This window comes from Chlamydotis macqueenii, chromosome 16, assembly GCF_036417535.1.
Source record: "Chlamydotis macqueenii isolate bChlMac1 chromosome 16, bChlMac1.mat, whole genome shotgun sequence".
NCBI lineage: Eukaryota > Metazoa > Chordata > Aves > Otidiformes > Otididae > Chlamydotis > Chlamydotis macqueenii.
In genome coordinates, this window is record NC_141571.1 from 14,555,498 (window position 1) to 14,697,337 (window position 141,840).

At 49.1% G+C, this 141,840-nt stretch overlaps 2 protein-coding genes across 12 annotated transcripts; both read right to left on the reverse strand.

Annotated features, from left to right (window-relative positions):
* Positions 1 to 2,741: 2,741 nt before the first annotated feature.
* Positions 2,742 to 15,252, reverse strand: PCMTD2 (protein-L-isoaspartate (D-aspartate) O-methyltransferase domain containing 2). Of its 8 annotated transcripts, XM_086760501.1 has the most exons (7): positions 15,129 to 15,219; positions 14,516 to 14,630; positions 11,731 to 12,065; positions 10,331 to 10,433; positions 8,410 to 8,581; positions 7,337 to 7,460; positions 2,742 to 6,121 (listed from the first exon to the last, which is right to left on the reverse strand). In XM_086760501.1, exons 3-7 carry the CDS (start codon positions 12,035 to 12,037, stop codon positions 5,739 to 5,741), a joined length of 1,089 nt encoding a protein of 362 aa, XP_086616627.1. In that variant the 5' UTR covers positions 12,038 to 12,065; positions 14,516 to 14,630; positions 15,129 to 15,219; the 3' UTR covers positions 2,742 to 5,738. The 8 variants fall into 8 exon arrangements, with proteins under 8 accessions (XP_086616627.1, XP_086616626.1, XP_086616628.1 ...); XM_086760500.1 differs by lacking the exon at positions 14,516 to 14,630 and having other exon boundaries at positions 15,129 to 15,252; XM_086760502.1 differs by lacking the exons at positions 14,516 to 14,630; positions 15,129 to 15,219 and adding an exon at positions 14,772 to 14,905.
* Positions 15,253 to 26,348: 11,096 nt separating this feature from the next.
* Positions 26,349 to 87,873, reverse strand: MYT1 (myelin transcription factor 1). 4 transcript variants are annotated; one of them, XM_086760409.1, is made up of 23 exons: positions 87,777 to 87,873; positions 70,132 to 70,232; positions 62,252 to 62,306; positions 60,348 to 60,378; positions 56,992 to 57,054; positions 56,145 to 56,392; positions 54,436 to 55,302; positions 53,708 to 53,842; positions 52,185 to 52,275; positions 50,474 to 50,587; positions 48,879 to 49,093; positions 46,109 to 46,314; positions 45,145 to 45,414; positions 44,228 to 44,382; positions 41,796 to 41,858; positions 41,505 to 41,573; positions 37,324 to 37,386; positions 36,640 to 36,723; positions 32,498 to 32,719; positions 31,866 to 31,957; positions 30,863 to 30,966; positions 30,605 to 30,748; positions 26,349 to 29,178 (listed from the first exon to the last, which is right to left on the reverse strand). In XM_086760409.1, exons 3-23 carry the CDS (start codon positions 62,304 to 62,306, stop codon positions 29,038 to 29,040), a joined length of 3,432 nt encoding a protein of 1,143 aa, XP_086616535.1. In that variant the 5' UTR covers positions 70,132 to 70,232; positions 87,777 to 87,873; the 3' UTR covers positions 26,349 to 29,037. The 4 variants fall into 4 exon arrangements, with proteins under 4 accessions (XP_086616535.1, XP_086616534.1, XP_086616532.1 ...); XM_086760408.1 differs by lacking the exon at positions 87,777 to 87,873 and adding an exon at positions 87,224 to 87,438 and having other exon boundaries at positions 46,109 to 46,233; XM_086760406.1 differs by lacking the exon at positions 87,777 to 87,873 and adding an exon at positions 87,224 to 87,438.
* Positions 87,874 to 141,840: the final 53,967 nt, after the last annotated feature.

Genomic DNA, 141,840 nt, shown 5'->3' on the forward strand with positions numbered 1-141,840 from the left:
GCAGAGTAAAAGCTGAATCATTTCAAAGATCATTCAGCTAGTACAATTTCTTTCTACAAGGATGTAATTTGGAGAAACCTCGGGATTTTGGAGAAATTAAAGGCAACTGAGGGGTGAAAAGGGAAAGAAACAATGAAATCAACTGAGCTGGAACTGTAGGAAATGCAGACCTCAATTTGTTTTTCCCCTTGTATGATAAAAATTGAGAAGTAAAAGGGAGGACTTGTTTCCAGTTGAATTAATCACCTTTTACTGCTATAAAGAAGCTTAGAGTGAAAATAGCTTGTCTTTAGGTGTTAAGTTATTACTGTACAAGATGCTAAATGTGTGGGCTTAGCATGAGTGCGAGGCACTAATGCTCATTAGGATACAAAGGTACAAAAATTCCTAAACACAGCACCATTTCACATTACCGGGAAGTTTCCCATCAACCTGCAAGTCTGCTTTACACTCTAAATCATGATATAATTAAGGTGACAAAACCGTATTTTAAAAGAGTGACATTTAAAACTCCCTGGTTCTTTTCTCCCTTCGGATTCTTTGCCACTTGAGCATTTAGAGAGAAGGTGCTGGGTTTGGGGTTTCACTTACGAATTTCATGTCATAGATGGTAAAAGCTGTGTTTTCTTCCAGCTACAAAAAGAGCATCACACCGCAGGTCTTCCTGCGTCTAGTCCTCAGGCAAGCTATGGTTTGCTTGCTCCGACATCACTTTGAAATCCAAGCGAGGTCGCCGAACTCCTCCCTGCTCCCTCTGTGGGCCCACCTCATGGTTTTGAGCAGAGTGTCCTCTAGTGGCCACCCAAACCCAGAACAGGTTGTAAAAAGCTAAATTATTTTCTTCAGCCTTTACATAACAATTAGCTGCTGAGAGCAGACTGCTCCAGATGAATGACAGCTTTTAACTCCAATTTGAGATGTAACATGCAGTAGAAGAGCATCCTTCACGTGCATCAGAAAAGACAACGCAGGTCACGTCAGCAAAGTCTTCAAGACTTAAGTTGTACATTCTTCCAGCCCGATTGCTCCCTGCGTCTCTTTCCAAAACGCACTGAACTCTGTTAGGACAGGGTAACAGTTACCTGGGAGCTGCTCTGTAGAAAAGTATTTCTAGGAAAGTAAACAAAAAATGCTCTCTTCAAACCATGCTTCAGTATTTAGGAAAGTCATCAATATCCTCCCTGGCACATCTGGCCACTTTTCAAACACAAGGCTTGCACCTTCTGCCTCCGGTTACATCTCCAGGTTTATTTATACTGGTCACAGAAGATCTGGGCAAGGCAGCAGTCATTTTTCTATAGGTACGGTCTTCGGAATCTTACTTCAGCACCTGGCTGCGCGGTGGGTGGCAGCTTTCGGAAGGATTGACGGGTATTGGCCCACTACTTTGTGGGAATGGGATCTTCAGCCAAGTCAGCAATTTAAGAGCGGCCATGCCACAGGGAACGACTTGAATGCAAAAAGGCAAGTTCTGCACAACCTATACCTTTACTTATTAGCAGATCTTCACTTGAACTTGAAACACACCTCTTCCACCTTGCTTATCTCGCCCTCATGACAAATGAGGTGTTAGGAAACACCAGCCATCACAGTTCCCTTACTCTTGCATTAATTTATCTTATTTTCCATCAACAAGACAAATTGGTTCTTGTTCAGAGCTGCACGCTCCTTTTTAAACAAAAGTTAACTCTGAAGCAGCAAGAACAAAAGTTCACACCTGTGTCCCATGCTCAAGCATTTCCAGCCTCTGCTAGACAGACTTTTTTTACACCAGTCAAATGCAAGGAAGTTTGCTTTGTTTTTCAGATGCGGTGGTTTTTCCCCCCTCATCCTTCTTTCCTTTATTTTTAACTATCATGTCTGCCCCAGTAGAAAGATTTCACAGGAGCAGGTCTCCTGAAGAGCTCATCACTACTTCCCAGGGAACTGTGGTGTTGTACATTTCACTATGAAGTGCACATAAACATTATCTGACAAGTTTCCTTTACTCGATACCATTCAGAAGACAAATCCATAGCTTTCCAAAGCAGAAAAGGAGTTGTTTGTTTTTTTTTTTCAGCAAGCATCACATGAAGGAAAACAAACACTGAACTAGTCTCACGTTATAGTGGTAAAAGGACACCTATCATACACAGGAAGAAACACAGATTACAGGTAATTATCCTGTGGAATGAACACTAACAGACACATTTAATTAGCAACAGCTGTATTTGCCATTATGATCAGTTTCCTGCTACAGCCAAAGTCAAAATATTATTCTCAATACGAGTGAAACGGAAGCCTTGAACAGCAGCTCTTAAAACCCTGCAGTAATTAAGCACTGAAGCAGAGCACAAGAGACAGGAGGGGAGCTGCAGTTCAGAACGCACCAAGCGAGCTCCTGACACGTCGGGTTTAGGCAATTCCTTGAGGCACAGAAATGGACTAAATCTCTGGGTAGCTGTTGCCCCAGGTCTAACAGCCAGGTAAGTGAATTCACTCTGTAACCGTTCTGATATGTTAAATCTGCATCACTGCCATGTGCGCCAATTCCAAAATACACCTCGCACAACTCCATTACTTAAAGGTTTAGAAGTATCAGCGGGGCAGGTTTCTTCTGAGAGATTGTTTTCTGAGGAGTTCATCTAAAACTATGCACCTGCACCATATTATAAGTGCTTTTTCTGGTGTTTTAACCCTCAATTATGGGAATAAGTACTTACCTGCAACGTATTCTAATCACAACATGACGCAAAGCCATGTTAGGAAGGCTAAAAAGTCTTTACTGAGTTTATTGATACAGAAACACTTATTAATAAAGTTGAAATTGCGTAACACTTCTGCATGCCGCAGGCCAACTTAACTCTAGTTTCTACACACAGATTTTTCATCTCACACACTAATTCTTAAAGCAGCCTGAAATTCATTTCTTTTTGCAAATTTACTGCAGTATCGAAACCTAAAAGGAGTCACATACAATTAGAGTGAGGATTACTCAGAACACAAAAGGAAACAGTCAAAGCAGGTAAAATTCCTGGACAGCTTACAGACTACACAAAAACCAGTGACACCACAATTCCTCTATTAGAAATGCATACAAAACTACAGTGCAAATGCTTGTGCACAAGGAAAGCATATTTACAGTTCCACTTCATTTACAGGTTATAAGCAATATTATTTCACAATTATATTACACATAAAACTTCTACTATGGGCTGGTTTGGATCTGTGGTTTTTTGGACGAGGGGACAATTTGACAACCCAGAACATAAATTTCCTGTATATATATTTATTTATTCAACCTTATCTAGGAAAAATAGCAGTATTTTATGCATCTTATAGAAAGCTACAAAAATCTAGCAAATGTAAAAAAAGGCAAATCTGGTGAAAAATCTGACAAAATATCTTTTACAACTGGGGGTGGGATGGGGATAAAAATCAAACAGGGATAAATGAAAGATAGTTCTCCCTCAACAGGTCAGCTTTAACAGAATCTCAGCACGGTTTACTAATACAAACCTGAAATTTAATGCCATTTTTAAAGCAACTTTTAAAAATAAGTTTTCTAATTAACAAACTGAAGGATGACCTGGCAGCCAAAAGCAGGCGGCACCCTGTACTACGTGGATTTATGGAAACTGTGCCACAATACAGAAAGGCACACACCCAGTACGACAGCGATTCAGCAGGAATGCCTAACAAATCCAGAGGCAACCGCCTTTGGGGAAGCACAGAGAAATATTCATGTAGATTCTATTAAGCCTCCATTTACCTCCATATTCAGGATTTTAATTTATAGAAACGAATTAATTGTACTCGATAGAATTACAAGATGGGTACTTGTATGTTTACAGGAAACTATCAGCTCAGCGGCCACAGAACTGCCCCACTTGAAATAAAGAAATAAAAATCTAAGGGAGCAAAATACCTTGGGGTACCATTTAGACCAGAAGTGGAGACTTAGGAAACCGGAGGCAAAATACAGCCTATGACAGTGTGCCAGCGGCCTCGTGACATGGTATTATCAGATAATATTCTCAAAGGTACAGAAAAAGCTTATTATGCAAGGAAGAGGTCTCCACCTCAGGCTTAGATGTACAAGAGGTACCATTTATTTTCAAAGCCGCGCAGAACTTTGAAACACTGCAAGTTGTGCAACTCGGTACCACTAACCGAAAACACAGCGTATTTTTGGCAAGACAGTCTTCATTCATTCCTCCTCAGAAAATGAGGAGACAGCATAAAAAGAAAAGATACCAAAGTGATACCAACTTAAGTGCTTCTGATGGGGCAATGCCTTAACACAGCTTCATTACCTACTGAGAGGCCCTCCAGTTTTAGGAGTGTTTCACATCAATACAAGCTCAAGGGTTTATTTCCAGCTGTTACCAGTTTAGATTTTTCAAACTGGCTGAAGCAAGTGAACTTCCCCTTCTACACATGGTACCTCCTTCCATCACCATTACAGGAAGACTTGGGAATAAAAATTAGAGCTCACATCCACAGAACTGCAGTCCTTCTATATGAGGCTGTTAAAATATCTACTTAATTGTTGCAGGAATAAAATAACCTACCAGGTTAATCAACTTCATTACACCTACCGTATTTGGACTGTGTATGCACAAGCTGTACTCTAGCCACCTCACTATGGCAGGGGCACACACAGGAACACCTAAGAACTGCACCAATTTGGTTTTTGGGAGTGTCTTCAGGTTCTACACCCCCTCCACAAAACGACATTTGGCTGATTTACCAGGACACAAGCCGCTCCGCTCAGGCTGGCGCTCTGCACTTCACTCTGTGCAGCCCAGCAGATGTAAGCTATCTCACACAACAGCAAAATCCGCTGATTCCGCTTCCACAGTCAGTGTTCACAAACTCACTGCTACGCATCTCCTCTCTACCCTCTGCCCCATTCAGAACGGCTACGCAAACATTTCCAGAGACAACAGTCACAACCCTGACTACCCTAGCACCCTGTCAAAGCAATCAGCTTTGCGATTCCTCATTTGCCTCCATTGCTTTAAAGGAAAAAAAAAAAACAAACCCAACAACTTTGCATCTCTCAGACTAATTCACTAGAATAGGTGTTTCCCATTAAAAAAACCCCTAATATTACGTAAAACATTTTAACCTTTTACTGAAAAGTTATATATAGTTTAGAAGCAAAACTGAGACCAACCAAAGAGGAGCTGATGCTTTCCTTCTCATTCAAAACCTGGATGCCACCAGGGTAACGCCAAAAATTCTTTCCTTTCTGTAGAAGTTGTGCTTTTTCAGACTACTAGAAGAAACAAGATTTGCCAGGTCAGTGTTTACTAATAGTCTTCACCCTCCATTAAACACACACCATGATAAACACACGGCAGGTTTAGTGGGAGAGAGCACAGACAGCAGAGGTCTTTGGGGAACTGCTTAAGAATATTTAAAAACTGCAACTCCATAGAGCAGCCACGAGATTTTTAGAATATCTCCATGCAGTTAGTTTCAGGGAATTAAATCCTCCTTTCCATAAGCAGCTGAGCATTACACCAACTTGCTTCCTAAGGAATCCCTGCTGTAGGATAAAATTATAGCACACAACTGAGAAGAAAAAAAACTTTAAAAAGCTATAATGTTTAAGGATACAGCAGCCATATTCCCCGGCTAGCCTACTGCCTTGGGTGGTAACATTAGCAGGCAAGCAAGTGGTACACATTTGTCAAGCCCTAAGTAGTACTTTATTTTCTGCCTACTTCCCACTTTCTAGAAGAAGGAAATTACTTTTCCCTGTAATAAAGCAGGTAATATTTCAAGGGATCTGGCAAAGGCAGACTCAAGACCTTTTCTCTCAAAAAGTTTACGGGGGGCTCTGGCTTTAGTTCAGAGGGTTTAATTTCCTCCTCTTCTCGTCTCTCGTCCTCGGTATCCTCACTGTTGTTGTTATCATCTGAGGGGTTGGAGATACGACTAGCGAAGACCTCTTTGTCCAAGAAAACAATAGTTTCCATGCGACGGCGACGCACACGTCTTCGTTTAAATCTTGGGGGGTTCTTCAGCCCATTTCCGTTTTTGCTCATTGTTTCTTGATGTATAATTTTTTTAATGGTTCCTCGGATGGCTATACGAGCCAGGTCCTGCAGGCTGCGAACAGCCACTGGGGCTAAAACAAAATGAAAACCATGAACAGATATGGAGAAACTCTGCTCAAGATTACTCATAGGAAAAGTGGTATTTGGTCAAATTAAATTAGGCCACTTGAATTCCCTGCTGTGATTACAAAAACAGCTCTATTCAACTCCTGTCAACTCACATAAACTGTATTGTAACTTTCCAAACAAAATTTAATTATGCATTTCTCTCATTAACTGAAGAAAAAGAATGGGATGAAAGAAGAGTTTCATATTTTGATGTCAAGTCCTCACCATTATTTTACGATACACATGTCTTAAAGATTATAAGAATGCAGACTTAGTGACTGAACCTGTGACTGTTTAATAACTCAGAAAAAGATATTTTCCTACTGTAGATAACTAGACTTGAAGTCTATTTAATTCTTCCATAAAATGATTTTTCTATTGTGAAGTTACTTCAGCTTTGCCAAGTGCTTCACTTATAAAACATGAGTACTATTTACAGTCTTCAAAAACTGCTTCAGACTTAGTGGGTGAAGACAGGCTGGATACCCGTTGGTAAAAGTAATTAAAGAAGCATACAATAAGTTATTGTATTAAAATACCCCCCACATGAACGGTTTGGAAGACTGTCCTGTCTTCTGCGCTTATTTGCTGCCAGTCCGTAAGTGCACCACGTAACTCACGCAGCATAAAGAAAAAAAATGTACTGATGCATACGCATCCATGTACTAAAATGGAGTTAAAGTGAAACAAACAAAAACCTTGCCTGTCTCCTACTGATAAGCAAGTATTCCTGCAACCTAAATGAAGGAATCAGAAAAAAAAAACAATCACATGTGATATATATGCAGCTCTCACTACAAAGCCACCACACAAATTATGCTGAAATACGCACTCGGTGGACTTTACAGCACTGTACAGACTGCTTACTGAGCTGCTTTTTGTCACGCAACGACACCTTTCCAGAATAAGAACAAAGCCTGACTAATCTCTTTATGGAAGTATCTCGGTCTCCGTGTGTTCTTAAGAGGCCTCTCTACACTGAAGTCTTAATCCAAAGATTGAGGCCACTGCGTACGACCTGCATTTCCAACAGCTAACCAAAAAATGCACAGCTTCTATCCCTCAAGCGTTCCAGGTTCAGGATAATTCTGAATCACTGGGCGGTGAGGAAGCAAGGTGCAGCTTATAGTCAAATAGCAGGAGAAACCTCCCCCATACTCAAGAACATCCGTACTCACGCAAGTGAACGAGCCTTGATTTTCCTGAGTCTGCGTGGTTAGGCTGAATCAAAGGAGCAAAAGAAACAGCAAGAATCTTCTTGGTCTCCCATGCAGAAGGACCAATACGAGTTATCTTAGTCAACTACAGAAAAACAAGGAGATTATTGTCCATTGTGTGAACTACAGTAAGATTTTTGAACCGAAAATGAACCAACAACTTTTCTGCCTGGACAAGTGGCTGAAGCACTAGAAGCTACAACAGTGCAAGTTAGGGAATAAGGGGCAACACTGGTGTTTTTTTCTGAGAAGTCCTTACAGGATTAGCCCCAGGTTCACCTCTTGGAACAGAGTATGGGCACTGGCAGCTTGGATCACTCTACTTTCCCAGTTCCCTCAATTCTGAACCAGAACAGCTGTGTCTGACCACTGAGAAAACACATCAGTCACCGATGAACATTCGCTCCCGAAGGAAGTCTGCAGGTCACTGGATTTCTGTTACAGCTCAGACCTCTCACACTAACCCGCTGCGCAGCAGTTTACTGGGAAGAAACTCTGCACATCTCAGCTGCACTCACAGAGGTAAAAGACCAGATACCTACACCTCAGCCATACAAGTCTATTAAAACAAAAAAAAAGTTTTACAACAAAAAGTTAATTTGAATTACAATCCTGAGTTTACACACAGGGCTGTTTCCCACTTTTTACTTAAAAGAATCCATTAACACTTGTAAATAGGGACAACTTGCACTCTTACAAAACTTTACACCCTGTCTGGCTTATGAATCTTGCCATTAAGTACAACACTACATTATATAACGCGAACAAAGCTTCGCTGACATTTTTCTGCAGAAGGAACATAAATTTGCATGTAACAAAAAAGACAAAAATGTGTGAAATACTGGTAGAAATATGAATCTCTGAAATATTATGGAGCATGCAGAGCTCAGTTTCCACTCATAGTGTAAACTGGTGCACTTAATGCTTTCTTCAGCATGCTACAAGAAGAGCCAACTAAAGAAAGAGCTATTGACTAAACCGAGATCAGAGTTAAGGATAACTGAAAGGGAAACACGAGTAGAAAGACACGCTACCTTCTCTTCCAGAGGCATGACAAGAATTCCTCCAACTTTCAACAGGTTCTTCATGTAGTCTTCATGCTCCTTCTGTACTCCAGCACCACAGTAAACACGGTCATACTGAGTACAGTCTGGAGAAATCTCTAAACAATTGCCGATCACAAACGATGGCTCACAAAATTCAAATCTGAAAATTAAGAAGATGTGTCTCGTACAAGAATACCACAATTTATCACATGAATTATTTTAATGATTCTAAAAAAAAAAAAAAAAAGAAACAATGAAAAAGACTTAAACAGTTTCACTGATTTCTCCTCCTAGATATTATCAGAACAGATCACAGCTAGAAGTCTCAAAACCACAGAACAACGAGGTGAGAATTCATAGATTAAAATCTCCAAAGGATAAGGATGCGTAATTTCGTACTTGAGTTGCATATAGCTCTTCAGAACAAGCTATTTTTACTCACTTGATGCTGACTCAGTTATAATACGCAACTATAAATACTAGACCTGCAATTTCAAATGCTAAAGTCTTCTAAGGACTGCACCAGGGGTTTTCTGGCATTTTCAAAAGCTTTTAAATGGTTTTCAGATGTTGTGGGCAACGATAACCTGACGCTTCAGAAACACGCTTTGCTGCAGCCAATGGAAGTTTCACCATTAGCTTCAAAAGAAGCGTGATTTCACCCTCCATAAAAAGAATTTTTGCCTATAGCATTTCTGATTCAGTTTAGAAGAAACATGAATGGTTCTATGATGCTTTTGGTTTTCTTACATGCTCCAAACCTACATAAGCTTTGAGCCTCACATTTAAGGGCTGATTTTGACAGAAGCTGTACAACATATCATTCTTCTACTGGTATGTTGAGAGGCAGCTCACTATAGCACCTATTTATTCCTGAACACTTCCTGAAGCTTTCCGCTTTTGCGGAGCGTGCTAGACATTCAGAGCAGCCAGCTAACAGTTCCTGCACACGGTGTTCTAACAGCACAACCCAGCAGACATTTCTCTCAGCAATGCCAATTTTCCAGTCGTGTTGATTTCTGAATTCAACTCACTTTTGCTCCACAGCTGTATTTGTCTAGAGAGATAACAAGTTTTCCTTAAAACACCTACTCAAACAATTGCAATATGAGTCAAAAAATCCCAACAATCTATGTGCAAGCACCGTCCATGCTGAAAACTTTCGGTCTGCTGCCAACTTCAGGAAAATACAGCCCTCTCATTAGTAGCTCTCCAGTACAGCAGCAATAGCACAAGGCTCAGTAGTTTAAATTCCAGCGTGAAATGACTTTAATTTCCTTCCTCCCACGAGAGGAGGACTACCAGGTATCCAGAGTCTGAACAAACTGTGAGATGGATTCCAAAACACGACAGCTACACCTTTATGGATGAGGTTACTATTGGCAACGATTATCTTGCTGGAAAGTTATTACTTGTGACAGCAGCAAAATGGAAGTTCTAAGGAAGGACATAAATCAAATCCCAAGCAGCTTTAGTACCAACTTAATAATCATAAACGACCTTTGTATATTAAAACATCATTTTTCTTCTTCTCAGGTAAAACACATTAGCCCACCACAGAAATCAGTTCAAATTCTTTTGATAGCCATGCATGCACTCAGATCACAAACCTTATTATTACTTGCACGTTTCAAGTTGTTACTTACAAGTGCATTTTAAACTAAGTAACCTTTTCCAGCTTCCTCTAAGCCCTGCAACAGCAGCACTGCTATTAAAAACATTGCAAAAACTTCTGAAGGTCCCCCACAGTACACACCAGCTTTGAAGGTCACACACTGCAGCTCAGCAAGCCTAAGGAGCCAGAATCCTCAGATTACCCTGAATCCAGAGCTGCCACGTGGGAGCAAGAACTGTCGTGATGAAAGACAAACGCACAAAACGAATCCAAGCGGGCATTCTGCTTTCTTACTTGTCAAAGCTGTCACTTGTTTTAATGAAGAAGTCCAATTTCTGCTTTGCATATTCGATCACATCAGAATGAAGCTCCACGCCATGGTTAACACCAAAAGGACCTGCAAAATTAGAACACTAGGGTAAAGGTAACTGGCAACAACACAAAATCAAGCAGGATTTAATACAGTTTTGGTTGCTTCCTACAGCAGAGTGTCAGACAGTCAGCGCTCGTGCAGGGTCAGCTATCAGTACTACAATGGAAGCTCAACCCTATGCCTGCAGCTTCTGGAAGCATGCGAGGCTGTTTTGCTCAATTGATTTTGAAACATTTGCTCTTAACTACGCAGGAAATTCCTCTGCAGGAGGGAAACACTGATACTACTGCTGTAAACCTGACCACCTGGAAAGAACTCCAATGCAGAACAATAGACCGCATGTTTTAATAAATCCCTTTAAAAAAGTCTTTATGTTATTTTTATACCACCTTGCCGATATGCTAAAAATCTTCTCAAAGCAATTAGGAATAGTCAACATACACTGCACCTTACACAACAGCAAAAAGAAATTGGAAAATACAGAAGCTGTTCAGCACTCACTCAGCTTTTTAATCAGAACTGACTTGGTAACTTCTCCAAAAATTCAAAAGAATTCAAAAGCCCTGGGGTTACATACTGGCATCCTAGGTAACCTCAACAAACCTAGCAGAAAACCACAAACGGGAGGTCGGAGCGAGGCTCCACCCTGACAACAAACATTTCAGCAGTTCAAATTCTTGACACCCCCACAAAAGGAAAATATGTACCCTGTAGTCATTTGCTATCTGTCCTTGCAGCACAGCTGCTGACTGAAGGGCAAACAGCAATTGTATAATTGCACTGGGATGCTTTGCTTTGTGCCTACTGTAGACGTGGTCAAAGTCAGCTCTGAGGCACTAACCGCCTTCCAGAAACTATTCCTACCTGGAAAGAGTCAAAACTGGATCTCAAACATGTTTCAGTGTAGGCAGGACAGCGAAAAAACAAGGCACAGAGCAGCTCTAGTCACAGGTTTCTGCGGATGTGCTCAACCCTGGTTTCAATACGGCACTCCTGATCCAAAGCTGGATTCTTGCTTAAGGGGCAACAAACTCCAGTTTGTGTTCAGTCCTGCAGGAATCCACCGCAGCCACCTGCGCAACCACATCACCACCTGCTCTGAATTGCACAGGAATCTGGATCCCATCCAATCTCAGAGAGAAGGCTGCAAGAATCCTGATAAACTGGCTGGTTGGATTAATGCATTCTTTATTTTCCTAGTACCAGGAACTAGAACTACCTTTTTCTTTCATTACTTGAGGAATGCTTCATTCCCGATTTCAAAACTCTTTTTTTTTTTAAATCTAATTCAAACAGTTAACGTGATTGAAAAGGTATTTACCCAAGATGAGTCCAACCATAGAACTCAGATAACCAGTGCCACTGCCAAGATTCAAAAATGACAGCCCTGGTTGCAGATCCAAAGCTTCCATCACCTCAGAATAGATGCACGGTGCCGAGAGATGAATATTTCCATGCTTCCATGCCAAGTCCTTGTAGGCATTGTCTTTGAACTCTTCCAGGTAGTAATCTGCTCGATCAATGGCTCGGAACGCCTGCTCTACCAGTTCTGTCCGGATGTATTGTGCCTCCTTCAGGTTATCAATTAATTCATCGTTATCTTCTCCTGCACTCACCGCACCTCCCATCTTCAACAGTTTTCTGTAAGTGCCAAAACTAAAAGAATAACAAAGGAAGGTGAGGTATAGAACATGCACTTCAACACTAAATTACGCTGCTGTATACGAAGTACTTTGAGAGAGACATTTAGGTACTAAGGACCACAAGCGGCAGAAAAAACGTTGCCACCAGCACCCCTATCCCCCATCCAAACAATGGAAAACAAAATCCAGCAGATCTGGCATCGAGAACCTGACCCCAGCAGGGGAAAATCACAATAGACCATTTCAATGTGGAATGTCTGTCTTCAAACACTACCAGCGTTTTACTGGCAGGTCAGCTTTTCCACTGAACCCTTTTATATAAAAGGATTATTCTAGCTCCTGTGCTTCTAGGTCGTTTTTCACTGCAAATGCAGGCAGCAGTGCAAGCCTGGCTTGCCTGTCAGAATCCTCGCCACACGTGGACTTTCTGTCTCTAATAGCATCAAGGGGAAATTAAGAGACTAAGACACAGGCAGCAAGAACTAGAAAAATCTCAAATTGCACTTCAGAGAAAATGTATCATGAAACTGAGTTCACAGAGGTTACAAAAACCTCTGACCTAAGGTACAATCTGCCTTGCTTTAGCAAATACACTTGCACACAGCTCATCTTCAGAGCTCGAGGCACTATCATCAGTAAAACACTTAACATACAGACAGCAAAAGCAGGGAGAATTTCCACTGAAGCCTGTGGAATTTCTTAGGTCCTCTGAAGTCCCAGACGAGCTAAGCCCCAATTTGGAAACTCCTCAGTGACACAGATTTATGAATTACGAACACTTCCGACTGATCACCTCCAGCAGGTGGTGATCCACCTATCCGGGCTTGTTGGTGTGGGGGAAAGAACAGCAAGCTCCTTCCTTGACTGTGCATTACAGCAAGCATGGTTATAGGCTTCAGGCAGGAAAATATCTACAGGTTTTAAAGAAAAAGGTATAGGGTGAGAAGAACTTATCACTCAAAATTAATCTAGCTTTTCTTCCCTACCTAGATCTTAAAAAAAAAAAAAAAACACAGAAACCTCCTCAGAAAACATTGTTTTTTCTTTTTAATGGATTTCTTTACAACGCCTTTCTCTGCTCACAATAACCACAGGAGAAGCAGCAGCTTTAGAGTTCACTGCTGGGACAAGAAGATCTCCCTACAGCTAAATTGTTGGGGTTTATTTGTTACATTCACCAGGAGCCAATCATACACTTTCCGTTTCAGAGGAAGCAAAGAGAAGCCACAGGAGTCTAGAGAAATTTCACAGTTACCCAGAGAACACACCGTCCTGGTTACCTGTAGAGACACACAAACCAGGACGTACTCAGGCAAGGAACTCCAGCCAGTTTTTAAGACATTCATGTCTCAAACATATCAATCCAGTTTCAGGCCATTAATAACATTTTTTAAAATGCCATCCCTCTCCTTTCTATGGCTGTTCTTTCCTTTTCTCTACATAAAAGTGATTGTGTTCTATTACTTCACAGTGAAAACACATCAAGCTGAAGGGTTAGGTGGGTTCATCAGCCAATTTGATTGTTTCTTTTTTTTTTTTTTTTCTTCCTCTTACACACACAGTAACTCCTTGCATCCGCACACACAGGGTTGCTCATATCTTTGGTCAGCACGCTTTATACAACACTCTGCATTAAAACACTGTCTTCTGGGAGGGTGCCGATTCCCTTGACTCTCTTTTGTCTATTTTGTTCCTGGGCTTGCTTCTTTCTTCCACTTCAAGGTGTTTTTGCTATTAAAAATCTACCTCTTTAAAGTATGAATACAAAGTTGTGGCTTTTCCACTTTGGATCCCCAACAAATTCCTTCTGCGGCACACAAGCCCCACCGGGACAACCGGTCCAACCTGGTTGCAGCTCAGTCATACAACGAACAAACTGTTTTTCTATGCTTTACAGTATGGAAGACATTTTCCAAATGAGATCAAGGAATATCCAAGTTGTGACAGGTGTCAGTTACTTCTGAAGTTATTACTTTTACTGGACTCTAGCTTACTTCTCATAAAATGCATGTTTTATATGCAGGACAGAGAACTTTGACACTTAAATTCCTTTTCAGATAGTTCCACACCTTTAACCTTGTTTCCCTTCTTCTGTTGAAAGGAGAACCAACACCATGAGTAGGGCTTATTTTTAACAAACTTTTTAAAACGAGATCCTCTTCCTCCACAATTACCACAGTTGCACTTTTCAGGCTTCTAGGTAAAGCACAGATTTCCACAAATCTGAGCAAGCACGAAGCTCACGTTGCAAAAACTACGATCGTTAGCAGATCACAACACAGGTATCAAACCAAGCAGCCTTTTAATGTTGAAATATCCCTTCAACTGCGTGTTGCCATCTTCCCCTTTAAGGAAAAAAAAAAAAAAAAAACAACAACAACAAAACAAAACCAAACAAGCCTGACATGAGAAGCTGCATTCAGACGCCTGAAACACAACGCTGAAATTAACGCGACTCCTTACAATGCAAACAGCAGCAGATGCACAGGGGAAGACTCAAACAATACACAAGGCACAAAAATGCAATTCTCCTCCCCAGCAGATTCCCAGGATAATCCCTGCTACGACATAACGCGCTCTAGAAGGTAAAACAAAGGTGTGGATGTCTACCGAGAAAAAAAAAAAACACACCAAAAAGTTAACAGTTTTCAATCCGAGCCCTTCTAACTCCCTCAGTAAACAAATTTAAAAGCCCCACGCCACACAGCTCAATCGCTACCTGCGTTGTCAGCCTGCTGCCAAGGAGACTGACGGAGATGTGGGGGCGAGAGGGAGGTCTAGGAAACCCCCACGCTGATATCGCCCCCCGCCCCCGCTCCCCGCTTTAACGGCTCTCGGCTGGCCCCGCTGCCCCCAGCCGTGCCCAGAGCCCCCGTGCGGGAGCCCAGGCCCTGCCGCGGAGGCGGTGTCGGGGCTGGGGACAGGCCATGCGAAAGGCCGGGGGAAGGCCGCGGGGCAGCGGCCTGCGGAGGCCGGGGCTGAGCTGAAGGGGAGAGGGGTGGGCGGGCTGCAGCGGGTCGAGCCGGGACCGGCCGCACCTCAGCGGACAGGGCCTCCTCGCCCCCCGCAGCCGTACCTGAGCGGCGGGGTCGGGTCGGCGTGGCCCAGACCGGTGCGGCGCGGCGCGGCCCGCTCCCCTCCCGGGCCCGGCAGCGCGCCCGTCCCGCCGCGCTCCGCAGCGGTAAACACAGCCCAGCTGAGCGCCGGCCGCGCCACTGCGCCTGCGCGGCGCGCACCACCGCCGCGGGGAGGGGGGAGGCGGCGGGGAGCAGACCACTGTGGTCCGACGCGGGGCGCTGGCTGGGCTGTACTATTCAGACCCCATGCGGGGGGGGGGGGGGGAGGACTGTACCACTGCGGGGCGGGGGCGGCCCTGGTTCCCTGAGAGGGGGATCCGGCAGGGCCGGGCCCGTGGCAGCGCGGGGGTGGGCGGGGGGCTCCGGTCTCTGTCGCTGTGTGGGCTCGCCGTTCCCTGGCAGCACCGCGGCCTGAGTACAGACTGGGCCTATATGTGAGACCTACTTATAGGACCTGCTTATGGGGCCTGCGTATAGGGCCTACGTACAGTGCTGCAGACCAGGCCTTAATACAGACCATCGGGTCAGAGCTAAATACAGACCGGCCCTAAGTACAAACTGCGCCTAAATACAGGCTAGGGGAACAGGCTGGCCTATAGGCAGGGCCTAAATACGGACCAGAGCTACAGATCAAGGCTAAATGCTGATGGACCCAACAGACCAGGCTTGAATATGGCCTGGGCCAGCAGCCTGGGGATACCGGCCAGCCCTAAATGCAGGCCAGGTGTAAATACAGACGGGGCCAGCAGCCTGCACCCGCAGACCCAGCCTAAATATGGACCAGGACTAAATACAGGCTAGGATGCTCTTCTTTCCTGGGAACATCTCCCCATCCCAGTGTGGCTGGCTTCCCCAGGCCCATACCCCCGACCGTGCCCGAATTTCTGTCTCCCAGCACGTGGCTGCATTTCCACACCTGCTCCTTCAGCTCAGTGCCCAGTTCTCCCAGTTCTCCCAGTCCTCATTCCCTGCAGGACAGCTCAGCAGAACAGTGCGTTACCCCGGCTCTGGCTGGGATCCGGGCTTCCCAGGCTGCGGGAGCGGATGCACGGAGCAGCCCGGCAGCCGGCGAGGAGCTGGGGAGATGCCAGTCTGCAGCTGGCACACACAGTCCTCGCGCTGTAGCCAAACCTCCTGTGTGAAGCGTGGCTGCCACCAGATGTTCTGATATTGTTAGTCAGGCTTGGGAAAAAAATCATGGGAATTTAGGAAAAAAAAAAAACAAACCAAACATTTATCTGGGAGCTAATTGATATTCTTCATTTTGAGCCTGTGAGCACTCAACTTGAGATATATGCTTGGATTTTGTTGGGTTTTTTTGCAAGCATAAATGCCAGAAATAAATTCACTGAGAAGAAAATAAGTGAGATGCGTATTCGCCTGACTCCAGGGGCTGGGGCTTGAAGGAAACATGGAGTATGGCAAAACTGCCACAGTGTCTGAGTCGCCATTTGTGCAGTGGAGGGATCCCTGTCCCCTAATGTGGTGTGGCTGAGGGTTAGGCAATTAATTTGGATTTTACCCACCCACATAGGCTCCTTCAGTGGTTATAACCGATGTGGCAGGGCCCAACAAGACATGGGGAAAAGGTGGTTCCTCTCACTCATCTCAGAATGGGAGAAATTAACATCTAAAAGTGTGTGTCTGTCTTCAGCTGTAAGTGACCCACACAGCGTTTGCTGAGGCTGGGCGATCCGTGTGACTGCTGAGGCAGCAGATCAAAAAAATTATCTGGCCTGGCCTTAGATCTAGGGCGTGATACTACGTATGGCTGCAAAATGGGAAGGAATAATCACAACTAGACAAGAGGCTTCTGGATTTAAGTTGTTTGGAGATGAACTGTGAAAAAAGAAATGGTTGTCTTTCCAGACACAACAAGCCCGCAGTGGAAAAAAAATAAGAATTACCCTGGTAAATGGGACTCAAATAGGAGAAAGTGAATCAGCATCTGAGATGTATTTATGCTTTAAGGTGATTATCTCCGCTCCCTTCATTAACATGATAACAGCAGACTCTGCAAACGGGCACCGGGTAATACTGTAGATGTCTGCACTTTCATTTCGCAGAAGACAGCTGCCTGGGAGAATGGGATTATTCGTGGAGAGTGAGCACTGCAACTCCTCCTTGCTGATTCAACCAAAACGGGACATGGTGATTGCGCTCGTCTTGTCTTCTTTAATACAGAAAGCACTCAAGCATAATGGCAACGCAGTTGAAATCTGCAAGCGCAGAGCAGGCAAACTCCTTACACGTGTGATTCCAGGGCTTCCATTCAGCATCTGCTCCCCTTCCCGCTAGAGCCGCTTGAAAAATAGCAGTTTGCTTAATTTTTTTTTGCACAAAAACTGTTAAAATAAAAGCTGGGTAAAAAAAAAAAAATTCCCATTATTGCAAGAGCAGCTGCGCTGTAGACAGAGAGGTGGCGGCCGCAGGGGTAGGGGGTGGCACCGCTTGTGCCTCCCTGCAAACTGTTCCTGAGGCAGAGGGGAGGATTCGGTGGCCGCGGTTGCTCCTGCAGCAAGTCCTGGAGAAGACCAGAAAGAGCTCGAGAAGTGTTTTAGGGATTCCCACATACCCTGAGCCCTCCCGGGTGTATTCATGATTCCTTCCAGCCTTTCACTGCCAGAATGGCCGAGACTTGCAGCCCCTCCGTTTCCAGAGAGAGGATTATAGGAATTAGCCAGGAGAAACGCCCAGGGAAGAGACTTGCCCACCGCAACTGCCCACCTCATTGCCTGGACCCCAAACATGTTGGGGACACAGCCACGGGGAGGGATGAGCTGAAGGGAGATGGTCACCCCCAGGGACAGGGTATTTTCTGCACCTCATACACGTCTCTGCAGGACGTGGCTCCAGTCGTGCGCCAAACGAGGGGTGATTAACAGAGGGGCCATGCCAAGCTGTGCCCGGGCAGGCATGCTTTCGCTGCGGCAGGGGGTCAGCCCCAGCTTCCCACTGGCACCCACTGCTTCTGCTCCTCTGGAAGGTTTTTCCTCCCTGACTTCTTTGAAAATGTCGTTATTGCTGAAAACACCTCCATGTAGGTCCTAGCACCGTGCTCCAGCTCTGGAAGAAACCCAAAGTTGTCTGATAGTATTGCAAAAATACCCACATTTAGAAAAACACAACGGTTGGGTCTTTTGTGGGTCTGTAGTTGCTGATTCTTTGTGCTACTTTCTTTAAAAAGACTTTCATCCTTACAGCTTACCTGGGGTTTTGTTATCCATGAGTTGTGGTCGCCACAGATTAGTAAGTAACTCTGGCCTCTGCGTTGTCCGCAAATGCGTGTGGGCAGCTCCTCCCGGCTGGGAGAGCCCGAGTGGTCTCTGAGAGTGGAAAAAAGCAAAGTGGGATTGGGAGAGCAGGACCTGCTGGCCCTGGTTAAATCCCAGCCTTATTCCATTTCCCAGCCGCGTACCACAAGGTGTCTCCAGCAGTACAGGCGTCGCTGCCGGCTTTGGAGGTTGCACCTCAGCATCTTCTCCTGGGCTGGGGCACCGCCGGCACCCTGGCAAGTGCAAAACCCTGTCCTTACTCTCAGCAACCCGTCGCTCTTCAGTCTTACCAGTAAAAATCAGGTCTCCATCCTTCATTAGCTGAGATACTTAATTGCTGAGAGCAAGCAATTTTCATGAGAGTGAGCTGCAGCCAAGATTTTTCTTGCTTTTCCTTATCTTTTTTACAGTTTCCTCCTTCCTTTTTTTTTAAAATCAATTTATTTTACAAATAGTCAGCATGAATTAACTTCCCAAGTCTATATTAGTGATGGCCAGTTAAAATGGGATGGTTTTATTTATTTGAAAGAGCAAATATTAAAAATGCATGTTGGCACCCGTGTCAGAGCCCGGCAGGCTGAGCTGGTGCACTCCGGCAGCCTGACCTGCAGCCTTCCAATACAGATGGCTGCTTAAGTCAACAGCGTAATTTGTGGGTGACAGGATGACTCACATAAATTAAGACCTGGAGGAGCATTAAATCATAGAGTTATATTTTCACCATTTTCTTTTTTTTTTTTTACTATTTTGCAAAATACGCTCTGTTGCGTTTGCTGGTCAGTTGGGCACTGTACCACTTCCAGAAGCACATGCTACATGTGCATACACAGACACGTATCATAGGTGTAAATACACGCAGACATAGGCATTTGCACTAATATTACTGTTAACACACTGGAGTGTGCGTCTCCTAAAGCTATCCTCTCGCCTCGCTTCATCAGAGGGCTCTGTGAGTAATTGCTGAAGCAAGAGGAAGAACATATGTCTTGATTTCCACTGTGTTGCACCCTGCGTAACCACTACCGCTTGGAAAAAGGGCTCACAGAGACCTGGATTCATCTCACTTAACTTCATCCTCAAAGGAGAGCAGCCAGGAGATGGTGCAGCCTGGCTGAGAGCAGGAGAAGGCGTCACCAGAGGCTGGTGCCGTTGGGGACGAACAGCGGTGAGGTCCTGCTTCTCTTCTTGGTCCTGCCAGCAGCCCCGTTCCGTGCCCTGTCTCTCTCCGGTCTCGTTATGGCCTCTCTGCCATGATTTAGGAGAGGGTTGCTAAATAAAAATATCGAAAATCAAGCTTTTCATATTTATGAGGGGGAAAAAAATCATTCCTGGATCTTTCAAGTGATTCATGGACTGAAGCATGTAAATAATGAAGATACGGCAGGACAGCAGCCGCATCACATTTTCCTGCTCCGGCTTCGGCAGTCCTACACGTCCTACCTGCAGACTTGCCTGTCGGGCTGCAGCAGCCACAACTTTTGTCCGTCTCCCCTTAAAAACCACGGGGGCTGTGCCGTCCTCCTCAGAAGGCCTTTCCAAAACCTCCCTCCTCCAGCAGCAGGAAAACATCTTTGAATTTCCAATGGAAATGTATTCCTGGCCAAGATGTGCCTTATTCGATCTCCTACCCCTGTTATCCTCTAACTTAAATCATTCCCCTTCCTCCCACCCTGAATGTATTTATGAAGAGTAATCATATCCCCTCTTAACCTTTGTTTTTCTAGGCTAAACAAGCCAAGCTCTTTTAATCTCCTCTCCTAAGACAGGTTCTCCGTTCCGCTAATCACCCTGCCAGTCCTTCCCTGCACCTGTTCAAGGATAAAATCATCTTCTCTTTTCTCTAAGAGAGGTCCCAGAACTACACACAGTATCCCACGCAAGGTCCTACCAATGCCAGCACTAATATTTCTCTGTGTCCACCAGATGGTTTGTTGCGTGAGCCTTTTTGCACAGCAAATGGAAAAGAGACAAAAATCTGTGAACCGATAGCCATGCCACGACCTCACTCAAAGAGATCGCTGGTTTACTTGGAAGGGCATTCTGCTCCTTTGCGTTTGTGGTCCCGGTCCTTAGCAGGCCTTAATCCGTGGTTTTCCGTATTTAATTTACTCTGGATGAGCATCGGGACCTTGTGTTGAAGGAGACGCTGAGGGAAGTCTTGTCTGTGCTTCTCTCAGCCTTTGCTCTGGCAAAACTCCCTTTGAAATCACGGCCGAGAGTTTGAACGACGAAGACGCAGAGTCAAAGGATGAAAAGCGTTTTGCATTCGTCTCTTCTCTTTTCAAAGCAATTTTCCAGTTTTGCTTGTGGTTTAATTAAATTTCTGTGACCCAGGCAGGGAGTTCAGCCTTTCTTGATTAATGCTCTTTTAGGTGGTTCTGATAAGAATTTAGCGTCAACAATCGAGCTAACAAGCCTCAGTGAACAGTTTATAGCAGGAGACTTAATTCTATTAACGCTTTGCAGTGTCAGGACTCCGCTTTGAGCTGGCAGCCAAGAGGAGGGATGGGGGAGAGGGAGCAAATGTAAAATTTGGCAACTAAATCACCAAGATTCAGCTTCTTTGTGAGCAGAGCTCATCTGGAAACTCTTTTAGCTGACAACATCAGAATTTCACCTGTTCTTTTTTTTTTTTTTTATTTTCTCCTGGCTGATGCTCTGTGCTTCCTTGGCTCATTGCGATAACGGCTGGAATAAGGAGTGGAACTGAATGGCGGCACTGATAAGAGAAATGAAAGGGTAACGCGTGACGTGATCCTGGGGTAGGGGCTCTGCAGTTCGCCCTGACCGTGCTGGATGTGTACCAGAGTGCAGGACGGTCAGGATGGAGATGCTTGTGCTGACAGTTGCAAATCAGTCTGTTATGAGGGAAAAATTAAGGTTAAAGCTCTGCAGAAATGTTTCTGTTACTTTTTTGGTGAGGACAGAAATATCTTGCAGGTCTGTTGTGATTCACAAGCATTTTCTCTCTCTCTTTCCCTTTCCTCCTTGCTCTGCTTAAGGTACCACTAAAATCTTGCTCTATCTGTGCTAAAACACTGCCTGCTGTCATTAAACTGTAGTGCAAAGTCTTGGCATTGCAGTAGATCCACCTGTCCAGAGCTTCTCATCTGTGGTACCTGGAGACCTGGCTTCGTACTTGTCTATTTTAAGCTGCCCAAAAACTTCATGCAAGCGTGTCCTTCATGGGAGCCTGCAGAAGCCAGAACATTATTTGACTACAGTCACACCAAATGGTGAAAGGATAAATCAGTGTCCGTCACTGCGTGACCTGCAGGCGTTTATTGTTGGTTCTTGTGGTAGCGGAGAGCCCAGATGCCTTTCTCCATCGCTGGCCACCCTCTCTCCTGTCAATCTCTCTTAATTCCTTGGGGAGCTCACTTAGGGCTCCCACTCATTTCTGCTTTGCCTGGGGTCGGCCCATGTGGCTCTGCAGCCCTCCGAGGCTTTAGGAGGACTAGGGATGCCCATGGCCAAGGGGGCTCTTCTGAAGCTGGTGGCTGAGCAAGGAGTCTGCGGGGGACCTGTGACTCCCTCGGGACAGAGCTCTCCAGGAGCCACCCAGTGCCCGTCGGTGCTTCCTGAGCTGTTTCTCCTGCCCTCCTCAAGAACAGGGATGGGCACTGAGTGCTGCTGGAGCTGGTCCCCCCAAGGGAGGCTGCAGCTGGGGGTCGCCTGGCAGGGCTGGGCGGCTGCACCCATGCATGTGTCTGCGCTGTGGTCCATGTCCTGTGCTCACAGTATGTGCCCATTTTTGTTATATTTGTTTTACAAAACAGGCTAAAGATTCTATTAAATTATTTAGGCAATTCGATTACCCCTGCTGTCAGTGCGGTCGTCGGGGAGGATGAGCAGTGTCTCAGCCTCTCGTCAGCAGGAGCTGGCGGGGGGCACAGGTCCCACGTCACACATCACCTCCTGCTCAGACCCTGCCCGCTATGCACTGTGTTCAGATGCTCACTCTTTGCTGTCCCTAGATGAAGCCAATGACAAAATATACCAAAGGCACACAGACACCCTCCCTCACCCCCTACACATGACTTTTGCTGCAGCATGGCCGTAGATTGCAGTTGTCAGCGGGGGAGCAGGCTCATCAGGGGACTCCATCCATACTCAGTATAAAGAGGATGCATGTGTCTAAGCCCTGGATGCTCCCCGATATCAAATCACAGCAGAGACTGAACTAATACTCATGTTCCCTTTCCTGAAAACATGAAGACCTACTGAGAAATCACAGACGAGGGATGCTCTGACAATGCTGCCGACTTCTCGGGACAAGAGGCAGCCGAAGCATCGGTCCCCAAAGGCGCCTGCCCTCGTGATGCTGCTGGGGCCGGGCTCGCTGTGGGAGCCACGTCGTGAGCAACCAGCGAGTGCCGACAAAGATCCTCCTGCCTTCATCTCTACAGCTGTTGAAAATGGCCCCGCACACAAAGGGCAGCGTCCTCATTAAATTTCACGGAGTGTTGCCATGTGGCCAGCAGAAATTTTGTTTTGTTTTATTTTGATAAGCGGCAGGGTAATATATTCACCACCTCCAAATGTAATAGGGTGACAGATGGGACCTGGGCTCTGGCTTTCATGGGAAAGGCTCCTCTCAGCAGGGAGGCAGTAAGTTTCCCACCTATTCTTCTGTAACCTTCAGACTGCTAACAACTGTAAGAAGCAAAGCAATGGTTAGTTATTAAATTAATGACTTCATCCCCAAGCTGGTAATAAATATTTTACAGTTTTATCTCTCCATCCTGTAGACTGCCCTAGATAGACTAGACTGTTTATTAATCTAGCTTCTGGATTTATGTTATTTAATTGCTAAACAGCCTCGGCATAGTTGAGCTGGATTATTAAATGCTGAAGCCCAAGAAGGAGCCCTCTGGCAAACAGCAAAACCTGATGAGCTTCAGGCCAAACCCAGCTCCCTCATGGTGCTAAGGCTGTGCTTTAGTCAAACCATTTGGCCATTGCCTTCTGCTTAGTTTGGGTGAACTCTGGGACTCGCTGGAAGTAAGGAAGAGGCAAGGAAAAGTTTTGGCACATTCTGGCTTCAATAAGGGCATGCTGGACTTAACTGTGGCCACGATGCTACAGTGTCAGACAACATATCTTAGCGTGGACCGGTCCTCCTGGGGTGGTCCAGCCCTTTGTGCTAGTCCTGGAGCGCAGGCAGAGCGTATGTCCTTGCTTTATCCCTTCATGGCTCGCGTTTCTTCAGATCATCACAGATAAGTCACTGACATTCAAACAAAAGAGTGTTGCAGTTGTAGAAATGAAATCGGGCTTTAATGGTTGTTATACTTCCTTGTTGACAGGGTCGAAAATGTCTTTAAATCTGATACTACTATTTTTACAATTGGTGATTTATTCATCCCACTGAAAGAACAGGATGAAGGCATCTGGAATAACGAGAGCTATTTGTCTGAAGAATGCATCATCCGTGTGCTTTCCTACAGCCTCAATCCCACGAGCCCTTCTGTACAAAGCGGAAGGTCGTTTCAGGATATATCTTCTCATAAAAGTGTAGAAGCGAGCGTGTTAAGCGTAGGAGGAATGAGGGACAGAGCCTTTAATCCAGCCAAGCTGTGCTCAGTGCTGGCTGGGAGAGGGGCAGTTTCCAGCCGGGGGCTGCTCCGTTGGCTGCAGCGTCATCTCCAGCCCATCCGATTGCTCCCCAGCCTCAGCATCATCTTCCTGGGGCCCAAAGGGGGTGAATTGGATGCCAAACAGCACCTCTGAAGCGCAAAGGTGCCTTCTCTCCACAGTAACTGATGGAAAACAAGGCAGTCTCTTCCTGACCATCCAGCTGTGTGCTTTTTGGGACACCTTGCTCGTGGGAGCAGGGTGAGATGGACTGAGCTTTGAGACTTCACCCAGAGGAGCTCTGGGGCAGGGGAATAAAAAATCAGGAAACATGCATGAGGCTGGGAAAGAAACCTCTTTCTGCGCACGACCAAAAGCCATTGCTGGAGCTCGGGGCTCTCCGGGAGAGGCTAAGTAAATGTTGACAAGTGGAAGGTACCACTTGAGCAGGAGAACAGAGGGATGGGTCGTTAGTAGCTTTTAACAATTAACAGTGGCATCAGTGAGGCCAAATGACACCCTCTTTGGTCAATGATTTATCGACCTGCTTAGAAACAAGCGTATGCTGACAGGTATCTTTTCCCTTGCATCCTTGAAGCAAAAGCCCTGCTCTCCTCTGCCGTTCAGCTCTCACCCTACGCTTGTTGGAGGAGGCTTAAGAGCTCTCCGAAGCACACCTATAAACTGACAGTGTACCATCTTAAACCGATTCAATTCCCTTCCCTGCAATAAAGGACGCCAGTTCAGAGAAGATAACATCTCACAGTGATGGCTCCCAAAGCTGCAATTTAACACAGACCTAACCGCTCGATTATGCAGCACAGCCAATTCGTTAAGAAAGGACAAGCGAGCGCGTCTATTAGCTCTATCGTCATAATCAAATATTGGCACAAGGAACTGCTCGGCGGTGCAAAGTCTAGCGAAACTCCCAGTAAAACAATTACGTGCCCTTCGGAAAAACAACACGCCAGCCAGTTCAGGTGAGCCATTGCGTGAGTCTCCCCAGTTTTCTCCTTTTAAGATGTGCAGCCCTTTGTGGAGGGAACAAAACGCCGTCGCCTCTAAGTTGTGTCCAGCAAAGCCTCAAAGCGAGCTTGTCCTTGGGGCTCACAGCTCCTGGGAAAGCTGGGCTCGTTCCCCAGCAGTCCTGGCTCCTGAGGCTGTTTCTGCTCAGGCGTTTGGGACCGCACGGCTCGGGGGTCCAGAGCAAGTCCTAAACCTGACTGCTCAGAAAGGAAAGCCAGATGCTGATAGAAGAGCCTGGACATGCTTGTGGAAACGCTTTAAGAAATTTTTCTTTCTACCCAAAACTTTGCTTTAAATTTTTCTGGCTGCAGTTCTTACCCTTCTGGCTCCATTTCACTCTGCCTTTCACCTTTGTGTCTTTGCGGTACGGCCACCTTCTCCTGCTGTAACCCAGCAGCGCTTGTGCCTCTGCGCGGGGACACTCAGGAAAGTTCAGCTCAGTTAATCAGAGAATTTAATTTCTTGGTGATGGACCAGCCTGAAATTCCCATTTGACCCAACTCACTGAGCTCCAAATGGCTGTAATGTGATTTACATTCTTTCACCTTGGAAGCTACAGCACAGCAAAACTGAATTTCAGAAACTCCAGAAGTGATGTTTCCAATGCAGAGACCAGTGAGAAATTATCTTCGTTACCACCGCTTCAAAACATAAATAATTGCCAGTGGAAAAAGTTCCATTCTTCCAGGAAGGTAATGGGTGAACACCACAGCCAGGCAGACAGAAGTCAGGAAATCTTGTTGACAAGTACCAGCCACCTCCCAGCATTTCAGCTGAACATCAGAGATCAGTTTGGCAAAGCTTTTTTGTAAATCCAGGAGGGGAAAGCGTCCATCTCTGTGTCCCATCCCAGGGCTGGCGTCTCCTGAACCGCTCTGGATGGCATCTCCTCTGCTCGCACATCTCCTGCGGGGGCACGAAGCTGCGAAATCCTGGGGATGCCGAGTGCTGGGGGTGCAGGGAGCGACTCCTGCCCAGGGGAACGCTGCCTGCAGCCCTCCTGCCTTGGGAAAGGGGCTCCAGCAGCCACCTACATAGATACATACCTTTGCTGGGACTTTTGAGCCTTCCCATCACAGGACTATGGGGATTTTTGCCAGATGGTGACAGCTCCTTATTCTTCAAAGCCTTCAGAGATACCGAACCTAAATTCCCCCTGAATCTCCCAGCTTAGCAGGCGGGCAGAGCCAGGTTTGGGGTGGGAAGTCCCTGGCCGCGGCTCCGAGGAGGGGACGCGCGCCGACCCTCCAAGCCACAGCGCAGGAAGAAGGACGAAGCCCACCAGGGACCCGTTGGGAACGTTGGCAGCAGCTTGAAGAAAGACCATAGGAACTAAAGTCACAAACAGAACCGGGTTTTATTACGAAATAACCCTGCCATTACATAAGGAAGTTCTGTCTGCAAAATACATTTCCTGAGGAAAGTAGATCACAGTATTCGTTTTCACAGAATAACATGTAGCCTGCTATAACTTTCAATGTGACTCTTTATTATTTAAATATTAACAGTATTCCTTCACATAAACAAGTACTCAGTCATCACATAACCGACACACAAACGACAAAATAAATATACAACAAGAGCACAGTTCATATTTTTTCCCCGACTTAAATATTAAATAAATAATAAATACAGAATTTTCATCTCCTGTTATCAGTGCCTGAAACAATATGAATGACAAAGAAAAGAAAAACTGAAAAAGTCTCTCTTCTCCCCGATGCCCCTGCCCCCGCAAAAAAACAAACCAAAAAATTATCAAAATGTCTCAGTTATAAAATATCTTTAAAAAAATTCCCATCGTTAAAAGAATAAATAACAAAATATATAAAAAATAACTTGGTTGCATCAAAATTACAAGTAGGAGTTGTAGATAGGGTTTTTTACTTTTTTTTTCTTTTTTTTTGGAATATCATTTTTTTATGGTCAAAAGTTTTAATTTTTAACTTTTTTTTTTGCTTCTTTTATCTTCTTTTCTATGGTGCGGTGTCCAGTTCAAAATAAGTATAAAATTAATAAATAAAAAAGTTAAATAAATAGCAAAAAGTTAACATAAGGTGTTGTAAATATAAATTACATACATCTTGCCAAAATTAAATAATTTACAGGATAATTAAACTAACTACTTTTTTTTTTTTTTCCTCTCTTTCTTCCAGGAAGTGCAATTTCTCTACTTTTAAATACTAACTGAATTGCAGTCACAATCAATTTGGACTCTATTTACATGTTAAGAACATTGTGTTTTTAACACCTCAATTTTTTTATTTTTTTTTCCCTTTCTTTTGTATTTTTGCACTTGGAATGGGTCCTAAAACCAGTGAACTCTTGGAGTCTGATCCTGCAAACGCTCAAAGGTGTGAGGACACCCGCTCTCGCCGGCTGCCCTGTTGAACGGGACGGGAGAACGGACGCGAGCCAAGTCGCCCGTGAGCTTCGAGGCCGGATCCAGTGGCCGCTGCAATCGCCGGGAAGCTTTTTACCGACTCCTGCAAATTGTGGATTGTGCCCTAAATATCTGCAGGATTGGGCTCAAAGCACCACCACACTCTTGCCTTTACTATGGGTCAGCAAAATCCTCTCCAGCTCTGCCCACCTCGCCGCTGGGAGGGATGCGGGATGTGGATGCTCCCGCGCTGGGACCCCTTGGCAGGCTTTGCCCCCTCTCCGCTTCCAAAGCGTTTGCAGCGCAGGGACCGCGAACTCTGGACGGGCGCGAGGGTGGGGAAGAGCGAACCCGAGGGGCGGCAGCCAGCTCCGCGTGCGATGGAGCAGGTGCTGGAGAGCAGCGTCGCAGAGACATTCAGAGTTGTTCTTTAAGTGCACAGTGGGCTGCGTGTACTGGGCTGCTTACAAAATGCTTCTTTGGAAGAATACCCAATACCTGAATACGCTTTTTTTTTTTCCCCATTTTGTTTTTTTTTTTTCAGAATGTGATTTTGTGCCAAACGTAGAACACCAAACCAAAAAAAATACCCATTGCCCTGTGGATATCTCTAAGAAATCTACTACTGATTCACGATAGGTAAGCACTTTGCTGGCCATCAATTAACATCTCTCTTTTTGTTGGTTTTTGTTTCTTTTTTTTTTTTTTTTTTTTGTTCATCGCAATCTCCAACGTTCTCTGGCATTGATGTATGATCTCTGGACTGGCAGTACTGCGCCACTGTAAGGATGATCACAAGAATGAAAAGAACCAGAACTGTCATCAAACAGACTTCCAAAAAATCATATACACTGGACCATGATACATTAAAGAATTCTTCTGTATGAAATATCTGGTATTGGCCTATTCATAATAGCTATTCTCATATTTAAGACAGACAAAGGAATACTGTAGTTGCAAACTCCAAAAGCTTCCCTGAGAACCTTTTTTCCATTGCGCTTTCCACTGGAGATCCAGAACTGCTCTTCGGATTTCTTTCAGAAAATAAAAATAAGCTACTTCATAATACTTCAGAGTTCCCATGCCCAGTGGATATCTGAACACCTCGGGGTTGGGAGGCCCAGCACAGGTTCAGATTTACAGGTAGCTTGCAGCTCCAGCACTTGTAGCAACATAGAACATAATTCATGTGTGAGTAGGTGATCTGGACATACGACCATAGACAACATGAGGGTTTAAGCCAGTCATACACTAGTCTTGGATTAGACAAGACCCTGTTCTTGTAACGTTTTAACTGTTGGATCAGCTCTGCAAGAGCATGGCAACTCATGAAAGATGCCTGCTCTTCACCAGCTACCAAGCCCTACAGCCTACTGGAGAATTTAACCTTCCATCCTGATCTACCTCATGGTCCAGGTAGAAAAATCCCACTTTTCTCAAGAAGGTCCAAAGTTAAGTAAACGAGAACATTGTGTTCGATCAGTTCCACGTCTCAGAAATGGCCTCTTGGTTACGTTTTGGTCCTTTTTTTTTTTTCCTTTTTTTTTTTTTTTCATTCATTAAACAAGTTTTCTAACTTGTAAACCTGAATACTTGGAGGGAAAGTTCCATCTTACAGTCTGTTCACTTGCTCGTCTCCATCGCACGGCACTAAACCTGGATGCCCTTGACAGCTTGCTTGATGCTCTCCAGCAGGTCCTTGTTCTCCGGGTTCTGGTAGCACTCCTGGTTGGTGTACATGTCGGTCAGCGTGTTCACATACGCATCAAAGTTCTGCTCACTAATTGGCTCCTGCAGCCGAAAAAAAAAAGCCAAATAAAAGCATTAGTGGTAGAGCTGGAAGAGGCTGAGATGTTTCTTTGCAATTAATCATCTATGTATGCACCAACAGCCAAGGTCTCCACGTTGGAGCCTTTTTGTGCACGGTGCTGTCCACATGGGACTCTCATTGTGCAACCCCTCATCCTGCCAGTTCTCAACTGGATCCTTAATTTCATGCATTGGCCTTGTGGAAATATTAACAGCATCAAGTTGAGCATGTACAGGCACTTTGACAGGCTTGAGGCTGAATTAAGCCATGGAAATGAAGGGCTGGAGGACGACAGGACTGCTGAAGCATCACAGAGGGAATCAAAGGCAAAGTTAGGAGAGGAGCCTGGTCACCTTGGGTTGGCATCTGCCCACGGCAGCACGCTGCTGCTGTGGTGTTTGGTGGCATCATGGAAACCTTGCAAATATCTAACTCAGAGTTAATAAGGGAAAAGGAAGAAAAAGAACAGGAATAAAAAGAGCACACAAGTCTCGTGGGCATTATTTAATTGGAGTTGCCCAAAACTTTGAAAAAATATTTGCTGAACAGTTTATTTGACCCTTTTGTGTCAAACACTTTACAGAAAAGCACTCAGTGAGCGGTTTTCTGCCAGTTAGGCAGCTGGGTGAATACTACCCAAAACTGCTCTGCTGGAGGATGGCTTCCCTCCAAGCAGCCTGAATTTAAATACGAATCCCAATGAAAAGGATTCCCAAAAAAAAAAAAAAAGATGGCAGAAAAATTAAATCAAAAGCTCATTCCTCTGATCATTGTGACGGTCTTTATGAGTTGTGAGAGGACAGCTTCCCCAACAACACGAGCCCCCCCTCCACACACCTGGTTTTGACAACAGTAATTACATTCCTGGGAATAGAGAGAAGGTAATTAATAGCCTTTTGTCGTTTTACTATTTTAATGCAGTCTTTTCATTTTGCAGGAACTCTATGGTAACATGCTGTGGGCTGTTAGACCTTGTTAAATTAAACAAAATACTCTATTCTTTGGCTGCCAGCTATTCAAAACGGAATTGAAGCTACCTGCATTGTAACAGGAGCTGTGAGATCTTTCTGACGTTGGAATCCAGTCCCTCCTGATCTCTGCTTGTGCCGCCTTCACCTAAAAGGTGCTGGGTGCCCTTGATAAAGTTTCCTATTTTGTGATAATGCTCCCCGATGTAATGAGACAGAACAATAGCTACAAAGTGACATCAGGAGAAAGTGACAACAGAAGGGAGATGTAGCGCCAGCTTCAGAGATAAGGCGAAAGTACTGATCTTCTAAAGGACGTGTAGGTGTACGTAGAGAAATTGGCCCACTCTTTAATTGTACATAAGCCTTATCATGAATTGGGTTTGGCATGGCTCCCTCGATCACGCCGGCTGGGGCGAGCGCTGTGAAAGTTTCTTACCATGTGCGGAAGGCGGATATTGGCAAGACTTTGGATTAGAGCCTGGCTCAACCCTGAGAGCTCCAGGAACAGGGCTTCGTTTTGCTCCTCTATGATTTTATTTTCCTCCTCAATGTTCTTCAGGTTCTTCTCCATGGTGGAGATCTGCAGAGCAAGGAGCACGGCAGGGTTACCAGCCTCCACGCAGCAGCACCTGCCACCACGCAAGGGGCTTGGTCATGAGTCCGTGGTCTTGGGCGCACGCCCGCGGACACAAACCTGTGACTGCAGCTTCACCATGGCCGCTTCCATCTCTGAGTTGGACTCATTTAGCTCACTGATCTCCTTGTTCAGCTGCTTGATCTCTTCATCATTCTCCAGAACTGCAGGAGAGAAGGTCATGGGCAGTCAGCAAACGCTCGTGGGAAAAGCAAAAATGTTGGGCTTTCTGCTGAGCCTATCCTGTTGAGTAGACATCAGGACTCACAAAGTCCTCACCTTTGCTTTTACATCCTCTAAATGGGATCCCCATCTCTCCTCCTTTTTTTTTTTTTTTTTTTTTTGGTAAGGTTTTTAGCATCACTGTTCAATGATAGGTCAATATGTAAATGCAAAAGCCAATGACAGTGTAGAGGTTGGAGTCTACTACCTCCACACGTCCTGCAAGGTTGATTGCCCTGAAAACTCAGGTCACTCTGTCCAGTCCTGAGTTTGGGAAGATGCCATTTAAAAAAAACTAATGCATGTCTTGATTAGAAATTATGAGGTTCATAAAATAAAGCAATATTTCTAGAAGACAGCAGGTATTTATAGATTCCAAACTATAAAAGTATTCAAGTTACATGCCTGAACCTTGTAAAATGCCACAGAAACCTCAGTGATAGCACCAGAAATGCAAAGTGCTGTCGCTAACAAAATTCCAGATCCAGAAATATCTGCAGGATTAAAAGCCCTGAATAGGTGAAAAATTGTTGAACGGCTGCAAGGGATTTGTAAAAATGCCAGTGAATATTTGAAAAAATATCTCAATTTCAGCATTTTTGCCTGGAATTTCTGTATGGAAACTCCTTCTTTATCGTTTCACCTGCTCCCTCCTAGTGTGTCACTCGGGGAGCAGTGCCAGTGCCACGCCACCCCCAACACCCAGGAAACCCAAGAAATGGGTGTTCGTAGCACTGGCAAGTCTGTGGCCAGATTTCAGTTGTTGAAACCTCCGAAGAAAAAGATATTCCGGCTCAATACCCCGACATGCCTGCACTGCAAAAGGAGTGAAAATCCTTACCATCGCTGGTCTTGAACTTTGTGTTGAGAATTTCATCCCCTGAGAGTTTTCCTTTCTTCCCAGCAAAAGTAGCTCTTGGACACCCTGACAAACTGAAAAGGAAGTAAAAATGGGTTTTATAAACTCTTAGTATTTCTAAGTGCTCATGTACCCAACAAGAGTACATACCACTTGGTGGAGTTCACGCTGTGAGATCGTTCTGCAAGCTTTTTGTGGTACAGAGGAAATTGCTTTATGAATAATGCCACAAAGCTCCCCATTTATAAAGCCAGAACAATTTTCTCTGAGCAAAGATTTAAAAACATATTGTTTCCTGAAAGAGAGGGCCTGACAGGTGAGGAAGGCGAGATGGGTCTGGTTTGGGCATCAAACCCCTTGTTTGGGTGCTGAGGTCATGTTCTGGCTTGCTGAAGGAAAGAGTTTTCGTGGTTTTGCCCAAACCACATCTCACTATTGCAATATTAAAAAAACTGTGCATTTTCTTCTGTGCAGAAAACTCCAACCTTGGAGCAACCTGAGGTCAGCATCAATAGCTGGTCAACACCAGCTATCGAGCCTTGCATGAACGATGCTCAAGCAGCATCCACAGGCAATGTTGTCATGCTCACGGTGATTTCAACCCGGTAATTTACCTTCTGTGAGTAAGGAAGCTCCCATTGGCGTGGCCAGAGCCATCGCAGCCTGGGGTAGGGCAGGTGGGGCCTTCGTTCTTCAACGACTTCCAGGAAAACGAGGAGCCGTTGAGTGATCCTTCTTTCTGCCTGCGGGCTGCAAGAGGGCACCCTGATGCGCTCCGGTGAGAGGCGTATTTGCCGCTGATGTGTCCAAGCCCAACGCAGCCAGGAACCGGACACCTAGGCACAGGGAATTACCAAAAATTACAGCACAAGAATGAAGAGGGACATAAGGAAATTGGGGATAAGCAGGAATGAGGAAGCCTGGGAAGAAAGCATTCGTATTTTGGGGATCTCATTACAGAGTAGATGCTTAGCTGATGGAAATGGCAGATGGGAAATTAAGAGCTATGACTGCCTCTTCACAAAAGCCAAAGAGAACAAAGGTAAATCCTGCAAGAGGGAAAGACTGTGAAGGTCACATCAGTCTCACACGTGTAGCAAAAGCATGTCCCAGTGGTGTACCAAACTGCATTTGGTGCCTCATTGAGGGCAAAGACATCAGGTTGGGCTGCCACACGTGGGATCCCAATGTTACCCCAAAGCTGACACGTTCTCACCGAACCATCATGGATTTACAGCCAGCTCTGGCCAGTGTTACAGCCGAGGAACCCAGTATCATCAGCTTTATCACCCTGCATTAGCACGGTCAACATGATCTAGGAGCACTGTCTGTGCCCACGGGGACACAACCCCTCCCCGTGAACCACTCCCTGACCTGGGAGCTGGTCAGGCTGCAACCTGTGTGCCAAAAACCTGCAAATCTGCTCCTACAAAGAGGGCGTCCAAGGTGTTTCTGAGCCTGTACCCCATCAGACTGGGCAAATAAACCGCAGGGCACGGCCTCGCTTGCCATCTCCTCCTCCTGGTTCACATCCCGCAGCTGCTGAGAGATCAACGTGCGCTCGCAATGGGATAAAAGTGGGAATTACCATCAAGCCAGCACACAAGCCCTCCCATCTCCGTGCTTCTGCACCATTTATGGCCAGATAAGGTGGACAGGAGGTGCGAGGCATGTCGTGGAAGCTGGCAATTGCCAAGACAATGAGTGTCTCTAAAAGGCACCTCTTTCCTCTGCGCTCACAAACTCCCCGCCTCATGCCATGCTCGCTAAATCCAGTCATTCGACAAAGCCCGGTGCGTCTATTAATGTTTCTGCTGTGGTTTGCATTTGTTTAAAGATGCTAGCCAATTATAAATACAGTTAAAAGTTTATTACTCAAGGGAGGTTCCTCTAAAAAAAAAGGAGGAGTGGGAGGAAAATTAGGTAAGGAATGGCAAAAATAACCCCGTGTCCTCAGCTGGAAAGCGATTAGGGACTGCGAGTTTCCCCAGCAAAATATCCGCGGAGCTGCTCCTGAAAATCGCAAGCTGCGTTTCACCGCAGAAATGATTGCCCTGATTGTTTATATTTCGTACAAAAGGGAGATGACAGCGGAAGGTGGGGGGGGGCTGCACACCCAGCCTGTTCCCAAGATAATTTGAAAAATGCTGATCTCGATTTTAATCAGCTGCAAATGCAGCACAATTCACTTATAATATCCCTGCCAGCAGGATCCTCAGTAAATTCATAACATCATTGCTTTTATATGATCACGAGCAAATTACTGAATCCTCAGGAGGAAAAGGGCAGGGGGGAGAGCGAGAGAGAAAGAGACAAGCCCCAGCATTTAGGAGGCAGCCGTTACGGCCCGACCCTTACATATTTTACACCGTTAATTTAACTTTCATTACCTTTTCATTGTTAAAAAATAAACTAGATCCTTATTGTGCAAAACAGCTGGCTTGGACATTTTTTAATTTTTTTTTTTTAATTATTTAACGGTATCACCGGTAGCTTTTGATCAATTAGGCAGCCATGGATGCTTCCATTTTGTGCCAGGGCTGGACTGAAGGTCGAGGTGATCTGTTCGATCACGTCTGTAGCAAATTACTTGAAGGATGAGTAGCAGAAACAACAGGGACTAAATGACGTTCTCCTCGGTGGCGATGTGCAAGGCTTGGCTGGGTTCTAAGGGGCTCTGGGTGCCGATGGAGGATGAGTTTATAGCCAAAGCTCCTTAACGCAAACGCAGACCAGGTGCACCAAGGTAAGGCGGCAGCGAAGGGATCGTTGTGCCACCTTGCTTTGCACGTCTCAGAGGAGCTTCTGCTCCTCCTGGGAGTACTGGAGGAGCAGGGGTTGCTGCCCGTGCCACGGGATGTTGAGGAATGCCCTCACATCCTCATGCCAGAGACCCTCAGATCCCACCCGGTGCCGCCTGCACCTGCGCCCACGGTCCCGCTGCCAACGGAGCGGCAGAGCCACAAGGAGCCTCCAAGGCCAGTCCAGGAATGGCCAGCATCAGCTTTCTGGGAGTCAGAAAATCCCAGCTCTGGTGATGCTCTAACCCCATTTCTTGCCGCTTCAGCCTCCCAGCGTTCGCACCTTTAGAGGGGACTAGGAGAGACCCAGCCCCTGGTGAGGATGCTGGGGGGGAGACCATCGATTCTGCTGGGGATGCCCTGACAGCTGGAGGAACTGCTTGGCGCAGGAGCTGGTCCCAGCCCCAAATGGGACAGGCAAGGACAAGCAAAGCCACATGGAGAGGGGCAACGTCCCAACCGGGGGCCTCCTGCTGTGGTAAAAGAAGCAAACACGCAACAGCCGGCAGTTGCACAATGGCGTTTGCTGCTCGTCCTTTCCTTCGCTGGTTAATGGCACAGCATTGCGATGCCACCAGCAATTTAAGGTATTTGAGCCAAAGAAAAAAAAAGGATTTTTTTCCCCCACAGATTCTCGAGTAGGTTGCTTAATTTTTAATAAACTCTGCTAACTCTTGCTAATTATCACATGGCTCATTTAACTGGGAGGCTTTCCTTCCTGTAGACTGAGGAGTAAGAACAGAGCAGATGGCTCAAATATCAGCTCTTTCCTAAAGGTCCTTCCTCCAGCTCGCGCATCCTGGTTTCCCGCAGCGCCCATGGGGCTCCTCTGCACCCACCGGTTCCCGTTCCAGCTCTGCGGAGGTATTGACCTCTGCTCTTCTGCAAGAGCAAGACCTGCCCTAGGGCTAAAATGGGGGGAAAAAAAAGATATTAATTTGGGGACAGTCTGCTGAGCCAAGGGGGTTTGGCCAGAAATGCAAGCGCTCCTGGGCATCTAAAAACTCTTGGAGGGGGTTGCTAAGTTTTTCCATGCTGCTTTTTAACCCTCTCCACCTGCACTTACTGGGAGGGCAGACAGGCTCCGGAAGGGCTGTGGATGCTCTGAGTTAACGAAAAATGGGATGCTGGAGTCGGCTCTGGCCCCAGCCCTGCTGCAAAGGCTCTGATGTCCCGTAGCTGCCTGAGGGGTGGAGGCACAGAGCCCAAACCTCGCCTCAGGCCCTGGACACCAAGCCTGTGATGCTCAGGCTTGCTAAAGTCAGGACAAATGGATTTCACAGCAAATGAAAGCTTCTGAGGTGCATAAGGGATTTAAAATCTGTGTTCCCAGTAGGAAGAAACCCCCTGGGATGTTTAGAGAAATCCAGCCCGAGGCAGCAGGGAAAGGCTTTTTCTGTTCGCTTTGAATATTCAGCCATGGCAAAGACGCTACAAAACGCATCTTATTCGGGGTTGCCGGATCCTGAGCGGACCCGGTGCTGGATCGTTTCTGTTTCTACAGCGTTCACAGGAGTTAAGGCAGCCGCCAGCACCTCTCCCCTGCCCATTGCTACCTGAAAACCTGGGACATTTCGCTTGACTGTGGGTTTTTACTCTCATTTACAACACTGGCGGGGTTTTTAGGAATGATATAAAGCACAGGTAGGAAAGGAATTGTTCGTGCCCTACCAGCCTGCCTTTCACATCTGCAAAAACAAATTAAAAAATACACCGTTACCTCCTCACCGCCCAATTTTCCCACGAAATTTCAAAATTCCAACACCATTTTTGGGATCAGGGAAAAATTCCCTAGAAACCAGCGGAGGAGCTTTGGCAGCACCCGCTCCAGACGATGCTCTGAGCTGCGTGAGCGAGGGGGGATGCAGGATGGACGCTGCTCCCCCCGTGTAAATCTGTGCACGGCAAAAGGGAATGAGTGTAAGGGTCCCTTCAGGAGTTTCATCCAGACTTACTTCATCAGCTCCGGGTCTTCTTTATCATCCTTTGTCGGGGTGATCTTGATCCCGCTTTTCTTGGCACGAGGGCAGCCTGACAGACTGTGGTTAAAAAGAGAAGAAAGGCCTGTCTCACTGGCAGAATCACTGCATTTGCTATTCCCCTGCTCCAGTCATCTTTCCCTTGAATTTGGCACAGTGTTTTTGATCTCTCTCGTTCTGCAGCTCCACATCACGAGGAGAAGTCAGGAGAGAAAAAAAAAAAAAAAAAAAAAAAAAAAATTGAGGGAGATGGACAGTAATTAATGGTGTCTAGATAAGAAGATATCTCCTAACAGCCTGCGATGTTTAATGGAATTGTTGAAACTGAAGGCTCAGATCTCTGCTATTAATGCTCTAAAGTGATAATAGAAGTCATAAATAGGTAGCATTATTAACAGGAACATTGCATCAGCTAAAATCTGACCCTTTGTCTTTTATTCTGTTGAAGGGAGCTTCTAATCAGATGCTGGAAACATCAAAAAAAAAAAAAAAGATAAGTCAGATTAAAGAGATGAAAATAGGCTTCAGTTGTCAGTAACATTAATGTTTTATTCAGAACTTTACAACTCTGCCCACTGCAGGAGGGGGGTGGGGGGGGGAAGAGAAAGAAAACAAACCCAGAAAGAGGCTACAGATAAAATAATTTAAGGGAGATCTTACCTTCTATGCGATGCATAATTTCCTGTTATGTGACCAGAGCCATCACAACCAGGAGTAGGGCACCTGTGGAGGAAAGGGATGCTCGCGTTAGCCTGGGGATGCGGGCAGGGGATCGACGCTTCGCGAAAGCTCCTTTCAAAGAGAAATCTGGGGACCGTCAACACAGAGGCAAGCTTTTTCTTCCTGCTCCTTCTCCCTCCATTAGAACAAGGTCTGGTCCGAAATATCCACGGCACCAAAGTCGATGTATCGCTGCACAATGTCGACAATGGAGAGGGACATCGGTGGGAAGAGATGAGGATGTTGGGAGCGCGGTAGGTGGCTGCTCTCCGGCAGTGGGACCTGGGTCCCAGCCTCTGTCCCCACCCTCACAAAGGAGACAGCTCAGGACATTATAATGAGCCAAAAAAAAGACCTCCAGGACAACATCCAGCTCCCTGAGGAAGGCATAAGGAGGCAGCAGGTACCATCCAGGGCCATTGGGCTGGACGTGAGCAGAGACAAGAAACCAGGAAGCAGCCTGAAACTCTGGACAACTTGGCCATCGAGCTTTGTCCTGCAGGGCCACTTTGGCCACCACAAAGTGAAAGCCCAACTGAAGGTTTCAGCTCAGGTCTGAGTGATTTGGAGTGGGTTAATCCCACTGAGGGCAAACAGACACCACACTGCAGGAGGGTCGTCAGAGTCAAAAACCACCCGAGGCCTCTAATGGGAATTAATGAAGGAAGAGGAGGAGAAAGGTTAGCTTAACCTCAGATCTCCTTCCGCAACACCATGGGCAGGGAAGGGGGTTCTGAGGTGGGTGGCTGCCTGTGAGGCTTTGGGCTGGGCATCATCAGGCCACCATGCGTGGTGCACCAGCAGCTTTTGGTGCTTCGGTGCAAAATCTGCCCCTTGGCTCTCAGTCACTGCTGTTACAAAGGGGTCTTTGAAGACGCGTCCATGCTCATGGGTTTGAAGGTAAGCCTCCAGCGCTCCGAGACGTGATTGAACGCAAAGCCTGGAGAATGCTTCTGTGATCACATAAACCCACACAAAGGCTAGCAGGGGCTGTGAGCTCTGCCGAGCTGCAGCGGAGATAATGACATGAGTTAAGCACCGCATCGTTAAGGGTGCAGAAGCAAGAAAGGTGAGGGGATATGAAGTACCACGAGCACAAAGATTTACTCTGAATGCTGTAGGTGATGCAGCGGACATAAAAGTTGTCATGGGGACAAAGAAGAGAGGCGAGGAATCCTTGCCAAGGACGTGCACGCCAGCCTGCCAATTAGCCAGGGCTGTTTGACTCAAGCGATTAGGACGGGGGGAGGGAATCCATGAGATGCTCAGCCACTCGCTTCTGAGCAGAGTGAGCAATGCTCGTGGGACAACCGCAAGCTTGCAGGGTGCCCTTTCTCTTTCAGGGAGGATTTTGCTATGCCCCCACTTTCTCAATCCTCAGAAAGCCACTGGTTTCGGGAGCACTGGTTGGTACACCGCTGCAGAGCAGGGACTGGTGTGTCTCCAGGATGCCCCAATGGACTGATGGGCAACACATGGTGGTGCACGGGCAGCCCAAAGCCGATGCTTTTGGGGAAGCTCATGCCTGATCTACGCAGTGATACAAGTTGGGATGCTCTGGCCCCTGGGAGTCAATGGGAGCAATGATTTCCACAGATGCCTTTAGTTCTGCTGCTTGGAAAACAGCCCTTTAAAAAAGTTTCCTTTTTTTTTTTTTGTTAGAAAATATCAAAATTCTCCTCTTCGCACCAGCTCTGAGGGAGGGCTTGGCATTTGTGGATCACTGAAGAGTCTCCATTGGTGAAAAAAGATTGGCACCTCACCTAAGGTAGGAGAGCAGGGACACGTCTAGGTCCCAGAAGGGTGACAGGGAGACTAAGTCAGGACCAAGGCTCGGCCTGCTCAGACCCAGGAGAACATCAATGCACGTAGGTCCAGTGCAGTAAGAGAAGGGACGCATCCAGCAGGACCCCGACGAGGGTGCAAATTCTCTGACTCATTTAGAAATTACAGGTTTAGGAGGCGGCTGTGACATTTCCTTGTTATATGCTCTTAAAATGGACAGCAAAGATATTTCTTTGTTGTTCTAGCTTCAGGGTGGGATGAAATTATGAAAACACTAACATCGAACTCCTTTTGCCTTTCAGGACTTTTTTAAAAGGGAGAAGTGATTTGAGTTTTATTTTTAATTATCTGGAGACAAATCATACCGATAGAGACCTTTTATTGCATGTTCCAGCCTGCAGCTATTTTTTTATATCAGAGATATTAACCCCTGAAATGGAATTTATAATAGAAACACCAACATGGCCTTATCTAAAGTTCTGAAAAGCAATGACTGCGCTATCTGTAACATCTCCAAATCCTCTTCCCTTTCTCCCTCCTCTGCTCCCATCCTCACCAGGACATGGGGGAAAAAAAAAGCAGTACTTGGGAAATAAGATGAAGCAGCTGTATTTTGGCCAGAGGTCTCCTGTTTTATGTAGTATTTTGATAAAAAGCGCTGACACTGGATGCCCAAGAGGAGCAGGGGATGCTGCACAGCAAGACTCAGCGCGATGCTCGGTGTCGGGGACGACCCCGTTTGCTTTTTCTCCGGGCCCTTACTGGAAGCGGGCGCTGTTCCTGAGAGCTTTCCCTATCTTTCACGCTAATTGCCTGATCACTGGGCTATTCTTTAGGGCTGTTGGAGAAACACCAGTTCAGCAAAGCTCTCTTAAGAGGTTCTTTCAAAATGTATATCGTCCATAATGCATGATTAAGTGCACTTAGCGCTAATCATGCGAGTCCTTTCCCTCTGCTTGCACATTCTATTAATATCAGCTAATCCAGGTACTTTTCCCACCTCGGTGATAAGGAGCAGGCAGTTAAACATTTTTCCTGGCACCAGCACCCGCATCAGCGGTGGGGTACGGAGCAGTCCCAGACCTCTGGGCCACCAAAAAGGAATTTGGGGCTTTACTGACCCCCTGAATGACCAAAGGGGCTCCCACCTGACTTGACTCTTCTTACCATGGCTCCAAACATCACCGATGGCATACAGGACACAGGACATAGTTTGTTTTTTTTTTTTTATGATGAGCCTGTGAAGTCCCCCCTGAGGTTTGACCCTGGGTAGAGGCTCTCCAGTTATAGTTATGAATATCTCCATGTCTAAACAATCCTGAAACTGGATTCAGCAAAGCAGGGAGCTCAGAGGAGAATTAGCCTCCAAAACCAGGCTGGCTCCATGGAAGTGATGTTGGGGGAAAAAAAAAAAAAAAAAAAAAAAATCACAATATATATATGTGAGGTGGGTTCGGGTCCCCCCAGTGTCTCCATCTATTTTAAATACAATTTCTGTTAAACCTTTCTTTAGGGGAGGCAACCTGAGAGAGAATTAGCGAAACCTCTTGTGAAGAATAAGCTCCTGGTGCAAATGAGGGAAGACAGCAGCAAAGCCAAAAACGGGTTTCAGAGGAAGATATTTGACTGCAAGTGTGAAGATCGGGTTCCTCCCACGGCAGCAGAAATGGGAACAAAGAAATTCGTGTGCTTGTGAGCCCCTTTCCACTGGCCCAGGATCTGGCCTCATCAAGCATCATCTTGCATCCTCTTTCATTCCCTCACAAATCAAACTCCCACAGAAATGAACAGGAACCTCTGTCACTCCTCCCCAAACAACCCCCAAAATTTGGCATAAATTAGCATCCCAGGTTCTCCAAAAGAGTTGGCTCCTCTTCGCTGTGTCCTGATGGTGCTTTCCCAGCTGTGTCTCCACCCAAAAATAAAGCGTGTGCCTTTGTCTGGGCTTTGGATTATTTGGGAGCCGAACAAAAACGTCGAATGAAAAGGGTTATGGCACAAACCAGGGAAATGAGAAAAGACGCCAAATAAAGAACAAAATAGCAGATTTCTACGGTGCCCAGAGGAAACCTGCCAGAGGTCCAGGTTATTTCTGATCGCTGCCGTGATCCCCCCTCCCCAAAAATAAGCCTTGCTCCATGATGTTGACTCTTCCCAACACACCAGAGCAACTCGCAGGCGGATTTTGATCGGCTCTTTGAAAGGAGAAAGGAGGGGGATGGAAAAGCAAAAGCAGAGCAAGAGGAGGAGGGGCAGGGAAAGGGAAGAGAGAAAAAAGGGTGGAAAAAAAAAGAAAAGAAACAAAAAAAGGAGTTCCAAGTTGAGCGCAAACATACTTGAGGTCAGCAGAGTGGGCAGCCATGAGGTTTCTGAGGCTCTTGTCAGCAAGAGGACAACCAGAAAGGCTGAAAGAGAAGAGATGGAATATCTGGATAAGCAAAAAAAAAAAAAAAAAAAAGGGAAAAAAAAAGGAAAAAGAAAAAGGGCTGGGGCGGGGGCAGGGAGAGGGGCAACAGAAGGTAGGGAGGAAACAGAACCAAACTATCCACATGGTGAAAAAATATACTAAAAGAAAAAAAAAATTGTTGTCTTTAGAGTCCAAACCATGAAAAAAAAGGTCAACCCACCTGCGGTGAGAGGCATAGTTTCCCGTTATGTGTCCACTGCCGTCACAGCCTGGGGTTGGGCAACTGGGCAACAACAACAACAACGAGTGTAAGTGCTGGGAAGGAAGGGATTCACCCGAGAGCCACGGATCCGCAAAGCCAGCTGAGCCCCGCTGGGGTCTGTCTGCGGGGGGGCCCAGCCCGGCCGCGCCGCCAGACCCCTCACTCCAGCTCCTTCCATCGGAGCTCAGCGTGCGTTTGTATGTTTGCGTGCAAATAAACCAGCCGTTTCCCTTTTAGCTCCCTTTTTTTCCCTTTTTTGGTTCCCAAAAGATCACGAAGATCTTGAAAAAAATTTGACAAATTGAGCAAATTTGTGGCAAATGCGAAGGAAGCGTTCAAAATACTGAATTGCTTGGTTTGCTGGGTGGTTGTGGAAGAATTAAAGCAGCCTGCTAAGTGACATAAATGATCGGGCATGAACGCCGCGGCCTTGGTGCTGGCAGTGGGGGTGATTTTTGCGATGTTGAAGCCCTGGCTGTGAGAATCGCTTATTCCCCAAAAGCATCAGATTTCAGCTTTCTGCAATGATTTTTTCTTTTTTTTCCAGCCCTTGTAGCTGCAAAGAAAAGCCTGAAAACAACTGTTCAACCCAGAAAGGGAATAAAGTAACCTCTGCCTCGTGTGCCTGGGGGCTCTGAAATGAGGGCAGGCGGAAGCTGCCGCATCCCACGGGCGACGGGAGAAGGTGCCGTCGTCCCTCCTCAGTGTCCAGGGAGTAAAATCCAGTCTGGGCGTGAGCAGGGAGGCTCTGGCCCGAGGCCAGCGGGGATGCAGGAGAGCAGGGATGTCCCGGGACACTGCAGGGATGTCCTGGGACAGTTTGGCCCAGCACATTGAGGCTTGGGGGTGTACATCTTCCCCGCTCACCTTTGAGTCCTTTTCACAGCCGCAACACCCCCACAAACACAGCAAGCCCTACAATCAGCGTGGATATGAAGATATTCGAGCAGCAGTGATTTATTGCTACGTGGTACCCACTCATGCACCAGCAAGAGGGCAACGAGAAGATAGAGGTGAGGAGCACCTTCAGAGTGATGGCCACCAGTGCCTGGAGATGGCCCAAGAACTGCACCCAGACACGAAGCATCAGACAGACACAGCGGGCAAGGCTGCTCCTGAGTTCTCTACAACTAATTAATTACAGCCCTTGGGCCAGAAAGGAACAAGGATGCTAAATGGGGAGAGAAAGCTCAGGGCTGCCCACAACACCATTTATTTATTTCCAGGGCTGTTTCCATTTAGGAAATTTCTCTACCCTCATAACACAATTAAAGCACAGGAGGACTTCAGGGCTCTCCCTCAGAAATTGCTATTCACATCGCTGCTGGGTTTTAAAAAAGCCTTTAGAGCTTTGCGTAAGGCAGCTGGTCTGTGCTTTGCTCATTTAGGAAAGATGCTTCTGCTCTGCCCCCACAGATCTCCTCCCTCAGCCTCCTGCTTGCACAGCCAAATAATGAGCTACGTTGTGTAAGGTCAGCAAAACGGCACGTGCCGACTTGTCCCTGTTTAACATATAGGAAGGTCAGATGTGCAGGAAAGAAGCCAAGAACAGCAGATCTGCTGGGATGCCTGGGAGGGGAAACCTCCCCATCACAACCTCCAGACCGATCCCGACGTGCCGTTAGACCAGAGCCAGGTCCAAGCTGCAGCGCTTGGGTCAGGCTCTAAACATTGATCATTGGCTTGGGGATCGGCGCGGATGCAGAGCAATTCTCCACCTCACAGAGCAGACCTGGGTCTGTCTTTCCACCCACCCAATGCCACGAACACACAGACGTGAGCTGGGTTCAGATCTCTCTCCAACGTAAGATGCAGCATGACAGCAACCTCGCCTCAGCCCTGCAGTATCATGGTGATGGGACCCATTGCTCTACATTAAGCACCCAACGAGTCCTGTCTTCCCAACGAAGCACCTTCTGGTTCAACACCCCCATGGAGAAGGTACTGAGATCCCTTGCATGCTCTTGGCTCCACAGAGTCACCCAGTGTCCCAAAATGAGGGGGTGGAAGATTGCCCAATCTCTGTCACCGTGCCAAAAAACACTCTTCCAGGAAAACACTGGGGAAAACAGGCTCTGCAAGGAGGTTTCCACAGCCACGTCCATGAATCCTGACAGCACCGAGCTCCCCAGAAAGATCCCTTCATCACTGCGGAGTTTCAAGGCCATATGGGAACCTATTTTGCCTCAATGATCAGCAGTTGTATGAGGATAGGATTTCTCTGAGTTTTTGCTTAAACCACTTGGATAAGAGAAATCACAGTAAGAAAGGGAACTACACTTCTGATGTTTAAAATATATTTGCTAACAAATTTTGTCTCCCACCAGCCTGGCTGTGCTGGGTACATATCTTATACATTTTTAAAGAACAGACAAGAAGGCAGGACTTACGTGAGCAGCTCTTTCTTGATGTCCTTGGAGAGGAATTTCAACTTGAAGTTGGTTAAAGTAACTTCCCCCGGGTATTTTCGTTCTTCAAAGTTTTCCTCCACCACTTCTTGCTCATCAGCTTCCGAGGAGGCAAAAGAGTGTGCGGCAGGCTCTGACTGTAAGAAAACAGCCAGGAAAAGTGGTTGTAGTGGTGGTCATTGCTGCTGAGCTGCAGTGGGAGAGGATCCCAGGTTTATTCCAGTTAGCGCAGCGTTGCCAACAATCCTGAGCCCTCTGCAAGCGCCTTGCAGTACCCAAACCAGAGAGCAAATCATTTGGAATTTCCCCTTTTTATAGGAGAAATGTGTAAAACGTCTGTACAGGGATTTACACCTGGTTCTCCCAAGGTCTGGAAGGGATGAAGATCAGCGCAGTCCCCTCATACTCATCCTCAGCAGCGCCGGCCTCCCCATGGGCAGAGACACAGCGTGCTGCCTCCAGAGCCAGGGCGCTCACCCCGGCCAAGAGGTAATGGCTGGGTTCCCCCACCTGCAAGGATTAATGTTGGTGGCTTCTGGTAATGGCAGATATAAATCACTCTGGGGAACGTCACCAGGAGCAGCGCCGGTGCAAATGAGCTGAAAGGATTTACAGCGAAGAAAGCACTGCAGACCCAGGACAAGGCAAGAGGTGGGCTGTTTCTTGGCAAGAGCACCCCAACGGAGCCAGGAGCACCCGCGTTCGCCTCAGGACAGCTCTGCCTCCTGCCTGATGGTCCCCAGCTGATGTCTGGTAGCACTGATGAAGCTAATAATATTTCTCTCCTAGGCTCAAAGAGCAAAGTAGGAGTTCTGGGGGAAAACAGGACAACTGTGCAAGCAAACATGGCACTCAATCCCCTATGAGGTTTTATCTGAGCATCAAGAGTCACCACTCACCTCCTCTGGCTCCTCTTCCCGCTGACGGTTTGGTTTAGTGTAGTCAATGGGCCCATCCCATTCGTCCTGGCGGGAGGTCTGGCTGGACTGGGGGGAGGTCATGGTGCTGCTCGTGGCACTGGTGCTGTTTTGGCGCTGTGACACGTCTGGGGACTTCACGCTGGGACTACTGCTGCAGCTGCTGCTGCTGGGAAAGGTGCTCTCCCGTTTGCGGTGCTTGTTCATACTCAAGTCCAGAGTCCCGTTTTCATCCACCTCGATGTCCATGGACTGAAAGGTTGGAAACATGCCCAACGTCAGCAGCTGCCAGCAATTCCCCCACGGGGATATTGCCCCCATTTGTCTTTTGCAGGGCAGTGGGCCAGTTATTCGTGTCCCATCCTCTCCACAGCCGGTCAGAAGGAATGGAATGGAGAGGGATGCTCTTTCATAAATATTTCAGAAGCATGCCATGCAAATGCAGTCCCGTACTACCAGTAATCTGGCATTGGGACTCAGTTGCTCGAAAACAGGCATCTAGTGCCATTTAAGATCCCCCATGGTATCTAAGACATCTGACCAGGGCTGAGGGTGCAACATGGGATTTCTGGAAAAGCTCTGTTCCTCTGAAAAACAGCCGGAGGTCAGCCTGGACGCAACTGGGGAATCTCAAATGGCATCAGATACAGACCAGTGAGCAACCGAAACCAGCTCTGAGACTCTGCTTGGGAGCAATGCTCATCTCAGATGGGTAATTTGAGCCACGATGCGTCTCCGTAACACACTAAGAGCCAAGATTACCTCCTCCAAACTGCGTCACCCAAAGTAGGGAGCGAAAGGGTGATATGTGATAGGTCTCTGCATTCCCTCTATATTTAAAAATTAAAAGAAGGGTAAAAAAAGGTATTTCTCCCATCCCAAACTCCAGGTTTTAACCCGCTCTGTTGCGTGTTGGAGCGGTGGCCCCCGGGCACGCTCGGCTCACCTTGCCGGGGGCCTCTTGCTGCTTGGTGCTGAGATTCTCCGGCATTTCCCAGCAGCGGGTGGAGAGGTTGAGGATGGCAGTGGCAGCCATGTGCGCAGCCTCGGCGTCGTGGGAGTAGTCGAAGCCTGTGGAGGAAGATGAAGTGCTCTTCACGTAACTGCTGGAGGGGCTGTGGCTGGGGGAAGAGGCCTTTGGAAAAGGTTTGGCTGGAATAAAAAAAAGAGAAGGAACAACACAAGGCTAATGTATAACCAGCACGGGCAGCGGTGAGAGGTTAAGTCGGTGCGACACAGCTAATGTGTTAGCAGTTCCAGTAGCAACCTGTGGTTATCACCAAGCCACGGGCTGTTTCATCACCGGGGATGTGCAACAGGGGCAGAGCTGGCTGTGACCAGTGCTATGGCTTTTGGGGTAAAAAATTCATTCGTTAACTGACTCTGCCATCAAGTCCCCAAAACATGAGTGCTTTCCTTCGTTAAAGCTACTCCTCGGTGGAAGTGGTTAAAGGAGAAAGCCAAGAGAAGCTTCCTGGCTCTTTTTTTACTGTTCTCCACACGTTCATAACTTATCTGCAGAGCTCACTTACGGGGAGGTTTCTTCAGCACGTTTGAAAACTTAGAGTTTACAGAATTACGTTAATAGCAAAGCCATGGCCATGAAATACGAGCTTCCAGGGATGACAGCAGTGAGATACGGCTTTTCTGGCAGCTGACACATCATTTAAATTTGCCCGAACGACAGGATTTATTAGACAGCCGCGTGCGGAAACAGCACCGCGCTGTTACTGCATGCCGCAGCACGCTCCTGGAGAGGCAATCTCTTCACACCCTCTGAAACTAAAGTCAGTCTCTCCCAGGGTTAATCCACAATAAAACTTGTCCTAATCTTGAACTTGGGCCCATTTAGGAGGGCCCTGCCCACACAGAGTCCCTCGGAAGTCCGTGGTTTCAGTGAGCGCAAACTGGGGATCATCTGATTTTTGGACAATTGCAGGATTGCGTTTTTAATCGATTAGAAAAATCCTCAAATTCATATTTCATTTCACTACACCCTTTTTGGGGGAAAAAAATCCACCTCCTTGGGAGTCTCGCCAGGGAAGCTTTGGCCCGATGCTGGCGAAACAGCAAGACAGCCCTGGTTGATGTGACTACAGAGCAAAGCGATTTCATTATTCCCATTACAAACGCATAATATAAGACACTATAAAATGCTAATCTTCCCAAGGACCGCTTTCTTCCTCGCGGTGTGCGTATATAATGCGTATTGACATTAATGGGAGCTACGCACACACATGCAGGGGAATATAAATCCCTCTGGATGAAGATCTCTAAAACAAGTTCTCAGTGAAAGGAACAGATTTCCCTGCTATGATTGGCAATCATATTCATCTTGTCGCTTTGATTAACTCGTTGGAGGGTTGCCCAAATGGTTGTTCCCGTGCACGGCTGCTTGTTTTCGAGTCCGGTTTAATCCGTGTCTTTGCAGCAGGGCGTGGGTGTTTGCCAGCCCATCCTGACAATATCCAGGATGGCGCAAGATGCCAATTTCAATTTCACACCGTAGGCTCAGCGATGCTTTTCCATTTCATAAGTATTTCTACCACTAATAGACTTGCAATCAGCAAATTAGTAAAATAAGCGATGAGAAAAAATAGAAAGGATTATCCTAGTGGGTTTGCTGGAATTATTTTTGTCAGTACAATTACCCTGAAAATTCTTTGCTAATATTGCAAATAACACAATCTATTCAGCAAGAGAATCACTTGAGCTGGGAAACAAATTACTTTTCCATCAGCCCTAACCCAGGATGACAGTGGCAGTTGTGCTCTCTGGCCTCCATCCAATTTCATTGTCTGATCCTGTGCAGATTTAGGGCTGGAATAAAGGGCGCTTCCATTGTAGCGCAACAACCAGGATGCTTTCAAGTCCGAGCACTTTCTAGAGAGCAGCTGCATCAGGATTAAACAGGATTGTGGAAGTGGGATTAGCCAGACAGAAAGCCCTCTTGAGGCTGCTGACTTCTGCAAACTGGGCTCCTAATTCTCTTCTTTTTTTTTTTTTTCTTCCCCCGAAAAAGATGCCTTCAGGTGCACATGTGATGTCAAAGGGAGGGAGGAGGTTTAACATCAGCCTGCAGCTCCCCATGCATCTTCCCTCCTGCTCCCGACCCCTCGGGGTTTATTTAGCCATTTCGGCACCACCAGCACTTTCTCTGCACGGCGTTGTGAGCAGCGCAAGGGCCTCGGCACGGAGCAGAGGTGGGTGGCTGCGACAGGGAAGAGCTGGGAGATCGGAGGTGGGTGATTGATAGGCAGAGCCGGAGAGCAGAGCACGGCAGAGAAGACAAATGGGTGGAGTGGGTCATATATAAGATGGAAGAGAAGAAAACTATAATCCATTTAGCTAGATGAGGAAAGACAGATCAATAGATATGAACTGCAAAGCAGCGGGGACCGACTGAGGACAACTGTGTAACTTATCCCACCTAGAGACGGCGCTCAGATTAATGTTCCCGTCACTCCATGCAATTCTTCCCAAAGAACTCTCCCCCAGCCAAAGCTTTACTGGCAGCTACGGGCTCCTCTCCCCACCAAAGGTACACACCACAGCACCCATCTCAGCCACCTCCATCCCCGTCGCTCCCCCTGCTCCTCAGCAGCAGGAGGGATCCAGCGGCTCAGCCCCGAGCTTCCCCGTCACCCCAAGAGCCTCGCGATGCACAGAGAAAGGCAGAAAATGCAAAACCCACCCCATCCCTGCTCCCAACTTACATTTAAAGGCTTTAGGTGAGGTTTCGCTAGTCTGAATCTTTGGGGCAAGCATGCGTTTGCCAAAAACCTGAGCATCAAAACTTGCATAATCGAAGGTGACCTTGGAGTACTTCTCCAGCTCCTTGGCCAGGTTGGCCCGGGGGGTTGCTGGGACCACGTTGGGTCGGTAGCTTCCATACTGAGGGATCTCCAGTTGCTTCACAAAGCACATAGGCCTGAGGATCAAACAAGAGCAACAGTGATTTCTCTTTCCCTTGATGAGATGGCTGTTGGGAGGGGACCAGACATGACGGGGATGTGTAACTGCACTTTGTCCCCACGGGGTTATGGGGGAAGATGAGACAGTGACAACCCTTTTGCTCTCTCTCAGCAAGTTAGATTCCTTTTGTATTTTTTCCCCATTCTTTTTTTCTTTTTTTTCTCTTTTTAGGCAAAACACCAAGGTGTCAATCTCACACAAAACAATAGTCTTGCCGGCTGCTGTGGCACGGCAGCATTTTCCAACGGCAGCAGAAACTTCAGCATCACTCATTTAGGGGACCCATGACACAGGACAGCACGTGAAGGCCTGAGGACCCCAGTTGAGCTCCATTCCCCCCTGCAGATCCATCGCAAAAGCCCCAGGGCCTCTCCCCTGCCTGCAGGGTCCCTCTTACTCGCTTCTGCTGGGCTGCCTATCATGAATCAATTTGTCTTGCATATAAATTGTATATAAATGGCCTATTGTTATTCTCCTTCCCGTGACCTCTTTCCACCAGCGGGGCCTCGGAGCGGGAGCTCCTTGGAGCATGGACCGGCCTCGTGATGCGCTCAGAGCGCTCTGCGCCCCGGCGCGGGCTCTGCTGCAAATAAATAAATAATCGCCCTAAGTGGCTTTTCCAAAGCACCGAGCCCTCAGCGCCGGGGTGCCCAGCGAATAAATAAATTCATCAGACCCCGGTGCCTTTGTAGGCGTGCTGCTCGGGGCTCGTGCTGTGGTTTTTATCCTGCTCTCGGTGCAAAATAGCTAACCATGTTACAATCCATCTGTAGCCTCGTGAATCACGTCAGCGATGTCCTTAGCGTGAGACAGCCCTTTCTCCCGGGAAGATAGAGATGGGCAAAATAACAGAATGAATGCAACTGGTTTGGAAATGAGCGGCAGGTTTCTCTCCTCTGAACCGTGCGGGCTAAGGAAAAGCGGGTGGACTTACGCGAAACTGCCGTCCGGTGATTTATACACAGCCTAAATCTCCTCCTCCCCCTCCTTGCGCCCACCCTACTTATAATGCTGCAATAATAGCCGTCACTCTCCAGCAGTTTGCGTTGCGGAGCCATCGGCACAAATGCCTTCTGCTGCACTGGTAAAACCCCTTGGCCTGTAGCCTCAGCGTTAATTGATGCTACAGAAGCAATTCATTGTCCTCAATGCCCTCCCTGGGATCATCAATTAAATATCTCCCCACCTTGGCGAGCCCTACGATCGTCATAACAGGACTCGGCAGTATCAAGATACGGCCGGAGGGAGCCGCGACGGCTGCTCTTGCGAGCACGGCAGGGCGGGGAGGGCTGGGGCAGCGCGGTGACGCGGCGCTGGGCTCCGCGGTCCCGTTTACCTGAGTATCCGGTCAGAATTGGAGCTGGTCTTTGAAGGGTCACCAGACTGAGTTTGTTGCTTTTCATGTGATTTGGCTAATTTTTCAGCAGCAGCGATGGGGCACCCAGATAAACTGTGGGATTTTTTTTAAAAGAAGGAGAAAAAATAAAAAAAAAAAAGAGAGAGAAGCAAACCAAGCATGAGGGATGAGCATGAAAATCTTCGTCTCAGGGACGCAGAGCTGCACTGAGCCCATGAGAAAAGTGTTTGCATGCAAAGGGTTTTTTTAATTATCATTATCCTAGCTTACTTTTAGTCTTGGCAAGCAGCAAGGCAGCCAGACATCAAGTGCCACATCTCTCCAGGATGAGCCCCAGAGCATCCCCAGGCCCAGAGGTGGATCAAGGAGATGGCTCCCCAGTGCCGAGCACCGCAGGGGCAGGAGGGGATGGGCTGGTTTCTTTAAGAGGTTTTAGCAGTTAAGTGGCATTTTTGATCTTTATTTATTTGGATGTTTGGCAGGGACTGTTTGAAGGGAGCCTTCTGAGGGGCACTTGCAGGGAAACATTTACACTTCCGATGTGCATGGCCGCCAGCGCGCCGGTACCGGGGGAGATCGGGGGCTGCGATGGCTCTGGCTCACACACATCCTACGCTCGAGCCTGGCTCTGCCTCTTTGGGACAGCATGGCTCGTACAGCTGCTCAGGGAAAGTAAAAACCCCTCACAAGCAGATCCTGCATGCTCCCAGCTGACCCCCAAGCCATCACGAGCACCTTCATCACCGGAGCAGCCAGCGCCAAGGGACCCCCAGCCCAGCCCCGCATGAAATTCGGGGCTCCGACCCTGCCGGATCTCAGCCCAAACCGCCGTGCCCAAAGCTCGCTCCGTAACCCACAAACACCAGTGGATCACCTCGATCTCACTGCAGTCGCTTGCTGCCTGAGCTCCTCAATTAACCAAGCAGATTTCCCTAATTTTCCTCTAGCAGTTAGGGCTACGATGAAGCATCCATCAGCTTCCTCCATGAGTGAGCAGCAACTCACCTAGCGCCTGCAAACGCACCGACATTCGCAGAGCTGTCACTCTCCGCCAATTAACCCCAAGTGCAATGAATGGTCAGTCATAAATTTATGAGCACACCCCTGCAGCACAGACTAGTCTGGCTTTTTGGAAGGCTTCTAGCTTTTAAGTGCACCATCCCCTCCACTTGCAGCCTTCCTGTTTGTAAAAGTGCTGGAGTATAACTGAAGCTAGAGCATGGGTGATAATTACAGGTCCCAAAGCACAACCCTGTCCTCTCCTGACCACATCTGGGCTGAGGTCCCACAGCAAGAAGATCTAAATTCCCAGCTCATCAATATTTTCAGGCTAAATATTGTGGAAATTTCTAGAAACCTTGCTAAGTGCCACACTACCAAACACAAATATCACTCTCCAGCCAGCCTCACCAGACGCCCTCTGCTTCCCTAGTGCCAAACACCTCTTCCATGAACACCCACCTGCATCTATGCCTCCATAGTCCCACCTGCGAGCATGGAACCATTGCTCTGCTCTGTGGCCCAGACAGAAACCACTGACCCATCTTGCTTTCTCATATTATTCTTTGTCTTAGGGTCATCCCTACTTTGTCCATCTCTTGGTACAAAAGCAAAGCCAAAAATTTTGGGGACGGTTGCCCTGCTGCCCTCCTTGCCCTAGCAGGTACGGAGAAGAAACCAAAGCTGGTACCTCCTGTGCGTGTTGCGGTTGCTGTTGACGTGACCCTGTCCTGTGCAGCCTGGCGTGGGACACTTCAACACGTTCTCGTGCATCGCCAAGACTTCAGAGCGAGAAGGGAGAGGGGAAGGGAAGCAAAAACAACTTGATAAAAATCAGAGGAAAAAGAAAAAAAAAAAAAAAAAAAAAAGACAAAATCATCAAGTCTTGGACACTGGTTTCCTAGAAATCAGGGAACGTGAAATGCTGTACTTAGAATTCATCTGCGTAGAGGAAAAAAAGCTTTACAAGGCAGCAGTGCTCAGGTCAGCACTAGATTAGCATCTCTGCACAGTTTGGGCTTTCTCCTCGTTTGCCGATTGCAATCCGGTTTCCTGCATCTCCCCCCACCCCCCACCGCTGTTTTAGAGCCAGGTCTCCCAGTTCCAGGTAGTTTTAAGTGATTGAAGTTGTATCTCTGCTTTTATCCTTAGGACTAGTCTTTGTTTGATTTTTTTTTTTTAATTTTAATCTTCAGGATTATTGCTTCCTGCAGCGCTGACCTTAAAAGTAAAGAAAATAATTTGATTTGCAAGCTTTTCTAAAGCACACAGCTCGTGTTAGTTCTTTATTAATTTTTTTTTTCTTGCGTTCAAGCTTGTGTGAAGATAGCTGTACATTCTCCTTGTTTCCTGCACTTCGATGTCTACGGCAAGTCTGCAACCTTTGAAATAACTGATAAGGAAGGGCTCTTTTTTTTTTTTTTTTCTTTTTTTGGTCTATTATGCCATTATCGTAAACATACAACATTGATTTTTATGTATATGCACAGGGAAAGCTATTTAGGATGCTAGTAGAGAGGTAGAAAAAATATCTTTCTATGCATATATAGAAATATATGCATAGAAATATATAGAAATATCTATGCATATATAGAAAAATAAATCAGTTATGATTATGATAAATATTTTCAGTGGAATAGATGAATCCCAGTATAGTGCTTTGTGAATTTTACAGCGATGAGAACGATTTTGAACAATTCCTCTCCTTCGTCATAGAGCAACTCCTTCAGCGCATTTGGACAGCGGGAAAGAACGACTTCCCTTCTTCCCAATACCATATCCCAAATGGGGAAAAAAAAGTAAGAAATTCAGTGGAAAGATGGGAACGCCTTAAAATATCTGTGGATGTGGGCATCATTTTTAAAGCACCTCTTTGATTTTCAGAGAAGGGACCTCATTCTCCACAGGATGGTGCTAAAAATCTTTAAGAAGGGTAGGGCTTCCTAGTATCTCCGTAGCATTTCCCGTGAGGAGTGATAACACTTTGGTGGCTAACAGCACCCCGGAACAAGTTGGAAAAGCACCATCCCATGCCAGAAACTCTGTTCTACACCAAGGATTAACAACAAGCTTGCGCTAGGGACTCAGTGGTAAAATTCACATCATTTGGGACTATTTGGAGCGCCCACTGGCCTTGGGACAGCTCTACCCATAGGAGTGAAGTTCCCCCTAGGAAATAAGGCTTCAGGCTGATTTCAGCAACCGTGTACTCACTCTCGGGAGGGATCCTGTCTTTGTGCGGACAACCAGAGAGGCTGCGATGGTGAGGGTAGAGTCCTGTGACGTGGCCGGTCCCATCACAGCCAGGAGTCGGACATTTGATTTCTCGCTTCTCGGGTCTCGAGGGATCTAGGGATTGTGGGGAAAGGGCAGTGGGAAGCAGGTTAGGAGATTTGGAGGGGAAGAAGAGGAAAGGAGAGAAAAATTGCCAAGGATGCTCCCCATCACTTTTCCAGTCAAACAGGGAGAAACTTTTGGGTTCAGAGGTTTTTTCCCTGAAGCTGGAATTATAACACTGAATGTTTCAAAAATTAAAATCAGCAAAGCAATTTGAGCAACTAACCCAGCTAGGAGCATGGAGCTGCTCACAGTGACCTAGCAGGCAGCCCGGCTCAGCACCGGAGGGACTCTGCAGCCCCTCCTGCTCCTACCACTACTTAAAAACCCACTTGGATTTTAAACCAGCCCTACTGACCAGGCTGAGATTTTCAAAGCAAATTTATCCATCAATTCCCCCGCTGAGACATAGAGGATATTGTCTTTTTGTGCATTCACTGTTGACCTCCAGAACGTCCCCATCCCTCTCAGCACTGAGGATTTGTGGCTAAATTCCCTCTGTGGGCTGTGAAACCCCACAGCAGCCCAGTTTTCATGGAGTGCTGAGCAGACAAATTCAGTTGGGGATGGGAAGGAAGGAAGCAGATGAAGGCCTGGCCCCATACCTTTGCCGTAGTAGCTCTTTCGGATGCTGTCCAGTGGTTTGCTCTGTTTCTCGTCCACCTGGAAGTGCTTTACATGCTCTCCTGGCAGCCGGCTGGGCTCCCGCACAATTTTCACCTGCTCGGCTTTCAGTGCGATGGCTTGTTCCAGCAGCCCCAGGTTCCCCCTCGTCATCATGTCGTACATCTCTGACTCGTCGGTCACTGCCGATTTTTGGGAGCGGGCATCATCGTCTTTGTCATCATCTGACCGGACCTCCACAATGACCGAGTACTCAGGCTTTGGGCTGAACTGCCCTTCACAGTGGCTTTTCTGGGTGTCCTGAGAACTGTGAGGAGCTTCTTCACAGATCACTTCAGGAGCCATCTCCTCCTCCTCTTCATCCTCCTCTTCTTCTTCCTCTTCCTCCTCCTCTTCTTCCTCCTCCTCCTCCTCCTCATCTTCATCCTCCTCCTCTTCCTCCTCATCCTCTTCTTCTGCTTCAGCCTTTTCCAGTTTGCAGGCCTCCTCACAGTTCGCGTCGTCCTGGTGCTCCGGACACAACTCGCTGCTGCGTTCGCTGGTGACCTCAATGACCTCCTCCGCATCCTCCGTCTGGATGATGATCTCCTTGTCGCACTCCTCCTCCACTAACTCCTCTCCCGTGTCCTCGTGGACCAGGTGCACAACGTTGGATGGCGGCTTGGAGACCTGCAGCTCGGCGTCAGGCAGCTGCCCTTCGATGGCGAGGGTTTCCTCCGCTATTTGGCCTAGGTTTAGGAGAGAGTTGGCGATTATTTCTTGATAGCTGCTATAGTTGGCCTTGCTGGGCCCAGACGTACTTGTTGCTGTGTTTTGTCCATAATGGGTCGATTTTGTTGGGCTTCTCTCTGAGGGAGAGGGAAGAAGGAAAAGAAAAGGCAGGAAAGGTGGAAAAAAAAAAAAAAAAGAAGGATAAGGGGGGGAAAAAAGGAGGGAACAGGGGAAAAAAAAAAAAGGAGGGAACGGCGAAAAAAAGGCAGAAAATAAAAAAAAAAAGGCAGAAAATAAAGCAATTATATAAGCTCGTAAACATCTCTCTGTCTTACTTAAACTTAATTGAAACCAGAGCCTGGCTGTTATACCCCTGGAGCAGCCTAATTTATTGCATTTGGGAAAGACAGGTAGGAAAGTGATTTCCATGTGGAAGCTTTCGCGGGACTCAGATGCGCACGGCTTCCAGGCCCCTGACTGACATCAGCCATCTGGCCCCTTCGCTCCCAGTGGTCCCCAAGCCAAGGGCTCCAAACCAGGTCCAACACAGTGCCGGGACCCTGGCTGGACACATGGCTCGTTTTCCTGTTGGTCCTCTGGGAGAGCAGCTGGATTTGGCCAGGGGGGTGGCTCCTGCTCCAGAGAAGGCAGCTGAGCCCCTCGAGGCACCGATGCGGGACCCTGGCTGCCTCCCCTGATGCCATCTGAGCCATGCAACGAGCTCCTCTGTGCTTTCCATGGGTCTTTCCCCCGGGAGCATCCCTGATGGAAAAACTGTCATTTTTAAGACACCGGAGATAATCTGCGCGTGTCCCTGCTCAGCTTAACCAGAGCTTTGCTGTTGTGCTTCTACCGAACGTAGTAATTGAAGGACCCATCCTGTACATAATTCAGAGGAGCTATAACTCCTGGTTATTAACACTCCCTGCCCTTTATTCATCTGCAGAACACAGCTCTGCAATCAATAATGATAAAGCACCTTCTGCTGGCTCGGGGCTGCGGGTCTCCTCTTGCTCCACCGCCTCCGCCTCGTCCTCCTCCAGCGTCCCCTCCGACTCATCGGAGCCGGACTCCTCCTTCGCCTCGGTCTCCTCGCTGCCGTCGCTGTCGACGTTGTAGCCTTCATCCAAGGCCAGCTTGAGCGGGTGGGATTTTCTCTTCGACACCAGATGCTCGGCCTCCGTATCCTGAAGTTTCCTCTTCTTTGCTAGAGGGCAGCTTTGTAAACTGCAGGTGGGATCAAGGAGCAGAGAGGAGGCATTGTCAAGTGGGAAAGGCATGGCTACAGCATCTGAACTGGTTAGGCAAAGGCAAGTGAGACAAATACACACACAAAAAAAAAAAACCTGCAACAGCCCAGATTTTTAGCTGTGACCAGAAGAGCTGCTCTCAGACCTTGACTTTGTGCAAGTTTGCTCCGAAGTCAGCACAAGGATGCTGGGCTCAAGCCAGCAGTCAGGCCCATGGGCAGTTGTTGTCTAGGGAGCAGCAGGACCAACAGCTCCCAGTACCGCTGTTGGTGACGGCCACCAGTGCCACCATGAAACCAGGCAGAGGATGCAGAACTGGCCTGTGGAGCATGTCCACCAACCACTCCAATTTCACCATTATAGAGTGATGAAAGCCATCAGGTTAAGGCTGGCCTGGACTCGAAGGCAGCCAGTGTGCTCTCATTGATGGAGACACAGACAATGGGCTCTTTGGTAGGCAGATTTAGGGCAGGTGAGTTGGGTTGCTGCTCTGAACCAGCCTTTCTTCAGTGAATGTCTGTCTTTGGGTTTCTTGCTTGTATTTTTCCATTCTCACTCCCTCCAATCCAGCCTCACCTTCTGTGTCTTGCGTACTTTCCACGGATGTGTCCTGAGCCGTTACAGCCTGGGGTCGGACAGCTTGAGAGGGAAAAAAGCAACCATCAAGAACAGCAGTAGGACTCAGAGAATTAATTTTTAATTAGAAGTGTATAAACTATGGTCAGTTAAACAGGTCCTGTCGACAAGGAACAAAATAATCACAAAAGGGAAGATAATTTCCCTCAAATGGTTCAACTTGTCCCTTTGAATTCCAAGTGAGGAGGGCAGGAGAGCAGCCTTGCAGTTTGCTAAAAATTAATGAAATTGCTCACCCCATTTAATTAGATGAACGGTTCATTATAGTTTTATGAGTATGTTTAATTAAAGATTTGCATGTGTAAGAGCAAGCTTTTAAAAAGCAGGCAACTGCTGCACTCTGCCTCCCCACCGCCACTCTTCACTTTTCATTTTCGCTGGTGCAGGAGGAAAACACGAGCTTCTCACATATTTGATGGCTTATCAGGGAACTGGGGTTCCTTTGCCGTAAGAAATGGAGAGAGCAGGCTGGGAGCGGATCGAGGAGGTTTCAGCTAGCGCACGCGTTGGGTGGAGATCACCAGGAGAAAAATCCTCAAAGGCACCTCAGAGTCTCGCTTTTGGGGGAGCGGATGGGGTTTAGGTGACCAGATCTCCCAAATCCCTGCATTTGATCCTGCTGCTCTGTAGAAGAGGATGCGTTAAGGATTTCCAGGGAGCTCCGGGGAAGCGTTCGCAGCCACGACCTGCAGCGAGGCAGCTTGCTTGCCGCATCCCTCGGCGCGAGGCCGTGCGCCTCCCCTGCAGGGGTAATTAGTCCCAGCTCCAGGAGCTACAAGGGCTCCAGATAAGAAGCATTAAAGCAAACATTTTCTGGCAAAACCAGATTATGGCATTGATTATAGGATGCCCAAGTGACTTGCCTGACGTCTGAGGAATTCGAGAGTCATGTAGGATTAATAACCTCATTTAGCACCGTATCACCCTCGGCCCGGGTGGCTGGAAGCGCTAATGAAATCTCCGGATGACAGTGCAAGGGGAGAAGGCATCGCCAGCCCAGAGGGGATCTGGCCAGCCTCTTCTTCTTGGAGTAAAAGACACAAGATGACATTAAATAGTACTAAGTGCCAAGTCAGGCTCCAGGGAGTCGGAATTCCTGCTCTCAGCAGAGCGCTCGGCCCTTGCAGGAAGCCAAGGATAGGGAGGATCCGAGCGCACTAACGGATGCGGCAGCTCTGGGTGCACCAGTGGGTTACTAATGGCTCATCTCCCCAGAACACCCTGCGCAAGTCAGATCATTGTGCTCAAAGGATATGATTCAACCCAAAACCAGGACAGGAAAGGGCTGCTGAGCTGTCAGGGCAGTAGGAATCCTTCCTTCGGGGAGATCGGCTTGCTTTAGTGTAGCAAGGCTAATGCTAAGAAAGGAATGATGGCAGCATGTCCCCTGAGGGGACACAGCTTTCCAGAGGAGGTGGATACGTGGCCGGGGCATAAGCTGCACCTCCAAGAGGCAGCCCCTTCCTCCTGCTGTCCCCTTTGCTCGTGGCCTGCTTCCAACCAGGATGGCAAGCATCCTCCGATGCTCCCAGCATTTTTGGCGTGCGCACGTGGCCTGAGCCTGGCGGTCCTTGGGGTCCTGCCTGCCAGCAAGGCATCCCTTCCCGTGCAAAATGCTCAAGGTCGTAGAGAAAAAGACCTCGTCCCACTAACAAGTGTAAATGGGAGAGGGAGCTTCCCCCTTCACTGCTCCCTCTGCTGACGATCTGAGCCTATTTAATTGTAATGGCCCTCTGTGGTGACTGAGGCTGCTCTGTCCTGAGCAGCCCCAGCCACGCTGTAAGGGACCGCACACCAAGAGACAGAGCCGTGTTTATGTCGCCAGGGACTTGCCTGGAAAAGGCCTCATTCAGTGGGAAACAAGAGCACCTCAGATGAAGATGCTACAGGCTTTCATAAGCCTTCCTGAATCAATTAAAGCTGATTCTCCCCCAGCCCATTTTTGACGAGGTGAAATGAAGCCTGTGCTAAAAAATAAGTAGGAAAGAGCCAAGTGGTTGGCGATTTGGGAAGTCTTTGGCTTCGGTGTGTCAATTTAATCTCTTTAAAAAGCACCAGCGCAGAGGTGATGCTCGGCATGTTCCGGGCCAGGCTTCCCCATCCCTGCTCTCCTCCGGGGAGGTTTCATGTGTTTTGGCAGGAGTCCCAAAAAAAGGGAAAGGGGCTTCGAGGTCCATTAAATCTGCTCTCCTTCCTCCCAAGATCCACAGCACCGATCTGCTCTCCCCCTCTCCGCAGCCTTCATGTGCTTGACAAAAGGGCCTCTTATTGTTATGCAGACGATGCCCTGCTTCCAATTAGTCGATTAATCGTCCAGTTAATCAGGCAATTAGGTGACAGCTGCAGAGATGGCTTTGTGGAGCACTCTGTCCTGCCCCTTATATATGTCACCTGCTCCAATTACCACCTCCGCTCAAGTGTTCAGCAATAAAAGTTGGAGAAGTGGCATGTCCGCCACTCTCTCCGGAGTAATAGGAGAGCGGAGGAGCAGAAATGCTCTGAAATTGGGTTGGTTAAGGTCCAATTACTCTTTGACACACGCAGCTTTCTAACGGAGGCTGCTAGGAAAGGCAACCCCTGCTATTAGCGCCTGTCCAGGTTAAAGACTCCTACCTCTTGCATAAGCCCTTGTGCGAGGTTTAAAGGGAGCTTAGAGACGGGGGAGGCTGTTATTTATAATGAGGAGCTCTGTAGAGCCGCAGAGGCTTGCTCTGGCTCTTCTGGCTGCTGCTGTTCACGTGCCAGCGCTGCTAAATGAGCGACAACAGGACTTGGGTAACTCAACAGGGCCAAAGGAGAAGCAGCTAGCACAAGAACGGTTGGACCTGATGATCTTGGAAGTCTCTTCCAACCTTAAGATTCTATGATTCTATGAAGAAGTGATACGATGTAACATTTAGGGGCAACAAGAAGATGCAAAATATATGGAAAAGAAACCCTGGCCAGTAGGATGCTGTCCCTACTTATCCTGCAACGCAAAATGTGGGCATCAGTTTTTGCTGGGGTTTAGATCTGGGGTGGGAGAGAGGACAGCAGAAGGCTCTTTGGTCCAATGTGACCCATCCAGAGCTCGTGTTTTCATCCCTTTAACTCCTATGATTCCTCTGATGTGTGTTGTCAAGTGGTGCCCACCAATATAAGCCCCCTCCAGCAAGACCCCCACCCCGTTATTCCCATGGGTTTGGTCCCCTCACCCAGGTTGCCAAGCCTGTAAGGAGCTGTGGGGCTTTGCCCAAGCCAGTCCCAGCACAGGACCTCCCCACCCTCCCACCGCTGAGGAGGAGCAGGGTCCTTACCTCACCTCCTGGCCGATGAGCTCCGTGGGCACTGGGCGAAGGGGCAGGATGCAGGAACAGAAACAAACACAAGGTCAAAAACACGACAGGGGTGTCCACCCCCCTGAGACATCCCACTTCTCGGGGGCATCCTCTCCTGCCTGCTGCTGGGTTTCTATTGCCTCCTCGGGCATCCCATTGGGGAAAGAAAGGGCAAATCTATCCTGCCATCGTTCATTGCATGCCAGCCTGGAGTAAATCATAATCCTGCCCTGGAAATCCTCCTGCCTGTGCTTAATTTCAAGCACATGAGTGCACGCTTGCAGCATCAGGGCTCTAAATACATGATGACTTTAAAGTTAATGGAGCTATACTGATATAAATGCATATGGCTCAAACACTTTTAAGTAAATATTCCGTTTTTTCATGCCCTCTTCTCTATATTTTCTTTTAAAACATGCTTCTCAGTTACTTTTTGCACAGTTCATTGCTGTTTTGCTGCAGTGGCCACATTCACCTCCGGAACATCAACAGGCACAGCCACATGTTCCTCCTCTTGTCACACCAGGCTGATGTGGGAGCCCCTGCCTATGCTCAGACACATGGCAGGGGATGTGTTACTTGGCTTTTAGGGTAAACAACAGTTTGTAGGGGGTTTAAGGGATTATTCCCCACTTGTGAATAAGAGGATTTCTCACTGCTTACAATAACAGCGTACAACAACATCACATCGTCGCCGAAACCTTACAGCCAGCCAGGAATCCAAATAATCAGGAGGGAAAAAAACCCACAACACAAGTCTAAATTCGCCCAGGCTAGAAACCATAACACGTTTGCTCAATTTGTCTGAGCTAATTGGGTTTCCTGGGATCCAGCTCCCGGTGGGATGACTCACAAGATTCAACAAACTGGAGGCAGCGGCAAGTCCCGGGGTGTGGGCAATAAATTACCTTTTCACATCAAGAAACCCAGATTGAAGCGTGGGGAGGGCAGGGAGCAAGAAAATAAACAGGATCAGGGCGCTCTCATAAGCAACCTGAGCGAGCACCTTTATGTATGTGCAGCAGAGCGATGAAAGCCAACTATCCCAGCTCATTTCAGCACAATTGGCAGCATCTGGGATTGGTTTTGTTTTTAGGAAGATGCGGATGCTGAGGAGAGCAAGGAGGAAGGTGGGTCAGGACCAGGGAAGGTGGCCCAGCACGGCTGTGTGGGCAAAGCTGCAGTCTTTGCAGCCATCACAATTTTTCAGCCGGCTCCGTTCATCCCTCGCTTCCAGACACCTTTGCAATCCGTCGAATCCGCACCAAGGAACCGCAACGGAGAGGCCGGTCCGTGACCATCACACGCAGCCAACCGAGGTGACGCCCTGTATCAGCACCCCGCCTTCCCCCCGAGAGAAAGCACGCAAAGACAGACCAACAGCAAAAATAAATAACAGTCGAGCTGGGCACTAACAAGTCGTTTGTCCTTATGTCGCGGACGGCCCCGTTTGCGTTTCCAGCGTGCGCACTTCTGCCAGGCGCTCTCAGATGTGCGACTTCAAAGCTGCTGGCAGAGTGTGCATGATGAAAGCCCCAGGAGCTGATCTGAAGCTCCAATGATTGCCATCCCCCTAAAGCAAAGCATGCAAAGGCTGCAGCTTTTTGCTTTTTTGGTTTTTTTTTTTTCTTTTTCTTTTTTTTTTTTTTTTGCCTTCCCTTGGGTGTAGGAGATGAGGGTTAAATATTACGAGGACCTGGAAAGGTCCGCAGTTGGGAGTTTTCCAGATTTGTCGACACATTTTGGTGGGGCTGGAAGGGGGCAATGAGCATAACTTAAAGAGTTGAGCCCGGACCTGAAAAATCAAAGCCTATTTGGACCAAGCAAAGTACAGGGAGCTCAGGTCTATACATCCCCGCGCTGCGGGAAAACCAGCTGCTCACCTCTGACAGACTTTGATCGCGTGCGTGCTCTCTTGTCGTCATTTTCTAAACTCATCTGGAATGGAAAGAAAAGATAATTGTTGAAAGATAACAGCAAAATTATTATTAAAGGACAATCTCACATGCGGTGGTTGCACTGTGTAAATACCTGGGCAGCAGGGAAAGCTTTCCCCTGGTTTTGAGACGGAGGTTTCTCGCATTGATTTTATTATTCAACCCACAGCGCCCAAATTTAGCAACCTTAATTTAACTTCCCCAGCCTGGGACACACCAAGGACTCCCCAAAGGTTGGGTACCACAGAGGGACAAACACCCAGATGTGATGGCCCGTGATGGAAAACAGCTGCATCCAAGATATCGGTTTTTAAGGACAGAATGCATTTCTCTGGATTTGCACCACAGAAGTCCTGTGAGCACCTAGCTGAGTAGCCAGCACATATTCAGAAATCTCTGAATACGCAGCTGAGCTGATCTCGTGCCCAGGAAGGGCAACTTTTTGTGCAGTGCCCTAAAGAGCAACCCCTCCTCTGCTCTAATTTGACACCAAGAGGGCTGCGTCGAAATAGCCCCTGCAATGGGGGCATCAAACAGGGGGGTCCGCGGGGAATACGGGCATGAATAAGTAACATCAGGGACTTCAAAGTGCTGGATATTAATTAAACATCACAGCGTGCTGCAAGGTAGCAGAAGGCTGAAGTGCAGCCACCTCCAGGGTTGGGGGAGCTCTGTAATCGGGTTGTGCTGGGCGGTGGGAGCAGCGAAAGCCGGGGACGGCCACGGTGGGGCAAAGAAACACGTCTGGAATACCAGAACCGGGATTTCCTGGAAAGTGGCAATGAAATGGCTGAAGTTGTCAAGGAGCCTGTTTTACAGATGCTGTCTCTGTGGGCAGGTGCACATGGCAGCAGATGCCAAGGTGGCTACGTGGGATTAGGGCGCGGGCAGGGAGCTGGACCATACCCTGGGAGGTTGAGGACAAAAAATTTGGGGTTGTGTTACCATCTGGGACATTTCCTCCTGGCATAACGGAACGGGGAGAGAAAAGAGGAGGAAAGGACCATTTCCAAGTGGGATTTGATGTAATAAAACCACATTCTCTTTGGAACATCTTCTACAAGGCCCAGCTGGGAGGGATCCAACCAGCTCCTCTTGGATCCAACCATCCCCAAACAAAGAGGCTCCACTGCTCACCCTCCGGCACCCCTGGCAGAGGAGGAACATGAGCAGCTGCTCCCCTTGGTCAAAGGGCGACGCACTCATGATGTGTGCCACTGCATCCCCACGTGCACCTTGAAACCTTTTCTTGAGGGCTGCTGCTTGCACTCCCCAGCAGAAGGGGTCGGGGGTCCTCACCCACCACCCTCGAAGGATGCACTGCCTGGTTTGGGCCTGTCTTGTCCCCCGTGAGGTTTGGGGAAGGGAGGAGGGAGGGAGGCTGCTGAGCAGGCAGGGAGAGGGGACAAAAATCCCCAGCCGATGGGACACCACAGCTGAGACACCTTAAAGGGGAGGGGTGACATTTCCCCAAGTGCCCCTCTCCCTCCCACCGCCACCCCCCAGAAACGCGGTGTTACCACGCAGTGATTTATGTCAGTTGTTAGACGGGGAGATTGGGTGAGGGGAAAAAAGAACAACAACAAAAACAAATCAAAACCTGGCAATTTATGCATCCTGTCAGCATCCAGCTCGTGGCACCGCGGTGTTGTGCTCTGCGTTTATTACCATCTTCCCAACAACACAGCAGACAATTACTATAATTTCTATTTTTAAAGCCCCGGTTCCCTGTGGACCAATGGCTCACGTTTAAAGTGTGGAGAGGAGCAGGTGTCAAAGGGACTTCATTACATTTATGAGCCTTTCAACGTCGGCGTGCGCTGAGCGAGCTAGCTAATGCCGCCGCCCCACGCCGACAATACGACTAATACGTCTGATTGCTGGGAGCCTGCCTCCCACCGAAATTAATTTCAGGGAGGGTTTTTTCTTTTCTTTTTTTTTTTTTTTTCCCCCCTTCCTTTTTTTTTTTGACAGTTTTCCCAGGGAGCTGGCACGTGTTGGGCCGCTGCCTTGGCAATACGGGTTTCCTGCAGATAAATTATTCAAAGCGGCAGAGGAGGGCAGGCTGTGGGAAGCGTCACGGGCACCGCCTGCAAAGTGCCAGCTCCGGCCAAAAGAGAGGAAGGGCTGGGACCCCGCAGGGACGGTGGGGAAAAGCAGAGCAAAACTTCAGTTTTCTTAAACTTGCGCTTCAAGAACAAAGCAGGGCTCAAGCTGCTCAAGATCCCATGTCACGTCACATTTGTCTGCAAAAACTTAGGTATCACATCTGCGCTAACATCCAGGGCCCTTACTACCCCATGGCACCTCACAAAGCAATTCCTTCCGTTGCCTCCAACACCTCCTCAAGCCAGGATCAAATGCCCTGGGAAGACAGGAGCACACTTGGTCACTGGATGGGCGAAGGGGATGGGAGCCACCTAAGGCAAGGACAGGCTTCACCTTGCCCAGGCTGAAGGGTGGAGAGGCCAAATAGGCTGCCTTGCCTGGCCTACAGGCAAAAAAAAACCCTAAAACCAACAAACCACACAACAAACCACAAACAAAAAACCCCCAAACTAAATTATTGGGGTTTTTCTCCATAAGGAAAATCCCATTACTTGGTAAGAGAACTTGACACAGCCCCACCGCTGTCTACTTAAAATGTTCTCGCTCACAGCACTGGAGGGATGGGGTGGGCTCTGCACACCCAGACTCCGTTTTCCACCCTCAGACTCCTTTTCTCACCTTAAATCAACAGCAGCGTCATCCTCAAAAATCTTCATTTCCCATCAAAGTGCGGAAACACCAGGAAAAAGATCCATTTCGGAGCTCAGCCCCGGCTCCTCCCCAGCAACCTAAATTAACTGACTTGGCCGTTCCCGTGCTTCGGAGCCTCCGCGGTTATCGGGCTCGGATGCATGAAGGTTACATGAAACCACTGTCCTTTATTGTTCGCCTCCTCAGCGAGAAGCCCTCCAGACAGATCGTTTTAACATGAAATTTCAGGTCACACAGTGCATGTTTGCCGTCTCGGAGACTGACGGGGTATTTTCATTTGTTCTCTTTTGCTCACATAATAACCAGGCTGAGAAGCTGTCCACATTTCACTCTTATTATTTTAACTCTGAATGGAAAACAAAGCAACCTGAAAGGAAACCTGCAAATAAGTTCTCGCTACAAGATGCCAGCCTCGGAGAGTGTTAGTCCAGCTAGAAAAGACAGAGATTTGTTCCACTCCTCCTCACCTGATGGCTGGATTATCTCTCACGTTAAACCAAAAATACACATCTAGCAGGCTTCCCAACCCAACACCACGGGACAAGGCAGTGGAAAGGACCCTGTGCTGGGTCTCAGGGTACTTGCCCCAGGATTCAGCTCAGCGCTCTGCCACCGACAGCCAGGGTAACCTCGGGAACATCACCTCATCTCTGGGTGCCCCTTTTTTACCTCTTCTCTCTAAAGGTGCCGTGGCGCGGGGACTATTTCTCACCACGCGTTTGCCCTGTGCCATGGAGCTTCCTGACACGACCATAACACCAGCTACACCAACGGCATCCTGATGCTGCAAATCCCAATCAATAACGTTCAGACAGATAAACCTGAAACACGGTTTAACCCGAGTGCAACATGAATTTTAACAGCCTGCTTCTACAGGAACCGTCTTGCTCTGCTGCCAAGACTACAGCGTGGGACCGGCAGCACGCATCTGAAGTTTAATTTCATGGAGTACCTACAGGGTTGATATTTTCTTCTTCTTTCTTGTCTTAATACGCATTTCTTTTCCAACGGAAGACCAAGGCGCTACCATAAAACCGCCGGATCCTCCCGTGCGCTGATGCCCAGGTGTTCCTGGGCTTTGACAGCTCTATGCAAATACACCATTAAGGGCCACGCTGCAATTCCCCACGGTCAGCGGTAATACTTTGTATGTATTCAAGAGCACCGCAGAGCTCAGAGAAAATAAACACGCTGAAAAAGCCTTCAGCTGGACAAAGGGAGGTGAGGATTCAGCGGGAATATTTACTTAACTCTGAAAGCAGCAGAGCTTCCGTCAGTGCTTATTTGTGGACAGAGCAAAATGCTATTTGCAAGAAGCTGTGTCGGAGCTGCAGAGGGACAGATGGACAGACAGAGCCTCTATTTTTAGTTAAAGAACAAAACCTAAGTTTGCCCAGCAGCAGGAGGAGGAAAATGCCCAAAGAAATGACATTTTTTTTTCCTTACAGAAGTGTTGAACAGTGGTTTTCTACTGGGTCCTTCCCCTCTTCCAGGCTCAAAGAGCCCTTTCTTCAGCTCCGCAAGGAAAAACACAGTACCATTAAAGGATGGTCCAGCTCCCACAACCCCGTTTCAGGACTGGGTTCAAAGCCAGGATGAGGAACAGGAGGGGAGAAGGATGCTGTGTGGGAGACCGCCACCATTACCAGCTTGTCCCAGCTAACTCCTTCAAGCTTCCATGGAAGATGAATTTGCTGGTAATTTGTGCTGTTTGCTGCTCCTTTCCCACACAAGGGTCACCTTTCCAGCACCAGCAAATGAAAGCAGCAAACCCCAAGGTCCAGCTGGATGAGGACTATGGGGAAATCACAGCCAGGCAGGAAAACTGCCCCCCAGCACCCACCAACCAGCAAGGATGGGCTTGAATGGCCCGTCCTGATTTCTCTGTCCTCTGCTTTTTTTTTTTTCGGATGTTTTTTTCCCACCTCATGAAGGTTTTTTTCTTCCCTTGGCTGCTGCAGGCTGAACATGGGTGGACAGACCTGGATTTGGGTCTCTAAATCTTCCGCCCTGCTCTCTGCACCATCAGTCATTGAAGGAAATGGTGAGCTTCATCCTGCTGGACCTTCTCTAGCTGTTAACTTTTTTTTTTAAAAAGGGGTGATGGAGGAAGAAATACCACCTGATCAAAGTCTCCCTCGATGTTTACAAAAGGCTGGGTAGTAGCTCCCAGCTGCTATTTTATAACCACACTCTGAAGTTAGGGGATTTTTTTCCTTTCTTCCTTTAGGGTCTTCCTTGCTGCTTGATTTAAATCCTCCTGACGTTCCACCTATTGTGAGTCCCGTCCTCGGCTGAATAAACTCCCACCTGCCTTGTGCTCTCTGACTGCTTCCAGGGAAGGACACCCTGTGCGGCTTTCTCCGGCTTGGAGTCGGGGGGAGGATTTACACTTTGACATCTCTAGATGCAAAACCCACAGCTCGTACCCACCTCAAATTAAAAATTGCAGCTGTGTCACAAACACCCTCCCGAAGCCGTGCTGTCAGTTTTCATTTGCAGAAAGGATCCAACCCAAAAACCAACCCCAGCGCTGCGAACAAAATGCTTACTAGTGCTAGGTACCGATAGCAGAAGCATCCTCCACCCAGGTGAAGCGGAGCAGAAAAGATGCTCCCCAGCATCGCGTCTGATGCAGCCGCAGCCACGTCGTGTGCCTGTGCAGCGCCGGCGCTCCAGCATTAGGCCGGGGTGATTTCATATGCCGTGCTTTGAGCTGACACGTACTTTCCCCTTGACTGTTCGAAAGCGTTACAACGTGCAATCCAAACGCCATTTCGCACACAGGGACCTAAGTGGCTCCGTACATGCAAATGGCTCTTACACCAGAAGAGGAGGGGTAGGGGTGGAAGAGAAACATCCTAATTCTTGAACCCCATTGTTTCCAAGCCTGGCCAAAATCTGCCTTTTCCATAAGATTACCCTTGAGTGGCGCAACACACAGCGGTTGCTGAAGCGAGAGCATCTCCAAAGAGGAGTGCGGCACCCGGCACGGTGGCTCTGGTGGCCCCACCAACATCAGCCCTACCTCTCCTCAGCAACAGCCTGCCCGCTCTTCAGCGGTACCATCAGCTACCTCACCACTGCACAGGAGAACGGAGACAGAGTGGGGACAGAAGGATTCCTTTCTCCATCACCACTGCGGTCCAGGACGGGCTCGAGCAGGAACGTCCATGCAGACGGTCTCTGCTGGCTCCGTGCCGAGAGCACCTCTCCCCAGTGCTCATCAGAGATCTCATTTCAGACCTGTCACAGGAAATTTTATCCTGCACCTGGGCTTCTTCAGAGGCAAAAATAAATAAGCAAGCTTGCCCCACATCCCATTGTCCTTCACCGTTGCGCATCCTGGGGATTACGAGCTGTAACTGGCATGAAAAACTACATTTAAATACAATATGTATTTATGAGCACAGATGCGAGCGCAAGTGTGCGCACACGGCGTGGATCCGGAGGCTACAGCGGGACTGAGACCCCTCTCCATGCTGGGAGATACAAGGGCTGCACACACACAACATCGGGGCCTGAACTGTCCTAAGGTCTACCTGGATTTTAGGAAAACATCGCAGAAAATAAATATGCTACAGAACAGATATGCAGAGGAATATTTTTTTAAAATTGCCTAAATGGATTTAAAGTAAGGCACGGGGAAAACCGCTCGTAGAGAACTCGCGACAGCTTTACCAAAGCCAGCCTCCTCCTTCCCCCTTCCCATCCAAGTTTAATTTGGCTTTTTATAACAAAGGACCAGAAATCATCTGTTGCTCACTCAGGCACCTCAGGCCAGCAGGCTCAGCCTTGCAGCCAGCGATGCGCAGGATCGGGCCCGCGCATACCCTCGACACCCCCCCGCTGTGACCTGGCTTGGTGGGACCAGCGCCGCCGCCTCCGAAAGCCGCAGCTCCCCACGCCCTGCTCCCACCTCAGGTGCCCCCCTTCCCCACCTCCTCCTCTTGCCCCCGTGCCGGTGGCTCTGTTAAAACACGGATGCGCGGAGCTGAGCGTTGCGAGGAGCAGTCAACATCAGCAACATGCTCGGCGGAGTGCTAGGGGAGCGCACCAGGTACAGGAGCATTACCTTTGGTAATCATTGCTTTATTAACGTACAACAATCTTATTAAATCTAATCTAAGTGCTTATTTGGCAGGTTCCATAGAAAAGCCTTAATTGAGCTCGTTTTAAATATAGCAACAACTGCTTACTCCGCTTTCTAAGAAGGTGCGAGCTTTCCTGGAGACACCTGCATGCAGCTGACAGCTTGTTAGCGAAGAAGGATGGGTTTTACGGGTGGATTTTTGCTGGTTTGGGGTTTTCCCAGGGCTCGGTTTATTCGGGGATACAGGAAGAGTCGGTAACACCAGTCACCCAAGGAGGGCTTCCTCCACTGCCCAGGTGGGCCCATCCACCCGTCTGAGATGATGCCTCGTTACTGAGAGGCCAAAAATGGGACAGGAAGCATCATTTGCGTAATGAGCAGCCCCGTTCTATGCTTAATTAAAGCTTCGTAATCTGCTGGCAGTGAATCTGCCGGGAGGTTTGACAGCCTTGGCTGGACCTCTTTCATCAGCCCCAGCTGCAGCAGTAAATGAGCAGCTCTGTTGAGCCCCCAGGAGCGGCCCGGGGTCCCAGTGGGGATGAATGCCTCGCTTGTCTCCTCCAAAGGCACCACGGCTTCACCTGGCATACAAGGGGCTTCTTCCGACCAGCCGGCGCCTTGGAGAAAAGACCTATTTTATCAGGCCTGGGACTGACCCAACTGTCTTGATCTGAGACATCCTTGAAGGATGAGACTGGAGAGGAAGGCAAGGATTTAAATATCCAGACTCAAAGCCAAATCTTGGCAGCTGGAAGCTCTCTCTGCCCAGATTCACCACGCAAGAGGTTCAGCTGTAACAAGGAGACAGGCTTCCAAACCCTGCCTGTCATTTTGGGTACCGGAAAGGCTCCATCCCCCTAGGACCACCTGGTCCATAAGGACTGGAGGAGCAGGTGGCCCTCGTCCTGTGCCCAACACATGGGCTGAGGGGGTCACCGTACCAAAAAAGCACATGCTGGTGGTTTCTGCTCACCTTGATGCGTGTGCCGTGCAGGCTGGTGGCTCCCTTGCAGCTGCTGATCTTCTCTCCACAGGTCCACCTCTGATTCAGCAGCTCGCCCCGAAACTCATTTTCTGGGGAGAGGAAGAGGAACAGGGGGTCAGGACGCAGAGTCAGCCCAGCACTCCATCAGCAGCATCAACCGGAGGTGAAAACGCTTTCTTTAATGGCCATACAAGTCTTGCCTGAGGGTCTCCATGCCCCGAGCAAGACCCCAGGGTGCCACTCGAAGGCCAAGAGTGAAGAATTTGCCATTGGGGTAAATGAAGGCTCAGAGACCCGACGGGCTCACAGGCACCAGCCAAGCTGCAGGAGCAGCCTGTGTGTGCCCTCAACCCATGGCAAACTTTGCAACACTGCTCAGCTCGGTTCTCTGCTGGAAAACACGGAATTAACAGCGAGCATCAACAGATCCTTGCGGTGCCCATGGCAGCTGGCAAAGGGCTTCTCTGCCCTTGGCGCTCGCTCCAACCTTACACTCTCTTCTCTTTCCGGAGGTGAAGTCAGTTTTTAATCTTTCACAAAGATTCGAACATCTAGAGCGGTGGATGGGCCCCGTTAACTGGACATCACCGAGAGCCGAGCGGGGTCCCCACACAGGTTTCTGTGACACCGGTGTTTTGGGTCATTACAGCAAAAGGCACAGAAGGGAAAGATGACGGGAAACGCACGCCTTATCACGGCGCTTTCCCTTCATCCAGTACAACTTCACACATCTTCAGGGGGCTGGCACCAGCCCTGCCGCACGCAGAGGGATCTGCTGGTGCGGTGGAGCTGCCGCGGCACGGGTGCCGCGTGGCACAGCGTACCCTCCCGCGCTGTTATTGCTGGCAGTAAGGAGATCAGAAGCATTTGTCCCCAGACTCCAGCCTCCGGGCCCAAAGCGCCGCAGCTCACCTGGGCAAAGCGTCGGCGCTATGGGCGCCGCTGCCGCCAGCCTCCCCCTCGCATCTTTAATTGCGGCTCCCTCTGGCATTGAGCACTGAATAATGTACTGCCTGTTCTCCAAGGCTTGCTCCATTCATCTGCCACCATCAATGCAAAGGAAAAAGGAGAGCATGCTTCCTTCCCCTGACGTTTCTATTACTGGGGTGATCTCAAAGACAGCAAAAGCCGTCACACGTGCTAAAGGGGACCTGTGGAAGGTGGGTGTTTCCAGCAACGGATAATTGCGGAGCGCGCAGGGCACCAGCTGAGCAACTTTGGATCTGCTCTGTCACAAAGCAGCTTTTAGGAGAACACACAACAAATAGCTAAGGAATTTATTTCTCCCCTGCCCATGTCTGTTCTCTACCTACAAAACACTAAGGAACAACCAGTATATCCCACAGTGCTCTTGCAAGAATGAGTACATTGAAAGACTGGGATAATTCGATCCTACGGTGACGTACAATCCAAGTTAGTGCCTAAGAGAGATGATCGTGAAAGTCACCTTCATGTATTTGTCCTAAACCAGAGCTGTTCTGGAGCCAGGAGCGCAGCTGGGGACACTTTTCTAGGTTTGATGGGAGAAACGTCTGTGTGGGAGACTCCACTCCAAACCCAGTGCGAAGCACTGTGTTCCAGCCTGGACTCACAGGAAAGGCACAGGGCTTGGGAATAAAATCCAAGAGTTCCTGAAACATTATTGTGCTTTGGAGAAGCTCAGAGGAAAGGGAGCAAGGAGGCACAGATGGCCAGGAAAACCAGAGAGAAGCTAGAGAGAGACAGAGGAAAGGAGAACAGAGTGGTAAAAAAAAAGATCAAGTAAGAATAAAGAAAGATGTCTCTGTAGCACATTCACAGGACGGTACAGCCTGCCCATTATCCGAATGCTTGTCTGAAGCATTTCCCTGAGCATCCTTCTCCCAAGTAGTGTTTTAAAGGACGAGCATCCTCTCTGGGAGGCAACGGGGGCAGGAGCAGAGAGCAGGTTAAACTGCAGAAATGATGGATCCTGGATGCAAAATAACCCCAAAGATAGCTTAGAAGATTTTTGAAAGGTCGACAGGTCATGAACCTGAGGAGGAAAAAAAAAAGCAAAACATACACACGCAACGTGTGCTTATCCTCTTTGGGCCCGTTTCGCTCATGTGTGCCCAAGTTATAGGGTGAGCTCCAGAAGCTGTCACAGTAAATCTGGCCCAAGACACCAGCCTGTCCTTGCTGCAGGCCCCATCCCAACCTCCCCAGCCTTCATCCCTGTGAGCAAGAGGAGGGGAAGGGGCTGCAGGTTGGGGCAAGGAGGCCCGGCCAGGCTGAAGGCACGTTGGCTACAGCAGCTCAGCGCCTTCCTGCCTGGCTCTCGTCCCTCTGCCCAGCCTGGTTCAGATGGCCAAGGCAGCTCCATCAATGCCCGAATCAGATTTCCTCTACTCTGTGCTGCTTACATGCATCTGGTCTCCGGAGAGGATCAGCTTGCACTGCTGGCTGTGCCCTTTCCACCTCCACTCCGGACCCTGGCTTCAGCAGAAACACAGCTCACTGGCTACGTGAAGGACACTGCTTTTAACCCCTGCTTGGACCACCCAGGAGGATTTGTGGGTCATTGTCCTAAATGCAAGTTTTTGCTCATGGGAAGCAGATCCCAGAGGGAATAGGATGTTCTGCGGTCCCCTCCTAGCACCAGGCTGGGGCAGCCAGGGCTCACAGCCAGGAGCACCTGCATCCAGTCCCTCTTGAAAAATCTGATAGGTCACTGCCAGACCTTCACATCCCATAGGAAATCACCAGCTTCCCCCCACCCACTCCATCCTCACTACCCACCACCCAGTCAGAACTGGATCATGCACTGGGGTCCCTCTCATTAGACAGGCAGTTTTTCCCCCATCAGCAGTTATGACATTCCACCACTAAAACATCAGTGTGTCCTCTTCCAAGCTAGGCTCTTTCCCAAACCTTGAAACTATTTGTCCTCTCCTCTCCTTTGCAAACATCTGCTGAGGAAGGTCAGCCATGAACCGAAGTATTGCAAGTTGTGCAGAATCCTGACACAAAACCTTTGGGTCACCCTCACCAACTCCAGACAAGAGGATCTGGAAACTTGGGAGGTAGACCATAGACAATTCAGACTGTTAGTCAGACTTGGGGTGGTTTACTTTCCATTTCCAAAAAGAGAAAGAAGCACTGATTTGCCAGAAAAAAAAAAATTAAACCCTTCAAAGAACAGCAGAAAGTTCCCTCAAAAGCAAACCTCACCAGAAGCTTTGGAGTGCAGAAGGTGAATAGAAAATGAGGGACGTCGCTGCAGGTGGGGGCTGCCTGGGCAGCAGCCGGCTCCCACACGTGTCCCTAGGTTTGCGGGCTGCCTGCCGCCTGCGAGAGCAGCAGCACCCTGTCTCCAAACCCCTGCAGAGGTTACATCTGCCAAAGCAAAGCGATGGGGCGAGAGACAGGCTCCTCAGAGAAAGGATGGAGGGAGAAGGCTTCCTTTCCTCGTAAGCTGTGTCATGGCACAGTTAAACTGAAGGACTAGAAGAAAAACACATCAATCTTCATTTGCTCCCCCAAGTGCGAGTAAGATTTTTCCCTCATCTTTTTCTTGAGGCACATTTTCCATCAGAAAGGTGAACCCTGCGTTAACAAGGCAGCGACACGCTGAGAAGAGGCTGGGTCCTTCAGCAGGGATCAAAATACACCAAAAAAAGTACAACCCAGCTACTTTCGCAGTTCTTTTCCGTTCTCCTCTGGTGCCAGGAGTGTTGGTTTAACAGAAATGCAGTCTACTCCACACAATTATCGCTGTTTACTGTGGCACGGCTACGTTCAAGTGCTTCAAATTCAGCTTCCCAAACATGCATTTAATTTCAGATTTAATACGGGATGTTAATTGTATATTGCACAGTAAACGATTGATCATTAAAACATATTAATTGAGGTTTAACAGCTGTGTAATAGATATTACATCTCATACTTATCAGCAAATATGATTTGATAATCGGTTAGGATGGGATGTATGGATGGGAGGAGTAGCACAGCCAGATTGGGGGGGTGCTCTTTGTTGTTCATTTGCTGACCTAAGGACACTTTTCCTTAGCAAGTTTGGAAAGGAGCTTGGCAACCATCACGCAGAAGTTCAGCTTTGATGCCCTCACCTGGGACCTTACCTGGACAAGCCCCAAAGAGTTTATAATCTCTATAAAAGGAGAAATGAGGCAGCCACAAGTGGTTTCCTCCTGTAAAGCTGGGACCAAGCTGCGGGGACCTGGCCCTGTGACTGTGTCTGCACCAACAGCCAAGCAGCGAACTGGTGAACCCCAGTGCGTGGGGAGCAAACGCTGGGAGACGGTCATCCTCCCCCAGCACCTCGGGAATCCTTTCCACCATGTGCAAGAGTCACGGCCGCCCTGTGCTTTCTACTAGTAACTCTTATTTAAAGCAGGCTGACAAACGTCATTACCCTTGACAAGGGATACGTATCTTCCAGCCCTTGCGTCCTGGGCTGGTCTCAGTCTCTCACTGCTCCCATCTCCATGATTGCATTGACCCAGCCCATCCCTCTCCCTCATCCCCACATCCCCCGCGAGCCGTGCCCCCTCTGACCGAAGCGCAGAGCCGGATGGTGCCCTGCTGTGCTGCGCGGCTGCTTGGAGACCCAACAACTCATCGTACTAGCGAGCTGAATTTTTGATCCCATGGCCCTGACAAACATGCAACACCAGCTTAACCCCTGTGCTACAGCACCACAGACTGCAACTTCAAAGGTTATGAAATCTGTGATGTGCACTCTGATCGTTTATTTTCCCTTTACCCAAAGGAAAGGAAGAGTTTTGATTTCAGTAGGATCAAGCCTTTCCATGGCTTTCACTGCCAAATGGATGCTTACCGCACAGCGTGCATCGCTAACCTGCTAAGCGGCCAGCACAGCACCAGCACAGCTCAGAGGCTGCCAAGAGCTGCGTACAGCCCTGCCCAGCTCTGCGGGTCATGGGGGAACACAGGAGAGGAGGGGAGCACCAGGGCTTCCATCTGGCCATGCAAAGGGGAAGAAGAGAGGTCATTGCTAGCATGATGCTGCTGTTTCTCCATCTCCAGCCACAGGAACCTGCCACTCTCCTTCCAGCAATTCCTGCAGTGTCCAAGGAGCATCCCCCACCTCAGCTCCCTCCTCCAGCACTGCATGACACACAAGAGACTCACCTCCTCCTTCCCAGCCCCGGGCCACCTCACCTCTTGGCTCATCCTGCTTTTGATGCCATCAGCTGCCACCTCTGGCCAGGCGGCTGCGTCAGCCCCTGCGGCCACCTCGGCCACGCCAGCTCGTGCTTTGCCCTGTGATCCTTGGCAGCTTTGGATGCTTCTGAACTCTCCTTGCCAGGTCCTCAATGGGAAGAGGTAATCATCCCTTTCCCATGGCCCTGTGACAGGACCCGGAGCAAGTTTAGTTGCGAGATTCAGATTTCCCAAACACAAGGACATGTTGGAATAAGAAGGTAAGCAGCAAAACCGTCTTGTTGGAGCGGGAGCAGAGCCCTCAGCAGCAGGTTAAAGATCCATCCGGAGCAGGGTACGGACATCACCGTGCAGCTGTGCTGCCACCGTCCTTCACCCAGGGCCCTCTCTCTCCATCACTGCCCGGCAGCTCTGCACACCGAGCCATGGAGGGCTCCGGGGAAGGACCCACGTGTCGCCCAATTTCTCCGAATCACCCAGCGCTACAGGAGCCAAAGCCTTCAGTGCACCTACGATGCAAAGGAAGTCAATGACGCTACAGGCTCTCCTCATTAAGAGCAATATTCATGCTCCCGTGTTCACGGCCAGTTAATAAGAGTTTTTATTAGAGCCCTTTTTCTTTTTCTACAAAGTGGCAGAAGCACTGCACAGCGCTGCAGAAGATATAAAGGAAGGTGGGTTTCACCTTCTGTCCTTGTATCATTTGTCTGCTCTTCAAGAGCAGAATAAATGCTGTGTGCCCACAGTAGCACTGCTGTTTGTACGCTGTTCGTAAGTCTTTCGATCTAAAAGAATAAAGAGTGAACACTGGTCAACATCCCATCTTCCCCTGGCTCCTTGGGGGACCTGTGAAATGCAAAGCTGCTCTGAGCACGGTGAGCAAGACCACCAACAACAGGGAGAACAAAGCGATGAGGTTCTCCTCTGGAAACCTCAAAGGGATGCTCCAAGGGCCAGGGCAACAGCAGGGCCTCAAAAAGCTCTCAGCGGGTGCTGACCCCCTCCAAGAGGAGAGCAAGACCTGAGCCATGGGTATCTCTGCCTCTTGCCTTTGCCCTGCCAGCCACTAAGAGTTGCCCAACACCTACTGCAACAGCAGGAACATTATACGAGCCTCCTCTCCAAACGCACCCAAGCCTGAACAAAAAAAAAAAACAAACCTAAGAATAAGATTTAAAAAAAAAAAAAAAAACAAACCAAACACCAACAAAAATCAAGCACATCCTGGCTTATCACTTCCAAACGACAAGTGCCAGCATCCCCTCCTCTGCCAGAGTTGTCCACAGCACAGACCGACCGCTCCTGCCACCAGCTTCGTCTCCAGCATCCGTCCTTTTGTGCGTGCAGAGAGCGCCCTGCTCAGCAACGCTCCTCTGCTTGTGCCCGGCGCGTGTGCAAGCAGGCGTGTAACGTGTCAGGCACGCAGGAGAGCATCTCTGAGAAACAGGATGTTGTTTCCTTCGTCTTGCACATTTTCCTCATTATTTTGTTCTAATTTGGCTTTCCCGGTACCTTCTCTATTTAATAAAAGCCAAATGCAAACCGCGTCCCTTAATCTCCGAAACAGCAGCTCACTGCTGAGAAAATAATATAGATGTAACTTCCAGCATCACACACTTTCTTTTCCATTTATATGCAAATGCCGACCTTTCACCCAAGCTGTCTCAAAGAAGTATTTCCTTAAAAATGCAAATAGCATGTTGCAGGCACTTTCTCTGGCTGAGTTTCTCTTATATTATTATTATTATTTCTTTTAACCTTACCAGCACTGTAAAACACAACTGCTAAACTGCACGCCGGTAATAATTACTTTTCATACCGAATCGAAAGCCTCCGCGGAGCCGATGTGTCGAAACGCCAGCAGGAGAACTGAGCAGAGATGAATTTTGAGAGATGGTTTTGGATAAGCGCGTCTTGGGCCAGGGGGAAGGAAGCAGCTCCAAGCCACGTTGCTGCCGAAGGGAACGACCCAATGAGGTGAGGTTCCAAGAGCATCTTCTCTCTTGTTAAACCCTTCCTGTAGTGCCGCTGGTGGGCAGAAGCCCTCAAGAAGGAGAAAACCTGTGCAAGCTGTTGAGGTTTGCATGGGATGAGCGCAGCCGGCACAAGGAGCAAGTCCACCGGCACTGGTGGCATTGGACACGGATGCTATCCCCACCTGAGGGGGTCTGGGAAGACCTTTGGGGTTGTGCGTGGGTGCTTGGTGTATCTGTGCGGTACAAAGGGGGCTCACTGCGGCATTAGGGCTCGTGGGGCCGCAGGTGAACAGCGAGAAGAGCGGTTGAGGAAGGGGTGAGTGGGGAAGCAGCCACGATGAGATGGTGGATGCAGAGGAACAAACCAGATTAGGAGATTTCAGCTCCAAGACCTCCCCTAGTTCACCTCTCCTTCTCCCAGCTGTTGAGTGAAGGGTTAAACTCCGGGAAGAGCAGCGTGGTGATGCTTCCACTTCCACCGAGGCAGCAGTCCCAGCGCTAGCAGACCACCAGACCACCCTCAGCTCGCATCTCCTTGCCAACGGGGATGGGGTTGTCCCCCCGCACCGGGAGCGCGAGCCCACCCTGGCAGGTTGAGGGGTGAAAGGAGGCATCGGCAATTGCAGCAGCCAAAGCCTCCCCTTTCTCACGGCTGCTCTACACCCAGACAGGGAGATGCTCCCAGCACAGATGGACTTCAAAGAGACCAAGTTGGCTGTGTTGACCCAGCTCGGGTGTTCGACACCCCTGCGTCCAAGCTGCTCCATCATCAGTTTGGAAATCAAGAGAGAAGAGGAAGGATGACCCTGAGCATTGTGCCTGCAGAGAAGCTACAAAAGCTACAAAACCCCACACTGCTGCTGCCCCAAGCTGGGCACACCGAGGTGTTTGAAGGACACAAATCCTTTCGACCCCAGCACAGGACTGGGGCTCGCTACCTGCCTGAGCAAGCAATGTCGATTTTCCGGACGGGGATTTCTGCCACGTGTGACACCAGGTCAGGCAGAGGAGGGAGAAGCCGCCCGGAAGAGCCACGGAAGAGGCTGGCAGTGCCTCTGACGCAAAGTTAGATGACTCAGTGGGCACCTTCCCAGCTGCCAGCTTGTCTTTATGATATTAAGCCTTTCCTCTCCGCTGCCATATAAGAAGTGAAAAGTTGACACGTAAGCGTGTGTCATACACAGTCAGAGAGACAGAAGCAATAAGGCATAAAAGGAGGTGAGATCATCGTGCCGCAACAACTCCCCCGGGGTAAGAGGCAGCGCTGCACAGCGCCCACTGGCTCTCAAGCCCCCCGCATCCCCCACCAGCATCCCTTCTCACAACACGGGCTCAGCACCCTCAAACCAAAGCCCTTTTCCACGCCGAGCCTCCCAGACCAGGGTGTGCACAGGATGCCATGCAACCTGCCGCAAAACGAGGCGACTGAGCTGGCCCTTCAAACGGCTGAATCAAAAAGCAGCCCCCACTGCAGCCCCATGATGTCAGGGCCCCCCAGGATTATCGCCGCCGAATGGGGCGGCTGCTGGGCGCCTCTTGCTTAAGAAGATGTAGAATCATCAAATACGTTTATAGCCCTGCTGGCACCGCTCTTCGCGCTCCTGCAGACCCCGCGTAACTGAAATTAAACACAGGCAAGTGGCACCTTTCTGTCTGTCCCACAGCAGCCTGCGTTTGCTGGCAAACACGAAGCGGGGACAAGGAGGAGGAGGAGGGATGGGGTAGCAGCTGGGTGCCCACGGCTAGTGCTCTCAGAGCAGCTCTCATCCCCCTTCCAGCCACTCGCAGGACGCGGTTTTACCCCGATGCTGAGCCAGGAAACTCCAAGACCCCAGCAACGCGCTCACTGCCCAAACCTCGCAGCCAAGGATTCATTCACATCCTCTAACTGGGAAGTTTCTCTCTCCTCCAAATTCATTTTTCCCCCAACCCTCCTCTTTCCAATGGGGCATCCTTGCTCTCCGCAGCAACTCTCCCCGCGTGGCGGGGAAGCAGCCAACCTGCCCGCGCTGCCGTGCCGCACAGCAGCGACCTGCCTCCCCGGCAGCCAGGAGAGCCGCTCGGCGACAGGAGGGAGCCGGAAGTTTCTAGGGGATGCAAGAGAGGAGCTGACAACTCCACGCTCCTCTGAGACACTGCAGGCAAAGTTAACTGTTTAGACTGTCTTTTTTTTTTTTTTTGAAAGCAACAAGATGGCTCCGAGGCACTTATTTATATATTTATTTATTTTTTAAATTTAAAAAAAAAAAAAAAAAAACAAACCCAGAGCGGCTCTCTCCAGAAGGCTATTAATCCTCCCCTGTCACTCGTGTTCTTGGAGAGAGCATTTCTCTGGGCAAAAGCAGCGAGTTGCTTGCTGACTAATTACATCAAAATATTGAGGGCAACAAGCAAACCTTTAACTCCACTTGCCAGAAGCTCGCTGGATGCAAAGCTTCAAGATTATGGAGGAGAAGCATATGCATCAGCAGGAGAAGCTGGGACTCCAGACACGCTCGTGGCCACCTCAGCTTTCAGAGGCAGGAACTCTCATTCCCTTCTGCAGAGCCGCTCGGGTTGGGATAACTTTGCCCAAGATAACTTTACCCAGAATATCTCACACCCAAGGCTTTTGACTTTTTACAAATAAGGGGGGTTTTTTTTGCCTTTACCAGGGAAGGAAATTATTTTCTCTCATTCCTGTGCAGAGGTTTTGGGTACAGAGCGAGGACTGGACTCACGTACCCAAAGGAAGGCTCTTGTTTAGGCTTCATGCCCCAATACAAGGTTTTCACAAGCTCTTGGCTGAAATCAAGTGACTTTTCTCAAAACCCGTCTGGCACCTTCACTTATCCCAGCAGCAGCCTCCCCTTGGGACACGGCTTCGCAGACCAGACCCTTCCCTGCCCCAAAACTTTCAGTGGGCGTTCAGCCAACACAGTCTGGGCTGTGACTCCATTTCCATCCCATCACCCCGTGTCGCCTGTACAGCCAGAACGGGAAAAGCCAGTGCTGAAAGAGGAAAGCCCAATTCTGTATTTAGGTGCTAAACCTGATGTTATTCCAAGAGGGATTGGATGCCCAAGAGCTGAAACAAGTGACTCAAATGCAAGCTTTGGCCCCAAACCCATGGCTCCCAGACACACATCGCCTTCCAGCCCCCAAAGCTGCCTCTCCTGGGCTGGAGCGCACCAGGGACAGGGAATGACTCGGGCTCCGAAACGTGGGTTAACCAAAGGCAGCTGCTGGGGAGGTTTCTCCGCTCTACGTGGGTGTTTCTACGCACAGGTAATTGGGTACTCGTCACTAAACTTAACAAGCTGCACTCGGGGAGCCTGGCGACAAGCACGAGGCAGGGCTATTCAACGTCAAATTGTTGGTTTCCAGGGATTGTTTAAAAAAAAGGAATTAAAAAGTGGTCAGAGCGTCACCTACAGCTTTTGCCAGCAATATCTTGGGTTTTAAATACTGTGTGCATGAAAGCTCCCCCAGAGCCGCCTCTTGTACCTTATAATAATATTCACCGGGGGATCCTCCTAATGCGGGGTTTGAATCCATTGCCGCTGAATTCCCCGGGCTCCTTGGCTCGCAGAGAGCGTTCAGGTAGACACCCCTGCGAGCAGCTGCTCGGAGAGGCGATTACAGCCCTCGGCATCGATCAGAAAGGTCCGATCGCACCCGCGAGGAGCGAGAGGCTTCCCCAAAACGGGCACGGACCCGGCTGGTGGACGCCGTCCTAGGGAGAGCCAGGTGCTTGCCAAAGGGTTTCAAGCAAAGGAACGAAGAAACCCGAGTCTCTGCTGCAGTTTATATTTAATTAGAGGAAAGGCGGCTTACGCAGCAGTTTCGGAAACATATTGTCTTACAGCATATTGGATATTTGTATCTTAACAGCTCAACATCGATTTCTTTTATGTAGAGGAAGAAGGGGGAAGAGAACCGCATGCCCTAAGTTGTGTTAGCTCCAAAGAGACGCCTGTACCACTTGGACTAATGTTTAGAGTAATCAAAGGCGTGAATTCATGTATTATGTATGGAAACGAGAGTTTTCAGTCTTCTGCAAAAAGGAATCTCCAGCGTTCGGTATTTTGTTAGCAGGCTGGCACCATATGGCTCTCCCCTGCTGATATTCTTTCACACCAGAACTTTATGATCAGATGCTTTAGTTAATATTTTACCCAGTGAGCATAAACAAGATGCAAAGATTGCAGTCGACAGCAACCTTCTCTTAAACCACATACCCACGTTAATAGCGAAGGCTTCTTTCAGCAAGCAGTTTACCAAACACATGCCTGGCTCTTTTTTTTTTTTTCCCCCCCTTAAGGGCCCAAGCTGGGCCATTTACTTTAACTGCCTTAGCGTCAAACAAAACACAAGCAGCAAACCCAAGGACATTTTCATTCCCTCCCTAATTTGTTTTCTGGCTGGTCCAAGGCAGCACTGGATGCACGTGCCGCAGACGTACGAGTTGCGTTTGGTGCAATTTAAGGCTGTATCTCTACTCATTTTTCATTTCAGACTGGATTGTATCTCAGGAAGATAGAGTTGCCTCTTCTCCACTACTGAAGTAGGGATGGAGCACCAGGCAAAGCTCACAGCCCATGGGGAGCCCTCTCCCAAGCTCTAACAACCTACACCAACCAAGACCAACAACACAGAGCATCCAACCTGACTGGCTTCACCAAGACTTGGGTTTCCCCAGCCTCCCCAAGTTCGACATAAAATCGCTTTGGAAAACCACAGCTTGGAGTTGTGGCTCTAAAGATCACATTTAGATTTCCCCCACCCCCCCAATATTCTTATTTAATATTCTTAAGACAAATAGGACCTAACAGATGTCTTTCAGCCTGCACTCTTATTAATGAGAATATTGTAAGAATGGAAATCAGGTCACAAATGTTTAATACTTTGTTTAAAAAGTCTTCAGCTTCTTTAAAGAGTTCCACTAATCCCAACATGACAGATGTACAAGGCAGTTTTGCTTGGGGCAGATTAAAATTCTCGCTCTGATTTGCTCTTTCATTTGGTCTGATTAAAATAACATTGCTTTTTTTTTTTTTTAAAACGTGCTGACTTCAAAATAAAAAAAGGAAAGAATAAAAAGTGACCAGTAAAGGCCAGCATGATCACAATAAAAGCAAATTTATTGTGGTTAAGATAAAACAGCAAGACAAAAGGAACTGAGGGACCAGCCCGGGCCCACGTTAGCGTTAAAGCTGTGTTACAGATAAAAGGGGGACCTTTCCAAACTGTGCTTTTCCATTTGAAAGTGTTTATTAATCTATTCTCTCTGAAGCAAAAAGTTCAATGAAAGACAAAGATCAAAAGTATTTTAATTCAGGTGAAAATTGTAATTTTTATCTCTCTCTCTTTTTTTTTTTTTTGTTTTTAAACCAAACCAACATGAAAAGCAGAGTATTTCAGAGTGTGTTACTTCACTATTCTGCTCTGGCACTCGCTGGGAACAGCCCGGCTGGCAGGACAAGGTGGTCTCAGCCACCCAACTAAACTGCGCCTGGAAATTCTCTGTTCTGCCATCCTTTCACGCCAGACCACCCTTTCCTGGCCAAGTTTTCAGTCAACTTCACTTCCTCACTGCTAGAAAACACACAGGGCACCCAAGTCATGTATGAGTGCATGGCGATTGATCCTCCAGGATGCTCTGGTTGGATCAGCAGAAGAGGAGGGAGGTGGGATGGAGCCCCGGCCGCGCTGGAAGCCCGTCTCCTCTCCCCGTGCTCATCATCGACAAGCCGGAGCCATGCGAGCCTTTGCCCTCTTGGGTCTGCCCGAAAGCAGCCACAGCTCCCAGTGCCGGGTCCCTCCAGGGCACTGCCCGACCAGTTTCATTGGTTTACAAAGCAACCAGTGATGTTCAAAACACAGTCCCCCAAAGGGCAAACTCCTGCTTAAACAGACCAAGATTTCACACTAAGATCCCACACTGGACCTTTCTGGCCCGGAAGCCTTCCCTGCCTCCTCATCCTCACCTGCAAAACCACAGCAAGCCCTCACCAAAGCACTGTAGGGATGAATAAGCTCAACAGTAGAAAAACACTAGTTTTGCATTGAGTATTTAGGCATTTTCCTTTAAAACTCCAGCTTGTGCCTTCTATAAAAGTGTCCACAGAAAATCCGCAAAATGTTTCAAATTTTCAAGGAGTTGCTCTGTCCAAGTGATTTTTAATATTTACATTTTTTAAATATAAGCGCTCAGCACATGTTCATGCCCTCGGTGGTCCCTGGTGTTCCCAGGGCAGAAACAACCTCCTCCCCACGCAAGATATCCAGCGCCGAGAAACTGAGGGCTGCTCTCCCATGCCGCTGCTCTCGCACAGGGGCAGCCCAGCAAACCCACGTGGGGAGGAGATGCTCAGAAACTGCCCGTCACCTTCTGGGTCTTGGTTCTGTCCCAAAGGACCAAGCCCCTGCGCAGCTGCTCCCAGCGAAGCAGCTCCCAAATGCTGAGCTTTCAGGAATTCCCTCCCATGGATTAACCTGCCAAGAGGGGAGACTTGCTTCCTCCAAATGTACGCACACCAAGCCCTTTTCTCCTCGGTGAAAATATTTGTGGGCTGTGGGGGGTGACACATTTCCCTCCCATCTCTGTAAGCAGCGGAAGGGACGCCCCAGCCCTGCTCTTTGGCGTTACTCTTGACCTTGCTCCCAGAGCAGAAATCTCACCTAAAATAATTTCCCTCTAAGAGCAAGGTGGTTCAGAGTATTCCTCCCACCCCAGAAACTTTTCCAAGCATGTGCTTATCATCCCGCTTCTCTATTCACAGCACGGTCTCCTCTCTAAGGACCAGGCGCTGGTTCACATTTCTACTTCGCAAAGGTAAGCGGCCTCAGAAGTGATACAGAATATTTGAAGGCGGGAGGTTTCACACAAGGATGAAACGTTAAGGATGTCAGAGATGCCAGGGGACAGATGATGCCAGGCATCATCCAGCTGGGGAGACCAGCACGGGTGTGTAGGTGGTGGAGTTATTCTGTGTAGAAACCAGCAAAACCCAGGAGAAAGGTGGGAAGAGTTGGGTTTCCTGACAGCAACTTCTGCCTGTGTCAGACCTCCAGAAATAGCTGGGAACCAAGAGGCCGGGGGGGAGTTAATCCCAGCCTGCTAGTCCCTGTCACACCGCCGCTGTAGGGCTGTCTCCCCAAAAGAGAAACAAACCCATGGTCTGGGGCCACCCGAGCCTCCCTCCTGGGGGTCGGCAGCCTCCTCTGCACAGCCAGGGGGCAAAGAGCTTTGCACAAGAAATAACTCCAAGAGGGGACTTCTCAGGGAAAAGGGTGGTGTGTTCCTAGCTCTGAGTTTCCAGCGTGGATCCTCCACACTCAGCTCCCGCGCATGAGAAAGGGGAGCAGCTATAAAGCAATGAGAGGAGGTTTCCTTTGTCAGTAAGAGCTCCAGCAACCAAGCTGTACGGTTCACAGCCGAAAAACCTTCCCATCCTTCCCATCTACAAACTGCCACGCACGCACACGAAGCAAAGGGGAGACCAGGTCCTGCCCCCCACTTTGCCACTAAACTCTCATCTCTGACTTCCCAGCGGTAACGCCATGCTTCCCCCGTCTCCCTCCCCTCCCCACAGCTGATTTCATATCTTCTGGGAAGCCCAGCCCAGCCGCGGCGATTTCCCCCACATCCTCCGGCCTTTACTGTAAACCTGCCGCTTCCCCTCCTCGCTGAGCTCTCGGGAGGCAAAGGATGCCCCCAGACCTGCGAGTGGGGCAGCAACCCGCTTTTGCCAGCACCCCCAGCAGAATAAGCACCCCCAGGCTGTGAAAGGAAGGCTCTGTCCCTCACCGGAGAGGGAGCAAGGGACCATTTTTCATCGCACCAGCTGATTTTTGGGAGTATAAACTCACTTGCCCTCCTCAAGCCCTGACACAAAATCACGTTCGGATTTTTGGAAGGGAGAAGAGTTTCTATTCCTGAGCTCCCAATGCTAATTCAGCCCGTTTAGGGTGCGTTGCTGACTTAAGGTGCACTGCTCCCCCTCCCCAAAACCCAAGAGCAGCATTGTCCCATCAAGAAGCCAAGTTTGGAGGCAGCACCCCAAAGCTGAGGCTTGCAGAGGGGGGGTTGGGGGGGCAGTTTAGCCCTGTCTGCTAAAATGGCAGCTGCTCTGACGCTTAGCTACGTCTGGCAAAGCCAGCCCTGCCCTCCCCATCCGGCTGCCGGCAACCGGGGCCGCTCCGCTGCCGGTCCCTCCCCCCGGGGCACTGCAGGCCGGGGGTGCTCGCAGCCGAAGCTTCCCCTGCCCACCGCAGTTTGCAGCTTCCCCGATTGTTGGGGCAAGTCGCGGCCCAGCCGAGTTAGTCCCCGGCCTAATGACTTCCCCCAGCCCCCGGGGCTGGCAGTGCTCCCCCGCCCCCCCGCGCCATCCCACCCCAGGGCCATTAAGCGACACAACCCAGCTCTAGAAAACAAAACCCGGGGTGGGTGGAAAGCCCCGACCCCCAGGCTGTTCTCCCCTTCCTCGATGGGACCCCCGGGAAGTTGCCGCCTGCCCCCGCGGGACGGTGCCCCCCGGGCAGAGCCAGACCGGCTGCTCCGGGGCACAGGGACCCCAACTCCGCCGGGACAAGAAGGGGGCAGCGCCCGTCTGCTTTGTGGGAAGGGATAAACCCAACTTTCTGGAGTTTTCCTGCTCTTCTCGCCTTTGGGATCCCACAGATCCCTCAGCCACTTGCAAAAAAAAAAAAAAAAAAAAAAAAAAAAAAAAAAGGCAAGTAAAAATCAGTTATCCTTGGTGTTCCCGAGGCAGGAGTAAGAGGGGAAGGAAGGGGAGAGGGCAGGCGGTTTTGAGAGGAAAGGGGAGAAGCCGTGGCCGGGTTTTCGGGCCGCAGCAGCTTTGGTTTGCGCTGAGCAACACGCGCCTGCTCCAATCTGCGCGGCTGGGGAACAATAAACAGGATCATACAAAGAAGTGGAAAGGCGGCATCTTTGCTTCTGGTTTCTATGACAGCATCAGAGACAAACCAACTATAAACTCTAATTCCTGGATTCCTCCTCCTCCCTCCCCCCAAACCCCCTTTTGTCTGCCATTAATTAAAGTGGCCATATGGAAAAGGCTGATAATAACAGCAGATGAGCCAACGAGAGAGAGCGAAAGAAGAAAAAAAAAAAAAGGAAAAAACAACTAAAAGTAGCGATGGTGAGGATTTACCCTGGTCTTTTTTTTTTTTGCCCTTGTTTTCAGCGGCTGCTCGGAACGAGGGGGCTCAACAATAGCGGGAGCAGAGCCCCTTTGTGTGGGGGTGCCTCGGGGGATGCTGAGCCCCCCCCCACCCAGGGAGGATCGGTCCTACCCGCCGGGCAACTGCGCCCTAAACTCAGCCTAACTCAGCGGGGTCGATGGCAGCGCAAGCATCTCCTCAGGCACCAGCCCCCTTCCCTTCGCCCTCCCCCCGAATTGCCCGCAAAACAACAACAGCGACAACAACAAACTTTGCTGAAATTGATAAAGAGATTAGCCAAGCAAAGCCTCTTCCGAGGCAGCTAAAAATAAGAACCCGCAGATTTCTGTCGTGGTCAACGTATAGGGAGAAATCCACAAACATGGCACACTTCCCTCGCTGCTATAAATAGAGAACTCTGAAGTAGTCAATACTGGGGAAGAGGAGGAAAAAAAAAAAAACCCACAAAAAAAAAAACCTCCACCAAACCAAAAATAAAAACAAAAAAAAAAAAGAAAAAAAAAGAGAAAATAATAAAAGTCTGCCAGTGGCAGGAGCGAGCACCCGGCAGGCGACCCGACCCGGGCAAACGCACCCGCATCTGCGGGCGAGCAAAGCGCGGAGCTCCCCAAAGACCCGAGGGACGCGAAACTGCAGGCTTGGGACGGAGTTTTTGTAGTGGGGGGGGACACACGACACGACAGAGACCGTCGAGGGACGCGCGGAGCCCCGGCCCCCCCGCCCCGCGGGCGCGCACCCGCGCTCAGCACCTCCGAGAGCTCCGCGGGCGCGGAGGCCGCCGGCGGCTCCGGCTGCTGCTAACACCGCGCCCGCTGCCCTCCGGACGGGCATCCGCCGATCCCGCGGTCCGCGCACCCGGCGAGCATCCTCTTCCAGAAATATTCAGAAAGTTTCCCGGCTGAATGCGACGTGATGCCTTTTTTTAAAAAAAAAAATATGTATAAATCTCCTCCTTTCTCGTCTTATTCAATCTCTTTTCAGTCAGAAGCATAACATGTCCACTAGCATCTCGCAGCCAGCGAGCAAAGATGGACCTAGGAGCATGACGATGATCGTAAAAATCCCCTCGGTTCTCCAGTGCGATTTTCAAAACAACAACCCAGCCTTCGTGCTCTAAAGGCGAAACGCCTGCGTCTGTTTACATCAACTGTGTGCTCCGAAAGCCTTTCCCCTCTGCCTCAATCCAAGGGAGCGGAAGAAAAAAAAAAAAAAAAAAAAAAAAAAGAGAGAAGAGGAAAAAAAAAAAGAAAAAAAGCCAGCATTATCTGCCTTTGTCAGCGAAAGAACATAATATTGACTTACCTTTCCCCACAGCTATTGTCTGTCCCTTTGCAAAATGACATCACGGAAACCAATCATGAAATTTGCATGGGGGAGGTTGTGGGGGGAGAGTTCTTGGAGGGCAGCCCACTTCCCTACACCAGTACCACGCGTGTAAGACGGGTTGTTGGTTTCAATTAAATATCTGATACTCCTTAGTGTGTGAACTCTTAAGCCTGCTAAAGGCAATGTCTCATTTACTTAATGACCGCTCTCATTAATGGAAATGGCACAGAGGGGGCTTGCTGCGCCTTCCCTTTGTAAATACACTACCCATGAACCCTTGGGGTTGCAATATATCTGTTTACTCTCTGAGGTGAAATAAATTTACAGTATAGCATCAAAAAGAGAGAGAGAGATGGAGCTGCTGACTTGAGTGCACACAGAGTTGGGGCTCTCCCAGCCCCGCCAGCCCCTCTCCCCTCGCACCCCCTCCCTTCTCCAAGACCCAGCAGAAGGTGAGTGATTTTTTTTACCCGAGCTGATTCATAATTAATAACGCACGAGGCTCGGGGCTCCTTTGATAGCAGCAACACAAAAGGACGGCAAGCGCGACAAGCGGCGTGCCGGCTTCTCCCCCCGCGCATCCCTATGCGTGGTACGGCCCAATAATTCCTAATAGCAGCAAGCAGCGAGTGACAGATGCCCTGGGTTAGCACAGCTCCAGCGAAAGTACTTTACAATATTTATTGGTGGTTAGGAAGATGACCTATCACCATAAAGAACAGACTGGGAAATTTATCGCCTCTACGAACCTGGAAGTATTGCATATTAGCTGATATACATATTCAAAAGTGAGTGGTTAAAAGGTACATAAATATTATTTTTTCCTTCCTGTAGAAAAAAAAAATAAAAAAAAACCCATGACACAACGTATTCCCAGCAGACATTGCCTCACCCCAGGAATGACAGATCATGGCTCAGGCAGTTACGTTTTGGGTTTCATGATGGGAAAGGTAATAACATAAGGCTAAGTCCTAAAAGAAAAGTGACTAAAATAGTTTGGAGATCATTTCTAAGTGAGAAAAGTGTGTGTTCTTCCACTAAGCATCTTTTTCTCCTGGAAAGAGCCACACTTTCCAGGAGCTAGCATCTTCTTTCTTTAAAAATGCTCCGGTTTGGTGGAAATCTGCCCATCCCAGGAGCAGCAAGCCCTGGCTGAGCCGGAGGGAGGGAGAGACCTTCAGCACTGGGAGGGCGTTGGCATGGCCCCTGCACTTTTTCTTGCACCCTCACGCTGTCCCCAGCATCGCCAAGACGATGAAGCCTTTACTGTCATCTTAATGAAGATTTCCGAAAAGATGCAGGAAGCTCACAAATGGACATAAACCCCAGGAGCCTTTAGAGAGCTGAGAGAGCAGAGGCAGAGCGCAGCAGGGAAAGTTGAATCCTGCTGGGGATGTGCTTTCTTGCGGGAAACTCCAGCTTCAGAGTGGTGGGAACCCAAGCTACCCCTTCTCCTACCCCCACTCTGGTCAGGTTGGGTGCAGGCAGGAGATGGGAAAAGCCTCGCACCCTGCCTGAGGTTTCAGCCCATGGCCGTGACCAGCTCTGCCAGACACCTGCCTGGCTGCGTGGGCTTGAGTGGGCACTGGATGCAACCCTGTCTCACCCACAGGCTGTTGCCGGGCACATGGCAGGGGAGAGGGATTTGATTTCCCATTTCAGGCATTTTATTGAGGAGAGGGTGACAGAAATACTAATTTTAAACTGTTGAGGCTGCTTTGGAGATTCTTATGATGCAAGCCATGGAAACGGGCAAGCCTGGTATGCTCCTAAACCATTAACATAAAGGAGGCATTTAGCAGAGAGTACTCCCGAAAAGCCATTTTCTATCTCCTTTGGACACACCACGAAGACAGAGATATTTTACATCCTAAACCTTTGGCATTCAGAAATTCTATTGAACTCTTATCTGCAGGCAGCAGGCCCGGTGCTACACTGCATCTCCATTGTTCTGCACCCGCGATAGAATCGAAGGGAGGGACAGGAGGACTCAGCTCCTCTCTGCTCACAATGCTGCCTGGTCCTCTCCACCGCTATTTCATTTAGAGAGGCGATGCTAAAACTTGAGAAACAAAAGCACAATAGATAGGCTGGGAGGCAGGAGGGAAGTGTGTTTACTTGCATGTGTTGCCACATAAATTTGTGTCCACGCACATACGTGTGTACGAACATACACACATGTGTGATGTACCTCTGCGTACAAGAGCAGATGAACTTTATTATTGCTGCTGTTGCTTTTATTAACATGCGACACACCTAGAAGCCCTAAGGCAGCTGACAGCTTTGATAGCATTCTACAAAGCTCCGGGTTGGGAGAGTGTGTTTGGCTTTTCTTTGTTCCCAAACTCCCCCTTCCCCGCCCCTCAAACCCCCCCAAAACGCTGCAAACCAGCAGCGCCTTACCCGCAGTTCCCAGTTCCCACCAACTTCAGCAGCCGGCAGGAACTTCTATCTCGCAGCCCCCCAGATCCCTCCCTGCCCCCCTTGAAGATCTGCGGGCCAGGTCGGCCACCGGCAGCACCCCCTCATCACGCTGGGGTAGCCCGCGGGGGACAGCGGGGCCACGCGTGGGCTGCAGCCCGGCGGCCGGTCAGCACCACGGCGGTGGACAGCTCCGCCGGCTCCCGCTTTTTAACCATTTTCGACCCTTTTGGAGCATTTTTCGACTTCCCCCCCCCCCCCAAGCTCCACAGAGTCACTTTACAGCTGTTTTCAGGGGCGAGATCATTATTCTGTGTTCCCAGGTCTGAAAGAACTGCCGCTTCCCTAACGGGAGCCGTACAGCAGAGAGGTATAAAATAAATATTCACATATTTTTGCCTTTGGAGTGTTGTTTAAGGCAAGTGCTCTGTGTGTCACCTGCAGAAGCGAAAGCCAAAGGAATTTTTTAAAGTAGATTCCCTTCACATCCCTCTCCCCTTGCAGTTTGGTTTTTTTTTCTTAAAAAAAAAAAATCTATGTTTTCAGATCAAGCTTTTCAAATTGGAGATTATTTAAAATAAAACTGAATTTGCTTGTGTAAATACAGACATAAAACCGTCCCACTGCATTTCGTGGGCTTCTTTGAGTCTGTTTCAAAGTAAATTAGATCGCAAACTTTATGCATTTGTAATTGGCACCAACTTCTCCAGTTACCAGCTGGGGGTGAAAGATTTTTTTTTTTCCCCCTTGTTTCTTTCTGAAAGCTTCTATGCAGATGGGCTGGCTGCCTTAATGCCTCAGACTACAATTAGTGCTGTTGTACGCCGAATAGAAATGGCCAGCATTAATATTGTATATGGAACAGCTGAAGGGTTGTGAAGAAACCTGCCCACTACAGGCCCCTGGCAGATGGAACAACATGCACAGGCACAAACAAAAAAAAAAGAAGAAAGAACAACCAAACTTTTAATAACCCTTCGCTCTCTCTCCGGCGCACCCCTTCTCCCAGATTTGGGTGGTTCCTTCCCGAAGAGGCAACGTCTTTGTCTAACCCAAGTCTAGAGCTCTTTTTCTCCCTGAAGGACAACAATCGGAGCGATCACCGTCTTTTGCAAAAGGCACCACGCATTAGCCCAAAACTTTCTCCTTTGTGCCTCGGTTAATGCAGGCTCTGAAACACACCCAAACTGAACAGGCACGAACTTTAATAACACACCCTCAGCCATTTTTTTCCACGGGAGAAAAAAAAAAAAAAAACCCAAAAAACCAAACCCACAACAAACGCAAAAACAAACCAAACACCACCCCTCTCCCCACCCCCAGCAGAACTGTGACCAGAAGCGGCAGAAAACAGGATTTTCTCCTCACCCCCCTCCCCTTCCTTTGTAATTAGGGGAAACCTGCTGCAGAGGGGACAAAGCCCCACCGGTGCCCCGGAGCAGCAGCACTGAACCCCCCCTCGCCCCCACACCCCGCACCTGCAGCCCCTCCGCAGCTGAGCCCGGAGCAAAGAGAGGGGCGAGGGGAGGGAAAGGAAACCAGGACATCGCTCGCTAAAAACACAAACACGGGAAACCTGCGCTCTGAAAAACGCGCGGGGAAGCGCTTCCCACCATGCCGTTGTGGGGGGGCGGGGGGGAAATGAAATAAGGGGATGGTTTGTGGGTCCGCGCCCCCCCCCCGCCCCAGCCCCTTTGCCAAGGCGTGGCTTAGGCAGCTCGAGCGCTTTAGAGGGGAAAAGGAGGGGGGACGCTCAGGAACCCCCCCCAAACACACTCTCACCCCCCCCCCCCCCTCCGCCCCCCATCCGGCGTTGAACGGCTACGAACCGAGGAAGGTTCCGCAGAGCTTCATCCTTGCCGGGTGGCGGTGGCTGCCCTCGCCCGGGGCGGTGCGGGGTCGGGAGGGGGGGAAACTGGGCGGCGGGAGGGAGCGGAGCCGCCGCGGGGTTTTACTCCATCATCGCTGGGAAAAGTTCTCGTCCGGAGCAAAAACTTATGGGCGGCGGCGGCCAATGGGACCTCGCCGCAAAATCACCGCAGCGCACTCAGCGGCCAATCCGCGGGGGCCCCGCACAATTGGCTCTGGTGGGTGTGCGTGTCGTCCCCCCCCGCCCCATCCACCCCGCCCCGGGGATGCGACCCCTCCACCTCTCCCGGCTGCGGGGGGGAGGCAGGGGCGGGGAGAAGCTGGGGAAGGGAACTCAATCCCTCTCTTCTGCCTTTAATTAGGAGAGAGATGAAGTCACAACACGCAATCCCAGTGGGATGGGGGGGTAAGAATCCTACCCCCTTCCAAGCCAAGCATCCCCAGGGAGACCCCAAAATACAGCATCTCTGCATGCCACCCATGGGCTGACAGGGCTCTGGGTGGCCCAGTGGCCAGGAAACCGGACCTCATACATGTCCAAGTCCAGTTAGAAATGCACGATGATGGCCACAGGATGCTTTGGTGGACTCCAGGGTGCATGGGGGAAGGGAAAGGGGGAACGGGTTTCTGGGAGAGTGATCTGAAACGGGAGAGGATGTCCCTCTGCCTGGAAGGACAGATGGCAACTTTGGGCTGAACTGATCCCAGCTGGAGAAAACTGGCTGCAGGCCAGGGAGGAGCACTCTCACTGCCCTCCCAGATGGAAAAACAGAGAAATACTTAGCAGGAAATAATAATAATAATAATAATAATAATAAACTAACCAGGATTGTGATCAAGATGTACAATAGCACTGAACTTTGTTACCACTTGGCTTAGAGAGCAAAGTGCTTTCTCTAGGTGACCCACTGCGCTCTGCTCGTTACCCTAGAGAAAAACAAAGCCAGCCCCTTCTGTGGGTCAGCCCTGGCCTGCAGAGAGGGGAAAGTGCCCTTTCTGAACGCGGCAGAAAGGAGGGAAAGCCTGGCAAGAAGCCTGATTGTTAGCATGAAAACTCAGCACCCTGACCCTGGTGGGCAGATAAGTGTCTTAGCAGGGCGGGGGAGCCCACCCAAGCCTGGGCTCGGGTAATTTGGGAAAGGGGAAAAGCCTGCGCTTGGAGGGACAGGTGGCACCTGTAATAAGGAGCCCAGGACAAAGCTGATATTAACTCAAGGAGAGTTGAATGCAGTTTATCTCAGCAGGGCACGCCTGTATGTTTGGGTAATTTTTTATTTTACAAACATAACGGGGGATGCAGTTGGAATAAAGGTCAGCAAAGAATGTAGAACAGGAGGCTGATTCACTCCCTGGTGCAAGGTCCAGGCTGAACTTTTTGCTTGAATACATCTAGTGCCTTCATCCAGATTTCTTTGAAAGCAGAGAGCTGGAAGGAGGAGCGGGGAGGAACAGCTTTGCTGGATTGGGGCAGGGGATCTGTGAATACCAAAGTTCATCTTTTCTTCTGCACTTCCATCGCAGTCTTCTGCTGGTCTCAGGGAGGGCTAATAATGGTAATAATCATTATCAGCATCGGATTGAATAGAAAGTCAGGAGTTTGGGTCAAACTAAAAATGTAACTGTTGGATAGGTGGGCTTTTTTTTGAGGTCCTTGCTCTCAGAAGGACCTGGATAAGCCAGGCTTAGCTCAGCCGGGTCACTTGTCCAGCCTAGATATGGCTGAGAAAAGGAGCTGGAACCGGGCTCCCTGTACAGAGACATCTGGCTGCAGAGATCTCCTGGCAGAAGGGGGTGTGAGACGGCCTCTTTGGGGACTGGCACCTCTTCCCTCGCTGAATTAGCAGCTCCATCTTTGCAGAATATTCTGTGCTTTCTTGTCCCTTCAATCCCCACCTTGGAAGATGAGAGGTGACATTGTGGAGAGCTCTGCGCTTGGAAAATGACTTTCAGAATTACGTTCTGGCAGCTTGAAACTTTTCTCTCTCATCTCCAGCCTCTTGGGACTTTAATAGGAGACAGCAAAGTGCCTCTTCCTACTCCCCTCTTTTCTTCTCCTTCCCTCTTCTCCTCCAGCTGCAGCAGCCGGGATTCAGCAAGGTCACTCAACGCCATTGCTCCCTGCATGCAGGAGATCTCAAATTAAGGGGTGTTGGGAGCAGCCTGGTGAGATGAAATGGCTTTCCCTCAGCTCCGGCAAGCACGCAAATGAAAGCCGTTCAGAGTGGCTCCAGACTGCCCCACTGGGCGTTAGCTGGGGAAAAAGGTAAAGAAAAAGGAGCAAAAAACAGAGTAAAATGAGCCCGTCCTTGAGCTGGAAGATGCTGTCTTTTGTCTGGCAGAGGGAGCCCCAGAATGATATTGGGAGGCCTTGTGGCTGCAGCTGCCTTGCCCACTCCTTCTTGGTGTTTTCATCGTTTTCCCCCAAATTCCTGCTGTTGCCTCCCCATTTCCCGCCTTCACTAGGGAGGCAGAGCTGGCCCTGGCTCCCTCCATCCTCCGGTCTCAGAGCACAGTAAAGATGTGGGAGCTTCTCCCTTCGGGCTGCAGGCTTGCCAGCAGTGCGATCCCCTTCCCACGCGCCTTGGTCCTGTGCAGGCACTCAGGGGAGCAGGGTCAGCCCTGGGGCTGAGGAGAGCACAGGTGGGGAAAGGAGAAAAATCACAGAAACTCCACCGATATCCGGACGGTTCCCTGCCATGGGTCCTGAGAAACCACATTGCTCCCATAGAAAAAAAACAAAGGAAATTTCATCCTTTTGCAGGCTGTGATTTCTGCTGATGCACTGCCAGACCGGGGGGAGTTTGTTGTTCCATGTGTGCGGTTTTACATACGGAGAAAAAAAAAAAAAATCACCAAGACCTTTCTCTGCGTACCCCACCACCCCGTCACCAACTGCCTGTGTTACACTTTCCTCCTCTTAAACAGCTCCCTTGGTTCGCAGCAGCCCTGGCTTTCTCACAAAGAAGGGGATCATTCCAATTATCTGTTGACTGTTTCCTTCTGTCTTAAATCTCTTCCTCCAGCTCCCCTCTCATCGCTGCGCGAGGGAAAGCCGGAGAAGCAGTATGCAGATATTGTCAAGCTCAACTTGATAGGTACTGTCAAAACTGCCAGAGTGTGGTGACAATAAACATTTGAGCTGGCTAACAATTTGCTGCAAAAAGGGTTGACCCTGAAATCAAGTTCTGCTGTAATGAACACTTTGTCTCCAAATATTTGCATTTTTGCTGACAAGGTTCACTCTCCAGGAGATTTCCTCCGCCCGTGAGCAATCTGCCTGCAGACGAGATGGAGGATGGATGTGGTTTCCTGAGCCAGTTCGTTATCTGGCGCGCAGGAGGGATGTGCGTGTGTCCGAAATGGGCAGAGCCACTGCTTGTGGGGGATACCTGACCAGGGTGCTGCCCACCCTCCTTGAGAAAGCCCTTTTCTGCTAGGCTCTGCGTGGCAGTGCAATGCTGACAACGCAAAACAATGATTAGCCTCATGTAACAGATGGGGAAATTGAGGCCCACGGTGATTCGGGACCATATTTGGACTGTAATCGCTGAGCCAGGGAGCGAGCAGCCAGTACAGCCTGCCTGGTACCCAGGGCTGCCCCAAACCAGCACAAGAGGAGGCTGAAGCCAGGCTGGCACTCCCAGCAGCTCAGTTTGGTGCTACTCCTCTGAGCACACAGCGACCTGGGGCTGCCCACCCTCAGGAGCTGCTGCACTGAATCTTCTTCTGCCCTCTTCAGAGTGGCAGGTGATTTGACCAAGGTGACATAGACAGTCGCTGGCAGAGCCAAGAGCACAGTATCATCTTTCCTAGCCCAGAGGCCAAAAGCCCAGCTGGCTCCAGAGAAGAGAGATAGATGTATCAGAGAAGATGCTCGAAGTCTCCCCACTGCAAAGGCAGAGATGCAATGCTTATGCATTTAAGGATTAAGTTTCTCAGGATAACTATATTTGCAGGGATGATCACCAGCTTGGTGGGTATATTTCTGTCTGCTCCCATCAATGATGGGCAAATGAGCTCTGCCTAATTCCCCAGGGGCAGGGTTTCCAGTCTGGATGGGGAGGATTTACTTGCACAGTGCATCTCTGTGGAATACATGTCCTCCAAGGCTTACCCGTGCTGGCAAACCAAATTCTGGCACCGCCTGCCCTCTGCACCAGAACAGGGAAAAGCTGCGGAGTGAAATCGCACAGCTTCCAAGATGCTGCACGTGGGAACATCCGTCGGCAGCTGGCAAGAGGGTCGGGGCACGCTGACATGGCCTCAGGTCTCACACACGTAATTCATCCCGACGTTGGGCATGGGGCAGAGCAGCAGCCAGGGCAGGATGCTGCTTTCTGGCTTAGGGCTTCAGCATCCCAGCTCCATGGCTACAATTCATCCTTAATATTGTGGAAAAAACAAAACAAAACAAAACAAAACCAAAACCCAAGCATACAGGCTTTCACAAGAGCCTAGGAGGTACAAGATCCGGATTTCATTTCTACTCCTGCTGCTGATTTCTGAGGGTGGCCATGGGAAAGTGTCTTCATCCATTTTCCCTCTGGCACCTGGCTTCTCTGTTTTGAGTAAAAGGTGCTCAGAGCACGCTCTGCCCCTTACTGTGCCTGTTAGCAGCGCTTGCCAGGCTGGGCTGCGATTTGCTTGAGATCCCTGAATTCTTGGACAAATACACAAGAAATTGTAATAAAATTTCTCACTGCTGGAGGAAACTCCAGGGGGAAAAAAAAAAAGACAGAAAGCATCCTTACAGGTTTGCAAAAAGGACATAAAGGGAAGAAAAGCAGAGCTTATTTCATTCTCATTTCCCTTTCCCCTCCCTGTTGTAACGAAAGGCAATTTTCACTAGCAGAGTGTTGTCATTTTGCCAGAGAAAAATTCACAGTTTTGGCCAGAGAGTGTTTCGGGATTTTTTTTTTTTTTTACCCTATTCACAACAGAGAGCTGCTGTGTTTCTGGCAGCAGTGGTAGCGCAGTGCCTTGGGTAGGATGCGGGCTCCCACCTTGATGCTCTCCAGCTCCACCGTCCGCGTGGTGCCTCCTCCCTGGGCTGGCCACGGCCATTGCCTCTCAGGCCAGGTCACATCAGCTGGTGACGAGCATCTTGGCGTGGCAGCCTCGGCTGGTTGGTCACCGCGCAGTTTTGGCACAGAGGTACAGCGCGGTACCGCAGGGGTACTCTGTGGTGTGAGGGGGCCTCTGTGACCCCTCGGTATGTCTCCATGGGGATTTTTCCTCCCGCTTCTCCTTACGAGGGAGTTTCTCAGCAATTGCAAACATCATCATCATCCTCTCAGCCCTCCTGGGCTTCTCCATCTCCTGGCCAATAGCCTGAGGTTACTCCTATTTTTCTCCTCCATTACAAACTCTGGGAGCCACTGGGAAGAAAACACTCTGGTTAAAGGCTACGAGCCAGTCTCCAATTCACCATTGACTCCAAGAAGACAGTTTTCTCCTTTTCCTCCTTCTTGCCTTCACTCCCTCTTCGCTGGCACAGGACAATTACCACCGCTCTGAGCTACGCACCACGAGCCCCTTGCCAGCTGAGCCATTTCACCCCGTCCTCCTTGCAAGCCATGCTGGGAAGCCCGTAAAGCACAAGGGAGGGATAATTACCAGTCCCAGCACTGCGATAATAATTAATACTCCACTAAAAGGAGCGCTTGTCAGGTCAGGGAGCAGAAGGAGGGACGGGAAAGCAAACAGGCAAAATTAAGACCTGTTTGCTGTGAGGAAGGGGCTGGGGGCAAAGGGGGCGGGAGGAGCTGTGGGGTGCAGACATCCAGGGCGACGGGGATGGGGTCTGTGCTCATCCGCAGGCTGGTGGGGAGGAAAGTGGGTCCTTCAGCCCCCGGGGAGGGCTGCCAGGGAGCTTTCCTGCGCATCGTGTCACAGGACCCCCTCCCATCCTCCCGTCGTCATCAGTGGGCTGAGAGCCAGCAACACGCTGAGGCAATCTGGACCACAGCAGATTTGCCCCCAGTGGGGAGGTGAGAGGGGTCAGGTGAAAATATCCTGTCCCATTCCTGCGGGAAAGGCCATTTGTATTTTTCTCCATTTCGATGGCTGCAGCTCCTCTTCAGCAACTTGGGCTCCCTTGGATGCAGGCTTTTGCCCAGGAGCGTGAATCTTGCTGCCCACGCGTCACAGGGGCTGGAGGTGATTTCTGCTCTCCTGTTACTCACTTTTAACATAAAGATCTCTTCATTGGGAAAGAAGTGCTATTCTACTTTCCTTCTAAAAAAAAAAAAAAGTCTATTATTTCAGAAAGAATTTTGATTTCCAGGCCAAACTAGCTCCCATCCCTGTGTGAACATCTTGCAGACCTCGCATCAGAGAAGTGGGACGTTCATTCAAGAGCATCTGCTCATCCCCCTCGTGCACACAGAGGGCTCCTCATCCTCCGAGTTACAGCTCTCCCCTCTTCACGAGCTTTCTAAAAGTTTAAGACTGGCTTCACCATTTGGGAGACATCAGAGTCTGCCTTTTAACTGAAGTTGTGGAAGGAACGGTGTAGGAAATAGAAATAATTCTGCAGTAGTGATGAGGAACTTGAAACCTGAACTGCGTAAATCTAAACTCAATAGGTCTGAGCAAGGTGAAGCATAAGAGAAAGGGGGCTGTCAGCCAGGGAAAAGTGGGCTTGGGGCTTTCCCCCAGCAAAAGGCCTGTGGGCAGCCTTGGGCAAACTGGTTTGTTCCTCTCTGCCTTGGTCTCATCACCTGAACGACCAGCAAAACACCTCCGTGCACGCTGTGCATCAGCCAGCTTCCAACAGCTTAACTAAACCAAAAAAGACAACCCAGAGCCTGTGCTAAAGGGTGAGAGAAGGAGAGAAGCGCTGGCAAGGGAGAACAATGTGTTTTCAGACAAGGTTTAAAAAGAAACGTTATGTTAATGCTAGTTTGGCGTCACACTGTCATAACACCATCAAAATGACATGCTGTCACCGCTAGTACGGCTGTTTGGGGAATATGCAACATGAACAAAAAAAAAAAAAAGCAATTCGCTTAGAAACAAAACGGGATGAGTCTGTAGTGTAAGAAAACCAAAATACGCTGCACTCCAAGGGAGGACCAAACGCTCTGCCGCCTCTGATGGCGGCACTGCAGACGGGGAGCAGAAGTTCTGAGCAGAACTCGTTCCTTGTTTTCCAGGGCCTCTCAGCCTTCGCTGGGATAATCTGTTTGTAAGAGAGAAACACTTTAAGGACAGCTGTTCTGGCATTAATTAGAAAGCCCTACAGTCCTTTCCCAATAAAACCACTTTTCTTCTAAGATCTTCTTCCTCCATTTGTTTTAATACCTGTCACTAATTAAGTCCAGCGAGAGGAATCCTCTGCTTCAAATGAGTTGAAAACGGATGCTCTCAAGGCACCTGCATCTGAAGAAACTTATTTTTGAAGTCCATGAATAAAATTAAGAGGGGACATTTTCAAGCTGATCGCTCCCTTTTGATTAGCGCAAACGAGCTGCTCTACCAGCGCTTGCTTTTCCGGCTAATTTGGCGTGAGTTCAGCTGTTAGGCTGCTAAATAGTTGCATTTTAAAACTACAGACCTGCAAGTGCGTTGAGGCCGAGTCCTTTTAAAAGGAGATTCAACATCACATCACCTGAAGATGCCCCTCTCCTCAGATAAGCTATGGAAACACGCTGCCCAGCAGTGCCGGCTTGTTGACCAACAAAATTCTGGCACGAGCCCCGCGTATCAGCCATGGCAACCAGGCTGACAGCACGGCGATGGCAGCTGCTACGCACAGAAAAGTGCTCTCAAAAATATCACGGCTGAAAGCCATTAAAGAAAATAAAAATAGAAAATAGGCAAGAAACGAGGCTGCGTGTGAAATAGATACCAGGAAGGATGTTAGGTACATTTATAACTATAACCTGCCCCAAATTTTCCTGGAGTTTTAATGTGATGCTTCTTCATCACAAGCAATCCGAGTGTTTGGGGGTTTTTTTTTGTCAGAAAATGTCACTTTTCTTTTTTTTAACTCTTGCTAATGTGATCAAAATTGAGAGCTGAGATGTATCAGACCCAAGCCAAATCACTGGTATCTGCTGATCTCCCGGGCTTGTCCAGGGGAAGGTTTTCCTCCGCGCCATCCCTTTAGCCCCAGCCAGCTCCATCAGGTGCAGAATTAGACTGGGAAGATGCTACTTGCCTCATTCCTCCCAGTACAGTGTAAATCTGACAGAAAAAGGCTTGGAGCCTTTCTGAGGGGCATCTTTAATGAGAATTTCATACCTCTTGTCAAAGCCTGCAGAAAAGGTGATCAATCAATGAGGGGTGATGCTCCGGGACAGAGCGTAAGCTCCTGGAAAGCCACCCCATCTCCAGCTGAGCCTCGGGTGAGCTGAATTCATTTCCAGTGTCAGTCCAGTGAAGCACACAATTATGCAGGAAAGATTTCGGGCTGTGCTGTCTACTTACGTTAGGCCACCGCACCGGGAGCTGGAGAGATTGCAGCCAAGAATTTGCTTATGGAAGAGTGAAAAACTGCCCTGTTCAATCTCTTCCTTCCCACCTGCTGGGTTTTATCTCTTAAAACCTGGAAAATAAGGCAGAAAGATTTGCTCCGAGAGCTTTGACCCGTGAGTTGGTTTTCTCATGTTGCTAACAGCTGAGCATTTAAAAAAAAAAAAAAAAAAATCAAAACCAAAAAACAACCCCCCCCCCCCCCCCCAAAAAAAATCAAGCTCAGCCTTTGCCATTTGGGATGAATCACCCGAATTACAGCGGAGCTGCACAGTAGTAGGCTGGTTTCTGCTGGAGCTGGGCATTTGCCACGCTTTCCTAGAAAAGCTCTCTGCCGCTCTCCCTGCAACATTAATTCTGAACAACAGAGAGGGAATGAAACGTACGCTCGAAAGCACGCCGCGGGCAGAGAGCAACGTTTAGCTTTCCTCTCCCAGAGGTCTCACCTGTGTTGGCACTGGTTTAAAGCTGTTAGAGTGGGATTAAGGGGCTAAATCAGATGTTTTATTAGTTACAGGAGCCCATTTTCCTTGCTAAATAATTAAGTGCACGTGCTTAAGGCAAGGGGCTTGGCTGGCTGGTCCATGAAACTCCAGGCTGAGATTTCGCAGAGGATGCGATGGGGTTTGTGGCATCAGTCTGTGCGAGGACATCTGGTTTGGCTTTCATCATGTTATCGTGAGTATCAGTTCCTGGGACAAGGATTTACATGAGGAGGCAAAAAGGTCTGAAATTTCTTTAGAGGAAACAAAAACAGGAGCTGAACTCATGTCTTCATAAAGGGTTTTTGTTTGGTTGGTTTTTTTGGCCAAATCTCTGTCGAGGATGAGAACTCAAAGGCCTGGTTAGGTTCACCTCTTCGTGTGGTGTCAGCCAAGCCAGGAAAAGAAAAAGCTGAGAAACTTACAGTGAAACCATGCTTATGAATTTTTCAACTATTCCACAGATGTAATAAATTAAAATACTTCTGCAAATACTTTGAAGCTTATTCATCACTGATAACACTTGGTACCTTATCATTTCTAACTGAGCTACAGAGAAAAACGCATTATTATGGGTTTTGTGGTAGATCCTCTAATTTATCAACCTAAAAAGATTTCAAAGCAATAGAGGCTTTCGATATAAGTTAATATGTCATGCGCTATTTATCACCTGGGGTTTGCTGACTCTGCATTCCTCATGAATGACTGGACAACTGGAGTTAGTGAACACTTCAAGATTACATCCATGCAAAGTAAGGGATTTGACCAAAGCAGCCTCAGCCTCCAGGAGGGGACTGGGCACCTTGGTCACCCAAGATGTCTTGCGCACATGTGCATTGCCCAGGGATGCGCACAATGGTAACCGCGGTTTCCTCCCTGAGCAAGCGCTACTCTTGCAAAAATCCGCAGAAGCAGACGCCCAAATACCTCAGGACTCAATCGGTGGTGGAAAACCTCCAGTTTCCAAGATGCATAATTCCATTCTGCCTCCTTCATCTCTCCCCCAGGCTGGGATGTCGGTCCCTGCAGACATTCATCGTGTCCCTGCCTTGGCGATGCTGCGCTGGCTTTCTGGCCATCTGCCACTCTCCGTCCCAGAGGCGGCTGCCTCCACTGCAGGTGAATGGTGACAGTGTATACAGGGTGTTATAGGCACTGGGAGGCTTAACATCACTTAATAAATGTAATTAATATATATTATTTCATTTCACACACTCTCCAGATGCATTTGATCTCATTGATGTACTGCAGCCTCGCTCCTTATGATCCACATGAGCTCCGTGTGCCTCGGAGTGGAGCCAGGAAACCTGGCAGGTAGGAGCTTCAGGGAAAAGTGACCCCAGCACCGCGTAGACATGAACGGGCAGCCGACAAAGTCATTCATCCCAGTGCACACCTGCCCTGAGAGCTAACAGGGCCACAACATCCACCCGCAGCCTGGACACCTCTGTGTGTGTACACAAGCGCTTGTGCTGTGCGCGTAGGCGTGTCACATGGATGCGGAGCCAGAAACAGGAGAACAGGCTGGGCAGGTGTTTCCAGACTTGGAGGGGTCAGGGATGCTCAGTGCACAAGCGCCACCTCCACCTCAGCAGAGGAAACCCATCTTTTAGCCCATGACGGATTTACTCCCGTGACCCAGCGAATGGAGGTTAGAAGACCCTAACAGAAAAGAAATGAGAAATTACACCTTTCAGAAATTCCTGCAGTAACTTTTCCCCTCTGGCCACTTCTCTCCCACCATGCAGTGACATGGTGAAGGGGCTGGGTAGAGAAGTACCCTTCCCAGCCCAGGTGCCAATCGAGATGTCTCCCAGCTCTTCCTCTCGGCCATCTCCCAGCTACAGACCAAAGCACTCCTCAAACTTTACACACTGCCAGAGCGATAACTTGTAAAACCACCACCGGCATCCCCTACTCCCCCTGCTTTGGCTCACACCACTCCTTACAGTTCCTGCAGCCACAGTGCCCACAAGCAGCAAGTTCTGTCCAAAATATACATGCACTCAAAACGACTTTGTGCAGAAGCAGAGGCACGGTGCACCTTTGCACGCTCTTGTTTACGTCCCTCTGCCAAAGCCTGTGTCCCCTCCCCACCCCTTTGGAGATGCACTTCAGGCCGCTCATCCCAGCGAGCTGTTACCGGTCCCCATCCCAAACCCTGGCTTGGGAGCCCCTAAACATGAGGCAGCCCCACAGGGCAAGAGCTGAACCCTCCACCCCCTCACCCCTCCCATTTGCTTTCCCAAGTGCCCCCAGTTAGGAGGGGTGAACACATTTAGGGACACGGTAGTTTGTGGTATCCCTTTATGACGAGGACAGTGCACCGTCAGTCAGAAAGCAGGGAAAGAAATAAATTAGCTGGGTTAGTTTTCTTCACCCGTAATTGTTCCAGAGAGGCTGAGTTCTGGGGAGGGTGATGAATCATTGTTTGCGAAATATTTCTTCCAAGAAGATGATCTGAAAAATACATTTATAATTTATTGCAACCTCTTGCTTTCTTGGGGAATGGCAGCCAAAGGAGGAAAGTTCCTCCCTCCCCGGTTCGCCTTCCCCCAGTTCATTATCACTATAATCTTATCTCCCATACCCTTTCCTCACCCTTTGGATATTACATCTCCTCCCGCTTGCGCACGGAGGTGTAGCCACGCATGGGGAAGGGGGGGAAGCCAGCGAGGAGGGAGAGACAGGGAAAAATCGTCACATATTTCAGACTGGCTCTATTTAAATGAGTTTGGGATTGTGCTTCTCCGGAGCAGATGGCCCTGGAGATAATGATGCCTGAGCGGCGGAGGCTGGAGCCCCTCTCTCCTGTTGCCATGGCAGGCCACGGGGCTGAAATGGATTCTGCTTATTAAATTTGCGAGCTCTTGTGTACTCAGGATGAATGGCATTCAGTCATAAAGAGGCCCAGCCTCCTCATGTCGCTGGATAGTTTTATCTGAGAAAGCCAGGCACTCTAACTCCGCCAGACGAGGGTCTCATTAACCTATTAACAGCAGCCGTGGAGGAGTTCAACCCGCAGGGGCTTTGAACAGGGAGAGCGGGGTGTTCCCAGGAACGTGCCAAACACTGGCAGTCCTTGCTGCGTAAAAAACCCCGAGCGAGGGCAGTCAGTCAACTACCAACTCAAAAAGTGGAGAGCTTCGCTCAGCACACAGGAACCTGTGTGTTCCTCACATGTGTTTGTATGGGACCTAACGCAACAGAGCCCATCTGAGCCTCCAACGCCACCCTTAGCTCTGATATGAACATTAACAAGAGTCTGGGATTTATCAGGTGTCTGATTTGCAACATAACCTCAGCTTTTTAAATCAAGATAAAATACAAATTTTTATGATACTGCCTTGGAGCCACAGCAAGAACTTGGTAGGACAGCAAACATTGTTCATTGTAGAAATTGCGGGAGGAAGAAATTGAAAGATTTGAGATTTAGAGGACAAATTTCTTTTTAAAAAGTGTCATTGTTTAGCCCCACTCAGCAGCTAAAATACCATGCAGTCACTCACTCACTCACTCGCCCCTCACCACCACCCTCCCACCCACAAGTAGGACTGGGGAGGAGAATCAGGAAATAAAAGAAGGCAAAACTCATGCGTTGAGATAAAAAAAAAAAAGCCTAAGAGAACAACTGAGGAAAAGAAAACAGAGAAGGAAAACAAAAAACCAATAATGGAAAATATTTAAGCAGATAATTTACAGTACCATAGCTCACAGTGGATCCTGGTGCCCAGCTCCCTCCCAAGCAGCAAAATCTGTCCTTCAACACCATCCCCACTTTATACTGTGAGCATGATGGCCCATGGTACGGAACAGCCCTTTGGCTAATTTGGGTAAAATATTCCAGCTGTGTCCCCAGCCACAGGTGCCACCAGCTCCAGCTCCTTTCCCAGCTCAGGTGAAAATTAACTCTGTCCTAGCCAGAACCAGAACAAAAAGAAAAACAAAAAAAAAGATCAAAGATAAGACTGGGGCATCTTTCTTTTCTGACTTTCCTGCAGGACCTGTCAGTCTTGGCTGACACCACATAGTGACAACACTCCTCTGAGAGATTCAAGACATTCCAGATTAAACAGAGCAGGCTGGAAGGCTTTACCTGAAAACTTTCTTCCTACAGAAAATTGTGGGTTTGATTCATGTAAATATTTGTATATCTGTTCCCAACATGACAGACAAATCTGGCTCTTTCCAGAGCGTTGGAAATGGATGTTACCTCCTGCCAGCCCTTCCATCCAGGTTGGCTTCAAAAGGTGTAGTGAGATTTAAAATAAAGAATTAAATCTTTTTCATTGGTATAAAAGTAAGTTTACTGGCGATTTGAGATGTAGCATGGTTGGGATTTTGTTTTCTGCTGTACTTCTTTGTAGAGCCGCCTTTCAGAAACACACCGATGGTTTGGAAGAATGGAAATTTGGTATGCGGTGAGACAACGCATGTTACATTATAATGCAGTTAACTTTGATTAACCAGAGGTTGGTTAAATAGCACTGCACTATATTTAGTTTCATATCACATTTTTTTACATGTTATTATGCAAATTTTTGCACAAGCCTTATTTCCAATGCAACCCAACTCTATTTCCTTCCCTGCTTGGGGGGAATCTGCGTTCTTGCATGGCCAACGAAAGCCCACCTCCTGGTGTGCTGGGTGGTTTCCCTGCTCTGGCAACATCCACCTGCCCAGCTAACCTTGTGATGTGACATAATCACACCAAAGATTGTCATCGTTGGACTTTTTCCACTAGACCAACATGGAGGTGAGGACTGCTTGCTTTCGTGCAAGTCTTCCCATTCCAAGAGGAGAGGTCAGAGACCAAACACCTCCAAATACCTCCACGACCGAGTTATGGACTTGGTGTGCTCTGTTGCTGTAAAGCTGGTAGGAGATTTTTCTAAGGGAAATATTTTCTCCCCATCATTGGAAAATGTTGATTTGTTGGAAAGGGAAGCAGTCATGGCCCAGAAATTGGGATTGCAGGTCTTCCTTCTTCCACAGGAGATGAGCAGGGAGCTTGGCCTCTTTGAGTCTTAGGGCATCTTGGCAGGTAATTGCAGAGTCACACAGAAAGGGCTGGAAATGGTCTAAAAACTCCTCCTCAGCTTCCAAACCCCTTGTTGCAATGGCATCAGAGAGTCGTTGCACAGGGTAGGTGCAAATAATCACTCGTACTTTGGAAAGATCATCCTGGCCTCTGTAAATGAAGCACAAAAGTCAAATGCAGCCAGATTCCTTGGCAGTCAATTGTCCCACCTCCTGGATCTTGAGGTTAATATTCTTAATTAAATAGTGGCAAAAGGGACGTTCACCGGAATTTTGTTCACTTGGCAAAGCAAACTGAATATTTAGATTTAACACTCCTATTTATTTAACACTCCTATTTATTCTGGTGAGTGCTGAGTATCTACATCCTGCAGCTGGCTTTGAAAATCGTGGTCTCATCCAGGGACTCCGGACATCTCCCCTGTCAGCTGCTGGCCTCGGAGCAACTTCTGCAGTATGTGCATCTTTAAGCTGAGATTATATGAAATCTAACCCTCGCTCAATATCAGCTCTGCAGACCGGAGGAGCAGAAATACGTGCCCAGATTTTCACAGAGCTCTCAAAATACAGCCCTAGCAATACTGGGTGGATGCGATTCAAATTTTAAAAGGCTGGTTCGAAGTGCTGGTAAGGTGTTTAGGCATTTACTCATTTCCAGTCGTGTCCCCCAGCAGTTCTCCTGACCTAGGCTGGCCACCGGAGCTGGGCGAGAGGCCAGCTTCATGGCTGGGTTGGGTGTTAGCGTGCGTAAGCCTGCTCTGGCACCCGCGTCGGTGTGGTCTGTGAGACTTATCCAGGGTCACCTTGGGAGGCTGTGTGAGGGCAGAGGGCTGGAGCCAGGTCTCCTGCACGCCAGGTTGGTGCTTCCACCCCTGACCCGCTGCCCTCTTTGTTCTGAAATCCCGGTCAATAGGGAGGGTGGAGGAGAGGATGGGCAAAACGCTCTGGGACAGCTGCCTACGAGTGCAGACCATAGAAAAGGGATTAGCTCCGTCTTCAAAATGCAAATCCCCTTGACACACGCCAAGCTCGCAGGCACTCCTGGAACCGCTTGCCCAGTCCTGACCTACAGCTTTTACACAAGCGCGAGCTTGCCAACTTAATGTCAGAGGTATGAGCACCCGTGAATTAAAACGGAGCGTACACATGAAAAGCCGATTAGCAGATATTAGGATGACATTGAGACTAAGAGGCCGCAGCGATGGAGAAAGACTCCTGAACCCCACCTTGGTTTGGAGCACAACTTCCCCGATCTCTGCGGCTACTTTGCCATGTCCTAATCTCCTTGTACAAGGAGAAGCTGACACTGGAGGGAAGAGGGGCTTCTGCAGACTTCTCCGTGTCAAAATCCAGCCCCCAAAGTACAGAGAACCACAAGAAGAAAGGAGGACCATTGCAGGTTCCTTGCTCTCTGGAGCAGCCCTATGCAAGATGACTGTGTGCAACAGGAAGGTTCTCCATTGCCATTAGGGAAAATGTTCAAGGATTTGTGAAGAAATGTGACTGAGAGGCTTTCACCTGTGCTGGAGATGCAGGAGCTGTCAAACAGAGTTGGGATGGTCAATAAGCAGCTCCACAAAAGCTGCTGCAGTTTGAGCTGTTCACATAAAGCCACGGGAGAGCAGAAAATCTCTTTCCCTAATTCCCAGAATGGGTTAAAATTCAAGTGGTCCAAAAGGGCAATCACAACTTGTGGGAAGGGAAGGACTTCCTCAGACAGTCGGTTTTATGCCTTAGGATTTATGAAGCAAACAGGGAAAAGCCACTTCAGAAACACTGGCAAAGGCAAGTTTAAAACACAGAAGAAAGGCTGGTCCTTTCCTTCCCTTTGCTACTAAACAACCAATTTGGAACCTGAGATTTTTCTCGCTTGTGAATGCCTCTTGTGTCTTCCCAAAGTGGGACATACCCACAAGCAATTTCATAAATTGAAGACAAACACTTCAGTCACGAAGCCAGCTTAACTTCACAGGGAAAACAAGAACGGCATTAACCCGGCGTTCTTGAAGTAACGTTTTAGTTTTTCTGCTAAAAAAATAAATTACCGACTATGGAAGGAAGAAAGGAATCATTTTACTGTGATAATTGCAAAGCACACAAAAAAGGTAATTTTTTTTGCCTGACTTCCATTTAGAGAATGTCTCAGCTTTTACCAAACAGCCTTGTTTACCAACAGAAAGAAAGCATGGAAATATGCAAATATTTAAAAACTAGCAAGCAAATCCCTGGAGAAGAAGGAACAAAAAAGAAGCGGGGGAAGGGGTGCCAGCAAATTCAGACATTGCAGGCTGGGAGCTGCTTTTCTGAAGCCTCTTGGAAGTTTTTGCTAGGGGGAGCCCAGGAAAGCAGTGGCATGAGGACATCCTCCGAGGTCCGGCTCTTGAGCCACCCTCTGCCCACTTGAACCACAAAAGGAATTGCCACCGTGCAGGCTGCGATGTGTGCAGCAGCCTCAGCCTGCCCTCGCACGCGCTCCAAGCAGGATATTTAAATGCTCTTCAGGCTTGGGTAGCGATATGACAAAGAAGGGACAGCTTGCACCTCAGCTCTTTCCCAGCCTGGATGAAGACCAGGCAGATATTCCAGCTCTTTTTCACACCTGGCTGACGCTGAAGGTTATGTCGCAAATCATGAGACCCGGGAGCTTCATCTTCTTATTCAAATCACGACCTGTATTCCAAAGCTTTCATCCCAGTAACTCTGCCCACCCTTGGTGGCAGGGTCTATGTCAAGTGACCGGTCACCCTCAGCCCAAGGAAGGACGATCTGCGAGGCGGCCTTGCTCAGGGAAAGCAGCTGGCTTTTTTTCCTCACTCTGTGCTTGCATATTGCTAACAGTCTCAATGAACACGTGCTACCAGTTACACCAAGAGTTTCCACTTCTCAAATGCTTTACAGGGCACTTACGGTTTTATTCTGCTGGGTAGTGACTCTCACTGTAAATGGGCATGAAATGGGACATGTTGGGCTTACAATGCAATAAATCCAGGCAGGCTGCAAGTTCAAAAGAGGCAGGAGGCATTCCTTTGTGAATTATTTGTAGAGCTGGGAAGGAAGATCCTTGCATGAGAAAAAAAATGACGCAAACTCAAAAAACTACCTCAGAAATTTGTGGGAGAAAATATCCCTCAAAACTTACTTTGTGGCTAATGAAGGAATTTCTGGAGCCCCGAATCACTGTGGTTTGGTGAAAGATTTTGGAGGAAGCACCCCACTCTTCTTCCCACTGCTGTTCTGACCTCTGTAGCTGGTTCCTATAGGGAATGGTTCCTATGGATATTAGAAAACACTTCTTTACGGGAAGAGTGGTCAGGCACTGGAACAGGCTGCGGAAGGAAGTGGCGGAGTCACCATCCCTGGAGGTGTTCAAGGAACGTGTAGACGTGGGACTTCAGGACATGGTTTAGTGGACATGGTGGTGTTGGGTTGACGGTAGGACTTGATGACCTTGGAAGTCTTTTCCAACCTTAAAGATTCTATGATTCAATGGATCTGCAACTCCCAGGTGCATCCCTCCCTCCCCATCCCACAGCCTGTGTCTGGGTGTCCCCTTCATGTCGGTGACACCGGGAAGCCCTGGCCAGGGTAGGTGGGTGGCAGAGGCGGGCGTGCGTGTGCCTGCATGCGTGTGAACCCGAGTGGCTGGGTGCATTTTCTTCCCCGCGCGCTGACACGGCTTCGCTTTTGTTTCCTGAGTAAATAGAAAAGGCACGGTGGCAAGAAGGAGAAAGGCAAGGCAGGGCTCGGCAAGCAGCGCCTGCTTACAATGACAAAGGGCTCTGCCACACTTCGGGGAGGAAATTTTCCTTCCAGACTTCAGGGCTCATTAAGTGAGTGGGCACAGCTAATAGGCTTTGTGTGCGAACGGCCCCAGCCTTGCAAGGTCCAGCTGTCACTGGGGCGAATGTCAAAAATAACAGCGGGCTCAGCCATTCTCCACCCCGCTCGGGCTTTAAAATTTATCTTTAAAAGGGGGAGGAGCAGGCAGTGAAAAGTAGCAAGCAATTAATGGGAAACAAAAGCAAATGGACCCGCCGGGGCTGATTGCGGGAGGGGGAAAAGTCCCCCAGAGCTGGGCTGGATGGTTGGTGGGGAAGAAATAGAAAAGCTGACAAGCCGCCCTGTCGAGCAGAAACTCGTTGCGATGATAAATCCACGGGCAGGGCTGGGAGGATGCTCAGGAATTGAGGGTCCCAGCAGTCCTCCTCAGGGCTGGGCTGATGCAGCCGTCTCCCTGCCACGCGTCTCCACTCCCCGAAATGTCCCTCACGGATGGTGACTCCGAAACCGCGAGCACATGTCTTCCCTCGGTTAATCCGGAGGTCGGGCTCCTCCGAAGTTTAGTCTCTCACTGCCAGCAGAAAGCTGACAAAACTATGCAGAAATAAATATGCTTTTATGTTTAACTTTTCTCTTTCACCCCATCCAATTGCAGCCTGCCCTGAAATAATATTTGCATCTGTTTGGTTTATCCCCCGTCAGCTCCGTCTGGAGGGAGACGCACAAATGGCTCGTTTGAGGGTATTTGTGATTCATGTGATACATCAATGGAAAAAAAAGGATTTAAAATCTCCAGAACTTTTAATAGCTTATTGGGTCTTGGCATCCACAGTCCCGCAGAACGTGCCTGCTGTGTTTTTAGCTGACCTCGAGCTGACTTTGACTTCAGGCAGCAGAATCATGCAGTCCAGAAGTTGCCACCATTTCTTTGTTTTGAGGGATGTGCTCTATACCTGAAGTTACCCATGTTTTGAAAATGCATGGGGACATCCCTTCACTTTTACTACTGGAGACTGTTTTTTCATAAATCTTTGAGCCATTCGGTCTCTGCATCAGGGAAAGATTGTGCCTGCTCAGCCTGAACCCATGGCATTCACACAGTGCTTTGCTACTTCTGGCTAGAAGACACGAGCTACAAACAGTGAGTTCTGTATATCAGACCCAAATTGTGGGTCATTGTGGTTTTCAAACAGAGAAATGCTATCTTTGTGAAAATCCACCAGATCCCACGTCTGAAAAATGGGGTTCCTGAAACAAAGGCACTTGCAGGGGTCTGCCTTAGCACAAGGGTTTAACCGGAGGGTTTGACATAATTTCTCTTTATGTCCATTAGAAGTTGAAGCCGCGGGGACAGTTTGGCCTCCTGGCATCCCAGAAGCTCAGGTTGGGGTTTTCTTGTCCCTCAGTCCAGGCAGAGCTCCAGGCTGCAGGGAAGAGCTGGGTCGTGTGGCGCTGCGAGGTCAAGGCAAAGGACATTGGCCACATACACGGGACCTGGGGACTTCAAGGCACCTTGTCCCAGGCCAAGCAGCCTCAGAGAGGAGATCCTGACACATCTGATCCAATTCTGGCTTCAAACCGCGGTTGCACACCTTTCCCCTGCCCCGTTGCATTCCCTGTTTTCTCATGCATGGATATGCTGTGATAAAACATAAGGATGCCTCTTAGGAGGAAGTTTTGGGTTAGTTTCACGCACAAAATACAGCCACGGAAGACGTAAATCATGCCTGGAAACCCTTGAGGGTCCCTAAAAACAGCGTAGAAATTTTGCCTGAATGAGTCACACTGGCGAGAGCTTGAGCTCTCAAAAGACGCAACAATACACCTTGATGGGAAGGAAGCGAAGAGAGAGAGCCTACTCCAAACACATCTGCTCAGATCCGGGGTTCAGCTTGTTGCTCTTGTACAGGGAAATCTGTGCAAACAAACAGTTATTGAATGGGTCAACTCAGCAGAGCGGCTGAAGCAGCCGAACAATGGGGCAGTTTATTCACTTAATGTATGCCAAGGCCATTCACCAGGCAAGGACCTCTTCAGGAGCCACGTGACAAACAGACTTAATTTGCCGTTTGCCGAGGTCATGCATTTGGGATGCCAGGGACAATATTTGCTAACGGGAGCTACAAGGACGGCGAGGAAGCTCCCTTGTTTCCAGCACCTCCGCGGTGTTGGGTTTTTGTTCTCCTTAATTGCGCGTTGGTAGGAGAGGTTGCTGAGCTCTTCACTGAGATGCAACGCTTGTGGCTCCGATGTTTTACCCCTCCCAGCCCATTGCAAAACTTGGAAAGTCAATGCGTGCTGCCCCACGTTGCCATGTGCCGCTCCATCGCCAGCCCCACGTCAAGGCGGGTTTGGAGTCCAGCAGGAAAGGCAGGACAGAGCCATCAGCATCCAGGGAAGGGGATGCAAAAAGCAGGCGATCAATTTAGTGTTACATTCGTATGCAACCTCAGCTTCCTCGATGCTGCAAAACGTCCCGGGACCCAGCTGTACAAACAGCGGGTTTGACAAATTCATCCTCCCCTTCTGCCCAAGGACCCTCCACGGCCGCTCACAGCTTCCCTGCATTTATTTGCTATTCAAACAGATTTGATGGATAACTTTTCTTTAACATAAAGCAAACAGACTGTTTATGAACCGGGCAGTCTCCAGTTGGAGTTCCTCTGCTGAGAGGGTGAGGGGACCATGGGCTGTAATTTTCTCTCTCTCTTGCTGATGGATGGTTTGTTCATCCCTCCTTAGCCTGCAAAATCCACTGCTTCTGGTGAATGGCCACCTTTGGCATGGGAGGGGGACTCGAGGTGCAACGAGGGGGACAGGGTGTTACTCCATTTGCCCAGTCGGGTTGTGCTCTGGGTGAGATGACGCAGAGCTGTTGGACAGCAAACAAGCAGGGTCTAAACATCGTTTTAAAGTATTACCCAGGATCTTCAGCAGAAGGCAGCAAGAGGGGAAAAGCATGAGAACAGGCTGAAGAAGGGAAGAGGAGGAACAAGAGAAGTGGCAGGAAAGGGAGAAAAGATGGACAGACAGGCAGGGCAGGGTAGTGCTGCATTGTGGGGAGCATCCTGCATCCCTCGGTCTCTCTGGGCTGGAGGCTGCTCCTGGTCCAGCGCACACTGGGGTGGCCATGGGGACAACTTCACTGATGGGCGAGGTGGAGATTTTGGGGGCCGCACATTGGCCAGCCTCACCTCTTTGCCTGCACCGATGGCCCCCTACCCCCTCGACTCCAGGACCCACCAGGATTTCCTACGCATCTGTATGCAAATCGCAGGCTGCGGCACTGGCACTTTGTTCAGAGCATCCGCGGCGCAGCTGCTCCGCTTCCCAGGGCCGGGCAGGCTGGCAGGAGCCCCTCCATCCAACCATACCACAGGGCTTGGGCACTTGAAAACACCAAGTAAACCATTGCACAATTTTTGGGAAAGACCAAGAGCTGCCCAACCCACAGCCATGGTCTACCTTGAGTATATGCAACGCTTGGGTAGGAGCAAGGAGAAATAAAACCTGCTTTTATAAAGCATCCGGGTAGGTCGCTGGGGGAACAGGAGGCAGCGAAGGACAGAGCCAAGTTTGGGAGGCCAAGCTGGAGCATTTTCTGTATCGCTGTGGCTCCTCGTGTCCAGCTCAGCACCTGGCTGGGAAACGATCTGCTCCTGGGCTGGAAGATAAATTCTTGCAGCAGAGACTTGGATGCAGCGCTTCGGTTCCCTCCAGCCCAAGAGACACAAAGCACAGCCCCCCTCACTACTAAATTGGTGGCTTTGGTTTTCTTCAGCATCTCAGCCAAACCTCTCCTTCTTCTGCCTTCTCCTTGATTTTTTTTTTTTTTTCTATTGGAAACCTATCACATTCTGAAAAAAAAATCTCCTTGTCTCAAAAACCTGTGAGACATGTTTACAGGGCCTCAGTGAGTTCCCAACAGTCTGCAGAGACACCTGACACATCCCAGGAGGTGATTTTTCAATCTACTAAGACAAGAGCACTAGAAATCTCTGCCGATGCCGCAGGGAGCCATCGTTCCCCGAAACAGAGCATAACATCAGGGTTGCTGGCCCCGAGGAGCCACGCAGGACGGTTGGCTGATGGGAGATGGACAACCTGCCCCGTGGCCCCACTGAGCCCTCCTGCATGCGGGCAGCCCCCACCTCCCCTCCTCACCACGGGAAATCGCCGCAGGTACTGGGGGAGCAATGAGAACCCCCCGTTGTGGTGCGTGGTTCTCACAGGACGTGCAAAAAACGGCACGAGGCTGCTTTTTACCAGCGTCAGGCTGTTGGTACGGCTCCACACGCGGCTGGGGCAGCCAACCTGTGCGTAAACTCCTCCTGCCTCTCTGGTACCCTCTTCCAACCGAGCTGCCATTTGCAGCTCAAGCAGCCAGTGCCTCAGGGGATCTGTTTATTTTCTTCCTTCTGCTGGACGAGATTCTCCGGCTCAACACTTTATAAAAGCAGATTTTATTTTTCCCTTCATCCCATGTGACACAGATGCAAATGGGGAACAGTAGGACGCCAGCTTATCTTTTATTTGTGCTTTTAGGTTATAATTGCAGTCTGAATCACTGACTTTTAAGTTACGCTGCGTTCTGCCTCGGCAGAGAAAGGGAGAGGAGCGGAAACAGGGAAGGATCCCTTGAAGTTCAGTAACGCCAAGCAGCTTTGCCTTCAGAGAAAAAGGCATTTGCAAATGTTCCTCCCATTCGTTAAAGGCACAAACAATTTCCGTGATGAAATAATAAAGAGAGTTAATTGAGATGGAGGTGGGGGGGGAAAATCAAACAAGAAAGGCGGCTTTGGTTCCTGTGTGACCATTGCGGTATCAGTTTTCCAGCTCTGATTTGGGGACTTCAGACCGTCTCACTTCACCTCCAAAAATCATTTTTTTCAGGGATATTTGCTTTTCTCTCCAGCCACATCGCCCCCACCTCCCCCGAGCATCCCTGCCTGATGCAGGCGAGCTGTCTGCCTGCTGTCACCGCATCCGTCCCCGCTCCTGCCAGGGCCGGTGAGTCCGCCCGCGCCACGACCTGCATTAACGCATCCCGCAGGAGCCAGGGCTGCCGGCCCCTCGCAGCCGCAGACACGGGCAGCAGGAAAGCAATTTCAGCCCCGTCGGCCGCTCCGGCAGCGTGCGAGACACCTGGACAGCCCTGCCCCTCCCTCCCTCCTCCTCGTCTCTCCACAAGGATGAGTGGGATGTTGCTGTAAACTCCCAAACAACATGGTCTCAGCCGTGGAAAGGGCATTTTCACTCAATACTGAGCCGCAACTTCCTTTTGAAGGAGGTACATGTTGGATTAGCCAACCTCAGCACCCCCACAGCATCAGGTCAGGGTAATTAGCGATCCTGTATTAATGAATAGACGATGGCTCCAAAGCCTAATTGACTCTTCCAAGCCCCTGCAAGTTGCTAATTGCCAGAGCTGGACACCCAGCCCCTGAGTTAACCCAGATTAAACTCTTCCTGTGAATAAGAGTTATCCCAACACCCTATTCCCAACAGTGGGAAATCTCCAGCACCAGGACGGGGAGGGGGGAAATGTGAAGTGTTGGGATGGGTGCCATGAAACCCAAGGCTCTGGGATGGGTGCCGTGGGACCCAAGGGGTTGGGATGGGTGCTATGTGCCTTTCTCCCCCACTAAAAGTGTGTCCCGAGGCTCCTGAGCAGACAATACCATCACACGCTGCCCTGCGTGCCCCCAGCAGTGACCCCAGAGGACCACCCTCCTCGGAGGTGAAGGGTAGGGCGGCTGCCCCGCTCCGTCAGCCCTCTCAATCTTCCCCAGACAAAGCCTGTCTCAGGGGAGCAGGTCCTGGAGAGGGGGCCAGGGCAGGGCTATCTGGTGGGAAGCGGCGAGGCCGGGTCACGCGGGGGATAGTTTTGGAGGAGACGGAGAGCAGAGGTGAAAGGGCAGTTCTCCCTCCCGCCCTCCCCACTGCCCCAGCGCGCTCCTCCTGGCCCTGCTCCCCTGTCCCGCTGCTCTCCCAGCCTGGCCTCGGAAAGAGGGAAACCCCAGCGCAATCCATGGAGTGTTTCACTCCCAGATAATTTACGGACACAGCATCTGCCGGATACAGAGGACACTGCTAAATCTCAGCTTTCATGTCCTCTAGCGTCTTTCACAATGAGTTTGGAGATTATTCAGGCAGTTGGACTAGATTATCATTGTAGGTCCCTTCCAACTGAAATAGTCTATTCAATTTTTTTTTTTTCCTAAAAGAACCCCAAAAAGCAGTAAAAGTGCCTCTTTTTCAGATCTCAATCGTAGGTTCATCCAGACAAACTGTACCGAGAAACTCAGCCCAAGGATCTTGCCTCATCCTGTGGGAGCTCAGCCTTGGGCAGGGTGCAATGGAAACACCAAAGCAGTCTTCACTTCTTTCCTCTGCGCACAGCAGGGGACAAAAACCATCTCACCAAGTAAAGCCTTCCTTAAATTAGGCTGATATTATGGACTTAAGAAGCTCCTGGTGACAGGATCAACACCGACAAGTTAAAACAGACACCCGAGCTGAAAACAGAGGTGTAGGTGCAAGACAGCAAGCAAGAAGAGCTTTGAAACGCCCCGTAGTGCACAGCTTGGGCATCCTGGCGAGAGACGTCCCCGCAGTTCTGCCTTTACACAAAGCAACATCAGAGGACAGAAGTGGGAAACGGACGTTTCCTTCACGTCAAAAAAAGGGACAGAACCCCCTCCCCAGCAAAATCCCCCCCCTCCCCAGTTCAATTTGCCAGCCAAAAGCTGCTCCACCCCGGCCGATTTCTCATCCGCGCCGAGCCCGCGTCTAATTGTGAAAATTAATTGTGAAAAATTAATTGTGAAAATGAATTGTGAAGCGCACCGGTTATTTACATATCCTGACACCCGGGTTAGCGCGGCACCGCTTTGGGCTGCGCCCCCAGGTTTGTAGCCCTTCTCCCTCCCATCCCTGCACCCCGTGCATCCCCAAGCAGCGTCCGGCTGCCGGGGAGCATCCGGGCCGGGCCGGGCGCAGACCAGATGCGTACTTTCATACGAGACGCGCTAATGGCCTTTCAGGTACAACATTATTATTTTCCTCTAATGGCGTGCTTTCCTCTCTTTCTTCCTCGCTGGCTCATAAAAGGCACATCATAAATACGGGGGGGGGAGGAAAAAAAAAAAAAAAAAGACGAAAGCTTTGCAAATTACAGCAATCAGAGAGCCTGAACCATTAGGAGCATCTGGGACTGCATTTTACATAACAGTGGACACTTTCTTTGAAACAATTACAGCTAATAATGAATTAGGATTGACTGGGCTGTAAACGTTTCAAATTGCAATTCAGAGACTGTCACTCCTGCCAGCCCCTTCTCGCTGGAAAAAGCCCTCTTCACGGTGGGGATCCTGCAAGGACACCAGCTCCTCCAAGGCCATGGGTCCCAGGTCCCACACCGCCAGCTCAGCTCACACTCCGTTGGGTTTGGGATCTTGCCTCCCAACGTGGCCGGGGCAGATGCTCCAGGGAAGAGTTTACAGCACAAATTGATGTATCAGGATGCTTTGTCCTTGCCTATTTCCACTAATCCCAGTTTAGGGAGGGATCAGGCTGCCCTTTTATTCTGAGGAGCTGCTTGTCAAAGGGACGAGGGACAGCCCTAAGCCACGCTGAGAAGCTGCTGTATTTTCACCCATGGCGTGTCCCGTCTCCAGCTGCCCCAGCGCTACTCTGATGCCTCCAGCCCAGCCTAATCCCACGTTTTTGCCCCATACCATGGGATCTGGATTGCCCTGAGGCTCACGTATACCCACAGCTGAGACTGTGCCTCAGTGATGGCTCGACACCCATCACAGGCTGTGGCTTTTTCTGCCTGCTTTGGGCAACGAGACCCTCCAGCTGCAGGGAATTAAGCAGTGCATGGGTTTAATAAAAGCCAGAAATTATATTGCACCACTTCTCACTTCGCTGCTGCTGGTGGCACTGGCTTGGCAATGCTGTTGCCCAGGAGCCCACCATACTCGCATGGACAGGAGCCGTCACCAACCTGGGACGTCCCCGTGTCCCACCCAGAGCAAGGACAGAGCTGGGCAGCCACCGTGGCTCCATCCCTCACCACAAACCCCTCCGGCTGGGCCGTGGGTCTGCGTGCTCGAGCTCTTACCACAGCTGCCTGGACAATGCAGGTACAAAGTGAAGAAAAAGACATCAATCCCTTCACTTTTGCCAGAATAAAAACCTTCCTTTGCAAGGCAGCAGATACAGAAGGGGAGATGGAGCGCAGGGAACGTTCGCAGCCCCTCCGCCGGAGTGCAGATGTGCTGTAAATGGGGCGATCTGCACCCTCTCAAAGCCCCCTTCTCTCCCCAGTTGGCAGGTCCTCAAAGGCCGCTTGTTTGGCAAGTTGGCTGCTGTCTCACCCGCCGTCTCCCGGGGAGGCACAGCGTCACCTCAGGTCTAAGATCATTCGCTCACCCCCATCCCCATCCTGCTCTTGTCTCCCATTCCCAGGAGGGTCGCCACCACAGACGGGACACAAAGAGGCAGCGAGAACCCCAAATCCTTCCAACCCCAGCCCTTCTCAGGGGAAAAGCAGCATATTTAGGGATGAAAGGAGGCAAACTCAACCTTAAGCAAAAGAAAGCCCACACTCCTGTGCCAGATACACTCTGAGGAACCTTTTTTCTTTCTATTCCTTGGTGATAGTTAAATTTCGAAATGCTTGGCAAGATGCTTCATTGCCATCAACCCGCAGAGCTCAGCTGCCACTTCTTGCACCCCGAGCCCACCTTTCCTTCCTCCTAAGTCTGCAAGATTTTAAATAACAGCATCTCTTTTCCGTCTTTGGGAAACCTGAAGCCTTGCAGTAAGCGTGCACGGCACATGGCTGCCTATTTTATAGAGATGGCTCACACCAGCCTTAAAACTCTAATTATAGAAAAATAACAAGGCTCTAAAGCTCAGAAGCACTTAGATATTATTTCAAGACAACCAACAAGGAAGTTACAGCTGCTGTAATTAAACATGACATGGAGAAGTCAAGCATTAAACGCAGGTTCATTAAGGAAGCACAGGGACTCGGTGATCCATAAAGGCAGGACCTTGTAGTCACGGGCCAGCCGGGGAGGAACGCAGGGAGGGAAGTCTCGCCTGTCTACCTCAAAAAGGCAGCAGAAAGCTACTAATTGTGTTTTCACCGATGATAACGAGCCACTGGCAGGACTTTTGGGAGCACAGCTCCGTTGTTGGCTGTCGTGGGGTTCCCAGGGCATCGCAGGGCTGGCACCCAGCCCCGCAGCGCCCCCCGCTTCGCTCTACACCCCTGCAAAAGAGGGGGAGAAGGTCGGGTCCTTCTTCCTCCTCCCAGCTTTGATTCCCCCGGGGTGCCACGCTCCATGTACCCCAGCCCTGAGCCCTCAGCCCCTCCAAGGAGTTTGCAAACGAATGTGTACTAATTAAGCAGACCTCTGGGTTGGGTGTTTGGTTTGCAGCATTCAATGAGGTTTTGGACATCCAGCAGCTGTCTGTCTTTACTACAAGAAAAAAAGACCCAAACCCCAAGAAAATTGTCTTGCTATTTAGGGACTGCTCCAGCAGCTGGTACCCTGTGCTCCCCAAGCTGCTATCAGGGTGTGTGGGGCAGGATCAGGCCCACTGGTCCTGAACTTGGACCGTCTGTAGGATGCTGGCACAGGGCAGGGCTGTTCCCTCCAGGTTTAGGCAAGACCAAGGCTTTTTCCACATGGGAATCACGATGTGACGGGGAGACCCCCAGCCCACCATGCAGCATCCTGGAGGCAGGACCCGGACCACAGCCATGGGCCCATAACCCACCGAGACCCCCGAGGGGAGAAAAACCCACCCGTGGGGTGGCTCTAGGCATAAACCCCTACATGCCACAAAAACAGACGCTGACCCCCAACCAGCCCAAATGCTCCCAGATCTGGAGGAAAAAAAAAAAAAAGAAAAAGAAAAAGATGCAAGAAGAGAGGATGAAGAATAGAAGAAAGGAGGGATGAAGAGCGTGACCCCCGCTGACCCGGAGTGTGCAGCCCTGCAGCCCCGGCTTTGTGCGAGCCCGTTCCCCCCCTCGCTCGCCCGTACAATCAGGGCAGCTGCCTGGAACGGGGCCGGCTGCCGCAGAGGAGAGGGCAAGGGGGCAGAGAGTAATTTATTTACTCCTTACAATGCGCTGTTTGAACAGGCTCCCAAAGAAAACGGAGGAGGAAGCGACACTCTGCCAGGCAGGAGGAGGAGGGGGACGCGGGGCTGGGGGAGATGGTCCTAAATGGATTAGAAATTTACCCTGCAACTGTGGGGCTTTAATTGATACACGGAGAGAGGGGGGGGGGCGGCGGTAAAATTTCCCTCTAATTGTATTAAAGATACACTAATTAGGTTGATTAAAAACAGAGAGGCTGTTTCTTTCTTTCCCCAGAAGGCCTAAGGGATGGTGACGGGGAGCGGGGAGAAGTGCAAACAGATTGGAGTTTAAAAAAAAAAAAAAAAAAAAAAAAAAAAAGAAGAAGAAAAGAAAAAAATAAAAAGAGAGAGAAAAGAAAAGTGCTCAGCCCTCGGGAGAGGTGCAGCCGCGTCGGCCGCCGAGGGCACCGGGCAGAGCGGAGCAGTGTCCCAGCCGCTTTAGGAGGGGCAAAGCTTTGCCTCTCCTCCAGGAACGGGGTGCCAAGGCAGCAGGGTCACCCTCAGCAGCCCCAATAACCCAAAATCCCCCAAAAGGGCTTGGCTGTAATGCCCTGAAATTGGGATTTGCGGTTATTTTGCTCCTGTTTTGTGAGTTATTGATCAGCCTTATCTACACAAATGCCTATAAATCCTTTTGGTATATGGATGCACACATGTATTATAAAACTTTAAAACAGAGACTGTACTCTTTCCTGAGAGAGACTAACCCCAAAGCAGTTGTTTTAGCTGCATAGTCCCCTCCTAAGTGACCCCGACTATTAGAGGATGAGCACAGTGAAGGGGAGAGGATGAACAAGTTCATCCCGGTCACCAAAACCTCTCATTGCTCCTCTGTTGGCACTTCTGATCAGGAGCGAGTTCAGTACATCCCCAGCCCAAAAACCTGATGGCTTTTCCCCAAAAAAACCTCTCGTTTCTTCTTCAATGATGCCAACCCTCAGCACAGCACCCGCTGAGCAGGGTCTGACAGCCCACCTGAAAACCTCTTCACAGCCTGTGCCATCCTCCTACCTGGGGATTCCTGGTTTGGGGAACTACCTGGCCTTTCCTCTTTCTGGACAAAGGACCAAAAAGTACTTTTCAGCCCTGGGAAAAGTTTCCCCATGAAAAGTTTTATTGCTCGTGTATGAGGGAGTTGCTAATTGATCTTCCAAATGGCCAAGCTGTAAAATGGGAATGGCAAATAGAGAGCTGGGGCTTTAAGGAAGATAAACGATATTGTGTGTTTTTCCCCCCTTCCTCTTCCAAATGACCATTTTCTCCTTAGCCTGAAACCACGGGATGAAGGGCAAACTCAAATTGAGGAAGGAAGCTTGATGATTTCTGATGCTTCCATTACTGCGTAATCAGAGACTGAAACTGCAATCAACAGAACCGCCTTTGCAACCCAGCAGCTTTCAAAAAAACTCAAGTGAAAGGAAGATAATTTTCTTTGTGGGACTTTATGTTCCTGAACCACCACCTCCCTTCCGCCCTTTTTTCTTAATGTTTGTTTGGAAAAGAGGAGAAGCAGAGGGCTCCACGGAGACGTGCGCGCTCCGGATGAGCACAGCTGAAGAACGGTTTGAGTTGGAAGGGACCTTGAAGGGTCCCCTGTCCAGAGCTCTGGGGCAGGGTGATGTGGGACAAAGAAGCCCTGAGAAGGCAACTAATCACTAAAGAGCTGGAAGAGTGACTGTACTTGTTTAAAAACTGCAATCACCCAAGGGATGAGGAGACCAGAGGCCTTTTTTTCCCCTTGAATGAACCCATCTTTCAGGTTGTCCCAGCCTGGATCTGCCCCTACACCTGAGCTCACCCCTGTAGATACCATCAGTGCCTCAGCTCCCTCTGGGTTTCAGCTGGACACCACTACTGCAAATTGGTTTTCTTAGTGCAAAAATGTTTGCGCTTGCTGGGAAAATTCAGCCTTGAGCATGAGTACATCCCCCAAATCATCAGTGCAGGGTGTTTTCAGGGAGTTCTCTGGTGTCAAGATCCAGATCTGCTCCCACCACAGGGGAATTAAATGGCTATAGAAGGTGGGGGGGGAATAAAAAAAAGGATTTTTTTTTCCCAAACCAGAAAGAGATTTGCCAGTAGCCAGCATTGAAAGGAGGTCTATGGTCAGTGCTCTGCTTGCCCAGCCAGCCTGAGGGATGCTGAAACCAGAGCTGGGACCACCATCTCCAAGCAAGCCGGACCACTGGTGGTTTTCCCAGCAAGCACAAGCACAGGGTTTTTTGCATGAAGATAACTGAGTGGTCTGAACTAAAAATCTCAATCTTTCTTTTACAGATTAGGATCAATATTTTGTACTGCTGAGACAGTTTCTGAGCCTTCCTGAAGTCCTGGGAAAACCTCCAGATAGGCATTTGTAAGGCTACAGGATATTTTATTCCAGGAAATTAATGCTCACAAATTGAACGTGCTCAGCCTTGCGTGGTTCATCCAAATCCTTGAAACGGCACCAAACTAAGCAGAGACCAAAGACCGAGCTCAAGACCCAGAAAGCCTTATTCTGTCACCCCCACCTAGAACTGGTGTTTCTTGGTTTAAGCTGAGTCCCTCTTGGTGGGACTCCTGGTTTTTCTTCCGGCAGATAACTGGGAGGTGCTGCATGGTGTGTAAACTCAATTTCTGCCTTTATCCAGCGACACCAGCCGAGCAAGTGGTGCTACTTTGGGCCTGTATTGGCTATACTCAGCTCCTGGAGTCAGGTGATTCAAAAGCAAATATAAAAAACTCCCTATTTTCTTGCAATTTTCATTTACTCAGTGTAGGGCTTTGGCAGGGGAAGGGTGAGCGATTGCTGCATGCAGGGCTGTGGCAACGAGCACGCAGCACAGCAGAGCCTCGCATCCTTTCATCTGCGAGTGACGGGGCGCAGACCGGAACGCGCGCGCTCGCTTTTCTCTTGAAAGCATCTCTCGGCTTCAGAGGCTGCCCCATCCCGTTTGCCCAACACCTCCAGCCTTTGTAGGTGGCTATCACGCCCTGCCACAAGCGTCGTGCCCCACCAGCTATTCCCTCCGCTGCACAGAAAGCATCCCTTTAAAGGCGGCTTTTGATGGCGTTGGACAATATTGGAACGGCCACTGAGCATCAGCAGCTTGCTCTGGCTGGTAGAGGGCCCAGTGCTTGCCCAGGGAGTACCAGGAGGGTTTGCAGCATGGGAGGAGAGAAACACCCAGCACTACAGGAGAAGTTCTCCCTGTTGCGTTGCATAGCTGCCCACCCCCCTCAATCTTCCCCATCCTCTCCAAGCCGATTCCCTGCAGCCCTTTGGGTGCTCCGATGCTGCCAGCATTCGAACCTGGGGCACAGCGAGGGAGTAGGAGGAAGGCAAGGGGACATCAGCAGCATCATCATCACCCAGCTCCCAGCCTGCTCTGGCTTTGCACCCCACCGCTGGGTGGGTTTTTGCATTTGAGGAATTCTTAGCACTACGATTCTAAGGGAATAAAAAGCAAATACAGCTCTTACTACAAAATGATGCGATTACGCATCCCTTTTGCGCCACAGAAACGACAACTGAGGCTGTAAGACCGCGGTGACCTCAGCTGCTGAGGTTTCCCATTGCTCATAACTTTCAAAATAACAAGGCAGCAGTTTGATTTTTTTTTTTTAACTACTACTACGTTTGCTGGAATATTAAGTTTTAGAAGGACTAAAAATATTAACAAATTTAGGTTGAGAAAATGGGAGGAGGAGGAAGAGAGCAGATTTTTAAAAAATGTCAAAACACTCAGATGCAGCATTTTTAATGAAATGTTTCACTTCAGAAATGCCAAAACATTTTGTTTTGACATTTTCAAAATGAAACTTAATGATATTTTTCTTAGAAACAGCATAAATTGCTTTGTAATAACCTGAGTTAAAGGAAAAGGAACGAGGGAAAAAAAATCGCAAAGGCTTGACGGCCGCCAAAACAAAACAAACTTTTCGCCATCCTTCCAGCGATGCGTTGACATGGAAAGAGCATTTCCTACCCTTCTCCTGCTGTTTTGCCAACAAATTTCAGCATTTTCCATTTCGCTTCACATTGCACTAACGAGTTCCCCTGCTTCTGTGCACCGAAAACAGACTCCTGCCTTCTCCTGGCTTCCAAGATCCTCCCTTCTGGAGAGATTCTTCCCAAGCTTGGCCTTGCTGTGGGAGCAAGGTTTCCTGTGGAGCTGGGGAAAATCCCTGCACCCATGGGCACGCTCAGCCCGCTGCGGCTCTCCTACCCCAGAGAGATTTTAATACAAGCAGCAATCGCTTTCTCCTCCTTGGGAGAGGAGCCTCCTCCTCTATTCTGAGCATCCTGAAACCTCTCTGTGGCATCACCCATGCCAAAAATCACCTGTTCCCTGGTCTCCTGCCACACTTTGGAAGCAGTGCCGTCCTCCCAGCCTGGAGGAACCAGAGCACAGACCCAATGAGCGCATGGTTCAGGATCGCACCCGAACCCCTGGCAGGGCAGAGGGCTGAGCGCTGGTCCACAGCCGACCAGCAGCATCCTCCTCTGCATACACAGTGATAAAATGGACCATGAAAGTTTATCAGCCATGAACCAAATGGCTGTTTACATGTGTTTATTATGCAGTTATTTGTGATCTGCAGCCCTTCGTGTAATGCCTCGTTCATATTACTGTCCTGCACTGAGCCCCTGTAGCACGGGTTCGGGGAGTCGGGGATGCATTTCTGGAAGCAGCCCTCACGAAGAGGAAAGAAAGAAGAAGCTGAGTAACCCTCAACCCCAGGCCAGGCCTGTGGGACACGAGGCACCCTCAAAATGTTTTCAGACGTGGGGTGGGACTCCTCAGCCCACCACCACCACCAGCAGGCAAGGGGAGCCCATCACATGGCATAAATCCAGCATGAAGAACAGGTGCCAAGGGCCTCTTTGGGTAAAAAATAACCTTTGCAAAGGGAGAAGCACAAACAGGAGGAGTTGCAAGTTGTGAAAATAACAAGTGAAAGCTCAAATCCCCAAAACTGAGTGAGTCAGGTACCTTTTGCAGCCTACCCCAGCCCAGGGGCGAGCAGCTACGGCTGAGGGGGCCTGGAGCTGGGGCAGCTTTTGGCTCCTAGGAAAGGAGGACAGATGGTTCCCTTCTCCCAGGTCAAGAGCTGACTCCTTGCTGCAGGGGATGGCAAGAACTGATCCCGTTGTGAGCAGATACGTAAACCCAAAACACACCAAAAAGAAGCAAACCTACATAAGGAAACAAATGGGGACTTTGTCACTTCTTGTTGGAAAACACACACCCAAAGAGGCAGTGGGGACAGCTGGTGGCCTTGCTCCATGGGAAGCCAAAGCCAGCAAATCCTGGTAAGTTTTCCCAGGGGAAAGAGGTATCAGAGACCCACGTAACCCTGGCCCATCCCTGAACCATGCTGCGTTAGGCTGGCGCAGGGTCCAAGCTTAGGGGAAGGCAATCAAAGCCCTGAGCAGCCTTTCATTTCTGAGGCTCAGACACACATTTCACCATGGGATATTCCACTTTGCCCAGTGCGGAGGAGATCAAAAATAATTAATTGCTTGCACACCCCCTGCACATGCAGACCTGTATTTACATATGGAAATTAAATCCTTGGGTACGCAAAGCCAAGCACATCCAATGGATTTACATCAGGCTCCTTACCGAGACTTGCTTGGAAGTGTCTCTGCAGCACCGAGGCTCGGGGGCCGAGCCACAGCATGTCCATGGGCAGCTGGCAGCGGAAGGATGGGGAGGTGTTTGGCCATGGATGCCCTTGGCCATGATGTCCTCAGGACAGCGGTTGCCCCTCCAGCAAGAGCACACGGTGCCTGGCCAGCTCCATGCACCTCGGAGAGGGATATTAGACCCAGCACCTCCCCATTTGCTAACGAGAGTTCTGCACCCTATTTAAGCAACAGTGCTGCCTGTTAACCAATTTACTCTTTTCTAATTGAAATTATCCCTTATCCCAGGTTTTGTGCTTGCAGCTGGGCACTCCCAACTGTCCCCAGTCTCAGTGAGAGGAGAAGTGATCCCAACGCCTGTCCTCTGCAAGGAGAGGCAGAGAGTAACAGCCCCCAGAATATGAACTGTCCCTTTAATTTCTGTCAAGGCTAAAGCCCACAGACTACAAAAACAACATTTTAATTTAAATTCTGATTCCACTTTCATTCATGGGAGCCGGCTCTGAGCAGGGATTTCATTAAAGGCTTTAATAGATTTTATAGGACTTGTCAGATCCGGAAAGGTTATGGAGCAAATGCATTTTCTCTGCTTCCAGAATTTCAACAACGGCTCGGTAAACAAATTTACCATGAAAATGCAAAGAGTCCAGCCTTGTACAGACAAGGAGAAAGGAACTTCATCCGAGCGACTTAAAGGCATCAAGATGCACTGTCCGTCCCCTTCCCCGCTCACTTTGCTCCTTCCCCACAGCATGTGTGCAGCTTAGATGATGTTTCTTTTTTTTTTTTTTTTTTTTGGTGGAAAACCAGAAAAGGAGAAATATCTTTTTTTCCATCAATCAGACCTAAATTTCATGACCCCCCTGTTTCAAGGTCTTCTTGACCAGCCCTTTCCATTCAGCCGGGAGAACGAGGGTGATTTGAGTTGAACAGCGGTATGCGCACAAGCTCTAAGAAAACAACACTTTGCCCATCTTTGCCACCCGCTTTTGTACACTTGCAAATCAACCTTGAAGGCAGGTCCTTGTTCAAGGTCAGGAAGGGATGGCCAACTGGTGCTGGGATAACCGAGCTCACGGTGATGGGGAAGCGTTGGGCACAGCTGGTTAGAGCCAAACTGAAGGAATCAAAGGCTGGTGCCTTGGCAACCGAGCCCTGGTGATGCTGAATAAAGTGAAGAAAAAGCCTCTTGTTTTTGGATGAGCTCTGTAAACAGAGATGAATGTCAGAGGAGATTTTGCCCGCGTATCGTTTCTAGGCTGTATAGTGGCATCACAGGGAGAAATCAGCTTGGAGAAAATTATAACTAATGCAAACCTCCAACCAAAACCTTTTTTCTGTTGGAGGGTAAGACAAGTTGATGACTTTATTATTATTATTATTACGATGATTATTTTCCCTCCTTATGACTTTGCAATTTGATATTGACAGGTCCTAACACAGCTGCTCTGGATCCTTTCCCAGCTCCACAAAGAGAGACGTGGTGTGAAAAGCAGCCGGGCGGATCAAGAGGCGCTGGCGGGGTGGGAGCGGGGATCGGCGGCTCGACGACAGAGGCCCCATAGATGCGGGACCCGGCGCCAAGAGGTGTCGAACATCTGAGAGCCCCTTCCACTGGGAACAGGTGCTGCAGGTGGCTGCGGATGTGGCTGATAGCTATGCTGTAATTATAGGAAGCCGGGGAGAGGAGCAGGTTTAAATCAAGTGACTACTGACTTAAAGCCTGAGAATTCCCTGTGTAATTTATGGCGCATTAAATAGCCTAAATATTCCGTCCCCACCAGTTACTCTAGTAGCTAATAGCTCTCGTTTTGAGGAAGCTTTTTCTATGATTCACTTTAATCTTGATTTGTCCTCATAGCCAGCATGTACCACGTTAAAATTTCCTCCTCCGCTGAGCACCGTATGCTTCAAATGACTCGTATTCCTTAGGCTTGCTCAACTCCCGCTACGTCAACCAAGAGCGAAGCTTTAAACCGATTCACTAGAGCCTCAAAAACCATGTGGCGTGGCTGTACCTGGGAGACACGTACGGATGTGACCTCAGGGTCCCACTGACACATCTAGGGCATACCAACAGTTATTTGCAGAAGCCAAAACAGAACACTCATCTATCCCGGCTCAAGAAGGGGTAACAGACTGTGCAATCGGTTACAACACAGAGGAAACCACGTCACATTGACCCAGGTGAGCGTGATCAGCACATGCGGACCAGAAGGTTGGAGATCAGGCTGGCAAGCACAGAAAAACCTCCGGAGATCCTCGATCCAACCTCGTGTCCTACCATGACTAAGTTCAAAGTTAATTCAGGATTAGTAGAGTTAAGGTCAGAGCCTTGTCCAGCTGAGTCTTGAAAATCTCCAAGGATGGAGATGCCACAACCTCTCTGCCAGCACAACTGTTGCTTAAACTCCTCTGATTCCCTTAACAGGGGACAGCAGCCCCATTTCCCTCCTGGCCTTGATGCACCAGCCTGTACCAAAACTTTGGGACCGCTCTGATGGGAAGTTCAGTGGAAGCATCTCCTCTCCAACTCCCTCGTAGGCGCTTACATACACACACCGTGCAAATCGCTCAGAAAAGCTCTCTCAACCCTGTTCAGCAAAGCCTGCAAACTGGCCTGAAGTGAAGACAGGGCTGTGAGCCGGTTGGGAACACCAGAGCCAACGGGCTCCTCCAGCCAGCGGCCATTAGCCGGAAGATGCTCTCCAGAACAGAAATCACAAAGAAAGATCACAAAATCTTTTTCCTGCTGCCATCTACAGTTTGGGCTGTGGCAGGAGGCTGGGCTGAGAACCAGGGGGAAAGGCGAGCAAGCGAAAGAAAGGCTGAACTCCCCAGAACTATTGCAGCTCTTCCGAGCCAAGGCTCCTGCACCAGCACCCGGGAAGCTGCTGCCATCTATTGATGGAAGGGATGCGGCGTTCGGCGCGGGGATGCTCGCAGCAGCAGCCCCACAGAAAGGATGGAAATTGCTTCATTGCGTACGAGGTGTGATGAGCTGCACAGACCCGAGAGCCTGGGACGCGGGTTTGGTCCCCGCTGCAAAAAGCTCTGCTCTTAAAATAGGCTCAAAGCTGGCCTCAAGCCTAGCGTACTGCAAACTTGTTGCTTGCCTCCGCTCTGATGAAGACCACAAATCCCAGTGACCATGATCCCCACTGCCATGCTACACCACTCCAACATGCTCTTTTGTGTCCCCAGCAAAAGCATTCCCCAAAGCCCACGTGAAAGAGAGCTCCACCATGCCAATGTGCCACAGACAAGCCCGACACACCACACGTGTCCAGGGCTAGGCAGCCAGGAAGACACCTGCATCGCTGCTTTCCTCCCTAAAACTCCCTGGGAGCTGTGAGCATTTTCTCATGCTGCATTTTTGAGCCAGGTTGGTCTCCAGCTCCCCTCCCTGCTCAGATGTGATGACATGAGGGGACAGGGTTGTCTCAGGGCCACCACCTGAATTCTGAACACTGCTCTACAAACTCCAGATGGGATTTTAACCCTGTTCCTCCTCCAGGAGCTCTGACATTTCCTCATGCAAACCCTCTTCCAGGGCTGGCTGATGGCAAGTGGATGAATCCCTACATCTGTGTCTCCCTGGGCTCCTTTCACAGCAGGAGAGGAGAGAGGAGGAGGATGGCTGAATAACTTCATGGCTTGATCTCAAATTATCTTCTATGCATTGTTGGCTTCCTCCGCACAGTTTTGCCACTGTTACTGCAAGAAAACCAGCCGCAGGTGACAGAACGAGTGCTGAAGGCATGGTCTCACAGGGGTCCAACCTGCACCTCTAATCCAGGGGAGGTTTGCAAAGAACAGTAATACATGACTCCAAAGCTAATTTTGAGCTGGTTTATTTTTGGGATGTGTGAGGAAAGAGAGCAGTACAGCCCTTGCTCAGGAAAGATCTGTGGGGAACTTGTTCAAACAGACGTGGGAGAGAGAACACTTTCAGATTAATAAAGCGGAGAGAATACACACTGGTGTGTGCTGCAGGGGAAGTGAGGTCAGGCTCCGTGAATGAGTCCCTCAGCAAGCGAAGACAACTTGGGAAGTTTTCCAAGGACAGAAAGGACCCTCAGCGCAGCCCCCTCCCTCAATGAGGGCTTTGTGGTGCTCCCGCTTCCAGGACAGGCAATTTTCCTTCCTGCTCCCTCTTCCTCCAGCCCCAGGGCCGCGACAGAGCCAGGTTTGTTGGACGGCACAAAGGGACCACACAGCATGTCCCCCAGATGCGCGACCGAGCTCAGCCCTCCTCCAGCTGCCCCTGCTCCGCTCCTCCTCGCTTCAGTTACGCACGGTGTAAAATACCCGTTTCCCAGCTCCAGCCCAAAGACTGGCTTGGTTTAACCCAACAGCATCACCCACATCCGCGCTCCGTTCCTCCGAGCCCAACCCAGAGCATCCTTCATGCTTCCACAGAGACTGTCTTTCACCCCAGTGCCGTGCTGCTGTCCTCACCACGGGGACGGGTCTTTTGCAGAGTGAAATCCATTCCCTCCAAGAAACAGCTAAGGAGAGAACAGGATATTATGGCTAAAAAAGAAAATATGGGAGTTTTTTTGCAGGGAAACTACGCAACACGCAGGTAGGCAGAGCTCAGCATGCTGCAAGGCTTTCCCAGCATTATCCCAGCTGCAAACTAAATTATCACATCTGACATTTCCCCCCCACAAAGCCCAGATAATTCCTTTGCTCTGGATACAGATCAGTTGGCAAACAAGCTGACAGACACAATCATTTTGCCCTGAGAGGATTCAGCAGCTGCTCCTCTTTTTCCTGAGATCAATACCTGAAGGATAATCCCACAGATTATCCCGCAGTTTGGTGGTGTTAGCTCAAGCTCCCTTGTTTGCTTTATTTCCTTGATGAATTACAACTCCTTCTGGTTAGAGCGGTGAGGGGGAAGTGTTTTTATTTTCCGTATTGCCACAAATGAGACTTGATATCACAAATTTTCTATAGTTGGCTGGAAATGAATTTTGTTGACTTTCTAGTGAAATGGGAACGGTTTATGAGAACGTACCGGTTTCAGGTGGTGACTCATCTTTTCCAAAAGAGCAGAGCAAACAACAGCAACCACCTAAACAAGATCAGAGCAGAGCTCTTTCTTCCAAATCTAGCAACGATATTCTTTTAAAGCAAAGCAAATCAAGTCTGTAGGAGTTTGTTCTCCTGCAAGTCCCGTAGGCGGAAGGTAGCAGAGATCAGAAACCTGTTCTTTGATAGGAAAGGTTATTTTTATTTGTTTTTAACCTGTCACATGCTTCTGAAACCAGCCATGTGCATCCAGAATAGCAGCTCATGACTGTTTCCTGCTGAAAAGTTTCCAAGGCGGTAAACTTGAAGAAATGGGAGACTATCTCTGTCACTCCCAGGGCAGATAGGCTGCTGCTAAAACAGAGTTTTATCTCAAAATAATTGCCACAGAGTATTTGTTTGCTGGCCGATAGACCAGATTCACAAAACTCCCTGACATCCTACTTCTGTACCTCCATCTCCCACCCAGCATCCTCCCATCAGCCGGAGATTTCAGAATTTCGAGTGGGAGCTCAGCCTCACTAATTAAGCATCAAATCAAGCGCCTTGAACCTCGGAATGAAGCTCCATTGCACCAGCATCACTTGCCACGCGCAGTCAGCACAGGTCTGACAAGCCCACGTGGGCGAGCGGCAGCCTGGCTCTTGCAGGGCCGCGGCCGCGACGCTCGGTGTTGGCGGTGACCGCCAACCTGCCGCGTCTGCGGAGCGCGGAGCTGGCAGCACACTGGAGCAGCTGAACGCCGCAAGTCAGCGAACACAGGCAGAGCCGGGCACGGCCGCCCAAGCATCTCCTGCCGCTTGACAGTTCAATTATACTGGTGCTCAAAGCGCTGGCGGTCTGCAAGCGAGCAGACAGGCAAGGGAAGGAAGCGCCAATTAGTGACTCTCAGCAGCCCTGCTACTTCTTTCACCTTTATTTTTTCTTTTCAAGGCTCAAAAAGACAACCTGAGTATCAATGGTAATTGTTACTTGCAGGGGGATGCTGCAGGCAGAGAAGGGGGGGAGGCTGGGGGCTGCCTCTCTCCTCTGTGGCCAAAATCCGTCTGGTGGGTGGCAGCCCCAGCAGCGCTGCGGGACAGGGGTTAAATCCAGCTTCCAGCCCCCCTCAAGCAACCAGAACCACCAGGTCTGCCCGCAGAGCCCACAGCTCACACGAGGGTCCTTCGTTCCCCACAAGGATGGGACACCCTGTCCCCTTCCTCTTTCAGTCCTCACACCCATGCAGGACGTCGTTCAACTCCTCCATCCTCACCCTACCTTCATTTTGGCATCTCCAGGGCAGGATCCTGCTGGGCAGCACTCGCTGCTGGCTGCATCCCTGAGAAGGACATCACTTCAGGAGCTTTCTCCGTTTTTCCTTCTGCCGTTGGAGCAGAAGCAGAGGGAGATACAGGCAGCTGCCAAACTTGCCCACAGGCAGTGTGAGCTCCAGGGCAGCACATAGGTACCCCCCCACAATACCACCGCACTGCATCATTGTGAGGTTCAGCTGGCCAGCAGCCATCTCCCAAAACCAGCAATCACCCCGAGATACCACATACCCTCTAGTCCTGACCTGCAGCCCTTGCCCTGCCCCTCTCGCAGTCCCAAAATCCTGCACAGAAGCACCAAGAGCACCAAAAAGCCATCAGGGAAGAGCACCAGAGTCAATACAAATGTCACATTTCTTCTTCAGGTTGCACTGAAATTGTACCTTTTCAGCATCAGGTGTGCTCCCCATGACCTTTGAGCCACAATCAAAGGATTTCTAGCGATGTTTTCCCATGCGTTGCAATTTTTTTTTTCACTTTCTATAAGGCACAAAGCAAGGAAAGGGACCCTTTTGGGTACATTACCCGCCGAGTGAAGCGACAGGGTTACAGTCCCACAAGGTGGCAGGGCTCCATCGCTCATCGGCGGCCGAAGCGCCCTGATAGAAGATGCACCAAGGTCTGGGAAACGCTCGGGTCCTGGGTGCTCTGACCCCTGCGAAACGCTTCTGATGGCAAGGGGCTCCCTGCTTTCTTGCTCCAGCTTTTCCCAGTTGGAAAATGGGTGTAAATTATGTGCGTGGCTGCTCAGAAAGCCGGAGAAGCGGTTCTTGGGGCTTTTGGTACAGGTTGAGGGACAGAGCGGACAAAAACTCCAATTTTTTGTCCACGCTGAGGTTTCTAAGAAAATTTTGCTGGGAAAAAAAATTAAGAAGTTCTTAACTCACTCAAGGGAACTGTAAACTGGGAAAGAAAATGCAAACTCTCACGCAGGCAAGAGTTGCTGTAATAAATTACAACAGTGCTCCAGAGCCAAGGGGGAGATTCTGCTGGGATTTCAGCCCTGAGGCCGAGCCCAATGGCCTGACTTTTACCGATTTATATTGGTGTATAAAAATGCCCTTCTCCTCTTGCTGGGTTCATACCTTCATCGCCTTTTCCCCTGAACACTTCTCTGACACAGAGAACCGGGCCGGTGGCTGGGAAGCACCGTGGCTACGAGGGGTTGCAGTAGGGAGGGCTCTTTGTGGGTTGTGTGGCCAAGGGAGAGACCGAGGAGTGAAACCCTGACTTTTCAGCCTTACTATCAGTTTTTCAGATTCCTTCCCAAGGTAGTTTCTTCCTGTCCTTGCCCCACTGAAGTTTGGCTCCATTAAACAAACAGCAATAAGCTGCCCGTGAACAGGTTTCAGCAGGAGGCTGACACTAAGTTTCTACGTTCCAGAGTGATTAAACCCAAAAAAAAGTCTGAAAGAAGGAAGCATCAGCAAGAAAGATATAAGCAGCACTGGTTTTCTATAGTTCTTGACCAATTTAGGAAGAGCTACGAAGTAATTGCTACTACCAGCCCTTTGCAGACCTGCGCTGCAGGTGAGGTCAGCCTTCGCGCCACGCTGGGCAGAGACAACGTTGGGGCATCTTGGGGAAAGCAGCACGTTCCTGTGGGTGTGATTTTTCACCAATGTCCTTGAACTTCAGAGCAGAAGCGTGGTTTTCTCCCATGCAACTCACTTACTTCCACTGGGTCTTGCGTTTCTTTTATCACTAAGGACTGGTTTCAGAGCTGGCTCTGGTTTTAAATAACCATCAGGGCACAAGCTCAGAGACGGGTCTTCAAAAGAGAGAGAAATGAATCACAGTCAGTCCAGTAAATGGACAAATGAAAGGTTTCATGCCCCGACTTGAAATCAGAAAGATGTGATCTTTAACGAGGACGTTCTCCTCTCCGAAGCGATGGGAAGCTGCAGCAGGAATTTTCCACCAGAGGAAATCGCACTCAAAGGAACGGGCTAATTTGCTGAGGCAAAATTAAACCTTCCCTTACTCAAATGTTCAAATCAATGGCCTGACAAAACAGTTATTGTAGCAACCAGAGGGAAAATAGTCACCAAACACTCAGATATTTCTTTCCCCCCACAATGAATTGAGAAAAATCAACTTCTGATTGCTTTGAGCATCACTACAGCAGTCGACAGCAAGGCAGCCGCAGCGGCTTAGCCGACACAGACTGTGGCTGGGTTTACACCACAGTGCTGCGGAGCCAGGACGAACCTCACAACCTGCTGTTGCAAACCTGTCCTCTTCATCAGCCTGAGAAATGCCCTGAAACCCTGACCGAATTGTGAAGAGCTTTATTTCCCTGCTTTCTAGGAAAAGGAGAAAGCCATCATGGAAGCCGCAGGGCGAGGACAAGAGCAAGGGCAAGGGGGTTAAAAAGAAAAAAAAAAAAAAAAAAAAAAAATCAAAATTTTGGTAGATGGATTTGGCCTATGGGGCCAAAGAGCTCCAGATACATTTGCCCCCAGCACTGACCCCAGATCCTGGGCAGAGTGTTTTCAAAAAATGATATTTAACAACTGTATTGATCAGTTCCTGAGCTGTGCTGTACCTTGCAGTCACATTTACAGCAGCCAAAAGAAAATGCACCCCAAAAGCCATGAACCTCAGCTTCCCTGGGCTACAACTGCCCCAGGTCTCCTCGGGAGCTCTCAGCCCTGTCCACCAGCTACATGGGATAGAAAGGACAAAAAAAATAAAAAATCCCACTTCCACAGCTGTGCTGCACACTAGCCTCTGCTATTTAGTAAACTGCTGCCTCTTCTCTAATTTCTTCCTCAGCTCTTTCAAATAATCGCATTTCTGCTGGAGAAGTACCATCAGTCTGGGGGTGTTTCGTAGTGGAGGATGTTGTTGCTGCCAAGACAAGCACCAAGGACGTGGTGGACCACAAGCACTGCAGATCCCACCATCACCTCAAGGGCTTTGCTCCTGCATCTCTGTGCAACATGAGCATCATCTGCCCCAAACATCGTCCCTCACCTTGGAGCTCCAGCCTCCAAAGAGACGGGCTGCAATAAAGGCATGTTTGCTGCTGGGCAGTAAAAACCTCTTAAAAAATCACATAAAAACAACCTCTGCAAACATCCCACCTCTCCAAAGAGACCTCAAACCCAACAGTGCCCTGCCTTTTAATAAAAGCAGCCTTTTCCCAGTCCAAGAGGTAATCGCTGGCTCCACAGATGTCTGCATCTATTTGTGGATACTCTTATCTCGCCAATAGAAAACCCAGCTTGCCCCAAGGATCCAGAACTTGCCCATGAGCCCCTTTCTGTGCTGGGTGCTCCGCAGGGCTCAGCCGCACGCCGCCTCTCCGCACCGCGAACGCCCCGCCTGCCTTGCTCCACACTCCTTCTGTGCCTTTGCCTTAACAAAGTGGCTTTTAATTCCGACGCCGTGCTTCCAGTTCTCAGAAACAGCATGGAAAGGACATTACAGTCCCCTCAGGTTTACGTAAACATGTCCTGTTTACTATCCTTCGCGGCCACTGTCTGAGCTGAAACGTTCATATTTGGTAAAAAACAGTGGAAATTGGATCTTTCTTTCACCGTGCTCTCACGAGGCTGGGATCAGGGCTTGGGCAGCTGTTTTAAGAAGGTCAATAGGGTTCTTAACAAGGGAAGAGTTTTTTTACTGGCTGAAAATACACTCTGTGGTGACTCATCTTCTTCTTCCCTGTCTCTCCTCTTGCTCCAGCGATCACCCTGCGTGGCTGAGCAGGGAGACTGGCAAAGCCCCATCAGCACCCAAACGGGAGATGCCCAACTCCAGCCTGCACCTGTCCCAGCACCCTCCCAGAGGGCAGAGATTCCCAAACCAGTTAACCCAGAAAATCGTGTTTCACTTCTCCCTTGTTTACATCCCTTCTCTGAGTCATCAAGTAAACACGTTTTTTATTTGGTTTTGTTTTTTTTTTTAATGCAAAACTATAATTTCCAGCCTGTGATTCCAGCTAATTTGTAACCCAGCACTGCCAAGTAACAATAAATTATGGAAAAAGATTATGGGAAGTTTTGACACCATTAATGTTTAGAGGAATAAACGGGAGCAGACTGTTAAATGTGATTATTCTCATTCATGTCTGTCTGTCCTTAGGGTGCCTATCACTGGAGCACAAGTGCCACGTGCATTAATTAATTGAAACAACACATTTACATAATTAGGGATTAACTCCTGTGCTTCTCCTTTGGCTAATTAGTGTATCTATAGATCTATTTAGAAAGAAAATACCTTGGGGAAGGCGGGAGCCTTCAGAGCTTATTTCATATAAACGGGCTGTCAGATTCAGGGATTAGAAAAATGCTCACTGCTCCCTTCCCTCCCCTGGCACCTTGTATTTGCTTGGTTTATTTCTCTTGACTCCCATGTAGCATCCGCACTAAGTTTTATCAAGAAAACACTACTGGGCTTTTCTTCCCTCATTTTGCTCCCCAGTTTCTTGTTGGTTGTCATCCTCGGGCTGTTCATGGACCCCACAGGCTCCGACTGTCACTGTACCCAGGTGGAAAAGAATATTTTACAATGGGGATTTCAGTCTGGTGGATTAATTAATTTTTCCCAGGCTGGACACCACCTCAGCGCAGGTTTCGGATACAACCGCCCCGTGTGTCCTCCCAATCCAGCCACAGGTTTACATAGCAAATAGGTGGGATCACTGGATTCCTTATGGGCTTCTGCCAACTCCCGGTCCACTCACTTACCTCCTGCCTCAACTGCATCTCCTCCAGCCCCAAAATTCTGTTTGCATCAACGTTTTCCAGTCTACGTTCCCATGCAGCCAGAGGCATCCTGGTGAGGCGTGCCCGAAGGGATGTTGTGTTCCTTCTCCGAGCTAAATGTGTTTCAGTGACAGGTGAAGCTGCCCTTCAAGCTCCGTCACCTGCTTTCCATCTTGTAAAGGGCTCTGACCTATTCACTGAGCTGTTTGGTCAAGTAGGAGCTGAAGGAATTTAAGAGAACTAAGCTTTTCGCTGCTGGAACAACGCATGCACCCATCAAATTAGATTTTTAAGAAACAAAAATTTTATCACTGAAGAAAATAGTGAATACGTCACATCATATTTTAATGAGACTTTTTGACTTCACTTGTGCTGGGAGATGAGTTGCGGGCATGACGCCAAACACTCTCCAGCCTCGGTAGCTGAGCTGCAGGTGAAAATCTGTTTGGTAGAGGTGGGAGCAATCAGGGTTCTGGAATGGCTCTGGGGCCAGCTAGGGATGAGCTGAGTCCACACCACAGCCTGACAGCGTCCATTCCTGTTGCACATGTCCATGGTTAAAATACCCTGCAGCTTCTTGGCCTGGGAGTGATGTTGGAGTAAACCATTCAGAAGTGATTTGGTGAGGAGGTGATGTCCCACTTCATCACCATGCCCGCTCGGTGCCAGACAGGTTTCATGCAGGAGAGATGTTCAACAAAATTGACCCCAGTTATCACCACACAAAACCAGCCAGTGCTGTTAGCACATCGTCTGTGCCTGTTGCACAGGATGCCAGCTCATTAACTGTATGCTAATTAGCAACACAAAGCCTGTGCCGGTGTTTATCTCATTTCCCAGAATATGGAAGGCTCAGTCAAGCAGAACTCAGCCTCTCAGTAACCCAGCCCATCACTATTGCAAAGCTCACCAAAGTGCTTAGAAAAACAGCAACCTGCTCTGAGACCAGCAGCTAGAGAGGGGCCAGGATGCCCTAGGAGAAGTCTGTGCTCAAGCATAGAAACCCAGGGGAGTCACCAGCATCAGAGACTCTCAGATGTTCCTAGGTCACCACCACCTCAAGAGCCTCCTCCTCTAGATAAATAAGTTTGAAACAAAATAATGGCCTCACCCAGCTGATGGTTTTGCCACCTCCTAGGAAGGTCTCATCCCTGCCTTTGAGGCTGGAGGGCTCTTTCCACCGTGGGGACCGTCCGTAGGGAGGAGAGCGGTGGCAGCTTTCATCTGTGTAGCCCACAACCAGTGCAAGGGCACTGCTGGTCTGCAGAGAGGTCCACGCTGAGCACGGCCCGAGGGCAGCCGTGTGCCCTGGCAGAGGGAAGGGAGGGAAAAAACTGATGAGCTTGTCTCCAATGCAGACAATTGTTCTGACCTCTTTTGATGAAGTATGCCTGCAGATTCCTTCTGAAAAGTCCATTCGAAATGACATTTCACTCCCTAATGTCACAATCAGATGTTGTGAGATTAGGGAAATATTTTCTTTTTTTTCCCAAATAATTATTTTGTTTAAAGTAATCCTGCCTTGCAAAGCAGTTGCATGTTGTTAGAAAAGGCTTTTTCCCTAACAAGCCCAGTTGTTCCACCACGCAATGCTGATGAGCTCTAATCAAACAGCATTCACAAGCACCCCCCACCATAGGAATCATTTGTCAGTGAATCCCCTCCCTGCACTTTCAAAATCCTTGCAACTGGATTTTTATCCTGGTTTCCAAAGGAGATAAGGTTTCTACAACTGTGCTGGTTCATCCAGCTGCTTCCTGTGTTCAGTTTTTGGTTTGTTTTTTTTTTTAAATCATTCCCTTGTGGGTGGAAGGATGGCTGGAAGAAAGGAAGAAAGGGTCTCAAATACAAGTTTTAGGAGAAGTATGGCCTGAGTAAAGCAAATTAAATTATCCAGAAAATTTAATCTCGTGCACATTCTGTTGGCTACGTGCTGCTGGCCAGTCAGCGTGTACTGGTGGACCAGTCTGGATCCGTGCAGCTGGAGAGCAGCCCTCCCACTGCCCTGTCTCGTATCCCAGGATATGGGATGGAGGTTACTGAAATGAAAGGAGACAGATATGGGATGAACGATACAAATCCATGGGACGTAAAAACTCATTCGTCCTCCTGCTGTGTGAGAAGCTGCAGAACGCACCCCGGGAAAGCAGAGCTGGCGGTAATGGGAGCGGGATTCTGCAAAACATGAATCACAGTCTCCAAATGAGAGAGTGGGAGTCAGGACCACACTCTCCTAATAGTCATTCCCGACAGCAAGAGGAACACTTAGGGGAAAGATTCAAGGAGCTCTTGTACTTGGAGCTCTGAAAAACACTACAGAGCTCCTCAGGGGCAATTTTAAACAAAATTGCAGTCATAAAAAAACCCCACTGTAATGCCCATTAGAGCCAGGTCTGAATATAGATGCATACATGTTTGGGGACAAGGAGGAGGGGAAAGGGGAAAGGGGGTCTGGAGGTGCCTTTCACAAGGGGCCTTCCCCTAACCAGAGCTGGTCGCCTTCCATGAGCAGCACTAGTTAAGCAATGCTGCATCACAGGTGAAAAAAAGTTGTATTTAAAAATTTTAGGCTGATGCATAGAAAGCCATCAGGTAGCCCAAAGGTATGTCTTACAAAACATAAAATATTCCACTTGACCATTTCTGAAATGACAGAAAAAGTCTCTGCCCAGAACTGACCCCTGGAGCTCCCCTAACCCATGCCAGCTAGGGGTTAGGTGTTGGAGAAGCCTCCCAAGTAGTAAGGACATCGAGGCAATGGAGCCTCAATTAGTGAAATCTCAGGGTTTACGAGATTTGTGAAAATGGGATAGGAAATGATAGATTGGATACAGCTAGCTGGAGGAGTGGATTTCTGTGACGTCCTGATGCTCCATTTTCCATATCTAAGAGCAATAGGGGAACTTCAGGCTGAAATCGTAGCCCTCTTGAGCTCAGGGAGTTTTGCAGTTAATCCAAACGAATGGCTTCATTTTGGTCAAACTCTACGTTTTTGTTAGCTTTACTCAGATGTGTCGCGTAGAGCTTCCACTTGCAGGAGATCCTGTTGTCCAACACTCTCCCCAGGGAGCACTGGGATATGTTAGGTAGCGAAGGGCGGTTGGCGCTGACCCCGTATATCGGTGTCGTTACCCAGGCAGTGCTCAGAGAGCCTGGAAACTGGGTGTTCTTTCTTTTGTTGGCTGCTTAGCTCTGATGTTGTAGGCCCGCACGGTCCCATTTGTCTGAAATTACCCGCGCTGCATTGACTGAAGGGCAGAGGTGCTGCCATTGCTGTTCGGGGTCTTTCCTCCTCTGTAGTCCCAGTGTTAGGAACAGATGAAAGACAAAGGCAGAAGACATTATGGGAGAGCATTATCAGCTAGCTTTGAAAGTAAATCAAAGGAAGGGACTGTGGAAATGACGTTTGATGATATGGAATTTTGGGAAGGGAATTTTTTCAAGATCAGATATTTGAATCCTTCATGAAATCCACTAATGCATTGTTGTGCCTCAGAAATTGGTGGTAATTTAATTCCACTTACTCTTTCCCTCTCCTGAACTGCAGTCTCCTCGTGGCCTGTTCTTCCCTTTCAGTCCACTGCTCTGTTTTCATAGTTCATTAAGATGTAACTAAGGCTCTAAGGCTGAGCAAACAAAGCCAGAAATAGGACAGTGATTTTAAAAACAACCCCAAACATCCAAAGGCCTTATCAAGGTCTTGCTGGCTTCCACCCATTGCAAACATTTAGCTAATGATAGCAACAGGACCAAGGAGCTAACATTTTAAGTAGAAAGGCCTCAGTTTCGTTAAGATCTTGCTCAGGTCTGGCTATTGCTGAGATTTTGTGGCAGTAAGTTCCCCAAGTTATTTGTGTCCAACAATGGCACCTAGCACTTCCCCTTCAATAGCCTGTTCTTACCAAAGATAAAAGGGAGAAAGCGAGGTTCAGACAGAGAATTAACAGCTGAAGTTGGCAGATCCATTCGTGTGGAGACATGGAGGAGCCATTGATGTCCATGACACAGGCTCCCTTGACTGCTAAAAAAAAAGGCACTTACCCTGACTGAGAACTACCATCTTCACCAGGCCAGCACTGAAATTCAAGGTGAATTTCCCAATCATCAACTCTGAAAAGTCCTTTTAGGCTCATACTCAGGCAGCCCTGTGCTGACAGCCAGCCGGAGTCCATTGGCTTTGAAGGACGTGAAGTGTTGCTCAGTCTGAGACATCAGCTTCCGGACCTGTCTCTTCAGATACTTTCCTCTTCCTTGGCCAGAGCAGACCTCTAATCCATGTCATGAGTCGTATCGCAAAAGGAACCTCTGCAAGAAGCTGGGAGCCCCAGCTGTACTTCAGTAACATTTGTGCAGGCATGCTTTCAAGAGAGGAGGCTCTGGAGATGCTCCTCCAAGGAGCACAGCACTTGCTCCCCTTCTGTAGTTCCTTCAGCAGGCATGCACAACAACGATGTTTATCCTTTGCTCCCTTACCCACTACAGAAAATTTAATTTCCTGAATTCACCCTCCCCATTTAGTTCATTAAATTGTCTTTTCTTATTTACAGCGATGAGGCTGTTAGGGTGACACTTATGGATGTGTGCAGATATTTGAAATGTACCCACTTCAAACACTGCTCATGCGAAGAGTGGGTAGTTACGTTCAGACATGGTATGAAAAATAATACGCCGGGCCCAAATGTCAAATATAATCATGGGTGATATTAACCTCCCCAGTGAAAGGAATACATCCCTTTGTGAAATAACCTGGCTTTAATGTTCAAGATTGCTACAACAGATTAAATGGCAGCCTCTGATAAGTTGCCTACACTAAAAGCATCATGGAAATTGAAAACATAATGTGCCTCACTTAAGTGATTCACACTATTAATATGTAGAGTTTTCTAAGCTTTAGTTTTATCAAAGTTGAACAGCAGGAATAAGTGAGGGTTTGTTTCCTCATTTTTTTCTGAATAACAAAAGAAAACAGAGGCATTTATGTCCAGGAAAGAAAGGAGTAAAATCACTTCTGAGAAATAAATGTTGGCACCTTGTGCAAAATCTATTCTATTCTGGGTAGATGAAAAGGGAGAGCACTCAATGTTGCCCTATCTTTTTCCT

What these genes read in the sequence shown, in the direction of transcription:
- PCMTD2 (XM_086760500.1), bottom strand. Translation starts at nt 12,037, where the DNA reads ATGGGAGGTGCGGTGAGTGCAGGAGAAGATAACGATGAATTAATTGAT. An exon ending in TATGGTTGGACTCATCTTGG is followed by an intron (nt 10,434 to 11,730) that starts GTAAATACCTTT and finishes CTAATTTTGCAG; the next exon opens with GTCCTTTTGGTGTTAACCAT. An exon ending in TCATGCCTCTGGAAGAGAAG is followed by an intron (nt 7,461 to 8,409) that starts GTAGCGTGTCTT and finishes GTTTTTCTGTAG; the next exon opens with TTGACTAAGATAACTCGTAT.
- MYT1 (XM_086760406.1), bottom strand. Translation starts at nt 87,305, where the DNA reads ATGCCCGTCCGGAGGGCAGCGGGCGCGGTGTTAGCAGCAGCCGGAGCC. An exon ending in CAGCCCCGAGCCAGCAGAAG is followed by an intron (nt 55,303 to 56,144) that starts GTGCTTTATCAT and finishes CCTCTCCCTCAG; the next exon opens with AGAGAAGCCCAACAAAATCG. An exon ending in AATTATGCATCGCATAGAAG is followed by an intron (nt 36,724 to 37,323) that starts GTAAGATCTCCC and finishes TTTTAACCACAG; the next exon opens with TCTGTCAGGCTGCCCTCGTG.